This window comes from Coptis chinensis, chromosome 4 (genome assembly GCF_015680905.1).
Source record: "Coptis chinensis isolate HL-2020 chromosome 4, ASM1568090v1, whole genome shotgun sequence".
NCBI lineage: Eukaryota > Viridiplantae > Streptophyta > Magnoliopsida > Ranunculales > Ranunculaceae > Coptis > Coptis chinensis.
In genome coordinates, this window is record NC_141459.1 from 21,487,289 (window position 1) to 21,607,328 (window position 120,040).

The window sequence follows — 120,040 nt, forward strand, 5'->3', positions numbered from 1 at the left end:
GAAAGGTCCCATGATGTCCATGCCCCACATGTGAAATGGCCAAGGGCTCACAATGTTTATCAACTCGCGAGCTGGTTGGATGATGTTATGGCCAAAGGTCTGGCATTTGATGCACTTGAGGACATATGTTTTGGCATCGATCTACATTCGAGGCCAAAAGTATCCTTGGGAGATCGTTTTGTGGGCCAAAGAGCGACCTCCAGCATGGTTCCCGCACTCTCCATCATGAATTTCAGCAAAAATTAATTGACCTTGTTCTGGGCTTATGCACCTCAAGTGAGGTCCGCCAACTAATTTTCGGAATAACTTGTTATTGACCAAGTAATAACGACGTGCCTGATATGGAATTTGTCTGGCCTTAGCACGCTCTTCTGGGAGTGTACCATGATGGATGCACTCTATGATGGGCTGCATCCATGTTTGACTCATCTGATCTTCAGAGAGTGGGCACATGTCGCTGACTTCTAAGGACGTGTTCAGCTTGGTAAGCAGGTCGATCAATTACTTCAATGAGTAAGTGCCTAGGGGCGCAGTTCGGTGTTTGGGTAGCCAGGTAAGCTAAACTGTTTGTGTGACAATTTTTGTCACTCAAAAAATGATGTATTGTGGCTTTCTTGAAAGAAGGAAGTAACTGATAAACAACTTGAAGGTATTTAGAAAGGTTACCTTCGTGGGTAGTATACTCTTTAGCAACTTGGCGAACAACCAGTTGCGAGTCACTAAAGACTTAAAGCTCTTGTACACCGAGCTGTAACACCATTCGAAACCCCATGCTTAATGCCTCGTACTCTGCCTCGTTGTTGGAGGTCGCAAAGTTGATGCGAACTGATTTCTCCATCATTGTTCCATCTGGGGACACTAAGACAACTCCGATGCCACTTCCTCCGGGGTTGCTAGATCCATCCACAAAGAGAGACTAGACGGTCTTGTCATTCTTCTTTGTGGATGGGATATCTGTTTCTGGTTCCCAAGTTAGGTCGTCGACAGGGAAATCTGCTAAGAAATCTACGACAACCTGCCCTTTCTGAGAGAGACGTGGGACAAATTCGACGTGGTGTTCCCCGAGTTCTTTAGCCCATACTACCATACGAGTTGTCTTGTTCTCTTTATGAAGGATTTTCTTCAACGGGAGGTCGGTGAGTACTTTGATCGGATGCGCTTGAAAGTAAGGCCTAAACTTTCGTGCAGAATATAACAATGCGAGTACTGCTCTTTCAATATAAGAGTAGTTCTTTTCAGCTGGAGTTAGCGTCTTACTTGTAAAGTAGATCGGTTTCTCTAAGTTGTTTTCCTCTTTGAAGAGAACCGAACTGATGGCAAAGTCCGATATTGCTAGATAAAGCCCCAGCGTTTCGCCATCTGTTGGTTTTGCCAGGATGGGAGGTATAGTCAGGTATTCTTTGAGGGTGGAGAACGCTTGGTGGCACTGGTTGTTCCAAGATAACTACTCACCTTTTTTAAGAAGTTGTAGAAACGATCGGCATTTGTGTGACGCCCTGGAGATGAATCGGTTAAGTGCTGCGACCATTCCTGATAGCTTATGTATTTGCTTCTTTGTATATGGATCAGGCATGTCCAAGAACGCTTGGATTTGGTATGGGTTAGCCTCGATCCCCCTCTGTGATACTTGGTACCCCATAAACTTCCCTGAAGACGCTCTAAAAAGGCACTTTTCTGGATTCAGCTTCATTCGAGTTCGGCGTAACATGGAGAACGCTTGCTCAAAGTGAGTGAGGTGGTCACCTGCTTTCTTGCTCTTGACGACCATGTCATCGATGTAGACTTCCATGGTATCTCCTAACATGTCCTAGAACATGTCAGTAACCAGCCGTTGATAAGTCGCTCCAGCGTTCTTGAAACCAAACGGGAGGACGTTATAGCAATAAATTTCCTGCTCTGTAATGAATGACGTCTTCTCTTGGTCTTCTTCAGCGAGTGGTACCCACTATATTCATCCCTGAAAGACAGGAGCTCGTGGCCACAGGTTTGGTCAACAAGTCAGTCGATTCTAGGTAAAGAAAAGTTGTCCTTAGGTGTTTCTTGGTTGACATTGGTGAAGTCAACGCAAAGACAAACTGTGTCATTCTTCTTTGAGACTGCTACTATGTTAGCGATCCATTCGGGATAATCTACCTTTCGGATGAAACCGACTTGTTTGAGTTTGTCGACCTTATCGTTGATTGCTTTTTGAAACCGCAGTGATAGTCTCCTAGGTTGTTGTCGAACTGGTCGAGCATGAGGGTTGACATTTAGTATATGACATGCAACATTAGGATCTATACCCGGTACATCAATATATGACCAAGCGAAAATATCTTTATTCATGGATAAAAAGTTTACAAGCTGGGCCTTGAGTGTAGGATCAAGGTTATCCCCTACATAGACGAATTTAGGATCGTCTTCGATTCCTAAGTTCACTCGCTGCCTTTCTTCAGCTTGTACCATGGCTTGTGGTGGTTGAGCGTCCTCTGGGGGACTACGTTCTGGAGATGCTTTGTCGATTTGAGGAATAATGGGAGTGGCCGCAGGAACTGGAGCGACTTCTGTGGTTACGACAACAGGGTCTGGTGTGACTTTTGTGGTCATGACAATAGAGGCTGGAGTGATCTTCTGAAGCTGTATTGGTTGTATGAGACATGGTGGGGCGATCTCTGGGGTCTTGACAGGTGGAGCAACGACTGCTGGAGTCTTGACTGGTGGATTAACAACTGCTTTAGCAACCTTTGGGGTCTGTACAGATGAATAGACCTTCTTGCTGGAACCCCCAGCGTTCTGTTTTGGTGTTTTGGCTCTGGCCTCAGCGACCAAATCTTTGGCCATTATGTAGCTGGTGGGCTCATTCCTTGTGCTGATAGGTGAGTCAGCGGTCTTGTTCGCTAAGAGGATTTGGTTATAATGATAAGCCTCGAGCTGATTGCTTTGAAGCTCCATCATGCCCCTAGGGCCTGGAAAGCGGAGAACTTGATGCAGTGTTGACGGTATAGCTTGTATTTGATGAATCCAACGCCGTCCTAGGATGGCGTTGTAGGACGACTTGATGTCCATGACGCTGAAACGTATATTGAAGCTGACTTTGTCCTCTCTAGGTCCCATTGAGACTGGGAGTATGATATCACCAATTGGGTCGGCTCTGGAGCCATTAAACCCGTAGAGGGGAGCGATTGGATCTATAAAGACTGACTTGGGCAGGTTCATCTCTTGGATGGTATGGTAGAACAAAATGTCACACGAACTACCAGGGTCTATCAGAACACGCTTGACTGTCCAATCACTAATTTTGGCATGGACTACCAGTGCGTCATTGTGCGGGAGGCAAACCTTGTTGAGGTCGGCCTCCGTAAAAGTGATATCACCTGAACTGCGACTATAACTGCGTGGAGCAGGTGCGACCTGGGAAGAGAAATGGTAAACTTCTTGAAGGGCGCTGACGCGCCTTCTTTTCTCTCTGGACGATGTTACTGAATCATCTGGAAATGTGATCATATGAATGGTTCCATCATTGTCGTGATCTGATGAGTGATGACATCACTCATGGCGTGAACGGTCTCTGGGACGTCCTCTACTGCAGGAGCGAGCTTGAGCATTATGGCAATCATGGCAGGGTGGAGTTCTACTACGCACCCTGCGAGCCATAAGTTTATGGCGCAGGTCACCATCAGCGATGTTGGTGTACTGCTTGATATGCCCTACTTCGATAAGGTCCTGAAGGTAATGCTTTAGCCCCCAGCATGCATCGGTCTCATGACATTTGGCTCGGTGGAAGGCACAATAAGGCTTGCCCGATCGATCTTCTGGCTGTTGTACAGTAGGTCGGTAATATGCATCTTTCTTGATCTTTTCCAGTATGTAACTGGGAGATTGTGTGAGAACAGCGAACTCACGATCATTGTTCATTTTGTTCCCCGACTTTTGATCTTGCTGTCGGGGCAACTTTTTTGAAGTTGGGCGGTCGTCAGAAATTGCTGCGACTTCTTCTTCTTCTGGTAGGCCTTGGCGCTTCAGGCCTTCCTGTAACTTAATGTATTTGTCTACTCGAGCGTATAGCTTGGATAACGTCTCAAGGCGCTCCTTCATCATCGATCTGGCGAGTGTTGTGTTGCTCACACGGCAGGCGTTGGAGAATGCCAAGGTGGCGAATGACTCTTTGAGACTAGTTTCCATGCATAGTAGTTCGGCTTTGAACCAACCTAGAAACTCACAAATGGTTTCATCGTCGCCCAGTGAGAGCTGGAATAGCGAATCAAGATCAGTTTTTTTACGCCTGTTATGGACGTACTGACTAGCAAACGAGTCGGTGAGCTTCTTGAAGGTCTTTATCGAGTTTGGCTCGAGTGAAAAGAACCAATCGAGCGTGTCATCTTTGAGACTGGCGGGAAACAAATGACAGTGAAGATGATCGAACTCTGGTACACTATAAAGTGCAAGGCTTTGAATGTAGCGAGCCACATGTTGACTAGGACACGTGTCGCCATCATACATTGGAAAACGTGGATGAATGAAATTTGGAGGAAAAGCTTTTGCCGAAAGTACCTCAGCTTAACGGGACGCACGGTATATGTTCAAAGATCTTTGAACGATCCGGGGAAGCGTCTTTCTTGACTGCACTTTGGTCGATCCTTTGTGACAGTTCGATAATCTGTTGATTAACCTCATTAATGTCGTCCTCTGCTAAGGTACCAGGTGGATTCTGCGTGTCCACCTGCACGCGAAGTGTGACTCTCCTGCCTGAGCAGGGTGATTTACTCATTCATCGTTCCTAGCTGACCTGCCAAACTCTGGATTTGAGCTTCGAGGCTTGCCATGCTTCATGGGCTTGAGTATTTTTCTTTTTGGTTTAAGGATTTGTGAAGTGGTTTCTCAAGAAATCGAGACCACAGACGGCGCCAATGTAAAGGAGCATTTTAGTATTCCTTCACATACAAGATCAGGTGGGGAAAAGGGATTGATTATCGACGCACCGAAGTTCGTTTCTATGGGCTTAACAGCCCTACGATCTTTTCTCGATTTTGGGGGGAGAAAAGAATCAGGTCTGGCGTAGTTCATACGGGAGGTATTTATAGATGGTGAAAGTGAATCTTAACCCAACACGTGTAAAGATCAACACAAATGTAGGGAGATTGAGAAGGCGTGTGAGAATTGTGTTGGTAGGCATGCTGTAATGATAGGGATTAGTAGCAGTGGTTAGTAGCTTGCGGCAGTGATTTGTGTAAGTGCAGCTTTGGTCATGATTGCTTCTAGAAGATAGACTGAGTTATGATATAGAACGATCTGCATAGTGATACGATCTGTTCTAGAGCGATCTTGTAACTAGTGACGTAGGTCGGAGAAGTAAGTAAGAGGTCGGTGTGGTATTTCCACCATGTTAAGCACGTGATTGATATTCCTGAATGAGAGTATCACTCCCTCACACTTAGGTCTATTTCTAGTTGTATTTAGGAGTTTTTTTAGGGGAGTCAATGTGTTCTAGTGTTAATTATAGTTGTCATTATTATGACTGCCAACTGAGACCTAAGGTGTGTTTAATTAAATGGTGGATTTTACTTTTTTTTAGTCAATAGAGGTTGTGTTAGGGACTTAGGGATGAGTTTTTATGGCAGATGCAAGATCCCATATTGGTATTCCTCATGAAGATTGAAGATGTTCCAACCCATGCTAGGGTGTTGGAAAATAATGACTGTAAATAGGTCCTTATATGGATATAATGACTTTTGGTCAAACGTTGTGGAAATGGACTCGTTACTCATTAGTGAAGCTAGTAAACTCCATATGTGATTGATAACTGTAAAAAGATAGTCTTACTCACAAATAGAGCAATAAAACTCTAAACGAAAGTAAAACTATAAACTATTGCTTATACTAGACTTATCAAATATATTTGTTTTCTACTCTCGAATCTATTGACGTAGAGTTGGAATAGAAGATTCGTTTCACTCCTAGTCCTTTAGCATTCAAGTTTTCTATAATTGATGGTCTATCCAAGGTCAATGAGATATTTACGAAGGGAATTTATACTACGATGTGAATTCAAATAACAAGATACAAATAACGGAATGACAAAATGCTAAGAGTTGAATCTAGATAAAGAATTAGGGGAATTTGATTCCACCTTGATTACCAACTTAATAAACTAGCATAGATTTGTTGTAAACCAATTCTTATGTTCTTACGGTAAGAATTGGTCATCCTAATCCCTAATTATACATGGCATTTCTACCAATTCATAACTAGCATGTGAGGTTGTCTACCCATTCTCATGACAAATCAACAACCTTTTAGAGTGGAATAAATTCTTACAACGATTCTATACTACACAATCAAGTTTTCATCAAGGCTTCATCAAACCCCTCTAATGGAGGTTTAGCCTTGATTCATCAAACTATCATTTCCAATTGAATTAAAACTAGACATAATATAAAGATTTGAACTTTACTAATTTAACTACTCAAGAATTGAAATCCAAATTAATAACTAGGAAATGAATAACAAACAATAATTGAAAGTAGATCTAAACAAATTTAAATGACAAAATTGAAATTAACATGAACTACTATTTTATTTATCTAATGAATGAAGAACAATGATTCAAATAATTAATCTAAAACAAGGAATGAAACTAATTAATTATTCATTGAAATTCAAAAACTAGATCTACAAGCTATTCTAATGGCTACTATCTATTCTAAGCTATCTAACTATATCTTTCTTAAGAGCTAAGTCTTGTTTTATGTAAGGGAGGATACCAGATCCACAATTTCGTGCATGGGCTGAGGAGCCATGTTTTGGGCTGGGAAATTGAGCCCAAAGCCCACTTTCTTCAGTCCACAGAGCCTGTTTCAGTTGGCTTTGACTTCAGTAGACTTTTTATCCACTTTTGCTCCTCTGATTGGGTCAAGGCTTGGACCATTGGAAATCTCTTTCCGAGCCGGTCGTTTTGACATAAGGTAGACCCAAATCCGAGGCTTGAGTTCAAAGATATGGTCTTTGGAAGTTCTGCTGACTTGTGCACTGTTTCTGCCCGTGTTGACTTTTCAACTTTTGACCGGGCTTCATAAAGGCCTTGTCTCCTTGAATCTTGGCCTTTATCACAGAACTTCTTAGCAACCAACCCTTTGCTCCTTTATATCACCAAAGTGGCATATTTCTGCACATAATTGAGTTCCATGCCTGAAATACATAAAAGCACGTAATTAGTATTAACTCTTATTTATTACTCGCATAATTGGTCTAAAAGTAGTATTATTAAGTGGTTAAAACTACAGTTTTGGGCTCTTATCAAATCACTCCCAAACAACATTTTGTTTGTCCTCAAGCAAATATGAGAAATTAGCATAAGTGACAAAAAATAGAGTTCTAACTAATCTCGTTTCACCGAGTGCGATTGCATTGACCATATGCAATAAGGCCTTAAACCACTAGAAATTCCCTAGTGGATGAGTTATAGCCTCGTGAGAGTTTTCTAGTGAAGGTACTCACAAACTTCATCTATACTACAACAACTTAGAAATAACTATTGTTTCCTTATCTATGTCTCAATTATTCATACATCTCACTGGCAATGAATACAAAATAATCAAGTCGAAACCTAAGCTAATATATGCATAATAATCTATCATCTACGAATAAACATATTTACAATGAGTAATACTATGAGATGAACTACCGTGTCCGTTTGAAAAAACTCGGAATAAGCGTCCTTAAGTAGGTCCTCACATAAATGTCAAGACAAAAACCACTCTGATTTTTCCGCTCAAGTTTCGTTACTCCAGTGTGCAGTGGGGATACTTTACTTTACAAACTCAATGACACACAAGGAAGCCGGAGTCGATCAAACACATCTGCCACTTACTATCACACTAACATATTCCTAATTGAGCTAGATTTCTTTATTAGGTGTTGCAGTGATTAGGAGATGGTTTAAGAAAGAAGGAAATGGATATTCAAAGAAAACAAGTCTGAGATAATAGAGTCTTCATATTATGTAACTAGAGAAAACCTTATTCTTTACTTTTGCTTCTACATTTTGTTTCCATCCTTAGGCATATTTTTTTTTCCTTTTTCTTTGGCTTTTGACTCCTTGATTCTATTTTTGGAGTTCTAACTCTTTATTTCTTTTTATTTTATTTTTTATTTTTTTGGATGGAAGCTTACTTTTCTCTTCTGAAGCGACTAACGAATTCTTGATTTCAAAGGTTCTTATCTTTTCTATTCTTCATCTCTATTCTAAAACTTATTCAAAGAATTGGGTAGCTTAATTTTTTTATTTTGTTTTGTTTTGTCAGGGTAAAAGATTTGTGGTTTATGAAAGGCTAAAGAAAGGCTCAGAGGGGCGACTATCGGAAAATAATTCATAGATTTGAATTTCTAGCTATATCGATCCAAAGAGGGCCTAAATTCTCGCTTAGGATATGGTATAGTAATCAAACAAGTGGACGTGTGATTTCTCTATCCGGATTTTACTTCTCCCTTGTGTCATTTCTCAAATGTTCACTCATATAAGGCTTTAGGCTATATTCTCACAGAATTTCTAGAATAAGTACTCTAGCCTAGATTTTAGAAACTTACTACCAACAATCATAGATACTCATGTAACATATTTATAGATAGATGCAAGGATTATTACCTATATATTAGCCTAAGTTTCTAAAAACTATTCTAATGCAAAAGCTACGAGAGACTTCTAGATTATTGAGAGCATAGAGAAAGAAAACGATACCAATATTCCTAAGTGTATAACATATTTTTTATTTATATTTTTTTGTTTTGTTTTTAATTTTTGAATATTTTTTTAGCTAGAAAACAAGTGCATATTATACATATCTATATCCTAACAGATGCCTTAATTACACGTGTTTCTATGCCCCCTAACAAGAAGCATGTTTTGTCTTCAAAGTATTTTAAATAAAGAGGGTAGGAAAATATCATTGAAACGCGTGAAATTCCGGAACATCTGCAAAACAAGATTATAACATACTAATATAGAAAAGAAACTGACGCAACTCTATAAGAGTTCCACCCGTAATGGGGTTAATGAGAAACAAATTTGCTTGGGACATAAGCAGACACTAACTGAAACTAACACTTACCTGCACTCCCATTTAAACATTTTCCTCCTCATCCTTAATGAAGAAATGAGGTTCCTTTGCATCCTGCCATGCCATGGTGATTTGTCAGGCTTCACGCCACTTATCGTTTACTATAGCTAACCTGTCAAGCGCCACTTGGTCGGATGGGGTGTAAGGCGCAACCTGATGAGGTTGTATCCTCCACCCTTGCCAAGTCATTGCACGGAACGATCGTATAATACAATTGGTGGGTCTCACAATGTCGACCCCAACCCAATCCGTGAAATGGGCACAAAAAAAGGAAAGAAACATAGCATTATACGGCAATTAAAATAGGCATAAGAAGGTACTCATGCCTCTTGGCATGGTCTCGGGCTAAACTAGACATTAAGGTCTGGGGAATATCATAGAGTGTACGTCCCCCAGCTAAAGCAAGGAAAATATCACAAATTTCGTCATTCATGAAAGAGTAACGTCATTCCCCTCTAATGTTTAGCATAATCCAAAACATAACAGTGCCCACGTTCATACACAGGCTACCAAGAGCAACGTTATAATCCCCTTGGTCCTCTATCCTAAAGATTCCTGCCCCGTAATGCTCATGCAAATCATCATAGTTATACATGTACATATTATCTACCAAATAGGCCCATGAGTCTTGTATTTCGGCCGACATAGCAAGTCCAAGCACAAAGGCTATCAAGAACCTAGAAATTTCCATTGGTTCATCCCCGATGGTGATGGAGAACACTTGTTCTCCATCTAGTCTATCAAAGAATTTACAATTATCATAAAAATAAAATGTAAGTGCGGGAGAATAAAGTTCATCAGGACTTACTAATAGTGCCTCCCATCCTGCTAGAATGATCACTTCGCGAAACCACGCTCCATAGGTGTCACTTTGGAATAAGTCTTCAAAAGACTGTTCTGGTACGATACGAGGGAAAGTCATCCCCAATAAACTTGCTGGAATAGCTGTGAAGGATCCTGGAACAATCCTCAGAAAATTGGAAATTTTGGTGCCTTTGGGTCGTATGCCAGGTGCGCTCAAGGTATGCCTGGGATGGGTGCGGGTTGTGCTCTGTTGAATTTCGAGTTCCAGGCACTTGGACGCAGGGTGCGCTCACTTTTAGCCTGGGATGGGCGCGCATTGCGCGCTGGATGAAAACTGGAATTCCAGTGTTTTAGGCGCAAGTGGCGCCGTGTTTGGCCGAGAGGGCGCAGTGGCTCCAGGGTAGAATTTCTCCGATGGGGCTTAGCGGCGTGGGAGCTCCACTAGGCGAAGCTAAGGAAAAATAAGGTAAAGTGCGAAGGAAAAATAAGGTAAAGTGGGAATGAAACATGAGAGATGAATGTGAGATGTAGTTGGGTTGTGAGTGTAGAATGAATGCAGTTTTTATAGGATTTAAGTTGCTAAAATGAATCGGGAAGTTACCAAAAAGTTTTAAGGCAATTGCCGGAAACAAAAAATTTCCAAAACCGAAAATGGAAACAACCCATATTCTCTATTCCAAAACAAATCTAGTATCTTGTAGGTTGAATTTAGGTTAGATACTGCCTAATTCATCAAGATTTCATCCTATCACAATATCTATTCATAGTGATGCCCATATCGGCAATATTCTCACCCCTTACTCCAACACAACTACTAAAATGGAGGATCCTATAATAAATCATGCTATAATAAATAATACCATCCCCAAACAATTCGGGAAGGTGGAATTAACGATAAATAATGCACACTTTGAAAAGAACCAAAGTATATTAAAATTGAAATTCAAATACAATTAACTACCGAATTTAAATTTAACTAATGAATTTAAACAACTTAATATCCGGACTAAGAAAAACAATAAAAACAACTAAATAACATCGAAACCACATATTTTTAGAAAACCTAGCCACGTGATGAAGATGGATCCTGAGATGGAGATTGGGCCTGGGATGAAGAAGGACCCGAGCCATCCGTTCTTTGGCGATGACGCTCATGCTACTCAAACTTATCTGAGACAGAACCCTCCAAGGGTGGCATGCGTCGTAGAATCTCTACTCGGAACAAGCGATGTGCTTCCATCTCAGCCTTTATTACTGTATACTGGGCCTGGTGACGCTGGTGGATAGTCTCCATGTTACACAAGATATCTTCTTGACCCTTTTCGAGCACTTCTAAACTCGTCTGAAGGTTCGTTTGTTTATTTTGAACTATAATTTGCCTATTTCGTATATACAAATAGCGTAAATGCAACGCACGCTAGTGTGCAACAATGACATGCGTTCTGAATCAGACGTACACCTCTCCAAGGCATCTTCATCCAAACATGTCATGTCCTCTATTTCCTCATCCGAATCCACCACCCTATCCTCCGGCAACATCCAAGTCTTTTGGATACACTCCTTATAACTGATTTCATTTGCATGCTATTTCAACATCCTCCGCTCAGTTTTTGGTTTATTCCCCCAAGATAAAATTATCTTCGTAATTAAAACAAAAAATGGTGCGATACTCTTCCCAACTCCTATAATCATATTTAGCAAAAACTCGAGGATACATAATTCATATCTCTTCTCTTGCAAGATCCAGAAAACGTGCAGACATGTGAACCCAATGTCGCTCACTTTTTCCTTTCCAATGACGTTCTTACCAATCCACTGAGCTATAGCCAGTTGGTTGGTTCGCAGAGATGACTGTCGAGCACAATGAGAAGTCGTATTATATTGACCCTCCATGGGGGTGTCGTTCATCAATGCAGGAACTCCAGTATACTGGGATTCTTGCATGGTGGCTTCTAGGTTGCGTCCAGGCGTAATGCCTAAAATTTCAGCCAACTTCTCTCTCGATAATTCTCTCCTAGTCCCAGCCACTTTCATGAAAATTTTCTGACCGTCCAACTCTCTCTTCTTCTAGAACTGTTTGACCAAATCTGAGTGGTAGAAATCATCTGTCGAGTACCACAACCGATTCCAACCCCTTCTAATCATTTCATCACCGTAAAATGGCGCGAAGCGGTCGGTCGTAAACGCTTGTTCCGGCAACAATCTTCGTCTTTGAGCCATTGATATTTTAGAACGATTTGGGGTTTAAAAGGACTGTGGGAATAGAGTTTGAGACTCCCTTACTAACAAAACAGTAGTGTTGGCGCGGGGGTGACGCGGCAGTTCGAGTTTCTTTGAGTTTGGGGTGTTTTTCGGTGGTGGAAATTTTTGGGATTGGTGTAGGAGTGTTTTGGAGAAGATTTAAAGTTGGAATTGTATTGTGGGTGTGGGTGTATTGAGGTTTATTTTTATTTTTATTTTTTGTTAGGTTTCTAAATTTGATAATGGCGGAATTGGAAAGAAATTGCGATTCTGTTTGTGTTGGAAGAAGGAGACACACGCGTGTGCGTTGGGCCCAAGCCCAAAATGATTTTTCGATTTTTGTCGATTTTTAGCGCAACTTCAAACTAAAATTTCCACTTCGTTACCGGTCCGATTTTTGCGAATGAGGTATGGAAATGATCAGGAGATAATTTCCAATCCAATGATCCATAAAACGCTCTAGTCCGACCATTGGTGACATGCAAGAAGATGGAAAATGCCTCAAAGGACGTGCATAACGTAAGTTATGCGAATGAATGAAATCTAATTTCATAGATAATGTCAACCCGAATCGGAATATGATTAAATGGTCTAAACAACATAAATGGAAAGTTTGACCATAAATGAAAGAAACCTGAACACCCCATCCCCAAACAAATTTTAGACAACATAGTTTAGAAAATTTGTTTTAACAATGGGTCTTTTAAAGTCAGATTCCCGAGACCTTTAACAATTAATTAGATATATTAATATATATACTATGCAGTTTTCCATATATTAACAACCTAAAGAGTTGTGGGTCTTTCCATAAATAATTACCATGGAATGCACCCCCAAATAGAATCAAGCACCGAGATTCTTTACGACGCAACTTATTGAAATGAAAGCGAAGTCTGATGGATCTAGAATGTAACCGCGCATGCACCTTCTTTCTCGCCTTTAAACGAGAGGGTTTCCAAGTGAATGATCATGAGAAAATGGATGTTTGTAGAAGATATAGTGGATATGGATGAATTTTAGATGTAAGAAATGAGAATGTAAGTTTGGCACAAAACTCATTCATGGTGTAGGTAGGAACTGTCTCAACTCTAAAAATGAAGGTGTCAAGTGCCTTTCCCTTGGGAATTATTTCTGTATTAAGAGGATTTAGAAAATCATTAAGTACAGAAGAAACAAAAAGGTCAAAAGAATCACTGGGATAGAGGGTGAAAAATTCATCTTCCGTCATAGTGTCAAGGGATAAAGGGATGTTGGTAGGGAGGGACTCGCGAGGTGGCAGGGAAAAGTTGCAAAAGAGTTGAAGAAAATCTTTCTCAATTTCCTCTACGTCCAAGGAGTATTTGTTAAAGTTGGAACTTCCAAAGGAAAGGAATTTGTGCCTTTGGTCATTCGGGAACTTGGTTTTGAAATAATCATGAGTTAAGCTCTCGATCATGCTAACCTCTCCATCAATATTTGTATAAGGCAACTGTTTGATCATCTTAAAAATGTTAACCGCAACGGAAAGATGGCCAAAAGACAAAGACATCGAACTATCGCGGCAGTTTATAAGTGCGTTGGCAGTTGCCAAGAAAGGGCGTCCTAAAATAATTGGAATAGAATCGTTAGTGACTTCTGTATCGAGGATAACAAAATCTGCAGGATAGTAGAAATCCTGAACCTTAACCAGCACGTTTTCCACTACACCCTTAGGATACTTTATAGACCTATCAGCTAGTTGCAATGTCATTGTTGTAGGTTGCATTTCATGTAGATATATTTGTTTATATAAATAATAGGGAGTAAATTAACACTCGCCCCGAGGTCTAATAAGGCAGTGGTTATGTGAGTATCCATTAAGGTGCATTGTACAGTAGGACGACTAGGGTCCTTGTACTTAACTATTTCATTGTGTTCTGTTAAAGTTGGAAATTGTTCCGTTAAAAAGGCGTCTTTGGGAATCTATGTCTTACACCTAGTAGTGCACAACTCTTTAAGAAACTTAGCATGGTGAGATAACTTTTTAATCGCTTAAAGGAAAGGTAAGTTTATTGTTAGATTTTTAAAAACTTCCCTAATCTCGTCAAAATTTGTATCCTTGTTTAACATAGCTAATTTATGAGGAAACGATGGTTTCTCTCTATATTTAGCGTATGAATCAACTGGATGTCTAACCTTTGCTTTCTGTTTCTTAGGTTGTGGTTTAACTGGTACCTCTATAGGGGTAGGATCTTCAGTTCATGTTTCAGTATCTAGTATAATATCTAGTGTAAGGACTACTGGTGGGGTAACTATAGACATAGTTACTTTGTTATCCACCACTCTACCTGAACGGAGAATGGTGATGGAATTTATCTCCCCTACGTTTGCATTTTCGTTACTAGTATTACCGTTTATCTCAAAGGCTGTGTTTGGTGTTTTAGGATTAGGTATCGCTTGTCCTGGAAATACACCTTTGGGTTGTACTTTCTCTTGAGCTAACTGTTGTAAGGAAAGTTGGATGACTTGTAAAATCTATTGTTGAGATTGCAAAAAGATATCAAAACGATCCGGTTGTGGAGTAGTATTTGCTACTGGTTGTGTGACAGGAACTATGTCACGTTGATTATTAATGGGTGGATTTTGGTAGTTATTATTTATCGAAACGATACCTCTATTAGTATTATAATTATTATTGTTATAATTATTATAATTATCCTGGCCTTGTCCTTGCCTTGGTTGAGCTTGGTTGTTATAATTATAATTACCCTGACCTTGTCCTTGCCTTGGTGGACTTTGGTTGTAATTGTTTGTTTGCCTAACGTTTGGGTTAAACAACCTTGGACGTTGTTGATTATTCCGCCAACCGAAGTTGGGGTTTTGTCGCCAAGCTGTGTTAGGTTCGCTATTAATGGAACAAACGTTATCTTGTTGTGATTGTTGTTGCTCATAGGCGAAAGGATAATAGGAGTCGGGATGATCTTGATTCAAACAGAAATTACATGAATTGGAGTTGACATTCATGATGTGGATAGGCATTTGTTGAACAGAAATAGCCTCTACCTTTTTAGTTAGAGATTCGATTAAATTTTTAAGTTTCGGATTGGGTTTCATCTCAAACATACCGCGCCTTTTACTGTTGTAGAAGAACTAGCGTTAAGGGAGATATCGCCACTACCCCCCCAGTTATTATTACGCTTAGCTTGATCTTTTAAAAATTTATAAGCCTCTGAGGCTCCTTTACTTAAGAAACTACGTACCCTCATTCATTATGTCAAGGACTTCTTTATGGTGGTGTAGAAGTCCCTTGAAAAAGGCACGAACTAATGTGTCTTTTCGCGAGGTTATGATGTGGGCACTCTATAAGTAGATCGGTGAAACAATTCCAAGCCTCGAAAATGATTCATGAGGATTCTCGCCGAAAGAAATGAATCTTGAAAGCATTTTCATCATCTTTGTGGTGGCTAAAAATGTTCTATGAATAGTTGAACAAGTTTAGCCCACGAGTCCACAGAATTAGGTGCTTGGGCAGTTAACCAAGACGCCGCCTTATCGGCTAAAGTGAAAGGAAATACCCTTAGTTTAATTTATTCAGCACCAACCGTAGGATGGTGGAATGTAGTAAGGACTTGGTCAATCCTACGCATGTGCTGATAAGGTTTTTCATGGTCTAATATATTTGGGGGAATTCAGAAATCCCCCACTGGGTCTAATAGAACGATGCAAGATTTAGGGCTATTATTCAAGACTTTGTAAAAGTCAGAGAGAGGAGACTCTCTTTCTTCAGCCATTGCTTCAGGTGGTATGTGTGGTATATTAGTTAGAGGTGTAGTCGATGGTATACTAGAAAGGCGTATTTGCTGCTGTTATCGGTTAATTGCGTTAGGCGTTTTTCTTCGGCCTGACCTTAATCTCATACAAGGCTAAGACCAATCTTAATGAAACACAACAACACTCCAAACAATCCTGATATGCTAGTATGAACCTCTAATGTAAGATGCGAGGTGTCAAGAAAAGAGTACCGAAAGCCTCCTTGCTTCGCTTATGAATAGCGTCTTGTTTACGCGTGCTCAGTGTATATAACAAGTTAGAACACTAAAAATCTTGAAGAAATGGAAGTTTGAATCAAACCTGTGGAAATTGGGCAGTTTCCAAAGAGAGGTCGCGCCGAATAGGCCTAGGCCTAGGTCAAGTCAGTCGAGTTCGAGTTCGGTGGGCGCAGTCGCCCTCCAAGTTAGCCTTGGGAGGGGCAGTCGTCGCGGGCTTGAAGTGGAATTCCAGCGCAGGGGCAGGGGCGCCCAAGTTAGCCTTCGAGGGCTTGTTTCAGGCTTGAAGTGGAATTCCAGTGTAGGGAAGGTGGTGCGCTCCAATTTGGCTTGCCCAGGGCGCGGGTCGCGCTTTGAGTAATTTGTCGAGGAAAATTTCAGTGCTGAAACGGACAACCACAGTGAGAATCAAACAAGGGTGGGTAGGTTATGGGACTTTGAAAAACTATCAATTCTAAATAAAACAAAACTAAAGAGTACTAAGATGGCAGCGGCGCCATTTAATAACTGTAAAAAGATAGTCTTACTCACAAAAAGAGCAATGAAACTCTAAACGAAAGTAAAACTATAAACTATTGCTTATACAAGACTTATCAAAGATATTTATTTTCTACTCTCGAATCTATTGACGTAGAGTTGGAATAGAAGATTCGTTCTACTCCTAGTCCTTTAGCATTCAAGTTTTCTATAATTGATGGTCTATCCAAGGTCAATTAGAGATTTTCAAAGGGAATTTATACTACGATGTGAATTCAAATAACAAGATACAAATAACGGAATGACAAAATGCTAAGAGTTGAATCTAGATAAAGAATTAGGGGAATTTGATTCCACCTTGATTACCAACTTAATAAACTAGCATAGATTTGTTGTAAACCAATTCTTACGTTCTTACGGTAAGAATTGGTCGTTCTAATCCCTAATTATACATGGCATTTCTACCAATTCATAACTAACATGTGAGGTTATCCACCCATTCTCATGGCGAATCAACGACCTTCTAGAGTGGAATAGATTCTTACAACGATTCTATACTACACAATCAAGTTTTCATCAAGGCTTCATCAAACCCCTCTAATGGAGGTTTAGCCTTGATTCATCAAACTATCATTTCCAATTGAATTAAAACTAGACATAATATAAAGATTTGAACTTTACTAATTTAACTACTCAAGAATTGAAATCCAAATTAATAACTAGGAAATGAATAACAAACAATAATTGAAAGTAGATCTAAACAAATTTAAATGACAAAATCAAAATTAACAAGAACTACTATTTTATTTATCTAATGAATGAAGAATAATGATTCAAATAATTAATCTAAAACAAGGAATGAAACTAATTAATTATTCATTGAAATTCAAAAACTAGATCTACAAGCTATTCTAATGGCTACTATCTATTCTAAGTTATCTAACTATATCTTTCTTAAGAGCTAAGTCTTGTTTTATGTAAGGGAGGAGACCAGATCCACAATTTCGTGCATGGGCTGAGGAGCCATGTTTTGGGTAGGAAAATCGAGCCCAAAGCCCACTTTCTTCAGTCCACAGATCCCGTTTCAACAGGCTTTGACTTCAGCAGATTTTTCGTCCACTTTTGCTCCTCTAATTGGGTCAAGGCTTAGACCATTGGAAATCTCTTTTCGAGCCTGTCGTTTTGACGTAAGGTAGGCCCAAATTCGAGGCTTGAGTCCAAAGATATGTTCTTCGAAAGTTATGCTGACTTGTGCAATGTTTCTGCCCGTGTTGACTTTTCAGCTTTTGACCGGGCTTCCATAAAGGCCTTGTCTCCTTGAATCTTGGCATTTATAATAGAACTTCTTAGCAACCAACTCTTTGCTCCTTTATATCGCCAAAGTGGCACATTTCTACACATAATTGAGTTACATGCCTGAAATACATAAAAACACATAATTAGCATTAACTCTTATTTATTACTCGCATAATTGGTCTAAAAGTAGTATTATTAAGGGGCTAAAACTACACTTTTGGGCTCTTATCAGTGATCTTGGTTAATAGGACGTTTGGTAGCTGTTTCTGTAGGTGTTCAAGAAGGAATTTGCACCGTGATCTTGTTCTACTAGTGCTTTCATTATATATTTGTTTAGTGGTGGGTTTTAAAATATTAAAATACTTCTATTGAGATCTTTTACTCTCGCAACAATGCTCTGTTCGCCAATCTCTGCCTCAAGTTTCTGCAGAGGGTTGCATACCTTAGCATTGGCATTTACCCATTCACTTCAATATTCCACGTTGTCTAGTTGTCTACTGCTTTCTACCGCCTCTTGCCCTCTTCTCTGGACATTGCATTTTAGAGACTCTTGATCCAATGTTCCTATTGTATCGTTTTATAAGATGTTTGATGTTTGAAATATATTTGTTTTGTGGTTGGGTTAAGTTTGAATTATTAGTTAAAAGAAATTAGTTATTAATTTTTATTAATTTTTGTATGTTTGGTTGTTTGGGTGGCTCACCCTCACTCAAATTCTTGGCTCCAGCCACTGCTCAAACACACTGTCATAGTCTATGTTATCCCTATTCAGCTCTAAAAGCATTCTCAATGCAAGCAGCACTTGTTACCTCCACATAGTCACCCAAGAAGAAATGGGCTTGAGTCCCCTCATTCGGTCGGGGTACATGTAAACCCCTCCCCTTCAACCCATACAATATAAACCCCCTATTTTCATGGCTTTGCTAAATAACCTCCCTATTTTTACAAAATTAATAAAATCTAGGTCTAAATTTAACTTTCCCACTAAAATTCTTTCCTTATATACCCTAATAACAAAATTGAAATACCAAAATAGCGATTTCCTCGTTTCTCTATTGAATATTAAAGAAGATTAGTGCAAATTTAGCTTATCATCGTTTTTCATCTATTCTAATAAGAAAGCCAACTCCTCATAGTAACCGTTTTTTTGTTCAAAAGTTTGGTTAAAAAAACTTTCCTTATATTATGGACTCGAAAATATATCTCAAATTGTCACCCCTCTATTCTAATAAGAAAGCGAACTCCCCGTAGTAACTGTTTTTTGGCTCAACAAGTTTGGTTAAAAAAAATATCCTTATATTATGGACTCGAAAATATATCCCAAATTGTCACTCCCGAAATTATTTCCCAACTGATACGACCTTCGCTTAGAACGGTGGGCGGGCTTTCTGCCCCACTATTTCCTTCCAAACAGTGGGCGACTCTTTTTTTCTATCTCTCTCCCGTTCTATTTTGTATTTTCTAATTCTCCCTCTCACGTGAAGTTCTTCATTCAACGAATGCAACGCATTGAATTTTAATTGGTTTTTACTCTCAGCCTTCTATATATTTAATTGCAGACTAAAGAGATTTTCTACACTAATTCGACAAGTCATTAATAATGTTTAAACTTTCTGCATTAATATGAGATTAGTTTTTTCATCTACGTTTTCCTGCATTAATACAGAAGCCGGTTACAAAGAGGAGTAAATGCACTGTTTTATGTTTTATAGACTGCTTCAAAAAATCAATATTCTTTCCCTCAAAACTTTTGTTGTAGCGCATTGAATTGTCAAAAAACAATGAACACCCCATTGATTTCAATGACCCAAGCAAAGACATATTGATATATAGGGGTGACGTGCTTTTGTTTTTGTTTATTAAAAGCCGATATTATGAGTTTTGTTGGTTATTTTAAATTCTTTCTTCAATGTTAAATGGGAAGACAATATACCATATTTTGTTGTGTTAAACTTTTTGATTTAGGCGCTAATCTATGTATTTTATTGATTGATTGCAAGATTGTATTGTGCTTATATGAAAACTAAACTTTTGCCGCACTCCCTTCGACGATCTCATTTGCCTATGGTCAACTTAATGGTTCAAATGCACATCAAAGAGAAACTACTTGTACAGACATCATGTTCCCAATGAATAGTCGCCGATTTGGCTCACAAAAATATAATCCAAGATGCTCAACTATAGATGCAATTTCAATACTGGAAGGGGAAGTTAGGACACAACTCTACATTTCATCAAACTTTGAACATGGTAAGAGCCTTAGTATAGCCATTCTAAATATAATGTTATTGAATTTTAATATAATAATATGTTCATTATGATGCACTATTACTATTTTTTTCATTCCAAATACTATGTTCATAAATATTCTCCTAAGCATATTGTAGTCTAATTGGGATTCTTAGAGCGCTGGAATACACAATAATTATGAATTGTTATTACACAATTGTAAGTTGAAAACCAACGAGCAGACCATCTAGGCTATCAAATATTAATTTTTTTATAAGGTTTGATTGGCAACTGATTATACTTATAGATTTCACACATATTTCACGGTGTGATAGACTTTATAATCCAACAATTTTCTATCGTAGGCACTAGCACCAATCCTCCTTTTTTGACACGGGAGGAAAACTAAGAGGAATATCAGTTGTAAGTTTCATGCACTTTCATTAGAACCTACACTTAGGGGTCTCTTTGACAACCAAAGAGTGTACTTAAAAGTTGGGTTGATCGAATACACAAAGATTGTCGTTAATATGTTGTATGTATGAAATTCACATAGTTGTTGTTTTGTAGGATTATTGGACACAAGAAAGACGCAACAAATGATTTTTGTGTCCTGATCATAGTTATTTGGATGATTTGGAATGAGTTGGACCATTCCTATGATCTAACGATTAATTTGAAGTATAACCTCATTTTTATACATCCTTTTGGCAGCCATTACAAGGCCAATAGAGAAGATGAGAGATCTGATTTTATATTTCAGTTTTTATTACACATTTATGACAACCACAAAAAGCCCAAATAGGTAGCTTTCACTAGCTACTTCACTATGTTGCTTGGGGCGAATTTTGGGTGTTACCATAAGTTTCTAAGCCTGCTCTATCTACTTAGGTTGACCCCTAAATGCCTGGAAAAAAAAAACATCTATATGAAAGAGACACTACACCATAATAACATTTTTGTGACAGGGGCTTTTTTGGTTTTGTGACACCAAAGTGGCGTCAGAAAGAAAGTGACAGCATGTAGGCGTCAGTTTGTGGTTTTAGCATCACTATAATTCAAAAATGTATTTTAGTTTATATAAAAAAAATGCATAATATTGACAACAAATAGGGGTCAGAGTTATTTTTATACACCGTCACAACTAAAACACGTGTTAGGCATGTGATATGAGATGCGGGCATTAAGTTCATCTCTCTTTCTCGACCTCATCTCTCTTTCTTCTCAATAGTATTGTCTTTTCTCTCTGTCTCAATCTCAAAACCCTAACGCAAAATTAGACTCACTTCACTCGCTAGCTAGGTAAGGTCTCGAACTTAGTATTACAAAGCTTTACACGTTTGATTATTTGTTGGCTTTTTATAATTTTAGGGTTTAGTTTTTTTTTGGAATTTTTGCTTTTAACGGTTTGAGTTATTCGTAATGTAGTTGGGTTCATGTTTTGAAATAGATAAATTGGCAAAAGGATTACTGGAGAAGGTTATTGAAGTCTATATTTGGAAATCTCTCTCTTAGATAGATAACTTTCGGCTTTTGGAGGGTATGTTCTTAATGTTTGCTTTTGTCTTTTGTCTTTTTTTTTTTTTTTTTTTTTTTTTTTGGTTTACGAAATTTTATGTTTGACAGCATCTCTATATCAAGTTAGGCAATGTTTTTGCGTAAAATCCTAGCTTGAAATATTTGAAATTGTAAAGTTCTGTTTTTGCGTAAAAATCCTAGCTTTAAGGATTTGAAGTTATAAAGTTCTATTTTTTTTTCTTGATTGTTTGAAGCTAGCCATTCATAATTCATAATTTGTGCCTGAATTGTTTAATATTTATATCTATTTAGGACATTGGAGCTTTGTTTGGCTTTTGTTAATTATTTTTTTTTCTGTGTGACGCATAGTGGTGGACTGGTGGTGTTGGTCCTATAATCTTGAGCACCCTCTTTTTGAAACACTAAAATATGTGTTTGTTCTAAAAATGTTCAAGTATAATGAATCCCAAGCTTTAGTGTTCCAACATTTTTGTATCCATTTTCAGTCATGGTAGCTTGAATTCAAACATTCAGGCTTCCTAACTTAGGTTGGTCTAAGTTCTGATCTAAATGTTTTACGAAAGCAGGTCTTAAATTTTCTTACTAACAGTATAGTGTTCTTTTACTTTGTGAATGCTTTGACGTTTGACATAGTTTGATTGTGAATGTGCTTTTGAATGGCTTTGAACTTTGAAGTCATTGTCTCCCTGATTTCTATTGGTAGAATAGTGATTTATGTTGGTAGAATAGTAGCTCGATCAAAAAATTGTCAAGTCTCTCTATTGAAAATCTTTCAAGACTGACAAATAATTGAGCTTAGTAGTAATAGTGTTAAGTCATCTATGATTGCTTCAAATTAACTAACTAACTCGAGAGTTATCTTTCTTTTTTCTTTCTTATCTTTGTTTCTACATAATGGTAGAATGTCACGGCCGATTCAGAAAGAGTGGATTCATGAACCAAACCGAGTGAGCACCGTCTATAAGGAAGGGGTAGCTAGTTTTATTAATTTGGCACAAAAAAAGTATGAAGGGTTGACAACATGTCCTTGTCCTTATGTAACATGTCGGAATGGGAAAAGATTGGTGTTTGACGAAGTCCGAAGGCATATAATTCAAAATGGTTTTGATCTAACGTATACTATATGGTCCTTACATGGTGAAAAACAATCGAAGTATCCTGTGGTAGACATAGTTGAAGATGAAAACATTGAAGATAGAGGGCTTGGGTTAGAGAATCTTGTTGATGCTTGTTATGGCATACATGAAGGTGTAAGGGGTGATGTGTATGGAAGGGCTACTGATCAAATTTCTAATTTTGAACAACCTTTTGTTCCCAAACCAAATTTGGGTAAAAAGTATGTTGAATACAAAAGTAAAGCCGAAGAAAAATTATACCCTTCATGTGAGGGTCCTGTGACAACTCTATCTGCAATTGTAGAGCTTCATAACTTGAAGAAACAGTATGGTTGGTTCGAAAATAGTGTGAGCGCACTCTTGTCTATGCTAAGAACTTGGTTGCCAAAAGAAAATACTTTACCTAAAAAGTGGCCAATAATGAAGAAAATGTTGACAGACCTAGGGATGAAAGCAAAGCGCATCGATGCATGTGAGAATAATTGCATATTGTATTATGGGACAAAGAAAGATTTGACGATATGTCCTCATTGCGAATCACCTAGATATAAAGTGGAGGGTAAAATAGGGAAGGAATCCAAAGTGACTAAAAAAGTATTGAGACATTTTCCTTTAGGTCCACGACTCCAACAATTGTATACGATACCATCATTAGCATGGGAAATGACATGGCATGCTCGAGCAACACCTTCATGGGATTATATGCGACATCCTGTTGACTCAGTCCAATGAACAAAATTTAAAGAGAGATGGCCAGAATTCGCTAATGAGGGGTGTAATGTTTGGCTTGCAGTTGCAACTGATGGCTTCAATCCTCGTGGAATTTAATCAACTGGCTACAGTTGTTGGCCTATCATATTAGTGCCATACAATCTCCCACCTTCATTGTGCATGAAATCCGACTTTCAAATGATGTCTTTGTTAATACCTGGACCGAAGGCACCGACTACAAACATTGATGTTTTCCTTGAACCACTATTTGATGAGTTGGATCAGCTCTGGAGAGGAGTCCCTGCGTTTGACATGCACAAAAGGGAACACTTGACTCTGAGAGCTATGTTGATGTGGGGGATACACGATTTTCTGGCTCTAGGAAACTTATCTGGTTGTGTGACACATGGTTATAAAGTGTGTCCTATTTGTGGTGACAACACTCCCTTGGAGCGTTTACCTTGTAGTAAGAAGATTGTGTACACAAACTATCGCTTATTTCTTGATCCGAATCACCCATTTAGGTATAGTAAACACTTCAAATATAATCAAGTTAGGTATAATAAGCAGTTCTAACACTTTCTATCTTTAGGTATAGTAAGCACTTCAATGGGGAGCAAGAGCTTAACCTTCGTCCATCACGTCTTAAAGGAACAGATGTTGATAAATTGTTGAACCGCATTAAATATGTACCTGGTAAGATCCAAAAAGGTTCCAAATGGTCAAGAGTTGATGGGAGTGTAAATGTTGTTGATATAGATGATGATGATGATGACGACGACAATGATAGTGTTAAAGTTACAAAGGCTTTTTATAGGAGGTCCATTTTGTTTAAGCTATTATATTGGCCAAGTCATAAAGTTCGGCATTGTGTTAATGTGATGCACGATGAGAAGAATGTTTCTGAGCATATATTGTATCTGATCTTAAACCTGAAAAAAAAAAACAAAGAATACAGTGTCTGCTAGAGAGGATTTGAAGATGAAGGGCATCCGCAGTAGTTTGTGGATGCAAGAGGACTTAAATACCGGTAGGCAGAAAAAACCAAAAGCCTCCTATGTCTTAGATGCAGATGAGAAAAAACATTTTTTCCAAATTTTGAAAGACTTGAAACTTCATTCGGGCTTTTCGTCTAACCTTAGCAACATTGTCGGTTCCAACCCACCTTCTTTGCTCATGATGAAGTCTCATGACCATCATGTTATAATGCAATATATGCTGCCTGTGTTGCTTCAACATGTTTTTCCAAAAAACTGTGACTTGCAAATAGCCTTTCAACAGATCAGCTTATTCTTTAGAATCTTGTGTTCGAAGGTTTTATGTCGTAAGGATATGGAAGGTGCCAAAATCATGATTGTAGAAGCGTTGTGTGTCCTGGAGAAGCATCTTCCACCGTCTTTTTTTTATATTAGTATCCATCTTATGGTGCATCTAGCCGATGAAGCGTTGATTTGTGGACCTATGTGGCCTAGGTGGATGTATCCTTTTGAGCAGTAAGTCAACAATGTCATATATTTTAGTTCAATTTCTTTTATAAAAATAGGCATTAACAACACACTTATACTTATTGCATTTCTCAATACTAACAGGGAGATGAAAGAGTGTAAAAACTTACCTAACAATAAATGATATGTTGAAGGGTTAATTATAGAGTCTTATATAGTTTTTGAATCCGTCCGATATGCCATGGAGTACATGCCACGTGGAGGAAATAAAAAATTGACTCATAAGCACTACCTTGACGAAAATGGCGAGATCATTGATGAAGGGCCTTTGCTCGATTTCAAAATTGTGATGCTAGAAACGGCACAATGGATACAAATATGGAGATGGCTTATTTTTTTATTACAAGTTGAAAGACTTGATGAATTCTACAAGTGGGTTGTTCATTCTGGCTTTGAATTTGACTAGTTTTGGTAATTTATGAATAATCACGTATATATAGACTTCCATGAATGAATTGCAGTAAGTATCGTAACTTGCAGCCCACTACTCGTGGTAGAGGAAGAGGAATAGCAAAGTCAGAAGTGGAGATTCAGACAGAATTCATTGTCTGGTTATACAATAAGGTATTCTTTTACTTTACATTTCTAGTAGCTAGGGTGAGCCTTTTAGTTTTGTTGGTATTTTGTTAATTTTCTTTTTCTTTGTTGTATAGTTGTTGAAGGTTAAAGACACGCAAGGCGACTTGTGGCAGTTTGTTAAAGGGCCAATGCACAAGGCTAAATCATATAAGAAGTATCGCATTAATAGATTTGTCTTTTCTACCAAGTCTCATGATGATACTGTTGTCACTCAAAACAGTGGTGTTTGTATGAAGGCTATTACGTCATTTATGGCAAGTAGGAAAGACAAAAATATGGTCGACTCAGAAACTATGTTGTATGGGGTTATCAAGCAAATTTTGGAGTTGGACTACACAACTTTCCATGAAGTGGTCTTTTATTGCGATTGGGTGAGGGTTGAGGACAAAACTAATGATTGTAAACTTTGTCCCGATTCTAATTTGGTGATGGTCAACTTTAATATGCTCAAGAGTGTCCATCATCAACTTGATGAGCCAGTCATTCTTGCTTCCGAGGCTAGTCAAGTGTTCTATTCAAATGATTTGAAAAATCTTGATTGGTGGGTGGTCATACATCCTCCTTCTCGATTGAGTAGTAACATAGATGATCTAGAAGCGCCAACTGAAGTCCAGTCTATTTTTATGACCAACCTAATTTGCTACCCCTGATGCAGAAAGTTCGCAAATGATAGTAGTTGTAATATGCAATTTATTTTTTGTTGTTGGTAATGTACACTTCACGACCTCTATTTTCTTTTTTCTTTTTCTTTTTTCCGTTTTGGTTGATTAATTATATGTTGTACCAATATCTCTTATCATGTGACAAGTTTGTGCTATATTAGTTTTTGATGAACTTACTTCACTTTCTTCAATTATTAGGTTGTTTTTAATATAATGGCTTCAAGTTCACAATGTCGTGGCACGTCCCGGTCGTCTCCTTCAGGTTCACAACACCCACAACACCGTACTTTGCCCCAATCATCTCCTTCATGTTCACAACACTGCTATGATTGGCAGCTTACCGTACTATAAACACCGTACTTTGCCCCAGTCGTCTCCTTCAGGTTCACAAAGACAATATTTTGCGATCTAGTAATGGTAAGCTGCCAATCATAGCGCACGCCAACGGTAAGGTCACAGGAGTTTATAGTGCCAAATGGAGCAGTAAAGTCGGCTATTGGATACGAGCTATTGTCCCAATTTCTTATGCAAGTTGGGATAAAGTAGATGATTCTTTCAAAGATGAAGTTTGGTTAAAGTTAATGGTAACTATTTATTTTATTTTATTATTATTTTTGTTTCCATAACCATACTAGTCATAGCATACATATAAATGTATATATGTGATTTGTAGGAGCAGTTCCAACTCAATGTGAACCCAACAATGGGGGCGCGGAAAAATATAGAGAAATGGTTCGCTCCTAAGTTTTGATATTGGAAATATGCTTTGCGACGTAAAATATTGAAGAATTGTGAATCTGAGCAAGAAGTTATTTCATCATGTCCAACGGGGTTTGATCCAATTCATTGGGAAGCATTCCCAATCCATGAGAACAGACAAGAAGTAAAGGATATGTGCGCTAAGAATGCTGAGAATATAAGTATGAACTTAATTGGCCATACTTGTGGCAGGAAACCTTATGGAAGAATATTGGAGGAACTTGTATGTATCATTATCACTGCTGCATATCTTCCTTTCATTTGCTATGTTACTACTTAATAACTTTCTATGTATACTTGTTTGTGTAGGATGAAGCGAATCCAGAGAAAAAGCATAGACGTACGGATAGTTGGAAATATGGTCATAAACATCAAGATGGGACTGTTTTGGAGCGTGCCCAAGAATACTATGTGAGTTTGTAAAAAAATTTGTCTTAATTAAGTCTTGCAGTCCATACTCAAGTATATGCCCCCAAAAATTTCAGGATCGAGTTACAAGTGTTGAAGAACAAATGGTTAAAGAAGTAAGTGAACATGGGGGTGAAGCGGTTTACGACATCACATGTGATCCACTGGTTCAAGTTTTTAGGAAGGATAAAAGGAGTCGTACTCGTGGATTGAGCTCTTGCATGTCCAACAAACAATTGTAAACGTTTGCTATCGCAGAGGAGCTAGTTGAATAGGAGAGCTCAAGTAAATCGAAGCTCGAGGATGAATTAGCTGAGGTGAAGTCTACAATGGGAAACCTCTTAGCTGGCCAAACGAGAATGGAGACTATGATGGCGGTAAGTTATGACGTGCCGTGTGCTATTTCTTGTTTTGCCATAATTGTAACTTCTTTTTATTTATGTAATTGTTGTTGTTCACTGTGTATAGGGTATTCTTGAACATGTGAGACTTAATGGATCGGAAAATGGCCAACCATCTACACCTACAACTGAAGTTGATTCTACTTCTGTCCCTGTCCCTCGTACTCAGCAAGTTCCAAATTTGATTAATCGAAACGGATCTTTGAACCCTCCTTCTAGATTGACTTCTTACCCGAATGTGAAGATATTGGGGAAGAAAGGTGAACACGTGGCTAATGGGTATATTAAGACTAACGACCAAAAATGTCATTTTAGAGATATCATGGGAGATGAAAAGGTTGTCTATATTACCAATGTCTTGGTTGGTGATGCTCCTGTGTATGATGGTCCCCAGGATGATATTTTGTATCTACAAGATATAGCTGCTGGAGGCTTCTTGATTTCAATTTGGAGGCAGGCTGCAATATGAAGATTAATTTCGTTTGTTTTTGTTCTGTTTTAATTTGGAACTCAAGTGCAAGGGACAGACAGATTATCTATTGTTAGTTTGCGTCTTGTATGGACCTTTTGTTCATGGATATGTTTAGTAGTGAATGGACTCTTTTTGTTTATATATGTGTGTATGCTCCTTACCATTGATTGTTCATATGTATTGTGGTTACTTTTTTTAGATTTAGAGTTGAGTTTACTAACCCTTTTTTAAATCCGCCAATACAACTCATAAAGAATTTGCATTGTCGGTCTCAAGCCCAGATAAAGGAGGAGAGAGAAAGGTGACTATTGTGTATTACTACCATGGATTGATTGATTTATTATATCATTTCAGGTTCTTGGACAAGGTAGAGGTGGAGAAGTTTGAGGGTTTTGCATTGCAGCAAGGTAATTAGCTGAAAACTTCTTTTTCTAATTCATCAATGTTTAAAGTGAGCCATTGAGTATAATAGAATTTCTATAGGTCTGCTGCTCGATTTAGGTGTTGGTGTTGGTGTTGGTGCTGCTACTGCTGCTCGATTTAGGGGTAGGAAGCTATTTGGAAGAAGAGGAACACGAACTTATTTGGAGTTCTTTACAACTGGTTTCTTGCCAAGGCATGTCCTAAACTTAATGAATTTATAGCGTTTCTAGAATACATGGGTTTTACATTTCTTCCTCATCAGTTCAAGTGCAAATGATCTGGATCTTAGAAATGTTTGTTTGATTGATTGTGGACCTGGATTTTAGGTTGCTAATAAGCTCAAGGTTTTTCCTGGTTCTGAGTTTCATGTGGCATTTGAAGAAGCAATGAAGTATGGTGGCAAAGTAATACTGGGTGACCATCCAGTTTCTGTACAGCATGCTTTTCCAAGCAATGTTTTTACCAAGCCCCGAGGATCTTAATAAAATGGTAAGCATTCTCATCTTCAAGTCATTGTGGTAATGTGGTTCAATTATGTGTGTGCGTGTTGCTTAGCGGAAGTTTTTTATTACTTGCTACTTGTCTGAGAAAGAAACTGTGATTTACGTTCCTGATTTCTCATGTCTCGAAAGTACGTCGTGAGAGCAACAATGAACCTATTGTCCTACTCCTTTTGTTCCTTATATTCTTATAATTTATTCCACACTTGACATAAATTTCTAAAATTAGATAATGGCAGCCATATCCTTACAATTTGGTTGTACTCACTACTACGCCGTCAACAGATCTAGCGTTAATGAATATAGCTTACTGCACTTCTCACCAATTGCATTTTCAGGTATAATCTCAATACCCCTATTGACAATATATATGTATATTTTTAATAATTAGTTATTAATGGGTTTTATTAATGTTTTTGTTATGAAGGGCATCTGTGGAAATGAGTTATGTTGTGGAATCATTAATGCCATTTCATACTGCTACTGCTTCTGCATTGTTGACTTCTATGCTTTCAACAATCTCTTGTCCTTGTTATAGTTTGCTTCCTGAAGATAACTTATTCTTCTATTCTTCATTTTCGTATTTTTAGTTATTTTTTATATAGCAGTTGTTATAGAATGATTAGGCAATTGATTGAATGCTTGTAAATGAAATGTAGTGATGCTTTTAAAGTATGTTATTTTTAAAGTGGTCGATGGGGATTTTTATTGGCTTTTTAGTGGCGTGTCATCGAGCGATTGAGCTGTATAGGCACAGAAAGTCAGTGAAGGAGGGAAGTGGGAGTGGGAGAAGTGCAGGACATAAAGTGGAGTTAATTATACTTGATGAAAGGGCCCATCCATCCTTGTTTCCTTAACCAAGACAATACAGCTCATGAAAGAATTATTGAAGGTCATATTGCCTTGAATGGCATACAACGTCGGAATGCAAAGGTTTCTACTGGAGACACCGTTGCTTTGACTAGGTAGGGCGTTTTTACTTTTTGGGTTTGTGTGTGTGTGTGTGTGTTGGGGGGAAGGGATGTGTGTTACCACATTGTCTTTTATTAACTTTGTAATAATTATGTTTTATCCTCTGTAGATTTGTTCCACCAGATGATGACACGCCTCGAGACCCAACACACATCCCGAGGACGTGGAATGAATCTCGAGGCGGTCGCTATCCCAATTCTACCAAAATTTCGGCAGAGTTTCCTTTGTTTAATCGACATTCGTAAACCCTAAAACCTGTCATAAACCTGGACATTTCATAATACCCTTCCAACAACCAAATATATATACAAAATCTTCACCCTATACACAACTGTGATGCCCATATACATATCCAAATTGTTTAAGATTAACTACACTCCAATACATCGGGTATTACATCCAAAATGAGCTAGCTCTCAATATATACAACAAAAGAATGAACTAGACTATCTCTATACAACCCAAAATATGAACTTGACTCTGTCCTCGTCAAGCATAAAGGAATCCTCCCAAATCCCCATAACCATCATCGCTAGGGTTAGGAAAAGCCTCCTCCAGAATCGCTCGCCCTGAAATGTTAAGTAAGATGAGCAAACAACTATGCCCAGTAGAAACGCACATAACCAATAAATAGTCTACTTATAGAAAACATTTAAAGCATGCAGGGTTTCCATATAAGTATTCAAATATCGTGACTATATACATACCTCACTAACTAGCAGAAATCATTTCGACATGCTTCGTTAATATCAAAATATAGTTTTCACAATCATCATACAACTATTGTGGCCGCTGCATCCTATTAGAATGGTGAGGGTACGACCGTACTCCCCCCATCCACAGCAAATCTCGATTCAAGATTTTCAAAGTGTGAACCATGCACCGTTGTTTTCCTGATTTTACCGGCAGGGAGCTGAAATGTCGTTGTTGTGTTTGTACACACAAAATCCCCAAAGCTTTTAGGGCTCAGGTGGGCCCTGCGGACCACTTTAACCCCATACGGGCTGTCACCTAACTTTACGGTGGTCAACCGCTCGACGACTATAGACTGCTTTCGGGATCCCGACACACATCCGTAATGGACTAAACTCTCTCCTCGTGATCTAAACCTTATCGAGGTAGCATGTAACCTCACACAAGCTAATCACCATACCGGCGGGCACGCATAAACCATGGTTATCTAGAAAAGTAGAAAAGGAATTCCCGGACTACATCCCGTGATGCATCCCTTTAAAGGTGGCCCACCACCTCGAAGGTGTACCCCACGCTTTGAATCCTAGAGTTTAACCGCCATCTCCAGAATGCGACAACAGTTCCTTCTTTATAGGAATTCACCAATTCTTTTCCAAATCCCCTTGTGATAAGCATAGTAATATATATATATATATATATATATATATATATATACTGTAGATACCGGTTATTTCAAAATACTATAATTACATATTTAGTTTTCCTTTTAAACTGTTGATTATGTAGGTGTGAGTTCCTGGATTTCCCACAATCGAGTAAAAACAACCTATGACTCCCAAACGGGCTAGTCATAGTAAATAACAACCGATGATTCCCAAACGGCGAATCATCGTAAATAACAACAACCATCCCGGGAACAATCCAGAACCTCCCACCTAGTTACAAACAACCGGGTAATCCTTACCGCGATATTAAAATCCATCTCTCTCGCCTCCCATCGAGACAAGAGACGCGAACCCTTCCCAAAACCAGTTTTCCTCTTTTAACAAAGAAAATAAATCCCCGCTACCCCGATTTCACAAAAACCATTTTTCACACAAAAGATATCCGTATATTTAGTTTATATCGAGGAATACAATGCAAACATGGATATCACATATACATGCATGGTTGATACGCAAACTATTTTTCCCAATGTAAAACAATCAAATCATGCATGACAATAAGCATGCTATATATTGGTATGTAAGTTCCTACCTTAGCAAGCTCCGTTCTCCTCAAGCCCACTTAACCGAATCAAGCCCGCTTAGCCGAATCCACTCGTAATTCCTCCTATAACATCATATGTATACGTTGGTCGTTAGAGTTTATCAAACTAACGAGAAAATTCTTATCTACGAAAGTCGAGAAGAATCTCGACGTTAAGAATTTGGTTTCGCAGTTAACAGAGCTACAGGCCATTGCTAGCACTGTTCCTCTGACAGGGCTCTGTAGTCATTTACAGCCACTGTAAGACCGCACGTCAACGCCAATCATATCTATCAATCCCACTAACTATTACGATTTTTCCCAATTCTAATTACAACAAATTCCACTCTTCACTTCACATTTAATCCAATAGTACTAAGTGGGTAATTCTTTCTCACTCACTCGATACTCAACGTGATCTTAAACAAATGTGAACTAATATCAAGGCTCTAAAATAGCTTGAATATTTATAATTCTTACCGAGTCTGCACAAATAGCTCCTTAGCTTGCTTCTCTCCCAATTTTCGCTCACTCTAGCTTCTCCTCCACCAATTTCGCAAGCTCTCCTTCTCCAAACAAGCTACTGCCGACATTAAAACCCACCCCATTTTAATTCAATTTCATCAATGCAACCTCAAGCTATTGAATTTGAATCTACATATTAATTTGAAACGAATTTAACCCACCTTTCGCGGAACTACGACGAAATTCCACTCAATTTTTGAAGCTTCACACTTGGGTTTATAGTTTCTAAGGATTGGGGTGTTTGAATTCTTGGTTTTGATTACTGAAATTGGGGAGAATTGAGTCTCTCTCTCTTAGGGTTTTAAGAGGTGCGAAATTGGGGAAAAGATGGGTGCGATTTGGGGTTGTTTGGTGCGATTTTTCTGTTTTCGCGATTTCGTTCTATTTTGGTGCGATACGATTTTTTTTTTTTTTTTTTTTCTTTTTCTTGTTTAATTTGTTAAGGCCCAAGCCCAATATTACCAAATTAGGTTTAAGGTCCTAATTCACTCCTAACCACTAACTCATTTGACTTTGCGTCGTGATTATTTTTTCGGCCCATCCCGCTAATTTTTAATCTCCTACATTATATCTCACCGCGGCTATAACGATAACTCACTCATGCGTGTAAGCTGTTAACCGGCATTTTTGTCAAATTTTTGCATATGGGTCGCTTACCTAACGTGACTTATGAGTCGGAGTTAAGTTTCATTAAGTTATGTACGTTTGAAATATAAACCCGACAACCAATTTACATAAATGACCCTAGATTTGATATGAAATTTACAAAAGTACCCTTAACGAGAATTTGAGTCTTTACAGATGATTTCAACCTGGCCTTGCTAACACTAGAACTGGCGTTTGTTAGTAAAAATGTCAACAGAAGTGAACAGGTGTATATATTTAGCTGTTATTTAGTTCAATGAAATCTATTACCTTTGCTGTTTTATATGGGACTGTTAGGGCTAAAATAAGTCCAATTATTGCAGATTGATGTCGTTCTTTTAGCGCAGCAACTTCGTAAGAGATTTGTTAACCAGGCATTTTGATGTGATCTATTTAGTTTCAATATCGATTTGATTGATTAAAGTTTAGTTAGATTTCAGATCTGTTGGATCTGAATTATTGAATGTTGAGTTGATTATGTTTTTATGTGATTAGTAGTTGCCTAGTATTGGAATTACACATGTAACGATGGAATCAAATAAGTATATATGTGTACGAGAAACATCACCGCAAAATAGTGTTGTTATTATTGATATGAGTATGCCTAATCAGCCGTTGAGAAGGCCTATTACTGCTGATTCCGCTTTGATGAATCCTAATTATTTTCTTGGCAGACAAAGAGCAAAAAGTGACACTAGTGTTGTTGATGCTCCTGCTAAGGCTCAAGTGACGCGAGCAAGTGCTTAGAGAGTTAGGATTCAGAGATGTATTCAAGAAAGTGAAGGTCAGAATTCTGTCTTTAGCATACTATAGCCCATTTTGTTTAATTCTAGAATTCTTGCTTTGAAAGATGAGTAGTTCGAAATTGAACTATTACTTTTTTAATTACTTATGATCTTGTTGTCTTGGTAACTAGATCACATCATTTATGTTATTCATGGATACATTTTACATATAATCTAATAATTTATATGATGTACTATTGATAAGAGTTGGGTGTTTTTTTTTCCGCTCTCTTGGATCAATGATAATTTTAGAAATTTTAAATTAGCATAATTGTTCTTTATAAGCTGGATAGTGTTGTAGTAAACAAACATTGAAAGGTGCATCTTCTTCGACACAACGATTAATATTTTTTCAAAGGAAGTTGTCGCTGAGTTTAATTTCTCTGTAGGTGAAGGTTAGAGTGCATAGTCTCTTATTAGACAAGAAGTAAACTTGATTCTTTTATGATGCAGTTGATGACTTGAAGCTTGATTCTCTTGTGGTTGGAAGCCGGGGTTTAGGAGTGCTGAAAAGGTTCTACTCTTAACAGTCTAAATGCTAGTAAACTTCATTTTGTTTTTGTGAAATCTTGCATGTGGAAGAGCATATTATGTTGCGACTGCACGGTTAGTGAAAATTGTGTATATTGACTAATCAATAGCTTGTTTTAGTGGTTCCTTAGCTTGTATTGGCTAAGGTCTAGTTGAAATGGTTTTTTTTCTTTTTATGAAGGAAAAATACACATCACCAAAGATCTGTAGCTGCCAGCTTTGGTCCAGGGTGTGTATGTTTTAGAGCGAGACCGCCAAGAGATTCGTCAAGGACCCCATGCTCTTGCTTCTTAGGATGTGATATTGAGTTGTTGTATAGGGATTATATTGAAATAGTATGTTGGTAGATTCTGCTATATCCATACATTTATATCTTTTAATTTACATGTTGTTCATTTAGTGATATATATACTTAGTCAAATTTTGGTGATGGTTATTACTAAGATTTTCCTTGTGTATAATTGTTTGTCAAGTCTTAATTATATTATATGTTTGGGGTTTATGTGGTTATATTTATGCAAGAGATTTCAGGGGGGAAAAAATATAAATATAAGAATGGAAACCAAAAACAAATATTTTTTTTTTCAAATAAATAATCATTTGTGACGTCTGACAGGCGTCAGTAAGCAATTTTAAAAAAAAGACAAATTTATAATTACTGACGGTATTGAGGCGTTAATTTGTTTTGGTGCCAAGTTATAGCACCAGTTTTTTAGGCGATTCGAAAGTTCAATAGTGATGGCATAGAGGCGTTAGTAATGCACATTTAGTGACGGCATACAGGCGTTAGTAATACATATTTAGTGACGGCGTACAGGAGTCAATAAATATGTGAATTGTGACGGCATATTGGCGTCACAAATATTTCTGACACCAACACAGATGCCTAAATTCCAACGCCTTGTAGGCGTCACAATAAATATTTCTGACGCCTCCTAGCCGTCACAAAAGTGTTGTTCTACTGTAGTGAGAAGTAATATATGGTTGGAACGGTTTTGTTTTTGAGTTCCCTCACATACCCTCTTCATCCTCTTGCATCCAAATGAATAGCAAAGAAGTCCTCCACTCTGCAGTTAAATCTATCACAAAGTTTATTGAGTTTTGTGTTGAAAATACAGGAGTTTCAAGTTATGACATAATGGCTACGTCTTCATGAGGTATATAAGTTTCTGCCTCAAAATTTATGTCGATATTGTCCATGCTAGTCATTAAATTAAAGGAGAATATTTGGAGATTGTAGACACAGGAGTTTTTGGCAATTTGCACTTTCCAATTGGTTTATGTGTTTCGTTCGTACGTTTATCCATTTATTTAGATACAAAAGTTGTCAAGGCATACAAACTGACAATTACTATTTGTAAGTATAATTTTTAATTGAAAATGATATTATTTTTACAATCCAAGTACTAGACAAATTAGGAGCTTTTCTCCTTTTAATACATTTTGTTTTGTTCTATATTGTATACATTGTCTTCATCTTTATTTATGCAACTGTATCCATTCATTACTTTTTGGATATAGAAAACTAGTCCACTATTTTAACTGCTTCCTTACTGTTTCCATTCATTACTTTTTGGATATAGAAAACTAGTGGTTGCTACCGACAGGAACAAGAATGGAAACATTAAGGAAGCAGTTAAAATATCAAGGTAGTTATGTAGTACCAGCTGATGGAAGAAAAGGTGGTCTCACAGTTCTATGGAAGGAAGATTGTAATGTGGAGATACAGGCAGCAACAAAGAACTATGTCACAGGCAAAGTTACAAATCTTGGCTCTGTATCATCATCTTGGGTATTTACATTTGTCTATGGAGCACCAATTTCTCATCATCGGAAGAAAGTATGGGATGAGTTAACAAGTTTAGCTTATCATATAGACGACCCCTGGATTCTTTTGGGGATTTTAATGCAATAACAAGTTTAGATGAAAAAAAAGGAGGGAATAATATTAGAAGCAGAAGCATGGTAAACTTTAATGACTTTATAAATGGCATTGGATTGGTTGATTTATGATACAAAGGTTTGAAATTTACATGGTACAATAATAGAGCATATGGAAGTCACATAATGGAGAGGTTAGACAGAGCATTAGCTACTACTTCATGGATGGAATTTTTTCCAGAGACTAAAGTCACAACAGTCACAAATGTTTCATCAGATCATCTTGCCCTCTTTATAAGTTTACATAAAGCCGAGCCAATCACAAAGAAGCCTTTCAGATTTTATGAAATGTGGTTGAGAGATGACAACTGTAAAAATGTTATTGAGCATGCTTGGAACTCAGTGGAAGAAAATGAGAGTATGTCACTGGTAGCATAGAAATAAGACGCCACAAGCGAGAAACTAATGGTATGGAACAAGAGAGAGTTTGGGAATGTGGTTTTTAAGATTAGAAATGTTAAAAAACAACTTAAGAAGTTGATGTCTGGGGACATGAATGAAAGGAAGTATCAGAAGATTCAAAGCTTGAAATCCAAGTTGGTAGAGTTACTTGAGCGAGAGGCTAGCATGTGGAGGCAGAAGTCAAGTCAAAACTGGGTAAAGGACTATGCAAGGAATACGAAGTATTTTCATATCTCCACTGTATATAGGAGAAGGAAAAATAAGATAGATAAACTCAAGAATGAACAAGGGATTTGGAAAAAGGGCAAAGAGGAGGTAAGTGGAGTGGTTAATTCTTTTTTCACTGATCTTTTTAGCACAGATAGCCTAAAAACTGATTCTTCTATTCTTAACCTTTTCAAACCTGTTATATCAAGTAGAGAGAATGACATTTTGGGAAAGATACCTACTGATACAGAAATATGGAATGTTGTCAAGAAGTTACACCCCCCTTAAAGCACCAAGACCTGATGGCTTTCAGGGGGTGTTTTACCAGAGTTGCTGGGATATAGTAGGGCCTCTCATCACCAAAACTGTTAAGGATTTCTTCCTTTATAACATGCTGCCACCTGATTTGAATGAAACATTTATAACTTTGATTCCCAAAATCCCTTCCCTAGACCACATTTCAAAATTCCGGCCCATAAGTCTATGCAACTTCACCTACAAAATTATTTCAAAACTCCTTGCCAATAGATTAAAATCCCACTTACAAAAAATAATATCCCCTTTTCAAGGTGCTTTTGTCAAAGGAAGATTCATTGGTGACAACATAGGATTGGCAAGCGAAATTTTCCATCACATGAGTAGAATGGAAAAGAAGAAACAAGGATGGCTAGCTCTCAAATTGGATATGAAAAAGGCTTTTGATAGGGTGGAGTGGCAGTTCTTATATCAAGTTTTTGAAAAGCTTGGTTTCAGTAACAAATAGATAGCAATATGATTAGAAAATGTCATATAGAGTTCTTTTAAATGGTTCACCCTTGAGTCACATTCTTCCTCAAAGAGGCCTAAGGCAAGGAGACCCCCTTGTCTCCATATTTATTCATTCTTGTTACAGAAGCATTGTCAAGACTGTTGGGAAAGGCAGAAGAAGAAAAGAAGCTGAGTGGAATCAAGATGAGACAAAACTATCCTCCAATCAATCATCTGTTATATGCTGATGTTTTGATAGTCTTCAACAAGGCAAGTTTGGATCAAGCCAGTAACATGAAGGAAATACTTGGTGTGTGCCACAGGTCAAGAAGTTAATTGGATGAAGTCTAGTGCTTTCTTCAGTCGGAATGTACATCAGCGGCATCAAAATATTCTTCTTAGGAAATGGAAGGTGAGAAGATTCATGGAAAAAGAAAAGTATTTGAGTGTGCCAATTTTACTGGGTAAGAAAAAAGGGGAAGATTTTGAATATCTGGTGGATAGCTTATAGAAAAAAGTTGCAGGATGAAAGGCCAAGGTTCTCTCACAAGCAAGTCGAACAACTCTGGTTGGAGCAGTGGGTCAAGCTGTTCCAATATATGCTATAGGTGTGTATCATTTACCTATTAGTATATGTGATAAGTTGGATCAGATAAATAGGGATTTCTGGTGGAATGACAATGCAAATTCAACTGTGTGGCACACACTAAGCTGGGAAAAACTATGCAGAGCAAAGATGAATGGAGGCTTAGGATTCAGAAGAGCAAGAGACATGAACCTAGCAATGCTTGCAAAGCACAGCTGGAAAATGATAAATGATCCTGATTCTATTTGGGCTAAGACATTCAGAAGTTTATATCAATGGGAGATGATTTCACAAGACACAACTAGAAAAAAGAAACCTACATCCTATTTCTGGAAAGGAGTTGTGAAAAGTATGGACTCAGTGAAGGAAGGATACATGTGGAAACTAGGAGATGGTAATAGTATCCGCACTTTACTGAACCTTGGTTGCTCCTTAACAATAAACCAATTCGGCTGTCAGATCATGTCATTGATGACTTCTCATTCTCGGTAGTGGAAGATAGTACACATGTAAGTCATCTGTTAGAAAAGGATTCAACATATTGGAATCAAGAAAGGTTGGGAGAATTGTTTCCCAAGCCAATCGTGGAATGCATCAACCTCAAGGAAGTAAATCCCATCTCTCAAGATAAGCTCATCTGGTGGAGAGATAGTAAAGGAATCCTTACAGTAAAATCAGCCTACAAGATGCTCATAAGAGAAACTGAGAAGGGAGAGTGCTCAAAAAGTAACTGCAGAACTATAAGAAGAATATGGAATCTAAATATAGATGCAGGTACTCAGTTATTTCTATGGAAGCTATATATGGGAGGATTGACTACTGGAGATGTTTTATTAAGAAGAAACTTCAAAGGAGATGCCAGCTGCTCTTTTTGCCAAGAAGAAATTGAAACAGACTACCACCTTTTTATAGGATGTGAATGGGCCAGAGCACTTTGGATGGGTTCTATTCTTGGACAAAGAATGATGCAGAATGAGAAGAAAGATGTTAGAGTGGCACTAGATTTCTTGCTAGAATGGGGATTGAAGAAAGAGGACTTGGAAGGTCAGTATGCAAAGACCTATGCACTATGTCTTTTATAGCTATGATTCGGATTGAAAAAAAAGAATATAGCTTTCAAGAAATCTATGGTCACACACACTCTCATGCAGCAAGAGTCATGATAAAACGTAGAAATGATTAATTCCACCTACGAATAAATGATGAAATTCAAACGCAAGTAAAACTAAAACTTTACGAAGACTAATTTATTAAAGATTTCTACTCTCGAATCTATCGAAATAGAGTGGAGTAAAATATTCGTTCCACTCCTAGTTCTTTAGCATTCAATGTTTTCTAATATTATCAGTCCTATCCAAAGTTAATGAGAGTATTACGAAGGGAATTTATACTACGATGCAAATTTAACTAACAAGATATGAATAACTCAACTACGAAATGTTAAGGGTTGAATCTAGATAAAGAATTAGGAGAATTTGATTCCACCTTGAATCCAACTTAATAAACTAGTATAAATTGTTGTAATCCAATTATTACATTCTTACGATAAGAATTGGTCGTTCTAATCCCTAATCAATCATGGCAATCTCTACCAAATAATGACTACCAAATAATAAACTACCTTCTAGAGTGGAATAGACTCTTACAACTAGTTCTACACTACACAATCAAGTTTTCATCAAGGCTTCATCAAACTATCATTTCTCATGGAATTCAAACAAGACATCATATAAAGGTTCTAACTTTACTATATTGAACTAAACAATAATTTAAATCTAACTTAATAACTAAGAAATGATTAACAACTAAGAATCAAAATTAGATCTAAGTACTTAAATAAATCAAAACTGAAATTATGAAGAACTAACTATTTTATTTGATCTAATGAATAATAAAACAATGATTCAATTAACTAAGTTCAAAACAAGATAATAAAAACTAATTAATATAATATAAAACTAGATCTAAAACTATGCTCTAATGGTTACTTGCTACCTAACCTAATTATTTCTTAAGAGTTAAGTCTTCTCTATACAAATGGAGGAGACAAGATCCATATTTTCGTGCATGGGCTGAGGAGCCATATTTTGGGCCGGAAAATCGAGCCCAAAGCCCAATTTTTTCAGTCCACAGACCCCTTTCCAGCTGGATTTGACTTCAGTAGACTTTTCGTTAACTTCTGCTCCTTTGATTGGGTCAAGGCTTAAACCATTGGAAATCTCTTTCCGAGCCGGTCGTTTTGACATAAGGTAGGCCCAATTCCGAGGTCTGGGTCCAAAGATACGGTCTTTGGAAGTTCTGCTGACTTTTGTGTATTGTTTCTGCCCGCGTTGACTTTGACTTTTCAGCTTTGACCAGGCTTTTTAAAGGCTTTTTCTCCTTAAATCTTGGCCTTTAATCACAAAACTTCTTAGCAACCAACCCTTGCTCTTTTATCTCGCCAAAGTGGTGCATTTCTGCACATAATTGACTTCAAAGCCTGAAATACATAAAAACACGTAATTAGCATTAACTCTTATTTATTACTCATATAATTGGTCTAAAAGTATTATTGTTAAGGGGTTAAAACTACAGTTTTGGGCTCTTATCAAACCACCCCCAAACATCATTTTGCTTGTCCTCAAGCAAATATGAGAAATTAGCATAAGTGACCAAAAATGAAGTTCTAACTAATCTCGTTTCGCCGAGTGCGATTGCATTGACCATATGCAACAAGGCCTTAAACCACTAGAAATTCCCTAGTGGACGAGTTATAGCCTCGTGAGAGTTTTCCAGTGAAGGTACTCACAAACTTCATCTATACTACAACGACTAAGAAATAAAACTATTGTTTCCTTATTTATGCCTCAATTATCTATACATCTCACTAGCATTGAATACAGAATAATCAAGTCGAAATCTAAGCTAATATATGCATAATAATCAATCATCTATGAATAAATATATATACAATGAGTAATACTATAAAATGCACTAGCAGGTCCATTTCTGAAAACTTGGAATATCGTCTTTAAATAGGTCCTCACATAAATGTCTAGACAAAAACAACTCTGATTTTTCCGCTCAAGTTTTGCTACTCCAGTGTGCTAGTGGGCACACTTTACCTTACAATCTCAATGATACACAAGGAAGTCGGAGTCGATCAAAGACATCTGCCACTTACTATCATTCTAACATATTCCTAATTGAGCTAGAGGTCTTTATTAGGTGTTGCGGGGATTAGGAGATGGTTTAAGAATGAAGGAAATGGATATTCAAAAGACAAGTCTGAGATAATAGAGTCTTTATATTAAGTAACTAAAGAAAACCTTGTTCTTTACTTTTGCTTTTACACTTTGTTTCCATCCTTAGCCAATTTTTTTTTTTTTGGCTTGACTCTTTTGATTCTATTTTTGGAGTTCTAACTCTTTATTTTCTTTTATTTTTTTTTATTTGGATGGAAACTTTCTTTTCTTATTTGAAGCGACTAACAAATTCTTGATTTCAAAGGTCTTTCTCTTTTCTATTCTTCATCTATATTCTCAGACTCATTCAAAGAATGGGTAGGTTGATTTTTTTTATTTTGTAACAGGGTAAAAGATTTGCGGTTTATGAAAGACTAAAGAAAGGCTCAGAGGGGCGACTAGCGAAAAATAATTCATATGTTTGAATTTCTGGCTATATCGATCCAAAGATGGCCTAAATTCTCGCTTAGGATATGGTATAGTGATCAAGCAAGTGGACGTGTGATTTCTCTATCCGGATTTTACTTCTTCCTTGTGTCATTTCTCAAATGTTTCACTCATATAAGGCTTTAGGCTATATTCTCACAGGATTTGTAGAATAAGTACTCTATCCTAGATTTCAGAAACTTACTGCCAACAATCATAGATACTCATATAATATATTTATAGATAGATACAAAGATTATTACCTATATATTAACCTATGTTTCTAAAAACTATTCTAATGCAAAAGTTACGTGAGATTTCTAGATTATCAAGGGCTTAGAGAAGGAAAACAATACCAATATTCCTAAGTGTACAGCATAAACTTTTTATTAATATTTTTAAAATTTTTGATTTTTTTAACTAGAAAATAAGTGCATACTGTACATATCTATATCCTAACAGATGCCTTAATTACACGTGTTTCTAATCCCCCGCCCCCCCCCCCCCCCCCCAAACAAGAAGCATGCTTTGTTCTCAAAGTATTCAAATAAATAGGGTAGAGAAATACCATGGAAACGCATGAAATTCTGGAACATCTGCAAAACAAGGTTAAACATACTAATATAGAAAATAAAAACTAACGCAACTCTATAAGAGTTCCACCCGTTATAGGGTTAACAAGAATCAAATTGATTGGGACATAAGCAGACACTAATTGAAATAAAAACTAACCTTAACTCCCATTTAAGTGTCATCCTCCTCTCCAAAGAGATTAGGTTCCTTCACATCCTGCCATGCCATGATAACTTGCCAAGCCCGTAGAGTGTTACTATGTCTGATGGGGTGTAAGGAGCAACTAAATGAGGTTGCACCTGCCATCCCGACCAAGTCATTACTCGAAATGAGCGAACCACCCAATTGGTGGGTCTCATGACTTCAACCCTTTTCCAATCCATGAACTGGGTACAGAATTCAGGTAGACAACTGAGCATGATGCGGCAAACCAAAACTGGCATAAGAAGATACTTATGCCTCATGCCTTGGGCTCTTTTAAGACTAGCCACTAATACTCGGGGAATGTCATATCGGCGACGTCCCTTAGCTAAAGCAAGGAAAACGCCACCAGCGGTACTATGTGCAGAGGTAAACTGCCAATCCCCTAAAATATTCATCATGATGAATAACATGGTGGTGCCTACATTGAGGGACAAGCTACCAAGGGCTATGTTATAACGCCCTTGGTCCATTATACAAAACACCCCTCCCCTATAATACTCATGGAAATATGTATAGTCATAGAGGTATGCATTATCGGTCATATATCCCCACGTGTGAATAGGATCAGGTATTGGTATTCCCGAAACTAACGCTACCACATACTTATTGAATTATAGTGGTGTGTCATCAACCGTGACGGAGAATTCTTGTTCTCCATATATCCTGGTTACAATAGAACTTAACATTATTGTAAAAAAAATCAGTAAGCTTAGGTGAATACGAGTCGTCTTCACTTACCAGAAGATGCCTCCATCCTAACTGCATGATCCTTTCGCGGAACCAATGTCCATAAGTCTCGCTCCCCAACAAGTGTTCGAAAGACTGCTCCGGTAGCACTATAGGAGAAGTCATCACAAAACTACTCTCTAGAACAGTGCAACGATCTGGAACAACCCACAAAAATTGGAATTTTTCGCGCCACGGGTCAAGGCGGGCGCGCTTTTAACCTATGCTGGGTAGGGCGCGGGTGCGCTTTGGTGAATTTCGAAGTTCCAGCACTTAGCGCAGGGGCTCACTTTTTGCTGGTATGGGATGAAGTCGCTTCGGGATGAAAACCTGGAATTTAGTGTTTTTGGGCGCAGTCGCCGGGTTTGGCTTGGTAGAGGCAAGTTAAGCTCTGAAGAAATTTTTGATCGGGTGCCTGGGGGCAAATGGCGCTCCATCAGCGCAGGTGCACTCGAGGTCTTTGAAATGCGAAAGTGAGAAAGAAAAAGAAGGAAAAGTTGGGAGTGAAAGGTGAGAGATGAATGTGAGGTGTAGTGTGGGTTGTGAGTGTAGAATGAAGGAAGTTTATATAGGTTTTAAGTTTCCAAAACGAATCGGGAAGTTGCCAAAAAGCTTTAAGGCAATTTCCGGAAACAAAAAAAATTCCAAAACCGAAAATGGAAACAACCCATATTCTTGATTCTAAAACAACCCGAATATCTTTTAGATTGAATTTAGAATAGTAACTTCTAAACTCTTTTAGATTTCATCCTATCACAACATCTAATCATAGGTATGCCCATATCGGCAATATTCTCAGCCATCACTCCAAAACAACTTCTAAAATGGATGATCACATAACAAATCATGCTATAGTAAATGATACCACCCCCAAACAATTCGGGAAGGTGGGATTAATAATAAAAACAATGCACAATTTGAAAAAAACCACACTATATTATAAATTCAAATTCAAATACAATTAACTATCAAATTCAAATTTAACTACTGCATTCAAAAATCTTAATATCCGAACTAATAAAAACAACTAAATAGCATCGAAACACCGAATTTTTCGAAACACCTAGCCACATGATGAAGTTGGACCCTAAGATGGAGATTGGGCCTGGGATGAAGAAGGGCCCGAGCCATCCGTCCTCTGGCGACGACGTTCATGCCTCTCAGACTCATCTGAAACAGAACCCTCCAAGGGTGGCATGCGTCGTAGAATCTCTACTCGAAACAGGCGCTGTGCTTCCATCTCTACCTTCATATCTGTATAATGCACAACCTGACGCTGGAGGACTGTCTCCATGTTATAATGGAGATCCGCCTTGCTCTTGTCGAGCACTTCAAAATTCGTCTGAAGGGTATTTTGTTTCATTCGAATTTTAATATGCCTATCTCGTATATCTTCACAAATAGCATAAATACAACGCACGCCAGTATGCAACACTAATATGCGTTCTGAATCAGACGTACACCTCTCTAAGGCATCTTCATTCAAACATGTCATGTCCTCCATTTCCTCATCCGAATCAACCATCCTGTCCTCCGGCAACATCTAAGTCTTTTGGATACACTCCGTATAAATAATTTCATTTGAATACAATTTCAACATAGTCTGCTTAGTTCTTGGTTCCCCCCCCCCCCCTCCCCCAAACAACATTATCTTTGTAATTAAAGCAGGAAATGGTGCAATACTCTTTCCAACTCCTCTAATTATATCAATCAAAAACTCCAGAATACAGAATTCGTACTTTTGCTCCTGGAGTATCCAAAGAACATGAAGACCGTTTAAACTTATGTCACTTACTTTCTCTTTTCCCGTGACATTCCTACCAATCAACTGAGCTACAGCCAGCTGGTTGGTTCGCAGCGACGACTGGCGAACACAATGCGAGCTCGCATTGTAGTTCCCTTCCACAACCGTCGCATTCATCAGAAGCTCGATCCTAGTAAATTGGGATTCCTGCAATGTGGCATCGAGATGGCGTCTAGGCGGAATGCCTAAAATCTCAGCCAGCAACCTCCTAGATACTTCTCTTCTTTTCCCGGCCACCTTAACAAAAATTCTAAGCCCATCCACCTCTCTCTTCCTATAGAATGCCTCCACCAAATCTGAGTGATAAAAATCCTCTGTCGAGTACCACAACCTACTCCAATCCCTCCTAATCATCTCATCACCGTAAAACGGCGTGAAGCGGTCGGCCGTAAACGCTTGTTCCGACAAAATCCTTCGTCTTTGAGCCATTGAGATTTTGGAACGATTTGGGGGTTTAAATGGAATGTGGGGATGGAGTTTGGGATTCCCTCACTAACAAAACAATGGTGGTGGCGCGGCAGTTCAAATTTCTTGGATTTTTAGTGGTTTTCGGTGGTTTAAATTGTTTGAAATTGGTGTGGGAGAGGTTTGGAGAAGATTTGAAATTGATTTGAACTTTGGGCATGGGTGTATTTAGGTTTTTCTTTTTTCTTTTTTTTTATTTGGTTAGGATTTAAAGCTTGTTAATGGCGATGGTGGAAAATGGAAATCGCGAACTATTGGTTTGAAGGAAAGGGACGCACGTGCGTGCGAGTTTGGGCCCAAGCCCAATTTGATTTTTCGAGTTTTGTCGATTTTTCACGCAACTTCAAACTAAAATTGCCGCTTCGTTACTGGTCCGATTTTTGCGAATGAGCTATGGAAATGATCATGAGAGAATTTCCAATCCAATAATTCATAAAACACTCTATTCCGACTGTGGATGACATATAAGAAGATGGAAAACACCTCAAAGTGCATGCATGACGTAAGTTATGCGAATGAATGAACTCTAATTTCATAGATAATGTCAACCTGAATCGAAATATGATTAAACGGCCTAAGCAACACAAATGGAAAGTTGAACAATCCCGAATGGAAAAAACGAATACCCCAGCCCAAACAAATTTTTGGCAATGAAGTTTGAAAATTTGTTTTAAAAGTGGGTCTTTTAAAGTCAGATTTCCGAGACTTCCTAAATTGCTATGTTTAAGATTTTAATAATTTTTATTTTTTATGAAAAATATTTAATATAAGAAAAACAAAAAAGTAATAAATGCATAATTCACACTGATAAGTGCTCAAAAAGTGTTATTTAACCCTCGATTATGCCTCTTGTTTAGCCATCTTAACGGACTAATAATGTTTATAAATTATGTTTTATGATTCTACAGGTCAAAGAGAGAGTTTTGTAGAATATTAGAGAAAATGGGATAAAATGGAGCAATTCAGAGCATTAAGGATCATTGGGAAGCCTGTGGACAATCATGAAGAAGGCCAAGGAATTGGAGCTATTAAAGATGTGACTTGGACCTATTTTAAAGCCTATTTGGAAGCCCAAGGCCAAAGGATTTGTCGCTTGGACCAAAGCCCGCAAAAGAGGATAGAAGGATAGAGCAGAAGAGACAAAATAAGCTTATGCGTCTGGGACGCATAGATCGAGCGTCCAAACACATTGCTTGTGTCTGAGACGCATGAATAGTGCATCCAGACGCATGGATCAACACTGTAGCTAATGTCTTCTCAGTTTTGGAGACAAAGTTGGACTCTAAAAGAAATCTATTTGTATTAAAAAACAAATTACGGTTTGGAATGCTTCTAGAGCTCATTGTAACCTCTATAAATAGAGGACCTAAGTGCCTCATGTAATTTGTCAATTTACTTATATTCTTGTCTCCAGAACTTGAGGCAGAGAGAGATTAATAATAAAATATCGGTTTTAACTAGCTAAGTCTTAATAAATTAGTCTTTCTAGTTTTATGTTCTTTGACTCTTCTTCTTCTCGTTCTTCGTGTTCTTCCTTCTATAGAAGGCTAATCTTCTCCTTCAAGGGAGGAAATGAGCCCAGTCTTAAGGTTTAATGATTCTTTTTTGGTTCATGGTGTTCTTCAATCGGGTTAGTTCTTTATGTTTTTAGTTATTAGTTCCATTGCTTGCACTGGGGATGGAAGTATAGATTAAGGTTTTTATTTATTGCAATCAAATATCATGCTAGTTTAGGGTTTTATTTATTTCAATTGAATATTTGCTAGTGACATGCTTTTATTTATTGCAATCGAATATCATGCTAGAATAGGGTTTTATTTATTGTAATTGAATATTATACTATTATTCTCTACTTTTCTTCTAGTTGGGTAGTATTTTAGAGTAAGGAAAGTATTCCTTGTGTTTGTCTTAGATGGTGATTTATTGAATAGCTGCCCAAACTCACATAAAAGGAAAGAAGATACTAGTAACATGAACATATGAACAACCTTAAATAGAGTTATTCGTTAACGATGTTTCGTCCAAGGGGGCATCGGCACTCGCTCGATTGCCTAATTGTAGTCTACTTGTGAGAATAACCATGAAGCAAAAGGTTATTGAATCAAAAGTATTGGTGGATTCTAATCTCTTGAATTCCCTCTCTTATAAATTCTCAATAGTTTAGTTTAGTTTAGCATTAGAATCTACAATATCTATAATCATAGTTTCTAATCCCTCAACCCCTTTCCAGTCCTTAAATATACACTTAAAAGTGGAACGATACCCTACTCATCTTTTACTTATTGAGGGATAATTAGGTTTTGATACACTTCTATTTTGTTCAACGACCATCATCTATCTACATCATCCATATACCATCTCACACACAAAAAGAGGCAAGGTCACACACCATACAGGAACATGACTCAAAATCCGAGAAAACATGCAAGAGTGGAAAACGTGAATTATGTTTAACGTGGACTTAGGATCCGGTACTTACAACCACACACTCCATAGGGACGGCCCGGTTACCTGAATGGTGCACTTACCAATATATGGAATTGTAAGGAAGTACACCAAACAACAAAATGAGCCATTTATAGTCAGATACTCGAGACTTAAACAAATAACTATATATATATATATATACCCTGCAGTTTTCCATATATCAACAACCTAAAGAGTTGTGGGTCTTTCCATAAATAAATAACATGGAATGCACTCCCAAACAGAATCAAGCACCAAGATTCTCTACGACACAACTTATTGAAATGAAAGTGAAGTCTGATAGATCTTAAACGTAACCGCGCATGCACCTTCTTCTTCATCATTGAACGAGAGGGTGTCCAAGTGAATGATCGGGAGAAAATGGATGTTTATTGAAGATATGTTGGATATGGATAAGTTTTAGAAGGAACGAATGGAAAAAATAAGAATGTGGGTACTGTCTCAATTCTGAAAATGAAGGTGTCAAGTGCCTTTCCCTTTGGAATTATTTATGTATTAAGAGGATTTAGAAAATCGTTAAGCACAGAAGAAACAAGAGGGTCAAGCGCAAACTCCAGGTTCCTTTGAAAAGGTGGAAAGTGGGGAAAATTGGTGATGGAAGATAAATGAGTGTCAGCTAGAGCTCTCAGGTCTAGATCATTAGAAGCCTTGAGATATGCTAGACATTCCTCAATAGGTGGGTCAAAAGAATCACTAGGATAGAGGGTGAAAAATTCATCTTCCGTCATAGTGTCAAGGGATAAATGGATGTTGGTAGGGTGGGACCCGTCGAGGTGGCAAGGAAGAGTTGCAAAAGAGTTGAAGGAAATCTTCCTCAATTTCATCTACGTCCAAGGAGTCCTTGTCGAAGTTGGAGCTTCCAAAGGAAAGGAATTTGTGCATCTGGTCATTCGAAAACGTGGTTTTGAAATAATCATGAAAGCTCGATCATGGTTTTGTCAAAATAATCAAGCCCAATAATGAAGCCCCTCATGCTTTGAGGTAAGACCTACCCCTCATTTACTCGGATCGGGTCGGGTCGGGCCAATGCTTAAATCTCGAAGCCTTTACCGCCCCCAACCCTCAACCCTCGAGGGCTTTGAAGCGGTCGGGCTTGAGGGCCAAACGTGAGGGCCGGATACTATGTTATACATTTAATTTACAAAATAAATTTAGAAACATTAGTTAAAAATGATAAAATCGAATGCACTTCACAATTAAACCTACAAACTACTAAAAAAACTTGTTAAAGTTGTATTTGTCAATTAAGATCAATTAAATTCATTTCATAAAATATTAAAATGAAATTATAAGGTTGGCAAACTTAATAGATAAACGTTTTTTTAAGTGATTTTTAACATATTAATGTTAAAATGAAATATATTATAAAAAATTTATTAAAATATATGTAATAAAAGACAGTCTAGGCCCTTACATCCCCTCAAACCGGGTCGCCTACCAGGGCCTCATTTTGAGGGCTTTTTCGGCCTATGGGCCGGGTCGGGGCGGGCGGGCGGGCTAAGGGTTTGAGGGCCATTTTGACACCCCTAATCATGCTAACCTCTCCATCGATATTCATATCAGGAAACTGTTTGATTATTTTAAAAATATTGACCTCAATGGAAAGATGGCCAAAAGACAAGGACATCGAACCACCACGGCAGTTTATAAGCGCGTTGGCAGTTGCCAAGAAAGGGCGCCCTAAAATGATCGGAACAGAGTCGTTAGCGACTTCTGTATCGAGGATAACAAAATCCGCAGGATAGTAGAAATTCTAAACCTTAACCAGCACATTTTCCACTACACCCTTAGGATACTTGATAGACCTATCAGCTAATTGCAACGTCATTGTTGTAGGTTGCATTTCCAGTAGACATATTTGTTTATATAAATAATAAGGGAGTACGTTAACACTCGCCCCCAGGTCTAATAAAGCAATGGTCGTGTGAGTATCCCCTAAAGTGCATATTACAGTAGGACGACCAAGGTCCTTGTACTTAACGATTCCATTGTATTCCGTTAAAGTTGGAAAATGTTCAGTTAAAAAGGCATCTTTAGGAATCTTTGTCTTGCGCCTAGTAGTACACAACTCTTTGAGAAACTTAGCATGGTGAGGTAACTTTTTAATCACTTCAAGAAAAGGTAAGTTTATCGTTAGATTTTTAAAAACTTCCCTAATCTCGGCAAAATTTGTATCCTTGTTTAACATAGCTAATTTCTTAAGAAATAGTGGTTTCTCTCTATATTTAGCATATGGATCAACAGAATGGTTAACCTTGTTTTTTCGTTTCTTAGGCTGTGGTTTAACTGGTACCTCTACGGGGTAGGATCTTCAGTTTCTGTTTCGGTATCTAGTGTAATATCTGGTGTAGGGACTACTGGTGGGGTAACTATAGACATAGTTACTTTGTTATCAACTACTCTGCCTGAACGGAGAGTGGTGATGGAATTTATCTCACCTACGTTTACATTTTCGTTACTAGTATTACCGTTTACCTCAAAGGCTGTGTTTAGTATTTTAGGATTATGTATCGCTTGTCCTGGAAATACACCTTTGGGTTGTACTTTCTTTTGTGCTAACTGTTATAAAGAAAGTTGGATGGCTTGTAAAATCTGTTGTTGGGTTTGCATAAAGGCGTCAAAACGATCCGGTTGTGGAGGAGTGTTAGTTATAGTTTGTGTGACAGGAACTATGTCACATTGATTATTAATGGGTGGATTTTGATAGTTATTATTTACCGGAACGATACCTCTATTAGTATTATAATTATTATTGTTATAATTATTATAATTACCCTAACCTTGTCCTTGCCTTGGTGGAGCTTGGTTGTAATTGTTTGTTGGCCTAACATTTGGGTTAAACAACCTTGGAGGTTGTTGATTATTTCGCCAACCAAAGTTGGGGTTTTGTCACCAAGCTGCGTTAGGTTCGCTATTAATGAAACAAACATTATCTTGTTGTGATTGTTGTTGTTCATAGGTGAGAGGACAATAGGAGTTTGGATGCTCAGGACTCAAACAAAAATTACATGGATTGGAGTTGACATTCATGACGGGGATAGGCGTTTGTTGAACAGAAATAGCCTCTACCTTTTTAGTAAAAGATTCGATTAAATTTTTAAGTTCAGGATCGGGTTTCATCTCAAACATACCTGGCAGCTTTAACTGTTGTAGAAGAACTAACGGAACGGGAGATATCATTACTACCCCCCCCCCTAGTTATTATTACGCTTAGTTTGATCTTCAAAAAATTTATAAGCCTCTGAGGCTCCCTTACTTAGGAAACTACCCTAATTCATTATGTCAAGGACTTCTTTATGGTGGTGTAGAAGTCCTTTGAAAAAGGCACAAACTAATGTGTCTTTCGCGAGGTTATGGTATGGACACTCTATAAGAAGATCGGTGAAACGATTCCAAGCCTCTGAAAATGATTCATGAGGATTCTGTCGAAAGAAATGAATCTTTGAAAGCATTTCATCGGTCTTTAGTGGTGGGTAAAAATGTTGCATAAATAGTTGAACAAGTTTAGCCCACGAATCCACAGAATTAGGCGCTTTGGCAGTTAACCAAGACGCCGCCTTATCGGCTAAAGTGAAGGGAAATACCCTCAGTTTAATTTGTTCAGCACCAACCGTAGGATGGTAGAATGTAGTAAGGACTTGGTCAATCCTACGCATGTGCTGATAAGGCTTTTCATAGTCTAACCCATAAAAAGCAGGTAACAAATTAAATATATTTGGGGGGATTCGGAAATCCCCCACTGGGTCTGATAGAACGATGCAAGATTTGGGTCTATCGTTCAAGGCTTTGTAAAAGTCAGAGAGAGGAAACTCTCTTTTTTCAGCCATTATTTCAGGTGGTGGGGTGGTGTGTGTGGTATATTAGCTAGAGGTGTAGTGAGTGGTATACTAGAAAGGCGTGTTTGTCAACGTTGCCGGTTGATTACGTTAGGCGTTTTTCTTCAGCCTGACCTTAATCTCATGCAAGGCTAAGACCAATCTTAACTAAACACGACAACACTCCAAACAATCCTGATATGCTAGTATGAACCTCTAACAGGAGATGCGAGGTGTTTGAAGAAAGAAATACCTGAATGTCTCCTTGCTTCGCTTATGAATAGCATCTTATATACGCATGCTCAGTGTATACAACAAGTTAGAACGTTGAAAACCTTGAAGAAATGGAAGTTTGAAACAAACCTGTTGAAATCGGGCAGTTTCAGTAGAGGGCGCGGGTCGCGCTCAGAATAGGCCTAGGTAGGGCATGGGTCGCGCTCAGGTCAAGATGGAGTTCCAGGCGTTTGGGCGCGGATGGCGCTCGAAATTAGCCTTGGTAAGGCGCGGGTCGCGCTCAGGGAAAAACTCAAGGTCCAGGCGCTTCAACGCGGAGGGCGCTCAAGTTTTGCCTTGGCAAGACGCGGGTCGAGCTCTGCTAAAAACTTGAGTTCCAGGCGTTTGGGCGCGGGTGGCACTCCAATTTAGGCTGCCTAGGGAGCGAGTCGCGCTCCGTGTAATTCTGCGAGGAAAATTGCAATGCTGAAATGGACAACCATAGTTAGAATCAAACAAGGGTGGGTGAGTTTTGGGACTTTGGAAGACTAACAATTCTAAAGAAAACAATACTAAAGGGAACTAAGATGGCAGCGGCGCTATTTGATAAAACAAAAAAATGATTAATTCCACCTACGAATAAATGATGAAATTCAAACGCAAGTAAAACTAAAACTTTACGAAGACTAATTTATCAAAGATTTCTATTCTCGAATCTATCGAAATAGAGTGGAGTAAAAAATTTGTTCCACTCTTAGTTCTTTAGCATTTAATGTTTTCTAATATTATCAGTCGTATCCAAAATTAATGAGAGTATTAATTTAACTAACAAGATATGAATAACTCAACTACGAAATGCTAAGGGTTGAATCTAGATAAAGAATTAGGGGAATTTGATTCCACCTTGAATCCAACTTAATAAACTAGTATAGATTGTTGTAATCCAATTCTTACGTTCTTACGATAAGAATTGGTCGTTCTAATCCCTAATCAGTCATGGCAATCTCTACCAAATAATGACTAGCATGTGAGGAAATCCAACCTATTCTCATGGCGAATCAACTACCTTCTAGAGTGGAATAGACTCTTACAACTAGTTCTACACTACACAATCAAGTTTTCATCAAGGCTTCATCAAACCCTTCTAATGAAGGTTTAGCCTTGATTCATCAAACTATCATTTCTCATGGAATTCAAACAAGACATCATATAAAGGTTCTAACTTTACTAAATTGAAGTAAACAATAATTCAAATCTAATTTGACAACTAAGAAATGATTAACAACTAAGAATCAAAATTAGATCTAAGTACTTAAATAAGTCAAAACAAAAATTATGAAGAACTAACTATTTTATTGATCTAATGAATAATAAAACAATGATTCAATTAACTAAGTTCAAAACAAGATAATAAAAACTAATTAATTTAATATAAAACTAGATCTAAAACTATGCTTTAATAGCTACTTGTTACCTAACCTAATTATTTCTTAAGAGTTAAGTCTTCTCTATACAAATAGAGGAGACAAGATCCACATTTTCGTGCATGGGCTGAGGAGCCATGTTTTGGGCAGGAAAATTGAGCCTAAAGCCCAATTTCTTTAATCCACAGACCCCTTTCCAGCTGGATTTGACTTCAACAGACTTTTTGTCCACTTTTTCTCTTCTAATTGGGTCAAGGCTTGGACCATTGGAAATCTCTTTCCGAGCCGGTTGTTTTGACATATGGTAGGCCCAATTCCGAGGTCTGAGCCCAAAGATACTGGCCTTCTTGGAAGTTCTCACGACTTTTTTGTGTGTTGTTTTTACGCCTCGCGTTGACTTTGACTTTTCAGCTTTGACCGGGCTTTTTAAAAGCTTTTTCTCCTTGAATCTTGGCCTTTAATCACATAACTTCTTAGCAACCAACTCTTGCTCATTTATCTCACCAAAGTGGCACATTTCTGCACATAATTGACTTCAAAGCCTGAAATACATAAAAACACGTAATCAGCATTAACTCTTATTTATTACTCACATAATTGGTCTAAAAGTATAATTGTTAAGGGGTTAAAACTATAGTTTTGGGCTCTTATCAAGTCACTAAAGCTTACAAAACAGTTGCAACTCATACAAATGCATAGAGTAATTTTGAAGAAATAGAGTTCAGTACTGAGAAGAGAGTGAAGTAGGAGCACTGGCACAAGGTCTCTTGTGATGTAGCCTATGAGACTGAAACATGCATAGGAGCAGCAACAGCTGTATGCAAACGACAAGATGGAAGCACACTTGGTGCAGTTTATAATAAGTTCAGGTGCGAAAGTGCTATGCAAGCAGAATGTAAAGGTGTTGCACTAGCCATACTTCTTGCTCAGAGATTACAGATTTCAAATCTGGTGGTACTCGGTGATAATCAAAGATTAATGAAAGCTCTCGCAGCAAAAGATCACAGTTTTCTATGGAGTTATGAAGACAATTACAATCATATTCAAGCAACAATGACGAATTATCATGCAGTTAATGACTCCTTACTGGTTCATTTCTTTTGGATAGCTAGGAATTGTAATAAAGATGTGAATCAGGTAGCTAAATGGGCCAACAAGTATGCTGGGATTAGCCCTCCACCTCGTTGGCTGCATGACAATGTAGAACTACTGGTCAATGTTTAAGTATTACTGAAAGTTTACTACCGAAAAAAAAAACTAGTGGTTGCTAATAATACATATAATTTGTTTTCAGTGTAAGGAGTCTCATTTTGAGACACATGCATTGCAGCAGTAGCAGGTACCTTGCTTGCTTTATGGAAAGCATGAACAAGATTATCTTTGAGGAAGAAGAGCAAAATTTTAGCTTTTGTAGAACTGAATAAGAAGACATCACACTAAAGTAGTATCCTTTCTAAAGGTCATACATATGGATAGTATATATATGCACTAAGAGCATCATCGACGCATTTCCATTTTGCGTTGTGACACATCATCGGTTTTGGCAGTTCAAAATTTATAAAAGGAATGAAAGAACCAGCGCGGTTTGGGTAAATTTGAGTAAAAAAATTTGGACGGGACAAGTTGTCCCGTGCAAATCTAATTTTTTTTTAAAACGGGAATAGTTGTCCCGTCCCCCCTATTGACCCATTTTATTTAAAATGCGTAGACAAGGTTCCAGTAACATTTGCCCCACAATAACTCAGCAAGATAACTCAAAATCCAAACCTTCAATCACCCAATAAAAATTCGATTTTCAACCAAATTTGTTTCTGTTTTTTGCAATGGATCAACGACGTCGAGCTGGACGTAAGAAGACTATTTTGTGTGGCTCGGGGAGTTCAAATCCTCGGGAAAATGAGAGTGAACTCGTATCGGAAAATTATTTCAATTTTCCACGGAGATTGAGTATTGTTGATCATCCGACGTTGGCTCTAGATCTAGACAAGCATGTTTCGTGTTTATATAACACTGATGGAGTAAGTATGAGTTTATGAACGTTATTCAATTGATTTTGATTTAAAATCATGTTTAGAATTTAACATATACTAACTGTTTTATTAAATGCCTTAACGTGTAGAAAATGAGTTCGGCGAGATGGAGATGCACAATACCAAGTATTAAAGACTTCTGGAGTCATCTAGTGGAAAGAGGGGAGGAAATGGAGCATGTAAGAGCTCGAATTTTGGGAACACCTTTTGGTCCATTGATATCGCGGTAACGAAAGCATTGTGACCGATCGTCCAATCGATATTTACATCATGAACGATGGTGGTGACACCACGACACTTTTCACCTTCCATGTGGTGAGATTGGTATCACACCACTTGACTTTACAATGCTAACGGGTTTAAGTGTGGGCGAGAAGAAGCCAGTTTTGTTTGATTCAAGTATCGAAGATAATTTTGAAAGGTTGAAGACTCTACTGCCTTCGTTGTTTGATTTTGAAGGTAGACTTGTTCCAGGGAATATGGATGGCAGATACATTTTGAACCTGCACATCAAAGAAAAATTCATGCACCGATTGGATATTGAATATTGTTTAGAACATGAAGTTGACGCCCTATATTTGGACCCAAACTCTGTGGAGGAGGATGAGTTTATCAGGATTTTTTTGTTATATTTTTTGGGCCAAGTTGGTTTTACAACAGGAAAATCTAGGGTTCGGGCTGGTTGGTTAACGTCTTTGGTAGACCTTGATAGCTTGGAAGATTTTGACTGGGGAGTTGCTTTCATGACACATTTATATACAGGGCTTGATTTGTTTGTACAAACAAATCAAATGGGGAAGCAATGCAACGGAATTACTTGGATACTACAGGTAATTCAATAGGATTTAACTTTTAAGATATAAGCTTTTATTTTATTAGTTAAATATTATATAATTTAAATTAATTAGATACACTTTCATTTGATTATTTCAGTACTGGTGGTATGAGTATTTAGCTTGCTTAAACTCTATACTGAGAGAGGATTGGGATAAGGACTTATGGCCTCCCCCACAGAGATGGGCTGCAGACGGTCATGCTAGATTAAGGGATGAGGTCCATAATGATCTTCAAGCTGCTAGGATCCAAATAGAGACGAAAAGTATGAAATCTAATGTTTGGAGTCCGTGGCAAGGTTCTCAATTTGAGAATATGCATATCTGTCAGCATAGTACTCTAATGTCGTTAAAAATATTCATATTGCAAGCCCCTGATATACGTGCTTGGTTCCTTGGAGATAGGGTGACTATGCAAACCATTAGATATACATATATTCCTGTTCCCCCACCCACAGATATGCGTGCCATGGATGTTTCAGAGAATTTGATTGAACGGTATCGCGTTGAGAGTGTGTGGCCATGTTTTATAGATTATGTTGATGTGAACTCCAGTCTTGATTATGAGACTTATTGGCGGAAAGTTTCTAGGGGAAGCTTATTTGCGGGTCCACTGTATAGAGGTGCAAACATGGATATCGCAACTAGTCAGAGTTTTAGGCGAGACGTCCAATTCCCAAAACCTGCAAGTTCCACAAGAACATCTGGAGTATATCATGGTTATACACCCCCACCTAGTGATCCATATGACCCATGGTCATACCGCGTTGTTAGTTTTCAAGGAATGGAGACCACATTTCACTTGGAGCGTTCGGTGCTTGTACCTGAGCTACAACAGTTTAATGAGGTATATTTATATTTCATTATGTTAATTTAAACACACTATGTATATTTAACTTAGATACAATATTGACACAATGCAGGAAACAGTGCATACTCGATTATCAGATGAAATGCAAATCAACCAGGGGCTTCGAGCTAGTTTAATTGAGCACACTCAACAGTATTATGGCTATTTAGACGAATAACAAACGCAAAGAGCAAACACTGAGCATAGGATGGCTGAGATTACATTGCGAGAGAAGTTCTGAAGGGGATCAAGGTTTCGGACTGGCTGTCACAAGGCAAAAAACACAATGACATGAAAGAATTTCGCATTCTTGATAGGCTTGATGTACATGTGAAAAGTGCACTAGCGCAGTTGATCCAAGAAGTGCACTGGGTCGCTCCAGTGGGCAATGTCATCAAATGTAATACCGATGGATCAGCCCAAGGAGTTCCTAGCAATGGCAGAGCTGGTATGGTATGCCGGAATAAGGATTTAGCTGTGGTTGGGGTTCTAGCTGTGGGTCTGGGTCGGGTAGATAGTTATCATGCCGAATGCACAGCCATAGTCATGGCAGCCGAGAAAGCGGTGGAGATGAATTGGGGCTACATATGGATTGAAGCCGACTCAGAAGCTGCTGTGAAGGCCTTCAATGGCGATGCAATTCCATGGCGGTTTAGAGCGAGATGGAAGCGAGCAATTGCACTATTACAACACTGGAAGCTCTCACATGTTTGGAGAGAAGGCAACTTCAGCGCGGATGCAGCAGCAAGGAAGGAATCCACCTTATTGCCTGACACTTCAGTATGGTGCACTAGCAGACCAGACTTTGTCTCTAAGATAGAAAGTCCTTTTAGGACCTATTATCGATTTGGATGATAAAGCATGTAACTTGTAATTGTCTTTGACAACTCCTTTCATTAATAAATTTCCTTACTTGCGTGCAAAAAAAAGATGACAAACGAATTGGAAGCCTTGGTAATTTTATTATATGTTTTACATTTTCATTTTTGTTTTTTATATATCCAATTTTAGATTTTAATTGCATTGTGTTGATGTTTCAGAGAATTGCTACTGATATCATGCAGCAAAACAATGCTCCTAATAAGAGAGGGCAAAAACGGAGAGGGAGTGGCCAGAGCAGTCAGGGCAGTGCTCCATAGTGTTATATTGCACTATTTTGTAATAATTTAGTGATGTCATTGTTGTTGTTGTTGGTTATTGTTGTTTTTTAGGGTTTGAACAGGTTTTTTATAATCTTAACAGGTTTAGGTATATGAATTATGTTGATTAAACAAATGAGGCTATGTCCAATTTTTTTTGTGCATTAAATTAATTATTACATTATGTTAATTTAAATTCAAGACATTACATTAATTATTACTTAGAATCTATACATGCTTTTTATTATGTAGACAAAGAAATTCTCATGTGAACAATCAAGCCCATGTGAACGTGACTAATAAGCCCATGGGCCTCCAAGCCAAAATTGAATTGCATAATAAAGGAAAAATACACTAAAACAAATGGATCAATTTATACGTTATACGTTGGCATTATTCCCAAGGGGGGATCAATTTATTATTCCTCCGATCAATTTATATCCGTTGGCATTATTCCCAAGGGGGATCAATTTATATCCGTTGGCATTTATTCCCAACGAATATATTTCTATCCATTGAAATTTATTTATAACGTATATATTTCTATCCGTTGAGCTTTAGCATATATATTCAAAGTCATTTTCATTCCTCACTTCAGCTTCTCATTTTCATTCTCTAATCTTTCTCAACTTCAACTACCAATATGGGCGGATCAAATATTGTCCACATTTCTACACCTGAGATTTGTCAGTGGTGTAAGGAAGTTGGTCATTACGCTACTTCATGTCCATACATTAACATTAAATGCCCAAAACCTGAATGCAACGGCATGATGATAGTGGTCATAGCTAGCAATGATGATGGAACATTGGAAGACAAACTTATAAAGTGTGATGTTGATGATTGTCCCTCAAATATCAATATCTATCATTCAAAAAAGGTTGACATACATGTATGTCATTTTTGCAAGGAAGTAGTAGATTTCTGCCCTAGGTGTAGCTTGTGCGATCAATACAATCCTTCAATGTGTGGTGGAGAAACAAGTCATACCTCTTAGAATTTTAGTGTAGGATATGTAATATTTGTATTTTGTTTAATTCCCTAGTGTATTGTCTTTAATTGTTTTGCATGTGTTTTTAATTTTGTAGAATTTTATAAGATGTTTTGTGTTTTTATTTCAAATTAAGTTGTAATGTTTTTCATTTCTAGTTGAGTTGATTTGTTTTTAATTTCAACTTATAAACAAACACATTTTTTCAAGAAAATATACTTTCATTAAAACAAAATACAATTTTATTTAAAGAAAAGCATACATGTAAACAATAAAAACATATTACAACATAAAATTTAAATAAATTAGTACGCTAAAACATAATTTAATACCACTCAAGTACACGTTCAGGCCCAACGGTACAAAAGCCCAGCGGTACAATTTTTGCAAATTCTCTCAAATCGTTCAAGCCCAACGGTACAATTTTTGCAAATCTTCTAAAATCGTTCAAGCCCAACAATAGAAAAGCCTAATTGTACTAAAGCCCAACGGTACAAAATCGAACCGTTTGAATTTTTTATTAAAAAAAAAACAAAAAATGTTGGACAGCTAAAGTAGTCTCGTCCCACTCTTGGACGGGTCAAGTTGTCCCGTGCACACCATTTCTATTTTCTTCACCAATTTGGCTCCAGTTTTGACAATTCTTAAAATCAAAATGATAATTTGACAATACGTTGGTGACGAAAATTGCTATAAAAATTGTCAACTGTCACATTGAAAATGAAAAATGGCAACGCGTTGATTATGCTATAAGGATGTGGGGGGTCAAACCTGGACCCAGAACTTTAGCAAAGAATAAATACTGGGCAAGCTGGCAAATTGTGTACTTTCAGAGATCACATGAGTGATTTGGAGACGTACGGTAAGTGCAAATAAACATTAATTTGCGTTGCTACAAAGCTACAAGGCAGAGTGTCAATATTATTGATAACATTGAAGAAGCCACTAATATAGAATGGACTATTACAGTGTGCATGGAAATAGATTCAATGGATAGAGCGAATTTGTGGACAGACTTGTCCACAAACAGCAGCTTTTCATTGGTCCAAACACTTTGTAGGCCAGATAAACAGATTTTTCGGGCAGGTAAACAATTTTCCTGGGCAGCCTCTCCACCAATCAGGACATGAGGTCTTGTGGACAGTAAATAGTGGTATGTCCACAAACTTATTCTGTTCAGTGGAAGCTGCTTATGCTTTTGGAGCAGATAGATAATTAGAGAAGATATCATCCTTGTCAAGTGATGAATCACCTCAGCATTGATTAAGCTGAGTCTAATTAAGCATCTAAATGGGGAACAAAGTTGAAGGTTCAGGAAATGGATAAGTTTAAGGGAAGACCTTATTGGGGAATCACCTTTTGTAGTCTAGTTTAGATTTGAGTAACTGTTATGGAAGGTTTAGGCATATGATTGGTTGGCTGGATATTGATTTAATCTTTTCTATTTTTTTTGTATGTTAGATTAAGCAGCAAAGTCGAAAACCACACTGTAATGACTAACCAAACGAACATGCATTTAACAATAGTAACTACAAAACGATTTCAAGCGTCATGATGACTTAGCATAATAATATTAGAAGCTTTGAAGCTCAACCAAATCCCGCAGGTGACTTGGTGACATTGCCTCCACATTCTTGATTACTCCCACATAAACTGCCTTGTGCACCATTGACTCTTACTTGATGGACTTTAATTTGAATTGAGCAACACCGTCAATTATCCATTGGCATTGCCACTGTTTCTATATTTATATCTGAGCATTTCAACTTATTGCAAGCGCAGCGTGTGTGCAATTTTGCTAGTTTGAAGAAATAAAACCTAACATTGAAGAAATCATTGATCCTTCGAAAGCTATAATTTTAAATCTTCTAAGTTCATCTTTTGTAACAAGCAGCTCTAAACTTTCATTGATTATTCTATTTTTTTTAACTTCGCTATTTTTTTTTTCTACAGTAATAAATATTTTTTCGTTCTTTATGTTAAAACTGGTTATTTCGTTATGCAATTTTTTTTTTCATATAAAAATTTGTTTTTGCATAGTAAAATTTATATGTAAATTTATTTTGTCATATGATTTTCTTTTTTGCTCAGTAAAATTTATATGCAAATTTATTTTTTTATAGAAAAATTTATACGTAAATTTATTTTTGCATATAAAAATTTACTTTTGCATATGAACTAAACTATGCAAATTTTGTTTTGCATAGAAATTGTAGTACGAAAATCAATTTTAAAATTTATATGCAAATTTATTTTTTCATTGTGAAATTTATTTTTGCATATGAAAATTTATTTTTGTGAATGTACTACTATGCAAACTTTGTTTTGCATAGAAATTAAAATAAGTTTTTGCATAACAATGTTTACTTTGAATTGTTGAATCACCAAACAAGTTTTTCATCTATAAGTCTAAAACCTTCATATTTTTTTCATTTTAAAGCCGGATTTTTTTTCATTTCTAAAACAATCACAATATGAAAAGCAAAGATTTTTTGGGGGTTGTGACTACTAAGTTTGGTTTTTTGAATAAAAACAATTATTAGATCTTATATATATTATTTTTTAGCTTTTAATGTCACCATTGCTTTTTTCATTGTTATAACACGTTGATTTTTATTTATTTATTTTTTCCTGAAGTATGGTTCTTATTTTTTGAAGAAGGGAGGGGAAGGGATGAAGAAGATGCACAAGATGTTTTACAGGGAGTATTTTTGTGTGATTTCATTTTGTTTTTATGTTTTTAAAAAAGAGGGGGGCTTTAATGTACTTGCTCGCTCACGGGGGTGTTTCACTTAACAATTTGAGTGCGAGGGAGATTCATCCCAAATCCTGCATAGGCACCACATAAGACTATTTTCCTTTATAGCTATTTTGTCGGTGAAAAGCTATTAAGTGTTGCCTAATATAACTGTGACTTTAAATTTTGAACAAGATGTTTCATTCCGTCTGATTGTATTTTACACTAAGACGGAATGAAACACCCTATCTAAAAAAAAATGAAAAAATATCGAAAAAACATGTGGGATGGAATGAAACATCTCGTCTGAAAAAAAATCGAAAAAACTCACGAGATGAAATATTTCATCTGAAGTTCACAACTCAATGACAATCTTAGTAGCAAGTGCTACCCTTATTGTTACCGGGGACAAAACTGAAAAGGACAAAATTCTGAAATAACAAACCAAAAAACTTACCCTCATTTCAAAAACACTCTCAAGGACAATAGTTGACTTTTGTCTGAAAAAAACAATAGTACTCTGATATGCATAGGTGTCGGTGCATATCACCTCTTGGTATGCGAGGTATGTACAGACGTCAATGCATATTAAGCATCACAAAGAAAATGGTATGCACAAGTGCCAGTGCATATTACCTCTTGGTATGTGAGGTATGCACAGACATCTGTGCATAACTGCATATCAAACATCACAGAGAAAATAGTATGCACAAGTGTCAGTGCATACCACCTCTTGGTATGTGAGGTATGCACATACGTCAATGCATACCAAACATCACAAAAAAAAATGGTATGCACAAGTGTCAGTGCATACCACCTCTTGGTGTGTGAGGTATGCACAGGCGTCAGTGCATACCAAATATCACAAAGAAAATAGTATGCACAAGTGTCAGTGCATACCACCTCTTGGTATGCGAAGTATGCATAGACATCAATGCATACCAAACATAGAAAGGTAAAATTGGAAAGAGTAGAAAATAAAAAAAAAATAAAAAAAATAAAAAATCAAATCAAATCTGTCATTATTAATAATTAAAACATGAAATATAGTTTTTCTAGTAGTTTATAAGCCAAAAAATGTCCTTATCAATGGTTTTAAAGCCCAACTGTCCTAGCCTATGATTAAAATTGAAAATTGGGCATTTTGACTTATTTCTTGTATTGTTACCTAGTGAAGAGCTACCTCCATTCCCCTCAAAGTCACCTGCATTAGGAATGTTCTAACTCGTTCTACTTCCAAACGAGTCAGTTTTTCATTATGGGCGAAGTCCAATTTACAAACGGTGATGATTGTGGTAGACTCAACTAAGCAACCCTCGAGTGAGTTGTATACTTGAATTGGTGCCGACATGCAGGTATGTCAGATAATGCACCTCAAAACTCAACTAGTTTTTAATATCCACGATCAAATGGATCAAAGTGCCATGTCTAAATTTTTGTGTTCGGTCCATACAAGGGCGAGCTAAATATTATGGAGCTTATCTTTTTGGTTACAACTTAGGGCATCTCCAATGGAGGAGTGTAAAATCCACATAGGCATCATTAAGATTATACACTCTATCTAACTCCTAAATACATAAAGTATATATTTACTATTTGTAGCTCTTCCAATGTTAGGTGGAGGTCAAATGTGTAAAAACTAGCTTTCGAACCCGTCATACGAACGGGTGCCGTTATAAAAGTAATAGCAACTATGCATAACTATGAGATATGAATATTATATTGACCACTCATCCAAATTTCTTGCAATGTGAAAATCCCACTTTCAATAGAAAGAAAAGAACCCACTCTTGATAAAACTCTTCGACTTGCTAAATATTTTTTAAGGTTAATTCGTTGCATTTGCATCAAGTTTCCGATTCCCCGTTAATTATATTCTTTAAGATTAGAATAAACATTCAATCATGAAGAACAATCTTTTTAGAATAAATATTTAATAACAATCATCTAACGATGAAGGCCTGGCTGCCTTTATATAATAACCAATGTTTTTCATTCTATTTAAAAACTAAAATAGAAACCTTAGCTATTAACCTAGATCTAGAACAAATAAGAAACTCTACTAATTCAATATATAAGACTACTAATAATATAATTAGAAGTTTCTATGCCCATGCATCATACTCTCCGGCTTGAAAGAAACGCATCCTCAAGTTTGGTTGCATATAGACTTGCGAATATTCCGCAAAACTCTTGTACTCTATCATCATAGTTCCATTCAGTTGTGTCTAGTTTCCAATTTCCCATTAATTATGCTTTGAGGTTAGTTCGATGCACTTGCATCAAGTTTCCGATTTCCTGTTAATTATTCTTTGAGGTTAGTCTAATGCATTTGCATCCAGTTTCCGATTTCCTGTTAATTATTTTTTGAGGTTAATACGACACATTTACACCCAATTTATGATTTCCGTTAATTATTCTTTGAGGTTAGTTCCATGCAGTTGCGTCAAATTTTCGATTTCTCATTAATTATGATTTTGATGTTAGTTTGATGCATTTGCTATCAGTTTCTAATTTTCCGTTAATCTTTTTTTGATGTTAGATCGATGCATTCACATCCAATTTTCGATTTCCTATTAGTTTTTTGTAATGCATTTGCATCAAATTTTCCGATTTCCTGCTAATTATCTTTTGAAGTTAGTTAAATGCAGTTACAATCAGTTTTCAATTTATCGTTAATCATTCTTTTAGGTTATTTTCATGCATTTGCGTTCAGTTTATGATTTATAGTTAATTATTCTTAACTTTGAGGTTAGATTGATGCATTCACATCATGTTTACGATTTCTCGTTAGTTGTTCTTTGATCGGATGTTAGTTCAATGCATTTACATCCAATTTCTGATTTCCCATTAATTATCTTCTAAAGTTAGATAAATGCAATTTCATCCAGTTTTTAATTTGTCGTTAATCATATTTTTAGGTTAGTTCCATGCATTTACATTCAATTTTTTGTTTCTCGTTAATTATTATTTGAGGTTAGTTCAATGCAGTTGCATCAATTTTCTAATTTCCCGTTAATTACTTTTAGATGTTAGTTGGATGCATTAGCAAGGTAGTGAAACTGGGATGAAAGTATATATGGGTGGAGTCGGATTCCACTGCTGCAATGAAGTCATTTAATAACAACCAAATGCATTGGTGAGTGTGAGCGGCATGGAAAAAAGTCAAGCATCTAGCCGATTGTATTCTAATCACCAGCACATTTTCGAGAGATAAACTTTGGAGCAAACATTTGCTCTAAAATTGTTGTCACCTTGGCAAAGAGGGAAACAAATGGTGGGTCGGTACTCCTAATTTTCTATACATAATAGAAGACAGCAATATGACCTACATACTATAGATTTGTAAATTAGTTTATCTGTCGAAATGAAGACATGATACCTATATTAACTTTAACTCTTTTTTGAAACTTGTAACCGTTTCTTAATCAATACAATTATCTTTAGCAAAAAAAAAATGATTTTCCATTAATTACTCTTTGAGGTTTGTTAAATATATTTACATCTAGTTGCCGATTTTCCGTTAATTACTTTTAGAGGTTAGTTGGATGCAATTGCATCCAGTTTTCGATTTTCCAATTAGTAATTCCATTAGTTTTCGATTTTCCATTAGTAATACCAAATTCTATTAATCCTTATGTTGTTTCCTTGCAAACATGGCTTTAAAAAATATCATATAAGTACATGATTCACAATGTTGGATCATAAAAAAATTTCCAGTCAATTATTCTTTAAGGTTAGTTCATTACATTTTCTTGTTAATTATTCTTTGAAGTTAGTTCAATGCAGTTACACCTAGTTTTTTATTTCTCGTTAATCATTCTTTTAGATTTGTTCAATGCAGTTACATCCATTTAATTTTTTGATTTCCCGTTAATTATTTTTTTAGGTTAATTAGTTGTATTTGCATACAGTTTGTGATTTCCCATTAGTTATTCAAGATTTCAAGGTGGTGTGTAATACCAACTTCTATTGAGTCTTTTGTAGTTTCTTTGCAAACTTGACATAAAAAAAAAAAAAAAAAAAAAAAAAATATATATATATATATATATATATACATGATTCACTAAGTATGATCATCAAAGAATATCTAATTTTTTATTTTTTGTTAATTATTCTTTTAGGTTAGTACAATGTATTAGCATCCAGTTTTCTATCTCCCGTTAATTATTCTTTGTTATTAATTCCATGCAATTGCGTCAAGTTTCCAATATCCAATTAATTATGTTTTGAGGTTAGCTCGATGCAATTGCATCAAGTTTTTTATTTCATGTTAATTATTCTTTGAGGCTAGTTCAACGCTGTTGTATCTAGTTTCCAATTTCACGTTAATTATCCTTTAAGATTAGTTCAATGCATTTGCATCTTGTTGCCGATTTTTGTTAACTATTCTTTGAGGTTAGTTCGATTCATTTGCATCTAGTTTTCAATTTTATGTTAATTATTTTTTTAGGTTAGTTCGATGCAGTTCCAACCACTTTTTGATTTTCCGTTAATTATTCTTCGAGGTTAGTTCAATGCATTTCTATCCAGTTTTTGATTTTCCATTAATTATTCTATAAGGATATTTCAATACAACTGCATCCAGTTTCTGATTTCTCGTTAATTATTTGGTGAGGTTAGTTTAATACATTTGCATCCAGTTTCTGATTTCCCATTAATTGTTTTTTGTGGTTAAGTCCAAGCAGTTGGGTCCAGTTTCTGATTTGGCGTTAATTATGCTTTTAGTTTTGTTCGATGCGTTTGCTTTTAGTTTTCGATTTCCTGTTAATTATTCTTAGAAGTTAGATCAATGCATTCACATCTAATTTCTGATTTCCCATTAATTATTTTTTGAAGTTAGTTCAATGCAATTGCGTCACCTACTTAGCTTGCTCATGCATTGATGATAGAGTGATCTTCCAAGAAACCCTTCCCTTTCTCACTGATCCAAAATAAAACCTCACCTTACACACAAATCTAAACATTCTTAGAGCATTATGTGATGATTCTCTTTTTTGTCTAATATTTTAATAGGTTATGGACTATCACTACATAGTAACATATGATTAGTATTGATAGTCTATACAATACAAAGAGATTTGGGCCTTTTATAGATTTGAGAATAATGATGTTTTGTATTTTACATAATACATGTTTTGCAAGGTCTACATGTCTTAGAACTTATCATTTTCTCATAACAATTATTAGTTATTTTCATTATTATCGGGTCTAGTTGTCATCATATAAAAACACGTGATTGATATTTTCCCTTGGCATTGAAGATATAAAACATGATATTGCTGCTGAAAATATAAGTATCAGGACAGTGAAATCACCATGTCACAAACATGATTATCTACCTTATTAAACTCAGCCTTAATATGTAAATAGTGAACATTGTCCGGGTTGAATGTCTCTCCAGCATACTGCTTGGCTTCTGTGACCGTATTACCTATTACTGTTATAACTTAAAAGTTGGGTACTCGAAACTCGTTTATAATTTATCCAACTTTGTTAACAATTTTTAGTGCAAAAAAAAATAAAATCTTGTAACTCTATGATATAGGGGTTTTGTTTCTTTTGGGGTTATTTTCTAAGTGGGCTTTCTAGGGTTTATCTATCTAAAATTCTAATTTAAAAGAAAAATTAAGAAATAGTGTTTTTGTGGGACTCCTTGTTGAACCCCCATTACATGAATAATGGAAACTCCTAATTTGGAATTCATTTTATTTTTTCGTAATTAGTATTAGAGTTTACAAAAAATTATAAACTTTGTGAAGCCTTGAAAAATAGAGCCAAAAGAGTATAAATATAATATATATCTAAAGATAAATAACAACGGACTTAAACTGTCATAGGCCATTCAAAATAATGAAAAATGATGGGCTTGGTCCGTCGCAAAGGCTTAAAATAAATAATAGCCCACTTTCATACGACACTCAAAACAGCGTCAGTGTTTTTAATAGTTATAATTCACTACGCGACGGACTTAAACCATCGCAAACAGAAAAATAAAACTTGAAACGTCAGTTGAAATGACATCAAAGTTTTTAAGTTACACAAACGTTACTATAAGTGACGTCCGAACTTTTTTATTAACTAATAGCTAGATGGGGAATTTCCCATCCCATCTATTGACTAATAATCTATTACCTACGATATACAACTCCTATTGGAAAGAGTTTTTTGGCACTTGGAATGTAAATTTTATACTTTATACTGTTTACACCTTCCATTGGAATGCCCTTAATTACAAGGGCTACTAGTATATTAAAGGTATAAAAACATGCTTGCATGTTGTATTTTATGATATCAAATTATCAATCCAATGTAAAATTCAACGTCTTGCTCAATTTCGTGAATGAATAACTTCTTGAATAATGCATTTGAGAACATTTCAAGCCGACCAATCTCTTAACCCTTAATGATACTTACGAAACTTAACTACTACCATTTTCTTGAGTGGAATCTACCAATGGATATCTATTTGCTCTAAGCTATGCCCCATATTGACTCAATGTTGCTATAATTACACGTGTACGGTAGAGAATGGTAAACAGAATTCCCTCAGTGCTTTGGAGTTGACCTCAAAATGGTGTTAGTATCACTAGACATTTCATATAAACTTGTAATTAGTGTTGTTAATTCAATTCTAGTTTGCAAAGCAGGCTTTGGGGAGACACTTGGACATTTTATGCTAATAAATTATACTTAGTGCGGTGCCGAAAGCTAGTACGTTTTGTTTATTCTATTTATGCAAGCCACGTGTACCTATGACTAATATGCTCTTGTTTTTTTTTTTTATAATTACTTTGAGATATTTTGTGTGCCCTTAAAAATGATATAAGAAAATTTTTGTATTTTTTTTTTTTATTTTTTTGGCTATCCTATTTGTAATCTTCTCCTCACCCCACCCTTATGATAGTGAGCTTTACCAAACCCTGTTCATATCTCATTGCCTTTACCACATCAATAAGATTACAAACTCTAAAGCACAGACGCACTTACCAATGGATTGTGTCCGATACGTTGTGTCCGTATCGGACACGCATTGAACGCGGACATGGACACGGTATGTACGTGCATTCGATGCTATAATGATCAAGGCACAGTCAACTAAATCGGACACGGGTCAAGACGCATTTAGGACACAAGCAATATGAACAAAATAAATCAAAATAATATTAAAAAACTCAAATTTTTTCGGTTTTGTTTTGTTAAGACTTATGACATGTTTTCAAAGTTTAATTAGGAAATATTAAACTTAATTTTATGACTATTTATCTTGAATAGTTTTGAATTTATGAATGTTGATACATTTAATTTAGTTTTTAATGTTCAATTTGTATAAAATAAAATTACAAATATTAATTGATTTTTGTATCTTTTGCTGCGTCTGTGTCTGTGTTTGCATCCATGCCTGAACATAGATTAAGAGGTTCAAACTGAGCGAGTTGGGTTAGGTTTTGAGTGCTCACCCATAGTTCGTGTGTCTCCAATCTAAACCCTAAACAACAAGTTTAATATGGGTTTGTTAGAAATTTTGGATAAAAAAATTACATTATCTTAGTTCGATCAAATTTGTAAAGTATGAAACTCTTAGAAGTAATAGGATACTTAACATACATTGTCAGAATAGTTAGTATGTTGATATGTTATTAGGCTTCGAGCAAATTGGGTATAGTGCCAATATACTAAGATTTTAGGAATTGGCATTTAACTCGGCCGATGAGATCTTGACCTATGGTTGAGATCATAGTACAAAATATTCCGATATATCACGATATTTGGGGATATCTATCCAGATTTCAGAGAAAGATATATAAATATCACGATATGTTCAAAGATATATATGACTGCAACTATTGGCGATATTTGTGATATTTTGGGATATTTGAAGATATTTGACGATATTTTGTGTATATAACAATTTTATTTAATATTTACCATTATATTTTAAATAAATATAAATAATGTATCATGATATATCAAAAAATATCCACAATATATATGATATTTGTCGATATTTTGGATATATCAACGATATTTGCATGTAAAATAATGTCAAATATCTCCAAAGAGAAGAATATATCCACGATACATATCTAAAAATTGAATATCGATAAATACTCATATCCTGATATTTTGTACTATGGTTGAGATTGTTATTATGTAATTTAGTTGAAAAAAATGGTGAATTATTGAAAAAAAAAAACAAGAGGGTAATCCTCGTCATTAAGATAAATAAACGAAGGATATTTACGTAACAGAATAAACAAATTCTTAGCAGCCACAAGGGGACCACAAACACACACATACATGATACATACATGAAACATTCATGTGAGAACCATGGTTACGGGGAGTGACATAAAACCGACCATTACCTTGCCATACAATAGGTGGGACCCGAGATTGAGATCATGGGCACCCAAATCAAATCATGACCGAAATCAAAGGAAGATATATTCCAAGCATAAGGTTAAGCCACGTGTATTATTACATTTGATTGATAAATATATAAAAATATATAAATCTGGATCTAGACTCTTATTGGTCGACTTCATATGTCTTCCTCAAAGGCGGGTTTCTTGAGGTTATTTTTACGTGTCGTTTTCTGAAATATCATGTAGAGATGTGGTTTGTGGGGTGGTCCATTCACCGCCAGATATTTTCTAATCCTGCCCTAAATATCTGCCCGTTTGTTTGTAGCCACTGGTATTTGCCATCTGTCTTATTAAAGCAATGGGGATCAGATTTACGGGCAGCTTAATGGATTTTTTTACATAGTGGATATATCGATTGGTTATTAACCGCGTCAAGCTGGATCAGGTCGAATCTTTTTTTTTTTTCCGTTTTTTGTAATGTTATTATTTTTGGGAAAAAAATGGAAAAAATAAAATATTTTACTATATATTATATTATTATTATTATCAGTATTATAAAATTTTGGGAGTCGATGAACAGTATTTTTAGTGTATGTTCGATGAGTATCTTAGTAATTTTACTGTTTAAAATAGTTTTTTCTTTGGATTATGTATAGGCAAAATCATAATTTCATCATTTAAAAAAATAATTTTGTCAAAAAATGGGCTCCATAATTACTGTTTATAGTATATATATATATATATATCACGTCAATAGGTCCTATATGATTGTTAAAACAGTTTTTTTTTTTTTTTTTAGTAGGCCCTATGTGCAAGAGGCTAGTAATTTAGAAGATTATTTGGCCCCAGAATTAAGAAATATAGATTTATAAATTACTCAATTTCTATATGCTTACATTGGAAAAGACTTCGGTCCAAAGGGATGAGGATCACACATTTGGTATTTTTTGTTTTTTTATTTTGTTTTTTTTTTTTTTTTTTTTTATTTTTGAAGACTTTTTGTGTTAAAATGTTGATGTGGATACTAAATGTGTGGTCCTAGGATGAATTTCGGTCCTAAACGCTGGGACCAAAGTTTTTCTGGGTTACGTTGATACTGTTTGTTCATACTTTAGAGTTAACTCATAGTTCATGATTTCGGAATTGCTAAAATTTTAAAAGTTTCAAAAACTAGAATTATGATATATTCCAACTAAACTTCATAATTTACATTTTTAGCTAATATAACAATTTTGATTTCTTAAAAAACCAAATGTGTCAATGGAATTTCGAGATTTCATTTGAAATCAGGAATTACAAATTAGTTTCATTGTGCATCCCATAATTTTGTTTATTTTAATATTCACTAAGAGGCCAGATTTTCTCCACCCGAGTGGAAAAACTAAGCTTTTACACCTTACAAAAAATAAAATGACACCTGCTTACTCATTAAACACCAAAACCAAAAGGTAGTAACAGTGTTATATTAAGTTAACAAAAAAATCAAAAAACAAAACACTAAAAATAAAGTAGATATTTTGTGCATGGAAAATGAGGAAAAACAAATCTCTAGGCAAATAATGAACTTGTTAATTTTTGTACATAAACTTTTTCCCCCCTTTTGCTATGTTTATCCTCAACTTTGGTTTAGAAAGTGTTTGCCAGTGATAGAGCAATTGCCCCAAATAATATAATACACCTACGAAAGTCATTATGTCTGTGATTTGGCCCAAATAATATAATACACATACGAAAGTCATTATGTCTGTGATTTTGTTACGCTCACTCTTATTGATAGATGGTAATGTTGATATGTGCACTTGTTATGTGTACTGGACAATGGCGCAATGCATATGTACATTTTAAGGATTAGTTGATTAAAGTCGGGGGAATGTGGCATTGTGGAACCACAGCAACATGTAAATTGTGGTGCAGACAGTGTAAATGCTTTTGTGTAGGAGAGTTGCATAAACTAGAGGACGGGTATCCAAGATGAAAACAATCATAATAGAGATATCTTAAAATCAGCAATTGCTAAATATGCTATCAGCAGCTGCTACAAGTAAGCTGAAGTGAGAGAAAAGGGCTATCAAATTGAGGTCGCTTTATTTTATTAGTCTACAAAAGTAAAAAATAAATAAAAAATCCGCGTTAAAACTAAATTTATAGTGCGATTCAAAATAAGACCTTGCTACATTGATTGATTGGAATTATAAAAAGGAACTTTTAGTACAAAAAATGAAGCTTTCTCAAACACTCTGGATCTTCTTTCTATTTCTATACTGGAACAGTGACATGAACTACAATTTGTCATACTGCAACTATTTATGTTTTCCTATGTAAATAGTATACAGCTTGGCAAATATTTAGAAGAGATCCTCATAATCAACAATATCCTTTGATATTTGGCAATGAAAGAGCATGGAGCGGAATCTTTCCTTATTTTTAGTGATTTGTTTTTTGATTTTTTTGTTAACTTAATATAACACCACTATTCTTCGGTTTTGGTGTTAAATGAATGGACAGGTGTCGATTTATTTTGGGGAGGTGTAAAAGCTTAACTTTCCCACCCGGGCGGAGAAGATCTAGCCTCTTTCACTAGATTGCATATTTGTAAATTCCTACCATAAAAATTGTACATTTGTACTAAGTTGCCTCTTCATAAACTCCTAATACAACTCGTACTAGTTAAGTTAGTACCTATTTACCATCTTCAAGTATATAGATCTCGAGTTTAAATAATAGCTAAAAATAGCCATTTTGATGATGAAACATTTGGTTTTATAATATAATGTGAATTTGTTCGCCATCAAATTTGCTGATAAAATCCATCAGCCGCTCTTAGTGGGCCATGTGTGTTAATAAAACTCTTCTAAATTATTATTTATCCCTGGCATTGTCACCAAATTCAACGTTTTTTGCTTCGGCTTACTTCAGTTTAAAACGCGTTTAAAACCTGAGATATTGGTAAGGCGTCTTGTTCCAGTTTAAAACCCGAGTTTAAAAAAAAAAAACGTTTTTTAAACTTAAAAACCGTTTAAAACCCGAGAATTTGAAAATCTCCCGTTTGATTTTTATTTTTTTATTTTTTTTTAATCTAAAAGAAAACGCGAGAAGAAAAAAGGGTTTTGGAGTTTACCTTTTTGAATAGTGGGCTAACGATTGACTTATTGAGACAGTTCTATTTTGCTTTTGACTATTAATAATTGGAAATTTTAAAGTTATTAACTTATTTGTAGTATTTGATTATGCCATTATAATTGGTAATTAGTATTATCTTATTTAGAGTCGTATTTTAGTACTGAATCTAAAACTTATAGTATTTGGATGAGTAATTATAATTTGATACTTTCATGTATTTGAATTTTATTTCATTTGTATTATCATTATTTTTATTTTATATGTCTATTTTTTTCCCACTCTTATAAAAAATCAAACTCCTTATGTATTATATTATTTATTATCGGTTTTTACCGTTTCTTTTACGTATTATACATTTAAAACCTGTTTTTTATGCCCTATGTTTTTTTATGTTTTTTTTTCCATTTTTTTTCCAATACGTTCCGTTTAAAATACAAACTAAGTTTTTTTTTTTCAAGTACACCGTTTTAAACCCGTACCGTACTTGGTGACAATGATCCCTGGGTTGATGCAACATTATGTGGATGTTGCTGCTTTTCTAATAAATCTTTAGGAAATTGGCTGGCTATCTATGGTGGGACAAATAGGATTGTTAATAGACCGATTTGGATTTTTGAAAAATCTGAAATTGAACCGATAAGATAATTGGGTACCCGAAACCGAACCGAACTAAACTGATAAGATATATTCATATATTACAAACTGAAATTGAATTGATCTAAACCAAAAACTATAAAATTAATTAAATCTTAAATCAAAATAATTAATTTTAAATATATAATTGATAAAATATATACAAAATTAATCATAAATATTACTAAAATGTCATTTTATTGGTTCGATGGAGAGCAAACCCGAAACCAAACTAATGTTTTATCGGTTCAGTGGTGGAGAGCAAACTAAATTTTCAAAACCCAAATTATTTTTTATCAGTTCGGTTCGGGTGATTATCAGTTTTATCAAAACCCATTAACCCTAGTGACAAGGTGACAAGTTAGATTAAACCAAGGCCCAAAAATTACGTTCGGGTGATTATCAGTTTTATCAAAACCCATTAACCCTAGTGACAAGGTGACAAGTTAGATTAAACAAGTTTTCTTGCAACTTGTATAGGAAATCCCATCTCATCCTAAGATTTTGGTAGAAGTGAGACGGAGTACATAACCATATCTCTTCATGACAGTACCTACTACTCTCTATCACTCATTTGCTCATAAAATTCCAATTCAGCAGGCATTACAAACTTCTATTGATTGCCAAATAGTTCATGGCACTGGATTTTCACTCGTTGTGATTTCCTACTTAACAATCTATAGATAATAGCCAAGCCAAACGTTCTAACCAAAATATGAACAGAAGGAAAGTCGATCCCATCCTACTGATTAGTTCAGATTGTGGTTGGGTAGATACTAATAATCGCATTGGCGACACGTATGTTTTGATTCTTCCTCATCATAATAAAAATTAATTATATATGTATTTTGGTCAGTTACCTGTTGACTTATTTTGACTTTTTACTACTTCAACTGACACTTTTGAAACATGTATGTATGTATGATAGAACAACACCATGTATCATGTATGTTGAAGTTTGATGTGTGATAGTAAATGATATGACACGACATGCACTTAAGTTAACAAGAGCTTGCAAAATATCCATGACACGTATGCGCAAATCACAGCAAGTTTAGAGAGAGAGAGAAAGAAATAGAGAGTCAGCTGTGGTGAACTTAAGCTCTCTCTCTAAAACTTGAATAATAATTATCATCTCAAAGTCTGTATCTTTTTTTTCTTCTTTTTCAAGAAACCAAACAAACAAAAAAAAACCTAAACAACACAGTTAGTTTCGTCTACACATAGAGAAAAAACCAGGTACCATATTACTTTTTTTGTTTGTATTTTTTTTAGTTTGCTTTGTGATTTGTAGGAAAAATATGATACCTTTGAAGACTGTTGGACGTTCTTGTATCAGTGAAATCAGTAGGGAAGCATTTTAGTGGGTTTGTATGATTTTAGTGGGTTTGTATGTTGTTTTTTTAATGAGAGTTTGTTATTTTATAGCTGAGAAATGGAGATAAGAGTTGAGTGTAATATTTTTGATAGTTAGAAATTATATCCTATATCTAGAGGTAGGATTTTGTTAAAAAAAATAAAAATAAAAATAAAATCTGGATCAGATTTAATGTTTTTAGCATCTTTTTTATGGCCACTCTTGAAGGTCTAGGAAGACTGGTACCATATTAAAGCATTTTAGTGAGACTTTTGTAAGTTTAATGTGTTAGATAACTTTTATATATGGAGATTGGATTTATTTGTGTTACATTTTTTTTTAAAGAAATAATGTGTTAAAGTTTAGTTCATTTTTGTAAACTAGAGATGGATATTAGTGATGGGTTATGCTTCATATTTATTTGAAGTAATTAATATTTATAGGTTCATATTTTTATTTTTATTTTAAAAATAAAATATTAAAGTGATTGATATTTAATTATTTGTCTCTAGAGGTGACATCATGCTGTGTTTCGGAATCCGATTTACAGATTTTTGGCTTCTCAATTGGAAATACTTTAAGTGGAATACTGGATTTTAAGTGCGGGTTTATTGTCAAATTGTTATGGCTACTTCGCCAGAGAGGTGGATCGATGGTCTTCAGTTCTCGTCTTTGTTTTGGCACCCACCAGAAGATGCTGAGCAACGTCAGGTACACTTTTGTGTTTCGAATAATTTGTTTGCACCATTTGTAATAGTTGTCAGTGGCAATTTAGATGCATAATTTTTTTTAGAGACTTTTTCAGCTTGAAGGAACATGTTTCTGAAGAAATTTTTTACTCATCCAAATATATATATTTTGCTGTGAATGACATGTATCAATTTGCTTGGAAACATGGAGCTTGCTTGAATCCTTGTTTTTTTAAGCACTGATCACATGCTACGGAATACTGTAAAAGCAATGCATGATCAATGGAACTAGCATGAAATGATTAATTAATTAATAACATCTGTCAAGATGCTGTAAAAGAATCACTTATCGCTTCTATTAGACTATTACTGAAATGGTATATCATTTCTTTTCGTACTCTTATTGATACACTTGTATGTCACTTCATCTAGGCTCAAATTACTGCCTATGTTGAATATTTTGGTCAGTTCACATCAGAGCATTTTCCCGAAGATATTGCTGAGGTACGTTCAAATGGTTTTTCATCTGATGCTACTTTTTTCTTTTTCGATGAAGCCCGATATCTACAGATACACTTGATTAAAAAGTTTCCTCTTACTGAAAATGTAGCGACATATTGTCAAGAAATTTTCCGACACCTTAAACTTTCTTCTTTCTGTTTTCTTTTTAATCGAGAAGTTGCTGAGATCAGAAGATATTATTAGCTGCAAATATGTTATTTCCTTTCTTTTCTCGTTTGACAGATAATTCGGAATCACTATCCATCCAATGAAAAGCGCCTTTTGGATGAAGTATTGGGTACTCCCTTATTACTCATGGATTTTATATTAGTTTGTGTATATTGACATTACTAATTTTTATATTCTATCCTGGTGAGGTAGCTTATTGACTTTCCACATTTTATATGTACTCCAGCAAGGTTTGTCCTCCATCATCCAGAGCACGGGCATGCAGTTGTTCTTCCAATTATCTCATGCATAATTGATGGTACATTGGTGTATGATAAGAATATGCCTCCCTTTAGCTCTTTTATTTCTTTGGTCTGCCCAAGCAGTGAGGTACAGCACCTACCATATGTTTATTTTGCACTAGTTTATTTTCTTCCTTGTCTCCTTTAAACTTTTCTGGATCCTGTATTTTGTTTTCGTTGTTCTATAAACTGGAATCACTGTTTGGGTTTGCAAGAGCCGCTCCTGTGTATTCTTATTGCTGTTTCTTATCAGCTGATTGAAGCAATCAAATATGAATTAGTTAATTATTTATTGTTATTTCTATTGTATTTATGATGGGGCATTAACTGTTTGCTATCACAAATTCTTTCTTGCAGAGTGGATATTCTGAACAGTGGGCATTGGCATGTGGTGAAATTTTAAGGGTACTGACACACTATAATCGCCCAATTTACAAGGTTGAGCATCAAAATAAAGAAGCAGAAAGAAGCAGTAGTGGTAGCCATGCTACAACGAGTAGCTCCATGTCTAAAGAAATCTGTCATCCAATGTCACAGCAACAAGAAAAGAAGCCTCTGAGGCCTTTGTCTCCTTGGATCACTGATATATTGCTTGCTGCACCATTGGGCATTAGGAGTGACTATTTTCGGTGGTAAGTTTAGTTAAAGAATAATGGAGGTAATATGAATCTAGAACAAGGGTCTAAGTTGAACTGAATGGAAGGAAATCTTTTGTTTAGCGTAAGAAGAAAGGCATGACTTTATCCAACTGTCATATAACACAGTGTCGATTACAAAATCCTTATGTTGTTTCCATGACAAGGACACTGTTTTGTTTTCTGCTAGTGCTTTTAGTTTTTATACATATTCTATCAGTAAAAGGGCTACCCCAGGCCACAATGCTCCAGCACTGCAGGACCTGGTGAGGGTCACATGGGCAACTTACCTCTGCGCGCACCCCCCACCCACAAGAACAATCTATTAAGTTTGTTTAATTGCAAATCTATTCAAAGGTTTTTACTGTATAAACTATAAAGTGGTAGTAGTTATGTTTTTTGTCGTCGAAGTTTATTATGTTTAATCCAATGATGTAATTTTTGGTTTTGAAATAGTTATGAGAGTTCAAATATTCCTGTGTGTCTACCTCACCGTGCATTTATGCTTTGTTAGGTGTGGTGGCGTCATGGGTAAATATGCAGCTGCTGGAGAACTCAAGCCCCCTACAGCTGGTTAGTCATTATGTAGTTTTTTCTTCCCAGCTTTGTCCCCATTCTGTTACTGCTATGAGAAAAGAAACAGTGACTACTGAATTTAGATTTCCGTCGTACTTGGACAATTTGTTGTCATGCTGCTTATTGTAGGTCAATTGATTATATACAGATATAGAGAATTGCTTGATGAGATTATAACTTTCAACATTAGCATGTCAGTATGTCAAATGTGATGCAGTATTTAGTATTGAAAGAAGTATTTAGTTTTGAAAAGTTCTCCTTCAAGTAGCGTTCATTTAAATATATAATTGACCTCAACATTATGTATCAAAATAAAAAAATACCTAAAAGATTAGGAAGGGGATTAGTTTTATTACAACGGGAAAGGAAGGTAGCAAATTTGAGCATATGCTGTCAAGTACATTAACATGGAGCTTAATTTGAAGGCTTATTTATTGATGATACTTTGATGTCATATGTCAGTTTGTTTAATGTTGTTTAGCTTCCTTCAACATCTAGCTTAAGTTGCCTAGAGAATAGACAGTTCTCTATGTGGTGTCAGTTTATCAGGTACTCAAATTAAAAGTAAACTGCTGGTGAGGCTAATGTCAGGTCTCTTCATGATTTTTTAATAGGGTACTTGCAGTAGCTCTTTAGATTTAAGCTTCTATGTACCATTCATCTTGTGTACTTGTTACTCCCAACACCCAAAGCCATCTACTTTGATAATCGATTATTACAACTCACAAGTAACTTTTTACTGTATGTTAGCGTGTGGTCGGAGATCTGGGAAGCATCCTCAGCTTATGCCATCGACTCCTAGGTGGGCTGTTGCTAATGGTGCTGGTGTTATACTGAGTGTTTGTGACGAGGAAGTTACCCGCTATGAAACTGCAACTTTAACAGCGGTTGCTGTCCCGGCGCTTCTGCTTCCTCCTCCAACTACAGCCATGGATGAGCATCTTGTTGCCGGGTTGCCGGCTCTGGAGCCCTATGCGCGTCTATTTCATCGGTGAGTATGCAAACTGCTAAATATTTTACCAATTTTCGTGGTAATGTTTCTGAATTCTTTCTTTCTACTGAGTTAGGTATTATGCAATTGCCACACCAAGTGCCACACAGAGACTTCTTCTTGGACTTCTGGAAGCACCACCTTCGTGGGCTCCAGATGCCCTTGATGCTGCTGTACAACTTGTGGAGCTCCTTAGAGCAGCTGAAGATTATGCAACAGGCATGAGGGTAAGTACAGTCAGCAATTATAAACAATTTGTCATGTAGTTTAGTTTCTTATTTCCCTTGTGGACATCTTGTTATATATTTTCCTTTGACATGATAAATGTGATTTTAAATCAACCAATCGTACGTTGAAAATTTTGTATGTTTTTGTGTGCTGAGGAGTAGAGAGAAGTGGCCTTCTCTTGTAGCTATTTTTTTAGCGACCACTACATGAAATAATATTCTAGAAAAGGAGCACAACTTCTGTTTCCCTTGGATATATGTTTTCACACGTACTCCTTTTCTCGGAGTTTACTTGGTAATCATATTTATATTTGTTAGTTTGATGAAATCATCTATTTGAGTTGATCATTTTGTCATTTTGGATTTTTAAAGCATAGTGTTTAGAATTTTTTTTCTTTAACACTGAAAATTAAAAAAGATTCATATGCTGATCTTCCCTTTTTGGATTTCTTGTGCAGCTTCCAAGGAACTGGATGCATTTGCATTTTTTACGCGCTATTGGTATTGCAATGTCCATGAGAGCAGGTGTTGCCGCAGATGCAGCTGCAGCCTTACTTTTCCGCATACTTTCACAGCCTGCTTTGCTTTTCCCTCCACTAGGGCAAGCTGAAGGAGTTGAAGTTCAGCATGAACCTCTGGGTGGTTACATTTCAAGCTACAGTAAGCTGGTAATATTTATTTCACCATTTCTACCCTACTGTAGAACTGTCCGGTTTTTGTGACTAAATTGTTTTCATTACACAAAAAGCACATCTTGAGATGCTAGTCATGTACTTGAGCTTGTATGGGACAACCCATTATTATATTTTTTGTACTTCACTCTTTCTGATGATCTTATGGTGTAAAAAGAAAAAATTAACTGGCGTCTGTGTAAATTGATTTTAACCAGAAAGAAGAACCTGCAGCTGAAGCTACTATCGAGGCCACTGCTCAAGGGATTGCATCGATGTTCTGTGCCCACGGCCCAGAGGTTGAATGGAGAATATGTATCATCTGGGAAGCTGCTTATGGATTGATTCCCTTAAACTCTTCGGCTGTTGATCTACCTGAAATTATTGTTGCAACTCCATTGCAACCTCCTGTTTTATCATGGAACCTCTACTTGCCACTCATAAAAGTCTTAGACTATCTTCCCCGTGGAAGTCCGTCTGAAGCATGCCTTATGAGGATATTTGTGGCTACAGTGGAAGCGATTCTCCGAAGAACATTTCCATCTCAATCCTCCAGAGAACAAATCAGAAAATCAAGATACCATTATGGCATTGGGTCTGCTTCGAATAACCTTGCCGTAGCGGAACTTCGTACAATGGTGCATTCACTTTTTGTAGAATCATGTGCTTCTGTAGACCTGGCATCTCGCCTGCTGTTTGTCATCTTAACTGTCTGTGTAAGTCATGAAGCTCGATCTAGTGTACGAAAAAGACCAAGAACTGATGATACTTACACTACTAATGAAGTCACCGAGGACTGGAATGAAAAACAGGCTGAAATGAGAACTAGAAAACTGAAGAAACAAGGGCCTGTGGCAGCTTTTGATTCTTATGTTCTGGCTGCTGTTTGTGCTTTAGCCTGTGAACTTCAGCTGTTCCCGTTGATGTGCAAAAGTAGTAAATATTCAAATTCAAGTGTTGCACCTAATACAGCCAATCTCGGAAACAATTGGCCTTCCAATGAGTTTGAAAATGGCATCTTCTCTGCAATTTGTCACTCTCGTAGAATATTAGGACTTCTGGAAGCACTTTTTTCATTGAAGCCATCATCCATAGGTACCTCATGGAGTTACAGTTCAAATGAGATAATTGCTGCAGCTATGGTTGCAGCCCATATTTCTGAGCTTTTCAGACAATCTAAACCATGTATGCATGCTCTCTCCATATTGATGCGGTGCAAATGGGATAGTGAAATTTACACCAGAGCATCATCACTCTATAACCTCATTGATGTTCATAGGAAAACCGTTGCATCCATTGTTGACAAAGCTGAACCGCTGGAGGCACATTTAGTTCATGGACCAGTATGGAAGGATGCTCCTTGCAGCAATGGTAGTAAACGGATAAATTGCTCAAATGCCTCCTTCTCAACTGAGCAGTCAATGACAGGAGAGCATGAAGATGATAATGCAGCAGCCAATTCAGTAACGTTGCTTAAAAGCAAAAAGGCAATACTCTCACCTGATGCTTATGAAGAAAATACACGTGGAAAAGGCACTGCAAGGCCGACAGATGCTTCTTATTTGGCCAATTTCCTTACATTGGACAGGCACACAGGATTGCATTGCAGTGCACAAGTTCTTTTGAAATCTGTACTCCCAGAGAAACAAGAGTTGTGTATCTCTGTTGTTTCACTTTTGTGGCATAAGTTGATTGCTGCTCCAGAAACACAACTGAGTGAAGAAGGCACTTCTGCTCAACAGGGATGGAGACAGGTAATATTCTATTGTGATCGAGTTATACCCATTTTTCTGAACTTGTCCATACTTAAAGGTTGTTTAAGTTGCTCTTGGTAATAATTAATAAATCATAAATTTATAGTTCTACCTGCCCTCTTCCTTTGTTTACTTTTCAATTTCCATTGTTATCCAGAACTTTTAAATCATTTTCAAGCATAATGGACATGATATTTCTTTTACTGTTTCTTCTTGTGAAACTGATAAAATACTCAGTTTATGGTAAAAATAGTATATCTTAATGTATATATAGGGAAGGGACATTTTAAAAAAGTTCGTAAAAAAACCTAATTTGATTCATTGGAGGAACCTCATAAAAATGTACTGTCTCTGTATATTTTACCTCACTACTCAATCAAGCGAGTCTGTTTCTTTCTATGTGAAATGAGTAGTGCGGGTCAAAGTGTAGTCTTTTCTGTGTTGATTATATGGATAGTGTCATCATAAGTGGTTTCTTTACTTGCACCATATTATGTCTAAACAAACCTAGGTTTAACTTGCTGTGTTTTTCGTTTGATAGTGCGAGCACTAATTCATTCGTGGAGTTAATTAATATGGAGTAGCATCAGCTTTTCATGAAAAAACTTTATCATCTGTATTTTCCATCTTCTATGAGAAAACTTGACCAACCAATTATTGGAAACTACTGCTTGTGTAGGTGGTCGATGCTATATGCAATGTTGTATCCGCTTCCCCAGCAAAAGCATCAGCTGCGATTGTTCTTCAGGTCCAGATTTTATCCAACTTTCAAATTTTTCTACAGCATAAGAGCTTGTCTATATTTAATTATCTTTCTATCATCTTCTTCTTTTACGTTTCTTTTTTGTTTCTTCAAATGAACTTTCTCTTTCTAAGGTTTTTAAACATTTAGCCAATTTATTGTCAATTTGTCCTTGTCAGGCGGAGAAGGACTTGCAGCCTTGGATTGCTAGAGATGATGAGCAAGGTCAAAGGATGTGGAAAATTAACCAGAGGATTGTGCAATTAATTGTGGAGCTTTTAAGGAACCATGATAGCCCAGAGTCCTTGGTAATTCTAGCAAGTGCTTCTGATCTTCTTCTGCGCGCCACCGATGGAATGCTTGTTGACGGAGAAGCATGCACCTTACCACAACTAGAGGTGCTAATTTTTTATTTTCTTCTATTTTCAGGGCTTAAGAAATAAGAAGTACCCAATTCCAATTCGTTTTCACATTCTCACAATATCTCGGGAATATAGTTACTATGGAGTGTTATTCGTAGGAAATTATATGATTTGTTTAGGTTCTTTTAGTGCGAATTAGAATTTTTGAGTTACATTGACACGGATAGGTGTGTCCGTATCTGACACGGATTTAGAGTGTCTGACAAGGCGAGATATCCAAAACTGAGGTATATTACATACAATATGTGTCCGACACGGACACATCAATGCGTATCCGACACGGATTATTTTCAAAATATGGTGTGTCCATGTAACGTAGAATTTTTCTTATTTGTTCACAATACTTTTACATATTGTCCGTGTCAATGTCATACTTTTACATCATTTTGATTATGGTTAGGGATGATGATGACAAACATCTGATCACTACATTTCTCTATCTTATAGCACATTGATTATTAAGGCCTTTGTATCCTATTCCAGTTTGTTCATTGTCGTGTATCACAAGGTGAATGTGTATTGAAATTTCATATCAGTAATCGTATTACTGGATTAATTACAAGTTATGTGGAAGCTCTTACTTGCATGTATGATTCATATTCTAATAATTTTACTTATTTCTCTAATCCATGTATCACTAAACCTTGAGAAGTCCCAACTCCGGCGAACATGGAGTTGAGAGGAATACTAGAAACCAAGAGGCGATACGATAAGAGCATTAGAAGAATGAATTACACTATGAAAAAAGTTGCAAAGGATGGGAGTTTGGCCTAAACTTACTGTTAACTTGTACTGGTTTTGGGGAAAAAATTGGTTGCCCTCTATTTAATATGCGGGTCTCATGATGCACACTGTAGTGTAAGATACGGCTCTAGGTAAAACGCAAATTAGATTTGCATTAAAAATGCATATCATAAGGAGAGATACATCGGCTATATGTACTGTGTACTGTATGATGCTAACAACTGTACATTAAGATTGTTTATCGTCTAAAGATGGTATCTCCTCTTGTACAAAATGAGCAGCTCCTAGAAGCAACCGCAAAAGCAGTTCAGCTTGTGCTTAAGTGGGGAGATTCTGGCTCAGCCATGACAGACAGTCTCTCAAATCTATTGAAGGTAAGCAGATACATTTGATGCTCATCCAATTTAACACACAAGACCCAAGAAAAGTTTAAAATAATTGGTCTGTTTGTTTTTATGTACAAAGTGTCGCCTACCGGCTACTGTTCGTTGCCTTTCTCATCCTAGTGCTCATGTTCGGGCTCTGAGCACATCAGTTCTCCGTGACATTTTATTTCTTGGCTCAACCAAGTCCAACTTCAAACAAGAAAAGCGTTACAATGGCATTCAGGGACCCCCTCATCGGTATCTTAGTTCAGGCAGCATTGACTGGAACAAGGACATTGCGAAGTGTTTGTCATGGGAAGCACGTAGCCGACATGCAACAGGAATGTCAACCATGTTCCTTGATGCTGCTGCAGAGGATTTAGGATGTATTGTTTCAATATGAGATCACCTCACCAGCTAATTTGGTATGACCTCTTGCCACTGAATGTGCATGGTTTTTTATATATTGCATGGGTGTCAGACATTGACTAACAAGTAGGTGATATAAATCACCGGCATCTTCTGTTCTTGTAGATGCGAAGTCGTTACTGCCCTAGGCCTTCACAAAAAAGACGAGCCGTATCCAACAAAGATGAGATGAGGCTCTATGTTTGTCTTACTTATATTTGTAGAGTTGATCACTGTATTATTCTGATCGTACCTAGTTTTGTAAGTTATGAACTCAAAACCCACCAGTGTGTATAAATTGGGATACAGTCTTGATTTACTAATTGAGATTTGACTTTCAGTTGTGTCGTAATGTTTTCGTTGATCTGATTTTGCCATTTCAAAGCTTCTTACGTAACTTCTGATGAATTGGCAGGTTCTGAGCTGTTTTGTCTTCTAAGCTAAGAATGTGATCTTGGTTCACTAGTTGATATCTGTTTGAGTTCCTGTCATGCAAATAAGTTTTAGCACCATGAAGGTTTCTATGATCACAGGACTGCCCACGGAACTGGAAAAAAAAATCTGTATTAACTTTCAGCACAACTGAATGATTCTAACAACTAATACTATCAGCAGTTGGCCTACTATTGTAGAGACACCTTTGTCCAGAGAGAATTAATTACCTTGTTGTGTAAGATATGAACAATCACATTGTATACATGTAGAATAATTCGGCCTTGTATTCTGTTGTCTCCTTTCTCTTTGAAATCTTATTGATTTTTGGGTTTGTTATTGCCCGCCCCCCTTGCCAATTAGGATTTCCCCCATTAGATGGGCAATTAGGGTCTTCCCCTAAATAAAAAAAAACACGGTCAATTCAAGTTGACTATTTTTGTGTGTATTTGGGAGAAAAACCCTAATTTCCCCATCTAGTAGGGGAAATCCTAATTGGCTCATCTAGGAGGGGTAATACTAGTTAACCCTTGATTTTTGCTGTTATCTTTTTGTTAGTTTGGGAAAGATCAAAGTGTGGGTGATGGGGATCAAACAACGACACAATATTACAAGCAAGAAATGAAGACCAATGATTTATTTTATTTCTTCTCGACAATATTGAAAGAGGGGTGCGACAAGGTGACATCCCAGGAGGTTATCTATTTTAGTACTATTTTCGTCCAAACATATTTAACTGCAGAGTTCTAATAGGATTTGGAGCATGAGTGATGGTATAATTGCACCCAAAAATTTAAGATCAATGATTTCAGTTTCAGTACATTAAGATAGATATAAAATTTCATAACAAAACTTAACATGGAGTCATTGAGCAGCAATAATATGGCTAAAATATCTTGAAACATCAAATGTGGCTAAAATATCTATTAGAAAAATCATTTTCCTTAAAATATCATGTCAAGATCACAGGCAATAATACACCACTGATAAAGTGCTTTCTGCTTCAACGTCAACGTTTTATTTTTGCTATCAATACAACCAATTATCCTTAGCAAAAAGAAAATTACGTTTCCGGTCAAAATAAGATGTTTCTAGTTTCAACGGTGTAAAACATGGGTTTACGGTTTACCGCATCTACCGAATGCATCGTGAAGAATCAGGAATATGCCGTTATGCATATACAAATACTCCGAGTTGCAAATGATGAATGAATGTGAAATGAGACATCAGCCAGTTCTGTGTTTGTTTTTAAGTTAGTGTTGTCGTTGTTGTGTATTTTTGTGTGAAGACTTTTACACATAAATATATTTAAATTTGACAACTGTTATTTTCCATTTTTCCCAATCAAGCAAATAATTCAACTGATTTCGTCAATAGTTCGATGTCGTTTCGTATTAATATTCTTTTTTTTAGGTCCAACGGGGTGTGAATCTTCACAACAATCAAGCAAGCTGGTCAAGGACTCAATTACCCAATCAAAAACATGTGCGCTACAAGCAAGCACGTTGTGCGTGCTTCTGTCGTACTCTATTCTGATATTTGCATAACATTAGCAAGTGTGGAGGCTTTTGAACTTTTCAATCGTTTTTCACAACAATTTATCTTTTTTTTACTTGATTTAATCACTAGCATCATCATGATCATAATTACATGACAAATGAATCCCAACAAATTAGGAGAATGATAAAAGAAAATAATAATAATAATAATAATAAATGATGAGAATGATGTTGTGAGGAAAGTCAGAAAACTAATCTTTCCTATGTAGATGTTACCTGTTGGTTTATCAAAAAAATTCTGTAACAGTGGAGAATATCATATTAAGATTTGCAATATTAAAATGGAGATGGTTTACTACGGCTAAGTTTCAGAATGAAACAGATGGTTACTTGCAACAAAATAAGTTGGTGGATAAGCAACTATTTGCTGTCCATAAGACCTCAAGGACTGTCCGCAAAAACTGTTTATCTACTTAAAAAAATTGTTTAACCGCCCACAAATTGTTTGGACCAATCAAGAGTTGTTGTTTGTCGACAAACTGTCCACAAATTCGCTCTCTACTTGCAATGATTAAGTCAACCTCTTCTTTCAAAAACAGAATTAGTATTTGCAATTTCACTCATCAAATAGAGAACGAAAATCGGCCACAAGCCACAACAACCTGTATTGGACTATTGGTGACTGAGGATTTTGTGAACGAAAGTAGGCCACAACGCATACTATTTATGGAATTATGGTGAGTTCAAAGGTAGGGGTGTTCATTTGGGTCGGGTTGGATCGGATGACCCGTAATCAAAAGTTCGGGTTCGGATAATCCCGAAAATTTAACTGACAATTTCGATTGGGTGTTGGATTTAGGTAGAAAGAGAAAAACAACCACCCAAACCTACCCTCTGATAGGGGTGATAATTCGGCCCTAAAAAATGCTTGCAAAAGCCCTCAAAAGCTAGCCCTCATAGATTTGAGGGGCGGGCTAGCCTAATCCTCATGCCTATTAGGGGCAGACTAGAGGCTAGGTTCTAGAATATGATCCTGACTCTCATTAGGCCCTCACTTGGCAATCATAATTTTTTTTGTTATTTCACATTACATATATATTTCTAATTTAATTATATAGGTTATATTAACTTTTTTTTTTACTACAATTAGTATTTAATAATGAGTAAATTATAACATAACATATATATTTTTTATAATTAAATGAAAGAGAGATATATAGGTCATATAAAGACAAAGTTAATATGTAATTCTAACATAGTAACATGGTAAGTATTGAAAGTGTAAGACTCTCATTTTCTAAAGGTATAAAAATAAGTTTTATATCTTTTGTTGAAATTGATATACATAATCAAAAGTATAATAAAAAAAAATAAAACCACCAAAAAAATTAAGTAAATTAGTAGTAAATAATTTGACCGGGCTCAGCTCGACCCTCATTTGACCCTCAAAATTGAGGGTCGAGGAGAATGGATAAGGGCTTCATGTGATTAATGTCATGACCTACTACGACCACCCTAAACACACATTATTATTAGTGATTGGTCCGACCCTCAGTCATGAGGGATTTTATAGCTTGAGGGCCAAGCTAGCCCAGCCCGGCCTGACCCTTTTAACACTCCTACCTTCTGAAATCTAGGGGCACCAACGGTCCGGTTCTTAGTGTTGTAAGAACCAATAACCATTTGATTTTACGATTTCGATTCTGGTTCTTTGCAGTTCTTAAAATTGTGGAACCATACTAGGGGTGGAAATTTGGCCCTAACGACCCTAACCCGGCCCTGACCGACCCGACCCTAAGCCCTATAAAGCCCTCACAGAGTTTAGGGCAGGGCCGACCCGACCCTAAGGCCTTCTAGGGGGGGCTAGGGCTAAGGTTCAAACATAGGCCGACCCTAATTCACCATAACCAAGCCCTAGTTATAGTTTTACATTTTCACTATAAATACACGTACCATAATTGTCCAACTCTTTGTTAAATATTGTAAATTAAAATAACATTGTCATTTGTAATTTATCACTTACACCCAAAGGTACTTCCAATAACTTGTCTTATATAACAAAAACTTGTCTTATATAACAAAAACTTGTCAACCTATCTAGCAGCCATGAAGAACAATGAGCACTAGCCTAATAAAAAAAATAAGACTTTATTCCTTTGATTATCAAATCAAAGTCTAGAACTTATTATTCTCAATTTATTTTCCTACTTACTTCTTATAAATTATATTTTTATTCACATCCAAACCAAGTCTAGAACTAAAAGTTTCCGTCCACATCATTAAAGCGAATTACAGAGCGGACATTTGTAACACGTAAAACCAAAAACAATCTTTTGTCGAAAAATGGCATTTGTAAAAAGAAGAAAATATATAGGCTCGCCCTAAAGCCTTTTAAAGAAGGGCTTAGGGTAGGTCGAGGCTTGAGATTTAGACTTGTGACCTACCGACCGACCTTTCTTATGCCGACTTTAGGGGTGGGGCCGACCCATTGCCCACCCCTAAACCATACCCATAACTATCAGTTCCTAGTAGATATTCCCGATTTCGGTTCTTAAGAGATTCACTATTTGCGCACATTTTTTATTAGTCTTATTAAAAAAGGGTTATTTAGGCTTTGGTCCTACTTATTATGGGGTATTTAGGTTTTAGTGCTAAAATTATCGATTATTAGGTTTTAGTCATACTTCCATCTATTGACTATGAGTTATCTCAGTTAACCGTGGTCAAGCTATTTTCTAATAATATATTTTTTGATTATTTTGCAAATGGCCAAACTACCCTTGAGCGTGCTTGACATACTACTTTATATTGAATTGTTGGAACACCAAGTTAAACAATGGACACATGTCCTATCAATGTTAAGTCACCCAGTGAAATTTTTTGGCCATTGGATTAACCCATTTTTACGTGTCCATTGTTTAACTTGGTGGTCCAACAATTCAATATAAATGGTCAAATAGTTTGGCTATTTGCAAAAAAAAAAATCAAAAATATATTATTAGAAAAAACCGGTCAATAGATGGAAATAGGACTAAAACCTAAATACCCCATAATATGTACATAGTACCAAAGCCTAAATAACCCATTAAAAAATGTGTACTAAAAACACAAACGAAGTCATTTTTTAAATATTGATATCTATATCTTAATATTAAAGCTCCCACAAGGGATATTTTTCGAACTCTATTAAAATTCCACGTCATCTCCTATTAAAACGATAATTTCTCTCCTATTTGAAAAAAAAATGGGAATTTCTCTTCTATTATAACGAGAATTCTTCTCCTATTAAAACAAATTCTAACACTTTTAATTTAAGCGGAAATCTTTCTCCTATTTAAATGAGAATTCCTCTCTTATTGAAAATTAAGCGAAAATCTAGTATATCTAATTAAGACTGAAATCATTTTCCTATTAAAACAGAATCTCTCTCCCAATTGAAAAAACTGGTTTTTAAAACTTAATTTAAAACAATTTATTATAAAATTAAAACGGGTTAGCGACTAAAATGGTAGTCTCAATTTTCTAAAAAAAATATAAATGTTTTTCAAAAGAGCCAGTGCTTATGCACATGCCTACAAGCTAGTAAGTACTTATATCATTCATAAAACCATATATTTAAAGTTATAAATTATATTTTTATATTTTTTATAACATTAAATACTATGAAAACTACATATTACACTAGTAAATAAAATTTAGTAATATGTAAATGAACGTTTTGAGTTTTTATATTCTTTATTTCGATATTTTTTATGTTAAAAGTACGATAACGTTCAGTTCTAGGTCGATTCCGGTTCTAGTATGATTTTTTTGTTTAAAAAACCATTTTGTTATGGTTCTATATGGTTCGATTTTTTTAGTACCCATTTTTAAACGGTTCCTAAAAATAAGAACCGGAACCATAATTTTTTCTACGATTTCGATTCTAGTTAAACAAATACCCATCGACACCTTTACCAAAACCTACCTGTATCCGACTAGGTTGAGTATTCTGTTAGTTTTGATTTCGGGTAACCCAATTAAAACCCGGTTCTTTAATACCCAACAAAAAAAAGTAGATCTGAGAAGACGGCAGAAGATGGTGGTGGCTTAAATACTAGTCATATTCAAGATCCAAATCCTAAACATTTACTAACAAAAACAGATCCAAAGTGGAACTTGTGTTAACAAAAAGAAAAACAAAAATTAGAAATTAGAGAAAAGAGAAGAACACGAACAGAGGGTTTTTGGCATTATCCTTTTTGTTTCCTAGTTTCTACATATGGTTCAGAACCAAAATCTATTCGATTGATGAGGACCCCACCAACTACAAGGAGTAACTCTCAATGACAAAAAGGTGGAAAAAGTAACTCTCAATCTCATTTTTTTTAATCACTTACAAGGACCGAATAGATGAAAGGTCAAGTATACCCTTGACCCACTCACAAGGACCGGATAGATGAAAGGTCAAGTATACCTCAAACTCGAAATAATAAATGGTCTGACCTAACCGAAACGACCCGATGTATATAGTATGAACAATCATTATTCATACTATATCCATTTGGGGTATGAATGAAGTTTGTTCATATCTTAACATAATGTATGATTAGTAAAAACACCTATTGAAGTATGCTATTTGGAGTATGAACAATGAACAATGTTGAAATATGAACATTGATTGTTCATACCGGCCTATTTGTGGTTCATATCTCAACATGAGTTATGAACCATCATTGTTCGTATGAATAATCATTGTTCATATTTCAACATGAGTTATACACAATTATTGTTCATACCTCAACATAATGTATGATCAGTAAGATCGAACACCTATTTGGGGTATACACAATAATTGTTCATACCTATTTGGAGTATAAACAATCATTATTCATACATCAACACTGTTTATACCTCAAACATACATGAGCTATGAACGAACATTAATTGTTCATACCTCAACATGAGCTATAAAAAATCATTGTTCGTATGAACAATCATTGTTTATACTTCAACATGAGCTATGCACAATCACTGTTCATACATCAACATAATGTATGATTAATAAGAATCTATTGAAATATGAACAATCAATATTCATACAACAACATAGTATATGAGGTGGGTACGAACAATCACCAAATTTCTCTGTTTTATAAGCATAACAAAGAGGGTAAAACTGGTATTTAAAAAAATAAAAATTTCTATGATTTGTATCTATAATAACACAAACAGGTAAAACTGATATTTTTTTAAAAAAAATAAAAAAGCTGGGCCAACTTATTTTGTCATTGAGGGTTACTAAAATTGAAATCGTGGGTTTGTGGGTTATTTTATGTTAGAATTTATCCTTGTGAGTTACTTAAAAAAAAAACAGTGTTCTTCTATATATAGTTGATTTTCTTCGAAATTGGTCATTAGGACTCTTTTCTTGATTATAAAAAGTACATATACAATTTATCATGAACTAGATGGGCAATTCACAATGGAAAGTAGATATATGCATGGCCCAAAATATCGCCGAGATATCCGATATCTCGCCGATATATCTCGGTAAATTGGTACACCGAGATCGATATTTGCGATATATATCCACCGAATATTGAACCCCATTTTTTCCGAGATATATCGGAATTTCCGATATGAAAGTTTATATCGCCGAGATAATCGATATTTCCGAGATAATCGATATATATCGGTTGACTTTTTGACCAATTTTTAATAATTTAATATTGAAATTTCCGAAATATCCGATATATCCGAGATATATCCGAGATATATCGGCGAGATATCCGAGATATATCGGTGAGATATCCGATATTTTAGAAACTTTAGATTAGTCACCAAAAAAACCGAGATATCCGATATATCCGATATATCCGATATATCTCGGTTTTTGGGTACACACATATATGAACCGATATCGAAATTTTGGGCCTTGGATATATGTATTTTATTTAGATTCAACATGATTTATTGTCGTTGGGCATTCCGTCCGCGTTCATGATTTACCTACCTAAACTTAGTGTTAGGCAGATTATTCTACTTTAAGTTGAAAAACTCAACCTTTTCTTAAGACTGGCTTCCAATTCTTGCGAATATTGAGTTGATCAAATGCGTTACATGATTTTAATTTTTGTAGGTCGGCACAAGGATTTTAGCCCATTAACATTGGGAGTGGCAGTCAGGCAACTCTTTGGAGGAATGTGCTTTGAGAAACAGCTGGAACGTGTTTCCCTAGCTACTTAGCAAAACGAAAATGTTCAAAATTACAAAAGCAAATGCTATAGACAATTTTTGAAATCAAGTTTACGACACTACCAGTACCATTTAACACAATATTCTTAACCATCAAAAACAAAAACAAAAAACAAAACACACACAATATTCTTGGTAGTCCATCGATCTGTCATCTATATTATTTATTCGACATTCTGTAGATCTAATGACGTTTCACACAAGTACACAACTTCGCAACACACTATTTTTGTATTATTTTCTTAATCATGTGGCAGAACGGCTTAAGATTCAATAATCATATATAACACAAGGCCTTAATATTGTCACGTTTTAGTATCATTTTTGTTGTTTTTCTTTGACTGATGATCATTATTGGCATCCTTATTATTCTAATACAAAAGTAATTTTTTTTCTAATCTAAGCATGTTACACATGAATATACTATTGTTAATATAGATTAAAGGCCAGTATACAGATTTGAAAAAGTACATTATAGGAGACTTTTCAACTAAAAGGAGCAAAGGTAGGTAGCTCTCTTTTATAAGCTTTCCCTTCCTTGATGTGAGATACCCTCATATGAAGTTTGGATTGTGCGCTAAACTAGTAGTGCAGGTGACTACTACTTTATCATGGAGGCAAAAAGATGGCTTCGTGCAGTTCTTTTCACTATTATTGTAGTTGGATTATTTGCAAATTTGTTCATCAAGGACTCAAACGAAGCACAACATACTCATGCTGGGTTAGTTGGTCTATATTCCTTCTCTATTCCTGTCTTGTTCTTCATTCCATTACCTTGAATGTCATTTTTACCATGTTTTCTTCTTTTTTGCACTAATAATATTGTAAGGTTTTCGGTGAATTATAACTTGGGATGTAGATGATCATTTTATTACTTGGTTTCATATTCAAGAACTGTAAGGTGATTGATGTTAGAGCTTAAGCACTATTATATAATAACATATGCATTTCACTCAATCTTAGTTATTATAAATTTAGAAGCGAGTTTTTTTAGCTCAGGAGAATAAGAATTAGACTCATACTATTCGTTCACTTTTCTAAAGCAACTTTTTCCATGGTATAATTGGTCTTAAGACTTTTATACTTTTTCTTTAACCGGTTTAATTATTTTTTCCCCTCTCAAATTCTGTAATTTTGGTTCCCACTACCAAGGGTGTTGTTTATCCCCACACATTTAGCCATAGCTTTTCACGGGTCTGGTCCAAATTTCGAATTTGTTGAACTATTGAACTATATTGAAGAATGGGAAGGAGCTACCACTAAAAGCATTGTATTTTGATTAATTTTTTACTGACTATTTTTTGTTTTTGATCAGTGGTAATTTGATTTTCGTAAAATACAAATACAAGGTAAAAATATTCTGCTTTTCAATTTTCTACTGCATAAAATCCTAACTTTAGAGGGAAACTCGGTGGTTCTCTCCAATGAAGCCTTCAAGAGTTCAAGGTAGCTCCGTTAGCAATAGCACAGAATCATGCACAATCATCCCCCTCCCCACGAAAAAAAAATAGCTGACCCCTGTTAAAGTATTTTCCACATGTAGGGTAAGATTTGAAATATAATTTTTTTAACAGAAAAAGATCCACTTGTTTTCTATTTTTTTCCAAGAGAGTGCCAGCCCTGAGTGCTGACCTTACACATGGTGGCAGCTATTTGACTAAATAAAATAAACTTCTTCAAACGTTTAAATATAATAAAATAGAATAGTGTAGTACTGTAGTATATATTCAGTGGTCGGCTAAAGCCAGAGAAGAAGTAGCCACTAAACTGTATTACAAACCTCATGACGACTCAATAACGTGATTCTACAGTTACACAATTTTCTAATTGTTAAATCTGTGAAGTTTTCTTCATTTTTTTTTTTTTTTTTTTTCGAATTCATTTATGCTCATTGTAGGCATAATAGTACAAAATATCCCGATATATCGTGATATTTGGGGATATTTATCCAGATTTCAGAGAAAGATATATAAATATCACAATATGTTCAGAGATATATATGACTGCAAATATCGGTGATATTTTAACGATATTTATGATATTTATGATATTTTGCAATATTTGGCAATATTTTGTGTATATAATAATTTTATTTAATATTTACCATTATATTTCAAATAAATATAAATAATGTATCATGATATATTAAAAAATATCTACAATATTTACGATATTTATCGATATTTTGGATATATCACGATATTTATATGTGAAACAATGTCAAATATCTCCAAAGAGAGGGATATATCCACGATACATATCCAAAAATTAAATATCGATAAATACCCATATCTTGATATTTTGTACTATGGTACATATTAATCTAATATTTTCTTGGAATATATTTTGGCATATTGGTAAAGTAAAAACTCCAAGTAAAAGATCATTCAGTGGGTGTTAGTGTGTAGTGTGTTAAATATGCAACTTACGTGGTGTGTTTCCTGCTAGTAGTTTTAAATTTTCTTGGGAATATAAGCATAGTTCGTGATTCCGAACGAAATTCTGGAATTCCGTCCGGAATTTCGGTTTTTCACAAAAAACGAAATTTTAAATATAGAGTTGAAATATCCGAAATTCCGAAATTATTTGAAATTCCGAATATAACAAGGGTCGAAATTTAATGAACTTCAGTTTTTGAATTTATCGGAATTCCGAAAATTCCGAACTATGCTTACGACAACATTTACAATATTTTCACAAAACTAATCGTATTTTTCTGATATTTATGTGTAGGGAGCACGAGGAGTTGAGTGATCAACAACACGTCCACATATCTACAACATTTTCATGGCTCAAGAACATAGTCCTCAACCTTGCATTAGGAGATTGGCAATCGAACAACATACCTTCATCTGAACAACCTGAGAAACCACACATAGTTACATTCACCCCAAATCTATCAACTTGTCACAAGTCGTTTGCGAAACCTGGCTTTCAAGTCTACTGTTGTCCACCAAAGCCAGAATCTGAAGAATCTTTCATTGATTTCAAAATCCCTGATCTTTCGTCACCTAGACGTATACGTCGACGTGCTCACCTTGCTGATAAGGATTACATTGCCAAGTACAACAAGGCCCTTACCATCATGAAATCCCTCCCTTATGAGGATCCACGCAGCTTTAGACGCCAAGCCGACATGCATTGCATTTATTGCACAGGGGCCTATAACCAACAATACTCGAATGCCAGTTTTAGCATCCACAGGCAATGGTTATTCTTTCCTTGGCACAGAATGATGATATACTTTCATGAACGAATTCTTGGAAGTTTGATTGGTGATGACACATTTGCATTGCCATTCTGGCAATGGGATGCTCCAGAGGGAATGGTTACGCCTGCTATGTATATGGATGGTGCTTTTACAGACACAGAACGTGAAGAAACTCATGTTCATATTCCTAGAATAGCAGATATAAATTATGATTATAACGATACCGAAATTGAGCCTGAACAACGGATTAAAAAGAATTTAGCCTTCATGTATCACCAAATGGTCTCTGGTGCTAAGAAGGTGGAACTCTTCATGGGTTGTCAGTCCAAGCCAGGCAAGGATGGTGTTTGTGATGGGCCTGGAACTATAGAACTTGCACCACACAATGCTCTGCACACTTGGGTTGGAAAGGCGTTGAATCGATACAGAGAAAATATGGGAGTGTTCTATGCAGCTGCTCGTGATCCTATATTCTATGCGCACCATTCTAACATTGATCGAATGTGGGAATATTGGAAGGAACTGAGGGGTTATGAACCAGAGATTGTCGACCCAGTCTGGCTCAACTCGCACTTCTTCTTCCACAATGAGAACTCGCAACTTGTTCGTGTGAGAATAGGCGATATCCTCAATATAACTAAGCTTGGATATGGGTATGAGAAGGTTGATTACCCTTGGCTCAATGCTCGGCCAAAGCCTTCTATTGACCCGAAGATTGCTCGCTGCACGTTGAATACGAGAAATAATGGTAATGTACTAAACTTTGGTACAACTTAATTCCAACAATTAGCATCAAATTTTGGGATTTTTAGTGAAAGCACCTATAGCACCTCGGTTTACTTTTATTGATAGTATTGAATGTAGCATACAGTCTAACTTTAATGCTTATATTTCAGGTATCCTAGGTGCTCATTTGAACGACTTCAGGCCAGAAGGTAGAACACTTGACACCAACATTGAAGTCAAGGTCCATAGACCAAAGAGACAGAGAAGATCAGAGGAGGAGGAAGAGGTATTGGTGGTATATGGCATTGATGTAAAGATAGACATGTTTGTCAAGTTTGATGTCTACATTAATGCAATTGACGCAACTAGCATTGGTCCAGAATCAAGAGAGTTTGCTGGGACTTATGTAAACGTACCACGGGGCATAACAATAGAGATGAATGAGGGAGATGAGAAAATGAAGAAAAAGAGTAATTTGAAGATGGGGATCTCAGAATTGCTGCAAGATTTGGAAGCAAATGAGGATGACAGCATTTGGGTTACTTTGGTGCCAAGAAGTGGGACTGGAGTGAACACCACAGTGGATGGAATTCGAATTGAATACATGGACTGATTGAGATCATTCAAACAAAAGAATTAGGCATGTAATAATAGGTAATGTATCTATTTTTTCATTTGTTATTCATGTAGTGGTTATGATTAGTTGTAGGTGTGAAGGTAGGTATAAACCTATGTGAACACCCGGGTTGCACGGAGATTCTCCAGTATATAGCTTGCTTTTTGTTGTTCGTCGAGGTCGTTTAACATCTAGCTAAATGTCTCCTAGTATTTTGTTGATTGTTAAATAATCACTAGTTTTGTGGTTGGAGCAAATATTTATTTGATCAGCTAAGATCGTCACTTGTTATGCTCTTTAGGCATATTGTTTACTCTAAGCAAATATTTATAGTAGCACTAGTCTCATTGCTTTCCAGAGTCAAAAATGTTAGTTTTACTATGTCTGCAATCCTATTACTGGAGAGCACATTGCGCTCTCGAGAGCATCCGAACTGGAATATACTGTTGTATCTGCTATTGGAAATGATTCTTCCACTAACGAAGGTGAAGTGTTTACTTTGGGTTCAAGGAACTGGAGAAGGATTGAAAATGGTGTTCCAAAGAATACTTGTACAGAGGGGGAATGCTTATCATCTTCACTGGATCTCAAGAGGATTTGATCAGGCCTTAACTATTGTTACTTTCGATACGCTGTAGAGAATGTTCGTGAAATCTAACCTCCACCTTTACTCAGCCAAAAAGACACAATTAGTTTGGGAGTGATAGACGAACGCCTCTGCTTTGTTTTTTCTTTTTTGTGGGGGAAAGTTGGATCAGACATACTATGATATATGGGTGGTGAAAGGATCTAGTCCCAGTTTCTAGGGAAGAGGAATACCTTTTCAACCAACAAAGTCTACATGTTGTTTCCCTTAAACTGTGACAAAATTAAAGAACCAGGAATTACTTGTGCGGTATAGATGGAACTTGTAGTCCTATTGTGGTGCAAGAGACTAATTGGGATAGCTCGATATTCCAAGTGGGCAGTCTCTTTTCGCCCAAGAAGGGTCTGACCGACTGACGCAAACTAAAAACTAATCAAGTAATAATAATTATTTGGGGTTACCCCGACTGGCTGGGCAATTAGGATTCCTCTAAAAAACCCATCTAGTGGGTGGTGGGAGGAGACCCTAGTTTCCCGTCTAGTTGGTTTGGTTTTTTGGGGGGGGGGGGGGGGGGGGATAACAGTAGTTAACCCTAATAATTGGCTTTGTACCCTTTTTTATATTTAAATGACGGTGTCGAACATAGGATTACCAAGAGAAACCGAGTAACCTAAAGTTGGGAATCTTGCTAATGAATTGCATGACGAGAGAAATTTACTGTAATATCAAGCTATTCTTTTATCAGTTAGAACGTTGTTTCCCTAAATCCCCCTCCCCCCCTGACGGTGGGAATCATAATCAAGACATCAGGCCCAACCTCAAGTCAAATAGGTCACTACACGCCCTTCAAGCACGCAACTAACAAGGACAAATATAAAATCATAAAATCTGATATACACCCCAAAATTGCAGATGTTACGATTAAATAGAGACTTCACCAAGTTCATAAAACACTCAAAGAAAGGGTAATGTATCAAAAGATACACATCTTAACTTTAGTAAGCACAATAATAAGAGTATAGAAGTGACGCAAACAAAAGAAAAGTAGTTCAGAAAAGCTTTCCAATGCTCAACTCAGATGACACAAACTACCATCACATTCTAAATGGAGAATTGACTAACGCTTCTTAGAGACACCAACAGTCTTCCCCCTGCGACCTGTGGTCTTGGTGTGTTGACCCCTAACTCGAAGGCCCCAATAGTGCCTCAACCCACGGTGGTTCCTGCACAAAGTAGATGCAATTATAAAGTTTATTAGAGCACTGCACAGAAGATAAAGAACATTTCGACATCCACTACACTTGAGTTTATAGTAGTCAAAAATAAAAAAGAAAAAAAAGAAAACAGGTTTTCGCATTAGAGAATACAACGCCAATTGCCAATCTACCTGCCGTTACTGCGTTGGTGAAAATGAATATACAAAATGCCAACCTCACAAATGATGTCACTAAGAAACTAGTTCTTCTATATGAATCTAAGTAATAAAACACAGGTGTACAAAACTCAATTGGCAAAATTTAGGTAGTTTACAAGTTATTCAAGGAAAGAATAAGTACCAGAACAATGATCTGACTAGTGCATACGTTAAATCGTATTAAAAACCATAACACTCACTTTGACGTAAAGCATTAAAGAAGTTTGAAGGTAAGGAAATCTTAGTGTTCAAGTACTGGCTGGAGTGACTAGGGAAGGATAATCTAAAACTAAGACTGTCCTTCACTTGGTTTCATTTCAATTCCATATTAAGGCCATCTTAGTGTGCCCCTTTGTTTTTCTTAAAGGCTAGTGTCAAGGAGATCAAGCTTTACACTCGAGGCTAGATAGCTTGTATCGCTGCGTATAACGAGATATGTGGTCCAACAAGCTGAAGCTTAATCCATAAAAAGTCATACCCTCAATGGCCCCAAATATATGAGGCTGTAGCCTCAAGACTAGGCTGTTTGATCTCAGTATTGCTTTTCTATGAAACTAAACAATAAACATTTCAAAAGATTATAGTCGAATCTCTGTTTCATCTAGTTCATGTAAATGTATAAACAGAAAAAAGGAAGTCATTAAAAACGATTAAATATAAATTACTAGTCTAGTCGAGTCAATAAATATAAGCTGCCATTTCATAATGCATACTAACAAGTTATTCTTTAAATACTCACTGAAAAGCTGAGCAACTAAATAAAGCCTTGTATATAAAACGGTACACGATTGCTTTAGTAATTAAAATTACTCTGGTTCATTATTACCTAAAAGCTTACACATTAACGCCAAATCAAAAAACATATACCTGATCTTCTTCAATCGCTCCAAGTCATCTCGCAGCTTCATATCAAGTGCATTGGACACCACCTGAGAGTATCTCCCATCCTTGTAATCCTTCTTCCTATTCAAGAACCAATCCGGAATATTGAACTGTCGAGGGTTCGCAACAATCACCATAATATTCTCCAGTTCCGCCGCAGTTAATTCACCAGCTCTAACAATTCCAAAACTCCCAGTTTATCAAAATTACAAAAAACTCACTTTATCAAGTATATATACCAATTTTCCCATGAACAATAACAATACAAGATCTAAAACCAAACCAACATATGTATAACAAAAAATAAACACAAAACCCAACCTTTTGTTCATGTCCACATCAGCCTTTTTGCAGGCAATATTAGCCAATCTCCTTCCAATACCTTTGATGGAAGTCAAAGCAAACATAATCTTCTTTTTCCCATCAACATTTGTATTCAACACACGCAGAATATGTTGGAAATCTTCGTTTGCAATAAGAGACTGTGAAATAATCAATTCAATTAAAAACTATATATACTCAAATAGTTATTTAAAAAAAAAAAGGGTGATACCATTTTGTTGCAGAGATTTGAGAAAATAATGAGAGCACAGCTGCACTTTCTATCAAGACTGAAAAAAAAAAAAATTAGGGTTTTTGGAGTGTTTTTGTAGCTGACTATTTATGTGACTATATTACCCTTGGTTTTTTAAAGTTAAACTCCAACTTTGTCCTTCGTTATGTTTGGGCTTTTTGCAACCCTAGAGTCCAAAACGAGATGGACTAAAAAGTTTTCTTCTTACAAAACAAAAAAGAAGCACATCCTCCCGCGCACACCCTATTTTCCTCACTACAACTTTCTCTTTCCTCTTTCTGCTGCTGCTGCTATTTTTTATCCCCTTCTTCTCAGTTCTCACACACAAGGTAAAGTTTTTTACTCTTATCTCCACTTCATTATAATAGTTTTTTTTTTCTCGTACATTTTCTAGTTTTTTACTTCTTTCATTTCATTTTTAAGGGTTTCCGTACATTTGATTTCTAGGGTTTAGCAAAATATTTAGTATGTCTTAAGTTTAATGTACTAGCTCATTTATTAATTTATTATTATTTATGTTGTTTAGCCAGGTAAAAAAATGTGGACTTGACTGTTTACAGACCAAGTGGTTAGTTACTGTACTGTGTTATATTTGGGGTAGAAAGAGATATGGCATTTTCAACGGCATCTTCGTTATTACGGTATAAACTTTCATTTCCTGTTGGTTCGAGTTTTATTGGTGCGTCGAGGAATCTTTATGTGTTATCTAGGGGTTTACGTTTTTTCGCCAATGCACCTAGAAGGTCAGTTAAAGCTGTGGCAGCAGTTAATAGAAGGGATGAGGATGGAGGGGAAGTTAATGGGAAGGTGGTTTTGAAGGATAGGGCGATTAACCAAGGGGGGAGGATAGTTCCGACTGAGCTTCATAAAGAGGCGACAGAAGCTTACATGTCGTATGCTATGTCTGTTTTGTTGGGTAGAGCTTTACCGGATGTTAGGGATGGTTTGAAGCCTGTTCATCGGAGAATTTTATTTGCTATGCATGAGTTGGGTCTTTCGTCGAGAAAGCCATATAAGAAGTGTGCTCGTGTGGTCGGTGAGGTACTTGGGAAGTTCCATCCGCATGGTGATACTGCGGTATATGACTCATTGGTGAGGATGGCTCAGGATTTTTCTTTACGCTGGCCGCTTATTCGTGGGCATGGGAATTTTGGGTCAATTGATGCAGATCCTCCTGCTGCTATGAGATACACGGAGTGCAGATTGGAAGCACTTGCTGAAGCCATGCTATTAGCTGATCTGGACCAAGATACAGTCGACTTCCTTCCGAACTTTGACAATTCACAGAAGGAGCCTTCACTTCTACCAGCTCGAGTTCCTAACTTGTTGTTGAATGGTTCCTCTGGTATCGCTGTAGGAATGGCGACTAATATTCCTCCACATAATCTTGGAGAGTTGGTGGATGCACTTTCTGTTTTGATTCACAATCCAGAAGCTACACTACAAGAGCTGCTAGAGTATATGCCTGGACCCGATTTTCCAACTGGGGGACTGATTATGGGTAATATTGGTGTGTTAGATGCATATCGTACTGGGAAAGGACGTGTTGTGGTCAGAGGAAAGACTGGTGTTGAAGTGCTTGACTCTAAAACCAAGAGGACTGCGGTTATCATTAAGGAAGTGCCTTATCAGACTAATAAAGCTGCATTAGTGGAGAAGATTGCAGAACTTGTGGAGAACAAAGTCTTAGAAGGCGTAAGTGATATTCGTGATGAGAGTGACCGTAATGGAATGCGTGTTGTGATAGAACTTAAAAGGGGATCTGATCCAGCAATCGTTCTGAATAAGATGTATCGACTGACCACTCTTCAGTCTAGCTTTAACTGCAACATGGTTGGTATTCTTAATGGACAACCAAAACTGATGGGTTTAAAAGAATTACTTACGGCTTTCTTAGACTTTAGATGCTCTGTTATTGAAAGACGGGCAAAGCATAAGCTTTCTCAAGCTCAAGAAAGAAAACATATAGTGGAGGGCATCATTGTGGGGCTTGGCAACGTGGATGGTGTGATTCGAATAGTAAGGGAAAGCTCAAGTAATGCTGTAGCTTCTGAAGCTTTGAGGAACATGTATGGTCTATCTGAGAGACAAGCTGAAGCTTTATTGGACATTACCTTGAGAAAGCTAACTTTTCTCGAGAGTAAAAAGTTTGTTGATGAAGGTGAAGCCTTGAGTGAGCAAATATCGAAGTTGAATGAACTGTTGTCGAGCAAAGAACAGATGTTGCTGTTAATAGAACAAGAAGCGATTGAGGTAAAGAACAAATTTTCAACTCCAAGGCGGTCAATGTTGGAAGAGGATGAATCTGGTCAACTTGATGATATAGATGTGATCCCCAATGAAGAAATGTTGTTGACTCTTAGTGAAAAAGGCTACCTCAAGCGAATGAAGCCCAACACTTTCAATCTTCAAAATCGTGGAACAATTGGAAAGTCCGTTGGTAAGATGAGAGTAAATGATGCTATGTCTGAATTCCTTGTTTGCCGTGCCCACGATCATGTTCTTTACTTCAGTGACAAGGGAACTGTGTACTCATCTCGTGCCTACAAAGTCCCAGAATGCACCAGGACAGCTGCTGGCACACCAGTGGTTCAGATATTATCTCTGTCTGATGGGGAGAGAATAACTTCAATTATTCCTGTCAGTGAGTTTTCTGAAGAACAGTATCTAGTAATGCTTACTGTCAATGGGTACATAAAAAAGGTGTCTTTGAAATCTTTCTCAGCGATCAGGCAAACAGGGATCATAGCAATCCAACTGGTTCCTGGTGATGAGCTGAAATGGGTCAGGCTCTGCTCAAATGATGATCTTGTCACAATGGCTTCTCAGAAGGGAAGGGCTATATTGAGTTCCTGTGAGAGAGTTCGAGCGCTTGGGAGAAATACTAGGGGTTCTATTGCGATGAGACTTAAAGAGGGGGATAAAGTGGCATGCATGGACATAATACCAGCAGCTATGCATAAAGATTTGGAGAAACAAGGCAAGGATCTCTCTGCCCCATGGCTGCTATATGTGTCTGAAAGTGGTTATGGAAAGAGAGTCCCTTTGAGCTACTTCAACTTGTCAGTTCTGAATAGAATTGGTTTAATTGGTTACAAGCTTCAGGAAGACGATCGCCTGGTTGCTGTGTACGTTGTTGGTTCTTCAATGGAAGGGAGTGGTGAAAGTGATGAACAATTAGTTCTAGTAAGCCAGAGTGGGACAGTTAACAGAATTAAGGTTCGGGATGTTTCCATACAGTCACGCTATGCTAAGGGAGTTATTTTGATGAGGTTGGAGCATGCTGGAAAGATACAGTCTGCTTCTTTGATAACCGCAAGTGAAGAGGAGGAAGTTGAAACTGAGACAGTTTAGTGAGGTGCCTTGTTTTAGGTAGGAATCTTTGTTTGAGAGGTGATTTTTGTACCTTTGGGTGCGGAGAGGTACTTTCTTGGTTATTTTGGTATTGTTCGGCCGTCCGCCTCACCTCTTTTTAATTCGGTTCAATTAAACTCTTGCTTTACAGTCGCAAATATATTTTAAGTTTCAGAAACATGAGTTTTAAGGCTTCTTATTTTCATTGGATCTTTTTTGCTTTAAAGTGATGGAGTGATTCTTGCCAAAAAAATATTTCTTCTCAAATAGTTATGGTAATTAGCAAAAGTCCAGAACTAACAAAAATCTAATATAGGTGCCAGGGAAGCAATTGGCAACTGGGATACTAAGGGGCTATTTGTTTTTTTGGGTTAAGTTATAAGAAGGTGTTATAAAACCATGTGTTATAAGATGGTATTATAAGATGGTCTTATAAAGTGGTTTGTTTTTTATTTTAAGTTCTTTTATAAACACTTGTAAAAATAGAAAAAACAAATACATGACATCTTATAGATGGTTATTTGACAAATATAACCCTATTTTACATCACATTTAACTTGAATATATTAATTTGAAACAAACGTATAGTTTGATTTTCGGTTTCAAATCAATTTTGATAATTAGAATATCGATTTTAGAAAACTACTTTAATTGGCGGCGGTGGTGGTAGTGGTCTTAATAGCACGGCGGTGGTGATAGTGGAGGTGATGATATTGTTTTAATAGCACGGTGATGGTGATGGTAGTAAAAGTTGTAGATGTCTTAATAGCGTGGTGGTGATGGTGGTGGTGGTGGTAATGGAGGTGATAATATTGGTCTTAATAGTACGGTGGTAGTGGTGGTGGTGGTGGTAGTGGTGGTTTTAATGGCACAGTGGTAATGGTGGTGGTGGTGGTGATAGTCTTAATAGTACGATAGTAGTGGTGGTGGAATAGTAGTGGTGGTGGAGGTAATGATAGTGGTGGTAGTGGTTGTGGTGGTAGTGGTTTTAATAGTTTGGTGGTGGTGGTGGTGGTAACCGGTGGTGGCTAGGGTAATAGAGTTATTTCGAAAATAAGATAATGAAAAAGGAAGAAAAGAGAAATGAGGCTAGGGGTATATGGACGGGGGTGTTTGAGTCATTTTTCAAGTTGTAAGACTTATAGAATTGAAGTAAATCCAATTTTGGTCCTTATAGAATTAGAGTCTCTTATAAGACATTTTAGTAGAATCTCTTATAAGAGAAAAAAAACAAAAAAAAAAATATCTAAAATCAGCAGGCACATCTTATAAGAGGTTATATAAGACCCTTATAAGACTTTGATGTCTTATAACCTCTTATAAGATAAGATGCCCAGTGATTTTGGACATTTTTTAGTTTGTTTTTACCCTTATAAAAGGCATTCTACTAAATGTCTTATAAGATACTCCAATTCTATAAGTACCAAAATTAGATCTACTTCAATTCTATAAGTCTTATAACTTGAAAAAATTACTCAAACACCCCCGTCCATATACCCCTAGCCTCATTTCTCTTTTCTTCCATTTTCATTATCTTCTTCTCCAAATAACTCCATTGCCCTAGCCACCACCACCACCACCACTGCTGCCACTGCCACCACCATCATCATCACCACTACCATCATCACCTCCACCACCACTACCACTGTACTATTAAGACTATCACCACCACCACCACCGTACTATTAAAACCACCACCACTTCTACTACCACCACCACCACCATCACTACCACCGTGTTATTAAAAATAGAATTACTGAAAGTAATGTTTTCATTGATTGATTATCAAGTTCTTACATCCTGTATTTATACTCTTCATTACACAGAAAGCAATTACAAAAACAGTTACAAAAACGGTTACAAGTCTGTTTCAAGATGATGAGCTGGCACTGACTTCGTGTCTCTAGCTTTGACTGAAGTCTTCCTTAATACCCCCCTTCAAGCTGAAGGGATTATTAAGCACTGATAGCTTGGATAACAGTAGATGGAATCGTTGAGATGATAGACCTTTAGTAAAGATATCTGCTACCTGATCCTGTGTACAAAGATACTGAATATCCACTACTTTATTAACAACCAACTCTCTTATATAGTGATAATCGATTTCTACATGCTTACTGCGAGCATGAAAGATAGGATTATTAGCTAAGGCTATAGCGCTGATATTGTCACAAAATATGAGAGGAGGTTTCAATATAGTAATATGTAAATCTTTCAATAGTAAGCAAACCCAATAGATTTCTGCAGCTGTGTGTGCTAGAGATTGATATTCAGCTTTAGTACTTGAACGTGCTACAATATGCTGCTTTTTCGCTGACCAAGAAAGAAGATTACTCCCCAAAAATACACGGAATCCAGTCGTAGATCTCCTATCAATAGGACATCCAGCCCAATCTGCATCAGTGTATGCTTGAATAATGAAGGAACTCTTTGTAAACCACACTCCATAATCGATTATACCTTTCAGATATCTGATGATCCTTTTGACTGTTGCTAAATGAGTAGACCTGGGAGAGTGCATGAATTGACAAACTAAATTAACAACAAAAGATATGTCAGGCCTTGTCCAAGTAAGATATTGTAATGCTCCCACTAAGGACTTATAAGATGTAGGTTCTGCTAACAACTCTCCTGAATGAGAATCCAATTTACAGTTTGATGAAATAGGTGTTGAAGCTGGTTTAGCATCAATCATGTTAATTAGCTTTTCGTAATAAATCATAAGTATACTTTGTTTGACACAAAAATATACCCCTTAAATCTCTTTGAACCTCTAGTCCCAAAAAATAATGAAGTAAACCTAGATCCTTCATAGCAAATGTAGAACTCAGCTGACTGATGACTTGCAGATACTCAACTTTAGAGCTTCCTGTAATAAGGATATCATCCACATAAACTAGAATGTAAGTAATGGACTTCTGACCTTTTTTAATGAACAAGGAATGATCTGCTTCAGATGTAGTGAATCCAAGTGCCAATAAAGCTTGAAATAACTCCTCATACCAAGCACGAGGGGCTTGTTTAAGTCCATACATGGATTTTAGAAGTTTACAAACATAGTGAGGCTTGAGGAGGATCAATGAACCCTTGTGGTTGCTTCATAAAGACTTGCTCCTTTAAGTGACCATGCGAGAAAAGCATTGGAGACATCCAACCGCCTTATTTCCCAATTGAAACCGACCGCAAGTGATAAGATGAGTATTATAGTAGTGGGCTTGACAACGGGATTTGAAAGTTTCTAAGTAATCAAATCCATACTGGCGATTGAAGCCTTTGGCAACTAACCTTGCATTGTGTTTATCAATAGACCCATCCGCTTTTTGCTTCAACCTAAAGACCCATTTATTATCAACTATATTTCGAGCTAAGGAAGGAGGAACTAGAATCCGTGTTCTATTTTTAAGCAATTGCATTAAATTCGAAACCATGGCATCTTTCCAAGCAAAGTCCTTAATAGCTTGAGTATAACATATTGGAGTTGATGGAATTTCAAAAAAATAATGTGTAAAGCATGAGGTAAGGGATGTTTAGTTGTATGAAACACCTTTGGTTTAAAAATACCTTGTTTGGCTCTTGTTTGCATGTTATGAGTGTTGGATGAAGATGGTAAAACCTGAGAAAGAGTGGATGATTAAGGACTGATAATTTTTGGAACTGTGTTGATAGATTGAGATTGAGATTGAGAAGAGGTTGTATTGATAGTCTTAGGTTGAGAAGAAATTTGAAGAGGTGATATTGAAGTGGATTGTTTTAAAAACTATTGAGGAAGATCAAAAGGAGAAAACAGTGAAGAAGAATGAACTTTAAAAGGAAACTGATTTTCATTGAAGATAACATGCCTTGAGATGAAAACTCTACCAGACTCAATATGAAGGCACCTGTAACCTTTGTGATTTAAAGAATAGCCAATGAAAACACATAGTTTGGACCTTAACTCTAACTTGTTATTAATATAAGGTCTCAACCATGGAAAACAAGTGCAACCAAAGACTTTGAGTGTAGAGTAAGTAGGTTTTATGTTAAAAAGTTTTTCCCAAGGTGAGATGAAAGCAAGAGAAAAAGATGGTAATCTATTTATAAGATAGACTGAAGTAGAAAAAAGGTCTACCCAGTATTTTGAAGGAATGCAAGACTGAGAAATGAGAGTTCAAGACATATCCAAAATGTGTCTATGCTTCCTTTCCACAACTCCATTTTGCTCTGGAGTATGTGGACAAGTGAATTGATGAGCAATCCCAGATTTATACAGAAAACTTTCAAGAGCATCACTAACAAACTCTCCACCATTATTAGATCGTACTATTTTTATTTTATGAGACATAAAATTTTCAATAAAGGATTTAAATGATTGGAATACATAACAGAATTGAGACTTAAAGTGTAAGGGAAAGAACCAACAATACTTTGAAAAATCATCGACAATAGTAGCAAAAAATCTATTGCCACCTATTGAAAAAACGGAGATGGACCCCAAAGATCCATGTGTAACAATTGTAAATTAGTAGGGGTCTCTATTTTATTCATTTAATCGACGGGGGCTAAAGCCCAATTTGTAATACCATGGATCAATGTATGCAGGGCCTATTAACTCATGTGTCAAAATTTTAGCCACATGGCTTGCCACTAATGTACATTGATTTAGATTTCTTATCAAAGAGATAATTATCGGTTGAAGTTTTGTAATTGCTTTCAAGCTACAAATTCATTACAAGGACTCTCTAAAATAAAAACATTATTTTTTAAGGAACTACGTTGAAACTTTGAACATCAATGCATTATTTCTTGTTTTTGACATCAAAGTTTTATTAGTGTTCTTTACCATTGATAGGTTGTGTTGAAGGCGGTTTGTCCAAAAGCGAGGAAGTTTTGTAATCTTTCCTATGATCATTACAAAAAGAAAACTTCTTTGAACTTTGATGCATCTTGTTTGAAGAAGAAAGAGCGAGGATGTCCAAAGGGGAACTTGAATGGAGCAAGAGGGGGATTAAATGGTGATGATGATGATGATAGAAGCAAAGGGTAGAGACCATTCTTAGTTTGTCCTTGGAAAAGAATCATCCCCAATGCCATGTCCTTGATAAAAAAATGCAAAGGGAGTAAAAATAAGCATACAATGATTGTCAGATACAAACTTATGAACACTAAGAAGATTGTGCTTTATGGTAGGAACATGTAAAATATTTTTCAGATGAAGAGTATTATCAGTATGAGGGACACGAAATGAAGTAGATCCAATGTTAAGAATTTGCAAACCTTGGCCATTGCCAACAAGTACTTTGTCCTTTCCTTTGTACTCTGCATGAGATGCCATGTTATTTAGATGAGCAGTGAGATGGTTTGATGCTCCAGTATCAGCAAACCAACATGAATCATTCTGCTGAGAAGTGGGTAGAAGTTATTCTGCTGAGAGTTCTGAAACTGACAAGAATTATCATGCTGTTGAGAATTCTGAAACTGATAAGAATCATTCCGGTGAGTATTAAATTGAGGATTTGTATCATTGAAACTTGCCAACATGGCAAGTTTTGCAGGTGGTATCCTTCCAATGAAACTATGATTCATCCTGTTGTGACAGTCCAAAGCAATATGACCAAACCTATTACAATTTTGGCATTGAGGTCTGGATGATCCAGAAGATGACCTAGAAGAATTGTTATAACCACCTTGATTGTAGCCACCACCATTATTATTATATGAACTATTATAATAACCACCACCAGTATTGAATCCTCTGCCTCTAGAAGATCCATTTGCTCTACCAGTCCAGTTTCCTCTATTATTACCTCTGCCGAATTTCTACCATTTCCTCTGTTAGAATCATAAGAACCTCGCCAAACAAGATTAAAAGTTGCAAATGCTTGATGAATCTTGCTTTCGTAATTGATCGCGCCTCTATTTCTTTGAATTAAAGTGATCTCTTCATTCAATAATAAACCGTGTAAATTTTCTGAATAAACAGGATCATTAGTTGATTTGGTTTTGATTGAGGTAGTGAATGAGTTAGACTCTTCAGGTAATCCTCTCAAGGTATGATATATCAAATCGGAATCTACAACGGTGATCCCGATCTTCGCAAGACTATCAACTATTATTTTGATCTTCTTCAAGTATTCACCATAGACAACTCTCCTTTCTTCGGATCTTGTATGGCGATTCTTTAATTGCATGACATGATTTAAATTGTACTTAATCTTTTCTCTAATGTAAGCCATAAATCTCTTGCAGTTGGCAATCCCACCACATAAGGCAAAATTTCCTCAGATAAAGTATAATTTATCCAAATCAACAACATTTGATCTCTTTTAATCCAAGAAATATATTCCGGATTAATAGTATTTGTGATACTTCCATTTTTACTCATAAGAAACTTAGAAGGACATAGATCAGTACCTTCAATAAGATCCATTAGATCATAAGTTTTCAAAACTGGTAAGAAAAGTTGCTTCCACATCAAGTAATTCTCCCGTTTGAGCTTCAGAGGAACCATGTTGGAGATGTTCTAGAAGGAATAAGATGTAGTTGACGGTGGAACAACCATTGGAGCATTAAAGCCTGTGAAATTATAACTTGGAGTAGGAATTGAATTATAAGGACCTTGATAACCTTGAGGTTCTTTGATTGAATTGAGAACTTTGATATTGTTCTTTGAAATCGTTGATTTTGTAGAAAAAATGAATGAGAATTCGGATTTTGTTGTTGAAATTGAAGTGTTGATCTTTGAATTTTGAGCGGCTAGTACCAAGATTATGAATTGAATCTTGATTTTGAACATAAATAGCGGGAAGAACAGCAGCGACATTGTTTTGAACATAATTAGCTGGAAGAACAACATCGGCATTGGTTTGATGATTAACCCCGTTACTTTGATCAGTAATTTGATGAAAAGCTTGATTTTCAGCTCCATTTGGATTAGGGTTTGATGGAAGAGAAGTTTGATTTGTTCTTGCCATTTGGATTGATTGATTGGAATTGATAAACTAGGATTAGGAATTTTATTGATGGATCGATGAACGCCACAAGGCGATTTTCTTGCTCTGATACCAAAATAGAATTACTTAAACTAATGTTTTCATTGATTGATTATCAAGTTCTTACATCCTGTATTTATACTCTTCATTACACAGAAAACAGTTACAAAAACGGTTACAAGTCTGTTTCAAGATGATGAGCTGACACTGACTTCTCTTGTCTCTAGCTTTGACTGAAGTCTTCCTTAATAATTAAGACCAATATCATCACCTCCATTACCACCACCACCACTTCTACTATCACTGTATTATTAAGACTATCACCACCACTATCACCGTACTATTAAGACATCCACCACTTATACTACCACCACTACAACCGTGTTATTAAGACCAATATCATCACCTCTACTACCACCACCACTATGCTATTAAGACCACTACCACCACCACCAATTAAGGTAGTTTTCTAAAATCGATATTCTAATTATCAAAATTGATTTGAAATCGAAAATCAAACTATACGTTTGTTTCAAATTAATCTATTCAAATTAAATGTGATGTAAAGTAGGGTTATATTTGTCAAATAACCATCTATAAGATGTTATGTATATATATTTATATTTTTTTTTCTATTTTTAGAAGTGGTTATAAGAAAAACTTAAAATGAAAAACAAACCACTTTATAAGACCCTCTTATAACTTAACCCAAAAAAACAAATAGCACTAAGAATTTTAAGCTCTCTCTCTTCAGAATCTACCATATACTACGATGTACACATACTGGCATGTGCACCAAAAAATCGTTCTGATGAAATTGAACTCCTTCATTTTTGATGAAATTGAGCGCCTGGAGTTGATTCCATTAAAAGGAAAAATGGTCAGGAATTCAGGCTGGTGTGTTAAAAGTTAATACGAATGATGGACCGAGGTTAATTAGTAATCCATCCTATCGAGTAGCAAGCCCAGCCAAAGTTTCTTTTTAAGGGAATCCCGAAAAATCCTCCTGTTCTTCGGTTCTTCCCCAAAACCCTAGAGTCAAAGAGTTCAGTCACCATGTAAAAAGGTGACAACAAGAATGAAGAAAAACAACTTGGACATGAAACTAGGAGAAATTGATGTAGTTTCGAAGCTTCCACTCGATGTAGTCTTCGACATCTTTGCCAGATTACCTCTCAAAACAATCTCCCAATGCAGATGGGTTTGCAAAAGATGGTATGATGTAGTTCTCCACCCACGTTTTGCTCAAGTTCATTTTGCTAGTAATAGGCTTCAATGTTTTGCTTTTCGCGACAGATACAGAAAATTTTATATGATTGATAATGAATGCTTTGATAATTTTGAAACACAAGTAAGAGCCTACAATCTTGAGTTCAATGAGTTCAAAGAAAATTTTAAAGCACCCCGATTTGTTAAACAATATGAAGTAGTAGGTTCCGTTAATGGATTGATATGTTTCGCCCCTGCACGCGAGAATATTTACCAGACAAGCAAGTCACGATATTATATCTGTAATCCCATTACAGGTTATTACTTGATGCTTCCGAAATCTCCTAAGAATCATATTAGACCTATTGCATCTGGGTTTGGTTTTGATTCGCTTAACAATGTATACAAGGTACTGCGGATATTGAGTGACTCGTCTGAAAATGTGAGCGAAGTAGAGGTATATACTTTTGGTTCAGATTGCTGGAGAGTGGTAGCATTAAATGTTCCATACATTTCTGACATGAATTTGTCAAATGTGCATGTTAATAACTGTCTTTATTGGGTAGCTTGTACGAGTATTGAGATTGCTATCATCGTTTCTTTCAATATGGCTACAGAAGAATTCAGTACAATTCAGCTACCTAATATAGGCAAAATGAGCCGAACTGGAACTTTGATTGTGTTGCGAAAACAACTCTGCCTTATCATTGATGGTTTGTTTGATATTGAAACTGAGATGTGGGAGATGAAATTTTATAGAATACTAGGCTCTTTGGCTGAGGAATATGTTATACAAGCGAAATTTGTTTGGGAGAAGGGTTACAAAATGATGGAATTAATTGACAGTAAACTCTTGTTGCTTTATTTAAATGGACTTCTTGGTTACTTTGACAGCGAAAAGATGATTTTTAACAGTATCCAGATTCGCAACCGCAAGAGGAACTCGGAGTTGAAAATTGACATACCGATACTTTTCATGGGAAGCCTTTTTTCACCCAGCAATCTTGGTTATCACTAAAGAGGTAACAGGATCTACTTACATGATTGCTTTATCTGTGGAGCTAAACTGTTGCTAATAAACTTTAAATGTCTTTTGGTTAAGATGATTCTTTTTAACAAATACATTTTGCATATATTCAGTCTTTGTATAACATTGTCAATTTTTTTGCGAATTTTATAACTGGTTGTCCGTGAAGTTCATTTAACTCTGTAGATGCTAATTTGCTGTCAAAGGCATGTTGAATACAAGTATACTACATTCCTCTGGCATGGCTATCTAACAGATTTGTGATTTTTCCAATGTCACTTTTCATGGTTATGGATTGTCAAAACAACGCGGCTTTGTTAGTCAATGGATTGATAGTTTTTGATAATTGTGAAAAATCTCAGTATGCATAAGGTTTGACCTTTGTTGGATCAAGAAATAAATACAAAGATATAAGAAGGTATCGAGTCTAGTAGAGAACTCCTTAACTACAGCTTGGTTCTGCCAACAAAATTTCACCTTGTTAAGAACAGAGTCAGAAGTGGTGATGTAGGAAAATGCCAGTCTACATGATTATATTAGGTTTAATTCAGCCTAAATCTTATTTGGCAGTTAGAAATAGGCATGAGCTTTGATTTTCATTAATTATTTGGAGCTTTGTTAAGAGAAAGTCAAAAGTGATTCTAGTTATGCTTTATGTTGGACATAGTAGATAGTTAGAGTAAGAAACTCCACTGGCAACCTTAATCTTGTCTCACAAATGGGACTTAAATCTACATGATCGATGTGGGGGTGGAGACACTTCTAATATAGAATATGGAACTTAGATGCTAACATGCTATCATACGACATCGTTTCTATGATTTATTTGACTTCGAAATCTACTTTACTTGTACCATCCTTTTGTTTATTTTCATGGAGTTTCAGGAGGCATATGATCTTGGGTTCTTTGCTAACCACTTAAGCTTTGCCTTAAACTTCATAAACAGATATAATCATATATAATTATATATACATATGATTTTCCGATTTTTGTTGTCTTCTTTTAGTTGATATAGTTGGGTAGCAATATGCCAATATATGGAAGAATTATAGGAAGATCGAGGGTGAATGCATTGCCGCATTGGGTGTGCGCCATGGAAATACTGTGGTATTGTGTCCAACATGGCCAGCAATCCTCGTAAGACCTTCAGAAGATACAAATACATGATTAGTCTGAACTTAGTAGCCACTATGTCTACTCAAATATTGTAACACAGCATTATCTGGATGTTGTTATACCATATCAGAGGACTATGGAGACCTTAAAACTGATTCTAATGTTAGGATATTTAGCTTGTATGACAAGGTCCTTTTTTGTATTTCCGTTTGCTAGCTATATATCTAGTAATGTCTGTAGTAGTCAGTATTACCAAATTCATTAAACCTAATAAGATAAATATACACCCAGGTGATATACTGACCTTAGGTGATTTTAGACAGAACACTTCATTTTCTGAAGATCAAATACATAAATTCTGATCTTAAGGAATGAGGATTCAAGTAGGTATCTTCTTGAGTTGCGAAATGGTTGGACTCAAAGTTATTGATCTGCGGCATTTTTTGCCATGGGAACCTAATAAACAGTTAAGGTTGTTTGCTTGAACTTTGGTTGGTTTATGCTGTTGAACTGTCAGCAAATGTGCACAAGTCTTTCGATGATAGAGATACAGTATATTAATAATAACGACATCTTTCAATATAATTGGTCAATTGATCGTTAAAGGGTCAGATAAAATGTTCATGTGTGGTCATTGAATCATTAGTATGCTCCAATTGATTAGGTGCATGTGTGCAGGAGAGGAGTGAATGTTTTTGCTCAATGGATGCACTAGGACTAAAACAGTGCACTCGGACAATTTGTTTGACTTCCAAGTTCCAGCAATCAGAAGTTCAGAACTCAGAAGCGTACTTGGGCTTGAGGTATTAACAGGAGTTAGCCCGGGCAATTGACCATTTTTACTGGTGGACTGGGCTATAGGTTTCATTACTTCACCAGTTTTATCACTTTTTGGTCCATATCAAATCATATGGGTCTTGACTAATTTGTTCGTACGCGGTACGCCTTCTATTAATATATGGTCACTTGCAAATTGCATCTCCTCAGTCTTCTCATCCTCTTCTATTCTCTACACTGTATGAGTGTCAGAGTGTGTATGGCGAACTATTTGTTAACAATTTAGAAACATCTCTCTCAAGTCATGTAAATTACAATTAGCTCCCTTTTTTTTTTATAATAACTAGCCTCATGGCACGTAGAAGTGTAGAACAATCCCACCTACATGGATGAGCCACACTATTTTTTTTTTTCTCTTTTTTAAATTTACAATCAAAGTGAAATTACTATTTTATCTTCATGTACAAAAAAAATTCCCAATATAGAAGCGTATATCTTTATTTAATTACAATAAAATACATTTCAAAATATTAATAGTTATTTGCTTAGATTAGTAGAGAGAAGAATATGATACAGAATACGTATAAAACCAAATGGCAATACCACACTAAAAAAAATAGCGTATAGGGGCAATTTTGTAATTTTTAGTATAAGAGCACTTTCATAATTTATATTTTAGTAGAAAAATATAAAGATTTTGTTTGTAATTTAGATAAAATATAGAGACTGTTCCATAATTACTATAAATAATAGGGACTGGTCTGTAGTTTATATAAATCTTATAGACCAAAAATTATATTAAAAAACTGAAAAATGGCTAAAATGCCCCTAAGACGTACACCAAAATTATTGTTCGTACCTCTAGATTTTTCTAATATAGTAAGATTTATAAAAACCACCCTTGCGTCATTAAATTACAATTAGCCATCTTTCAAAAAAAATTATAAAAACCTCCCTCATGTCATTAAATTACAGTTAGCTATCTTTTAAAAAAAAATTAGAAAAACCTCCCTCACATCATTGAAATTAAAAGTATATAACCAGTCTCTCAGTGTTTTTATGCTACATTTGAATTAGAATGAGAATCCAAAAAACGAAACTATTTTTAGTAATAAATTATAAAGTTTACGCTATGGTTTTAAAAACTTACAGAAACTGACACGGTTTGCACACTTGCAGTTACACAGAGAACCTCTCGGGCCTCTTGCCAAAACCAATGCAAAGGTTAGCCTAGGCAATAATGCAAAGAGGAAGTTCTTAACTTCTTATAACGGATTTCAAAACAAAGTATAGCACCACTGTGGCAGTATACGGAAATTCATAATAACCTACGTAGATGAGTGGATCAGACAAGTGAGACAATTGTATGTAAAATAGTAAACATACATTTTTTTTTTTACTTTTATTTTTGTTTTTTGTTCTTTTTTAATTTGAGGTTGTCTATGCACTATGCACTATTTTTAAAGATGTTTTAAACTGAAATATAAACTAAAATTAAAGTTATAACTTCGTCATTTTTCTGCCACAGTTTGTACCTTGAACCAAATTGTCATTAGTAACAGTCACATTGGAAGAGATGGACTTGTTATAAAAGGACCAGTGATCCCCATCTCTTATTTCATGGTAGGTAAGAAAGAGTATATTTCACATTGCTCTCCCAAAGAGAATAAAAAATAAAGAAAAGAAGACCGAGACGAGGTTAAAGAAATAAAACCCCTTGCATGCTATCGGACAGACTGTTGTGAAGCTGAACACCCTTTTCTTTATTTTTGTTCCTTGAATTTAAAGGCGTAAGTGCATGAAGTGGTCAAGGATGCGGTGAGCAAACTGAGACCAAACTTTACTGTAGAACTAATTTTATATTAGCTACTCACATACTTATAAAACCACTTGTCATATAAGTTAGAATATCTACTTATAACCTAAAGTTTTATATTACACACTTGACCATCATTTAACACAAAAATATTTGTGTATGTCTCCATTTTTTTATAAGCGTGTATGTCTTCTTGCTCTTTCTTTCAATGCACCTTGAGGAAAGAAGGGGGAGGACCACGTGGCCCCTCGTGACCCGCACATTCAAACCCTGATTCCAAGGACTATGATAATAATATAAAATGAGGGATGGATCACTATATAAAAACAAAGAGCGTGCCAATTGAAACTCGTAAAAAGCGGAGCGTGCATGGAGGATTGAGGTCCCTAGAATCTCAAGACGTTGTTATCAAACTTCAAAACAAGAGACACTATCCATTACCCTTTTCTTCTTCATGCAAAACAAATTTTAAGAAGAAAATGATGTCACAATAGAACTCTTTTTGCTATAAAATAATTGGGCATCGTTTTTTAATGATTTTATTGTGTATGATGTTTTTGAAAACATCCTCCAATATATAAATACACACGCTTCCATCCCATTGAGAAACTATGACATCACAATTTGAACTTTATACTTTGAATCTTATTAGAAGGCCATTGGAAGCTGATTTTTTAACATCACTGCGATGGGAAAGTAAAAAGTATCAGAATTAAGTTTGTTCACGGATCAATGTATGATATCAATAACGTATGCCTTCATTGTCCAAGTTTCTACCTTGTGTTGTGTTAGTCATGCTGTCTTACTGTCTTAATGAAGCTTATACGTTGTGTTAGACACTGTGTCTATTGTCTTCATGAAAAACTTTATTTGATAATGCATATTTAAATGTGGATTTTTGAAAGTTCACATATATTTATAGTTTTTAAAAGAAAGATAGTGTTAATACAATTTCTTTGAAGGTACGTAGACTTATCATTTCTCATTTAGCAAAAGAAACGTTTGATTGCAATTGTACTACATCGGTTTAAGAAGCACAACTTATAGTCTTTGTTTCATTAATGGGGTACACTAAACAAATAATTTTTCTATTTTAGAAGCTGGCTAGCACCTCGAAAATTTATCCCATAAAAACTGTACAATATTCACATTTTGACCATAAATTCTACGGTTGTACCATTCATAGAGAAGCATGTTCCCACCTTTAGACGATAAATACTTTAAAATCGTACGATGAAATCATCCAATGGTGTAGAACTGTACCCGAAAATCTGGAACTCGTGTTCTCGACAAATACACACATATACATACACAAATATTTGTTCAAGAAATCTTAATAAGATACGTGAAGTTATAACTTAATATATAAGATAAAATATTAAGAAGTCATATTATAATCAGTGCACGTAAATCAAGCACTAAATAAAGGTAAGTGAACTGATTATTGAATTGAAGAGTACGAGCTTTTGTTTCTTCATCAAATTCCGTCTTTATCCGAGCAAGTGGGACCCAATTAAGCTGGACTTATGCACGTGGGGCAGATCGAAGCAAAATGAGCTGCCATTGCCCTGCTCCAGGTCTTCAATTATTTCCTATGTCCCATACATAACTCTGCCCGGTACTTTATCTGGTCAGACTCGCACGTGAGAGATGTCTTTGTATTCAATGTGCAGGTAGTTGTTAATCTAATCCAATACTTACCTAAACTATTCCTATTTTCAGTATTATTTATGGTCACTAGTTTCGAAAAAACAGTAACGCATTTTTTCAAGCCATTCATAATAGTCGAGTTCTGGACTTCTGGCTAGCTTACAAGTTTTAGCAGGGTACCCGAGCTCAAATGAGATAGCTACTTGTAACAATTTTGAAAAGTTTGAGGATACTTACTTCAGTGCAAATTTGCAACTATTGAGTTTAATATCACTTAGTGGATGATCGTGTTTGATATGTGAATATGTGATAACCACTGGTTTTGGAATTTGGACATTATTTAGATCTGCAGACAGGGTAAAATTACAGGGCCCAGTAAGTTTGGACAGAGATGAAGTTTGGCCTCCAGCAGCTTTATTTGGAATCCAACTGGCAATGAAACTTAGAAGTTGGAATGAACACTGTGTGTACTTCATTATTCAAAAGCATTTCTTGGTGAGAAATCATCCTCACGGACATAACTGTTCCCTAATCCAAATTTCAGTTTCAAAGTTGGCCGTAGTATTAAGATATCAGTAGTACAATCACTTGAAAGGTAGAACTTATAACTAATCACTAATTTAGTCTGCAGTTGTTTTGCTTCGTTTGCATGGCCACGAAACCATCCATCCTAAAACATACCTACAAAATAAGAAATGGATGCTCTAAAAGCTTTACAATGCTAAAAGAAAAATTCATATACTGGGCATGATCTCATGAGGAGATGGTCCTCTTCCAAAAAGACGATGTTTTGACATAGTTATGTCAAATTGCATTACAATGGCACTAAAT

The 120,040-nt window shown here is 36.2% G+C and overlaps 9 protein-coding genes across 15 annotated transcripts; 7 read left to right on the plus strand and 2 right to left on the minus strand.

Moving 5' to 3' along the window:
• Nucleotides 1-3,525: 3,525 nt before the first annotated feature.
• LOC147502564 (uncharacterized) lies at nt 3,526-4,479 on the minus strand. Its single transcript, XM_086604564.1, has one exon. The coding sequence runs from the start codon at nt 4,477-4,479 to the stop codon at nt 3,526-3,528; it is 954 nt and encodes a 317-aa protein (XP_086460690.1).
• Nucleotides 4,480-22,584: 18,105 nt separating this feature from the next.
• LOC147502565 (uncharacterized) lies at nt 22,585-23,529 on the plus strand. The gene has a single exon (XM_086604565.1). It carries the CDS (start codon nt 22,585-22,587, stop codon nt 23,527-23,529), a length of 945 nt encoding a protein of 314 aa, XP_086460691.1.
• A 32,708-nt stretch (nt 23,530-56,237) lies between these two features.
• Nucleotides 56,238-57,775, plus strand: LOC147502566 (uncharacterized). Its single transcript, XM_086604566.1, has 4 exons — nt 56,238-56,349; nt 56,653-56,720; nt 56,824-57,570; nt 57,647-57,775. The coding sequence occupies exons 1-4, from the start codon at nt 56,238-56,240 to the stop codon at nt 57,749-57,751; spliced, it is 1,032 nt and encodes a 343-aa protein (XP_086460692.1). The 3' UTR covers nt 57,752-57,775.
• An 89-nt stretch (nt 57,776-57,864) lies between these two features.
• On the plus strand, nt 57,865-58,712 carry LOC147502567 (uncharacterized). Its single transcript, XM_086604567.1, has 2 exons — nt 57,865-58,353; nt 58,614-58,712. The coding sequence occupies exons 1-2, from the start codon at nt 57,865-57,867 to the stop codon at nt 58,710-58,712; spliced, it is 588 nt and encodes a 195-aa protein (XP_086460693.1).
• A 16,875-nt stretch (nt 58,713-75,587) lies between these two features.
• GI (gigantea protein (GI)) lies at nt 75,588-85,835 on the plus strand. Of its 6 annotated transcripts, none has more exons than XR_015221733.1 (17): nt 75,588-75,801; nt 76,432-76,630; nt 77,041-77,112; nt 77,353-77,407; nt 77,525-77,667; nt 77,937-78,211; nt 78,729-78,787; nt 79,541-79,781; nt 79,858-80,008; nt 80,467-80,676; nt 80,898-82,433; nt 83,113-83,181; nt 83,355-83,573; nt 84,623-84,715; nt 84,807-85,131; nt 85,241-85,375; nt 85,530-85,835. XR_015221733.1 is itself a non-coding variant. In XM_086607336.1 (16 exons), exons 2-15 carry the CDS (start codon nt 76,544-76,546, stop codon nt 85,107-85,109), a joined length of 3,513 nt encoding a protein of 1,170 aa, XP_086463462.1. In that variant the 5' UTR covers nt 75,588-75,801; nt 76,470-76,543; the 3' UTR covers nt 85,110-85,131; nt 85,530-85,835. The 6 variants fall into 6 exon arrangements, 4 of the variants coding, with proteins under 4 accessions (XP_086463462.1, XP_086463460.1, XP_086463461.1 ...); XR_015221732.1 differs by having other exon boundaries at nt 76,470-76,630; XM_086607336.1 differs by lacking the exon at nt 85,241-85,375 and having other exon boundaries at nt 76,470-76,630.
• A 7,843-nt stretch (nt 85,836-93,678) lies between these two features.
• On the plus strand, nt 93,679-98,092 carry LOC147502569 (polyphenol oxidase I, chloroplastic-like). The gene is made up of 3 exons (XM_086607340.1): nt 93,679-94,003; nt 96,016-97,241; nt 97,390-98,092. Exons 1-3 carry the CDS (start codon nt 93,894-93,896, stop codon nt 97,830-97,832), a joined length of 1,779 nt encoding a protein of 592 aa, XP_086463466.1. The 5' UTR covers nt 93,679-93,893; the 3' UTR covers nt 97,833-98,092.
• Nucleotides 98,093-99,315: 1,223 nt separating this feature from the next.
• Nucleotides 99,316-101,390, minus strand: LOC147502570 (small ribosomal subunit protein uS13z/uS13y/uS13x-like). The gene is made up of 4 exons (XM_086607341.1): nt 101,271-101,390; nt 101,039-101,199; nt 100,703-100,891; nt 99,316-99,644 (listed from the first exon to the last, which is right to left on the minus strand). Exons 1-4 carry the CDS (start codon nt 101,271-101,273, stop codon nt 99,539-99,541), a joined length of 459 nt encoding a protein of 152 aa, XP_086463467.1. The 5' UTR covers nt 101,274-101,390; the 3' UTR covers nt 99,316-99,538.
• Nucleotides 101,391-101,486: 96 nt separating this feature from the next.
• Nucleotides 101,487-104,823, plus strand: GYRA (DNA GYRASE A). Of its 2 annotated transcripts, none has more exons than XM_086607338.1 (2): nt 101,487-101,620; nt 101,818-104,823. In XM_086607338.1, exon 2 carries the CDS (start codon nt 101,901-101,903, stop codon nt 104,643-104,645), a length of 2,745 nt encoding a protein of 914 aa, XP_086463464.1. In that variant the 5' UTR covers nt 101,487-101,620; nt 101,818-101,900; the 3' UTR covers nt 104,646-104,823. The 2 variants fall into 2 exon arrangements, with proteins under 2 accessions (XP_086463464.1, XP_086463465.1); XM_086607339.1 differs by having other exon boundaries at nt 101,822-104,823.
• Nucleotides 104,824-112,480: 7,657 nt separating this feature from the next.
• Nucleotides 112,481-115,946, plus strand: LOC147502572 (F-box protein At3g07870-like). Its single transcript, XM_086607342.1, has 2 exons — nt 112,481-113,844; nt 115,645-115,946. Exon 1 carries the CDS (start codon nt 112,692-112,694, stop codon nt 113,838-113,840), a length of 1,149 nt encoding a protein of 382 aa, XP_086463468.1. The 5' UTR covers nt 112,481-112,691; the 3' UTR covers nt 113,841-113,844; nt 115,645-115,946.
• Nucleotides 115,947-120,040: the final 4,094 nt, after the last annotated feature.

Excerpts from the sequence above, each read along its gene's own strand:
- LOC147502564 (XM_086604564.1), bottom strand. The coding sequence starts at position 4,479 with ATGTATGATGGCGACACGTGTCCTAGTCAACATGTGGCTCGCTACATT.
- LOC147502565 (XM_086604565.1), top strand. The coding sequence starts at position 22,585 with ATGTCACGGCCGATTCAGAAAGAGTGGATTCATGAACCAAACCGAGTG.
- LOC147502566 (XM_086604566.1), top strand. The coding sequence starts at position 56,238 with ATGCTAACGGGTTTAAGTGTGGGCGAGAAGAAGCCAGTTTTGTTTGAT. Across the intron at positions 56,350-56,652 it reads TTCGTTGTTTGATTTTGAAG|GGCTTGATTTGTTTGTACAA; the intron begins GTAGACTTGTTC and ends ATTTATATACAG. Across the intron at positions 57,571-57,646 it reads AGCTACAACAGTTTAATGAG|GAAACAGTGCATACTCGATT; the intron begins GTATATTTATAT and ends GACACAATGCAG.
- LOC147502567 (XM_086604567.1), top strand. The coding sequence starts at position 57,865 with ATGAAAGAATTTCGCATTCTTGATAGGCTTGATGTACATGTGAAAAGT. Across the intron at positions 58,354-58,613 it reads CCTTATTGCCTGACACTTCA|AGAATTGCTACTGATATCAT; the intron begins GTATGGTGCACT and ends TTGATGTTTCAG.
- GI (XM_086607336.1), top strand. The coding sequence starts at position 76,544 with ATGGCTACTTCGCCAGAGAGGTGGATCGATGGTCTTCAGTTCTCGTCT. Across the intron at positions 77,408-77,524 it reads CCTTTTGGATGAAGTATTGG|CAAGGTTTGTCCTCCATCAT; the intron begins GTACTCCCTTAT and ends TATGTACTCCAG. Across the intron at positions 80,677-80,897 it reads TTTCAAGCTACAGTAAGCTG|AAAGAAGAACCTGCAGCTGA; the intron begins GTAATATTTATT and ends GATTTTAACCAG.
- LOC147502569 (XM_086607340.1), top strand. The coding sequence starts at position 93,894 with ATGGAGGCAAAAAGATGGCTTCGTGCAGTTCTTTTCACTATTATTGTA. Across the intron at positions 94,004-96,015 it reads GCACAACATACTCATGCTGG|GGAGCACGAGGAGTTGAGTG; the intron begins GTTAGTTGGTCT and ends ATTTATGTGTAG. Across the intron at positions 97,242-97,389 it reads GTTGAATACGAGAAATAATG|GTATCCTAGGTGCTCATTTG; the intron begins GTAATGTACTAA and ends CTTATATTTCAG.
- LOC147502570 (XM_086607341.1), bottom strand. Across the intron at positions 100,892-101,038 it reads GATGTGGACATGAACAAAAG|AGCTGGTGAATTAACTGCGG; the intron begins GTTGGGTTTTGT and ends TGGAATTGTTAG. Across the intron at positions 99,645-100,702 it reads GAGCGATTGAAGAAGATCAG|GAACCACCGTGGGTTGAGGC; the intron begins GTATATGTTTTT and ends TACTTTGTGCAG.
- GYRA (XM_086607338.1), top strand. The coding sequence starts at position 101,901 with ATGGCATTTTCAACGGCATCTTCGTTATTACGGTATAAACTTTCATTT.
- LOC147502572 (XM_086607342.1), top strand. The coding sequence starts at position 112,692 with ATGAAGAAAAACAACTTGGACATGAAACTAGGAGAAATTGATGTAGTT.